The sequence below is a fragment of the Cygnus olor genome, chromosome 1 (genome assembly GCF_009769625.2).
Source record: "Cygnus olor isolate bCygOlo1 chromosome 1, bCygOlo1.pri.v2, whole genome shotgun sequence".
Taxonomy (NCBI): Eukaryota; Metazoa; Chordata; class Aves; order Anseriformes; family Anatidae; genus Cygnus; species Cygnus olor.
The window spans coordinates 192978790-193122968 of NC_049169.1; the positions used below are offsets into that span (position 1 = coordinate 192978790).

At 40.3% G+C, this 144179-nt stretch overlaps 4 protein-coding genes and 2 long non-coding RNA genes across 20 annotated transcripts in view; 2 read left to right on the forward strand and 4 right to left on the reverse strand.

Annotated features, from left to right (window-relative positions):
* Nucleotides 1-33494: 33494 nt before the first annotated feature.
* AASDHPPT (aminoadipate-semialdehyde dehydrogenase-phosphopantetheinyl transferase) lies at nt 33495-62226 on the reverse strand. Of its 2 annotated transcripts, none has more exons than XM_040544130.1 (6): nt 62129-62226; nt 60227-60452; nt 41101-41222; nt 40470-40631; nt 34701-34778; nt 33495-33767 (listed from the first exon to the last, which is right to left on the reverse strand). In XM_040544130.1, exons 2-6 carry the CDS (start codon nt 60435-60437, stop codon nt 33609-33611), a joined length of 732 nt encoding a protein of 243 aa, XP_040400064.1. In that variant the 5' UTR covers nt 60438-60452; nt 62129-62226; the 3' UTR covers nt 33495-33608. The 2 variants fall into 2 exon arrangements, with proteins under 2 accessions (XP_040400064.1, XP_040400063.1); XM_040544129.1 differs by lacking the exon at nt 62129-62226 and adding an exon at nt 61524-61746.
* Nucleotides 61939-78353, forward strand: KBTBD3 (kelch repeat and BTB domain containing 3). Of its 4 annotated transcripts, none has more exons than XM_040544127.1 (5): nt 61939-62064; nt 68360-68402; nt 68518-68865; nt 70078-70319; nt 72809-78353. In XM_040544127.1, the coding sequence occupies exons 4-5, from the start codon at nt 70096-70098 to the stop codon at nt 74427-74429; spliced, it is 1845 nt and encodes a 614-aa protein (XP_040400061.1). In that variant the 5' UTR covers nt 61939-62064; nt 68360-68402; nt 68518-68865; nt 70078-70095; the 3' UTR covers nt 74430-78353. The 4 variants fall into 4 exon arrangements, with proteins under 4 accessions (XP_040400061.1, XP_040400059.1, XP_040400060.1 ...); XM_040544128.1 differs by lacking the exon at nt 61939-62064 and adding an exon at nt 62378-64388; XM_040544125.1 differs by lacking the exon at nt 68360-68402.
* Nucleotides 78354-80774: 2421 nt separating this feature from the next.
* On the forward strand, nt 80775-89449 carry MSANTD4 (Myb/SANT DNA binding domain containing 4 with coiled-coils). 5 transcript variants are annotated; one of them, XM_040544131.1, is made up of 3 exons: nt 80775-80899; nt 85669-86294; nt 88714-89449. In XM_040544131.1, exons 2-3 carry the CDS (start codon nt 85833-85835, stop codon nt 89287-89289), a joined length of 1038 nt encoding a protein of 345 aa, XP_040400065.1. In that variant the 5' UTR covers nt 80775-80899; nt 85669-85832; the 3' UTR covers nt 89290-89449. The 5 variants fall into 5 exon arrangements, with proteins under 5 accessions (XP_040400065.1, XP_040400066.1, XP_040400068.1 ...); XM_040544132.1 differs by having other exon boundaries at nt 80781-80909; XM_040544134.1 differs by lacking the exon at nt 80775-80899 and adding an exon at nt 81026-81460.
* On the reverse strand, nt 86309-88700 carry LOC121063574. Its single transcript, XR_005816066.1, has 3 exons — nt 88063-88700; nt 87939-87941; nt 86309-87479 (listed from the first exon to the last, which is right to left on the reverse strand). It is a non-coding gene; the product is annotated as an uncharacterized LOC121063574 (long non-coding RNA).
* Nucleotides 89450-117331: 27882 nt separating the features above from the next.
* Nucleotides 117332-144179, reverse strand: part of GRIA4 (glutamate ionotropic receptor AMPA type subunit 4) — a 225517-nt gene continuing 198669 nt past the window's right edge. Inside the window, exons 14-17 of one of the 7 annotated variants that reach the window (XM_040544138.1) lie at nt 127133-127247; nt 124816-124950; nt 123325-123507; nt 118368-118470 (exon numbers count right to left, since the gene is read on the reverse strand). In XM_040544138.1, the coding sequence (XP_040400072.1) occupies nt 123373-123507; nt 124816-124950; nt 127133-127247 (385 nt within the window). In that variant the 3' untranslated portion in view covers nt 118368-118470; nt 123325-123372. Of the gene's footprint in view, nt 118471-123324; nt 123508-124702; nt 124951-125184; nt 127248-134025; nt 134141-144179 lie in introns of those variants that run through there. The other 6 variants (XM_040544140.1, XM_040544136.1, XM_040544137.1 and 3 more) reach the window with 6 other exon arrangements.
* The window catches only part of LOC121063577, a 15009-nt gene continuing 5923 nt past the window's right edge, over nt 135094-144179 (reverse strand). Inside the window, exons 3-4 of the long non-coding RNA XR_005816068.1 lie at nt 142447-142449; nt 135094-142318 (exon numbers count right to left, since the gene is read on the reverse strand). This is a non-coding gene — a long non-coding RNA (uncharacterized LOC121063577). The remainder of the gene's footprint in view (nt 142319-142446; nt 142450-144179) is intronic.

The window sequence follows — 144179 nt, forward strand, 5'->3', positions numbered from 1 at the left end:
CTTCAGATTGGTTCTTTTGCTGCTTTTCTGGTACAGTACACAAATACATTAGTGGACTCTTTAATCTGCCGGATAAAAGCACAAATATATAAAACACTGCTTGAAGTTGAAGTAAATAAAATTCAAACTGGAATACACTGAACATTTTTAGTAGTGAATGTAATGCTTTTTGATCAGATTATCATTTATAAATTATGTAAAATGTCCAGAATGGATCACGCTCCTGAAAAAATGCTTTAAATGTGTTAAATTAGTGGTTACATGAAGAAACTTGGTAGACTTGTCACTGCTAGGAAGCAATGAGATTATTGTTCATGTGCTCCTCAGCACATCTGTGCAGACATGTCCCTGGTTGTTACTGAGTGAACCCTCAAGACAAAGCTTTGCCAAATGAGTTCACCCCATCCACCCTTTGCTGTTGTCTCTCCTGAGTGTGCCTCAGAGGCAGAAAGGGCAGAAGGATGTGGAGTTGGGGATCTGCCTGTGCCTTGTGCCTCCATGGTGAGCTGGAAACAGGAAACCCTCCACCCAGACCCACGGCCACAGCTGCAGAAGGCAGGGTGAGTAACGCTGGCTGTACAAGTCATATGCAAACCGAAGAGATGATCTCAGGTCAACAGTATGAACTGAAAAATGGCCAGACTTAGGAAGTTTGGAACTTTTTTGACTTCTGTAATGAACATACAATTAAGTCACGGTCTCATTAGAACCCATCCAAAGCAGAAGGCACAGTAGTAACCCACAGACGATGGTCATACAGGTAACAAGGGAGGCAGAATCATCACAGTGTCTTCCTCACAAGTTTTGCAAGAATAAACTGTTACAGATGAAGAACTGCAAAATGCTCTTATCTAGGGAGCCCAGTCACGCAGCAAACACATTCTCCTTGTCAAGCCCAGCAGCATCTCCCTGCATGCTTATTCATGCTGGGGAGCTGCCATCAGTCCTTACGTCAGCTCCGCTCACCGTGATTTTATTCACAGCTCTTTATCCATCTCTGCAAGACGCACTGGCCACAACTGTGAAGACTGGTTGCAATCTGATTGTGAACTGGCCAGTTTGTAACCTGTTCGGCTGGTCTGGCTGAAGGAACTTCAAACCAAATTGCAGGACTGCTTCTGAGGAACCTTTTTCTTATTTTTAATGAGAAACGTTTTTCTCACCAGCCTGACTCTAGGCAATCTTTGCTTAGTCTCTTAAAACCACAGGGATTATTTTGGAGACTGCAAAACTACAAGCAAATTGAAAAGATTTGTATGCAACTGAAAAGATCTGCATGTAATGGCAGATGAACAGTAGCCTGGATGTTCTGTAATAGTTAATGAGTTGCATCCCTGTGAAGAATACACATGCTTAACACCAGTAGCTACATTAACAGGTTAAGATAGAAATGTTTTTGTGTGGTACACAGATGGAAATAAAACCACGTGTCAATCAGCTCTCTCTATGAAAAATGGTGTGAGATGATCAGAGGTCTGCAGCTGCATTGCGGATTGGAGAGGCATGTGAGCCTGTGCAACCCAGGCTAAGCCATTACAAGGCATTACAAGCTTTAATTTCTGCAAGTGTTCCTAAAAGTTCAACATTTTAACTAACACCATACCAAAGAAATCTAGATGCGACTCACCCTTTGGAACAATATTTAATTTAGATGTTTATACTGACTGTAGCTGGAAATTCCTTGACAGCCATTTCATTGCATTTGTTAGAAGATAATATTTTCTGTAGCACTCAAACATCCTTGTCATGTCAGAATTTGAAGTAGCAGCCAGGTTAGAGATTGACTGCTCTGGGAGACCAAGGTGTCTGTTGTCTATATGGATATTTATGAGTGAAAGGGTAGTGGCTAATCAAAGTATAGCAGGATAATGGGAATGGCAGCACAGAATGAGCTAGGATACTGTTGACTTACTGTCTTTTTACATCTATTTCTTGTGCATTTCCAAAATGGCCTGCAAGGAATAGGCAGCTCTGCAACACTGTAAAATCCTGGACACCTTGAGCAAAACACCAGTGAGACCAAGCAGATCACTGGATCTGTCAGGTTGAGATCTATAGCCTTTGCTGAGCAGCAAGAGTAATCATCAGAATTTGTTTATAGAAGCTGTTTCTTATTGAAACCTAGCTGGACTGGTTATCAAAATGATCTGCACTTCTGTAATATCTGATTGTCCTGGTTTCATCTAGGAGAGAGTTAATTTTCCTCCTAGTAGCTGGTAGGGTGCTATGTTTTGGATTAGGATGAGAAGAGTGTTGGTAACATGCTGATGTTTTAATTGTTGTAGAGCAGTGCTTACACCAAGCCAAGGACTTTTCAGCTTCTCGCTCTGTCCTGCCAGCAGGCAGGCTAGGGGTGCAGCAGGAGCTGGGAGGGGACAGACCCAGGACAGCTGACCCAAACTGGCCAAAGGGGTATTCCATACCATCTGACGTCATGCTGAACAACATATAGGGGTGGCTAGCCGGGGTAGGGGGGCCGGCTGCTGGGGGATAGGCTGGGCATCGGTCAGCGGGTGGTGAGCAATTGCATTGTGCATCACTTGTTTCGTATACATTATTAGTAGTAGTACTATTTATTATTATTATTATTATTATTATTATTATTTTCCTGTCTTAATAAACTGTCTTCATCTCAACTCACAGGTTTCACTTTCCTGTTTCTCTCCCCCATCCCAGAGAGGGAGAGGGGAGGGTGAGCAAACGGCTGTGTGGTGCTTAGCTGCCAGTTGGGTTAAACCACAATACTGATGGAAGACAAACTGCTCCAATAGTCAAAGCCTACAGAAAAAGCTGATATCAGAAAATATTTTGACTCAGCGCATATGCTTGATAGCATGACTATCTGCACACAGACTAGCAAGGATCTTAAAGTTCCCAGATCTCTGAAAGTGTGCAGTTCCTGTTAATCCAGGTCCTCAGCTGGGCTGTCCAAGGGCAAGCAGTGCCGGGTCCCTGACTGCACCAGCAGGCTCTGCAACCCTTTCCCCAATCCAAAGAGCTGTACGAAGAGACTGGGGCATTGCTCTTCATAGATGCTCCAAGTTGTTTCAAAGTCTACAGAGGATTTTTGATTTCATGTATATAAAGCATTCAGAAACTAGCGCTTCTATTATCCCTGTATTTTTTGTTTTAAAATTGAAAAATGAGTGTTTGTACCTGTGATGCTCTTAATGAAGCTCAGGTAGCATATTTGATTCCCAAAACAGTTTGTCAGTTTGATGCAAAGATTCTTACTAAATCTAGTTTTATCTGAATTGCCTCTCATATGTAGATGTGTATTTTCCTCATGACTATCCTATATACCACAATGGCTTAAGTTTGAAATCAACATTGCATTATTGTGCAGTTGTGACAACCTGCCTTGTAGTTTGTTTTCTAGATATTTTACCTATTTTTTGACCATAAAGTCTTTTTTAAGCTCTTGCCTCTCTGCTGGAATTTAAGTTTGCTATTTTGGGACCTGCCAGTTTAAGACATACCCAAATCACACTGTCCAAATATCTTCTGGCACCCAAATAACATCCTGGCACCCAAGACTGCTAGTCTGTGGGAGTGTATTCCTCAGAGGAATGGCAAATCTGAGCAGTTGGACAAACAGGAACTAATCACTGAAATCCAGTTGCTGAAGACCACAATTCATCATTTGGAGGTCAAACTTAGCACTACAGTACTAGACATTTCAGGAGTTTTTTGTTGTACTTTTCTGAGTTGGAGCCGATATAAACATCCACTGACATTTTCTGGATGCTTTTAATCTATATTTAAGAAGTCTTCTATAGAACAGGTTATTAGATACCTAGATTTAAAAAATATAAACAAACCCAATCTTTTTTTTCTGTTACTACTTGTTTTACATGCACCTAGTAACACAGTAGTGCCAATGCAAACATTACTTATTTTTGAATCAGAGGTAGAAAACACCTTTTTGCCCCAAATGTATTATGAAAAAAGTGATTTCAGAAGAGGTACAGTTTAAATATTTAGTGAGTAAAAGTGAATGATAAACACTTATGCCAAAATACTGAATATATGTCTTCATATACAGGTCTGAAAACAAAAACAACACATGAACTGCTAGAAGAAAAAGAATATATGTTGCTTTTCCAAGCCAACAACAAAATGAAATTTAAAAGCAGAAAAAAATAATTAGATTCTACTGATGGAATATGGTAAACAACAAGGTCACCCAAACTGCTTGCTGTGCCTGAGCATACCTGTTGGGGGCTCACAGGGATCATAACAAAATCCAACATTATTGAACATTTTTATTCATAATCTCAAAGTAGGTATGAAATATCTGCTGGAAAAAGCATGCAGACAGGGAATGGTGAAGCTTGATAAGGACAGTAAAATCATGCAGACCAGTGAAAAAATGAGGTATTAACAACAATGGTGATTAGGATAGCACCTGGGAAGACGTTGGCTTTTCCATCATTTGATGTTTCAGCTAAAGATTTCCTTTATCTTCAAATAAAACTTTGATGTCTTTGGGGAAAATAGGCTATAGCCAAACAAGTCGTGCTTCACTCAAACCGAAGTTATCTTGCTCAAGATGAAGGTAAGTAGATAAAATTAAAAGAAACACCCGAAGACTTATAGGAGGTTTAATCTCTCTCACCTTATTGAAAATTTTCAGAGTGAGTTGAAAATATAATGTGCTAGTGATGATTCATTCTTTTGTGTGTGTGCGTGATACAATTAGCTGTAAATAGCAGGCCTGGAACCTTCTAACCCAGATTTTTTTGGATAGCATTTTACTACTTTAGCCCTCCATAAATTAACAGAAGAATTTAAGTGAAAGGTAGAAGAAGGTCTTCGGAGCTCCTGAATCTGGGTGCGCCCCATGGTTCCACCAGAGGGCTGACCCTGACATGTATTTCATGACCCTCTTTTATTCCTGCAAGTCCTTTTTTTTCCAAAGAAAAGACACCAGTTGGTGCTGAGCAACAGGAAAGGCAACGTGCTTCGAAAGTCCCCAGTCTGGGGATCCAGGGGTCCAGAACCTTGTGAGTACTGCAACACTCACTGGTACGTAAATCTGAAGAGCAACTACAACGAACAAAGTACTTACAGTCTTCACATACTTCATTGAGTACATAATTGAGTCTCATGATTATTCTTTTACTGAGTAATAATGAGACAACAAGCTCTTGCAATGATATTGCTACTGTCTCTGACAGTTCATCTTATAACATTTTTTTGTTCTTATTTCATATTTTAACATAGGTTTGGAAAATACAGTTCATCTACCTCAAGTCTGTGTTGGAAATTGCCTTGCACTGATGTCATGCCACATCAAGGGGCTTTCGTTGACTCACCTGCAAGATCATGATTTGCTTTTCTTGTTGGTAGAGATTGGTGGGTCAGTGCTGGAATAAATGAATATTGTTTTTGTGTTTGCCCTGCACATACTATATAAATTAAGAAAATAAATATATTTTTAAAAATACATTTTTGAACACTTTCTCCTACTTTCTTTTTTCCTTGAATTGGAAATTGCAGGACAGGGGTAGGCATGAAGCAGTTCTCAAATATGTGAAACATTTTCCACGTGATTGAACAGCAGAAGATAACTAAGCACAGTTTGGACCCTTGGAGGGATGAACTCTGCCATTCACTTATTCCAGTGTGACTGAAGTATGAATAAATTATAGTTTAAAACTTGATCATTTGCATATTCTGATAAACAAAAGAGTATTGGGAAGATATGTTGTGTACAGTGTTATATAAACTTGGAAACCCTATGCCATGGTGGCCCAGATACTTCTTCCCCCGAGCAATGACTTCTGCACAGTAACTCTTTCACCAGTGGCTTTTCAGGTGGAAGCACACAAGACTTCCCCTATACTCATGTCAAAGTTTATCTCAGGCTCACTTTAAAGCATCACTGTTGATTGCCTAAATCTTTGGTACTGCTCCATGCTGTAAAACTAGGAGTGGTGGAAAGCACCCTGCTGGAATTTACACTTGAGGCAATGCTGAACCTGGTGACAGCCTCTGTGAGTGTGAGGGATGTTCTTTCTCATCAGAGGATGACTTGAATGTATCCCTGTGTTCTCCAAGCATACCTGCTTCACATTGCCATTTTGGACAATCTTTACAACCTGCTGACTTAATTTAATTGCTTCAACATGTTTGTAGTTGGTTGTATGATTAAAAATAGGTGCCTTTTTATGAGATTTTGTTACAAACTCAAGAAAACCAGACACTCATATCACATTTTAATTGGAAGACAGATGATTATCTGTCAGACTCCTCTGAAAAAGCACATTCTAAATATGCCTTACTGGTGATGTGATATTAGATTTTTTCCTGTAAGGAAAACAGATTGCCTGCCTCTTTATGGGAAATTACTGTACCATTGTACTCAGAACATCACTTAATGCTGGTATAACCTAGTCAGCTGTGCCATATTTTCTAAAGTTTCACTTGGGGGTAAATCTATTGAGTAACTGGACTGCTGTAGGTTAGAGTTTCTGCCTACTTTGTGTCTACTTACTATATTATAGAGGCTTCCCCTTAATCTTTCATATCTGTTTTTCTGGAGCTGGCAGTGTTCTGGCAAAGTTGTAGTTAATATTCTAACAGTGCAGTTTGTGTTAGTTGAGCATCACTCCCCTAAGCAGCTGACATTTTCAATGAAAAATATAATTCTGTACATCCAAGCAGATGTTTCCCAGGGCACTCAATGCTGCCAGTAGGGATGTGTAAAGGTGTTTTACTAAAGAAGGGTTTCTGTTCCAAGCACTGGAGTTAAAGGAGAAATGTACAGAAGAAAATCTGCCATGCCTCATGCTGGAGTTGGTTTCTAGATGCTTACAGTAGTTCCTCCTTAAAATTAAATTTTGTGAAAATTCCTGTTCAGTGTTCAAATATATATATTCCCTTTCAAAAGTGGTGAAACAAAGTGTCATAGCTGTGATGTTTTATTTGCAACTTCCAAAGCAGAAACAAAAACTCTTTTTTCAATACAAACCCAAAATTTGTTTCAAAGCAGAATTACATCAAAATGGAAAGAACATTTCAGCCTCAGTGCAGCAGCACTTTCCAACAGAGAAATGTTTCAGCTGAACTCCCCTGACTGCCCTGCCCTTGTGGGAGTGGTGCTGGCCCCATCCAGGCAGGGCATCAGGAGGCACAGAGATGGGAAGGTGCCTTTGCGCCTCGCCATGGTGCTAGCAGAGCTTCTGCAACGTTAATGAAACGCTCTCTCCCTTATTTCTGTGGCCAGCTTCTCTTAACTTGCTGCTCCCACGCTTCTTTAACACATAATTGCTCTGCGTCCAAGGAACCGAGGCAGACAGCCCTTTCCAAGGCTGCTTTCCACGATAAACAAAATAACAGCATGTAAAGACTGCTAATAAACTGCACCTCCCTCTGGAGGGAAAGCTGTACCTCGGTGTCATCCCATTTTCTGTTTATTCCAGGAGTGAGAGTCTCAAGGCCAGCCAAGCCGAGGCCCCCCTGGAGGTGATGCTGATGCCAGCCTGGCCATGCACACCGGGCTGCTGGCCCAGGGGCTGTGCAGGCTGCGAGTGCCTGTGCTCTTAGATTGCTGTTTTCCTCTCTACCGTTCTCCTGCACTGCATCACTTTGATATCAGACTTTTTAAATGTCCTTTCTCCTCCTCCTACGTGCAATTTTCGAAATAGCAGGGGTCTTTTAGGAGGTGAAGAAGCAGGTTATGTATACATGCGTATATATATTATGCACAAAAAGCTGGGCTGAAAGAAAAATCTCGTGAGAGTAAAGCACTCGAGCACTCAAGAATTAAGAAGAGAAGGACTATCTGTGCAGTTTTAAATTATGCTTCTTCCATCCTTATATAAAACTGAAGTGACTGAAGTTTTTGTATCTCACAAGATCTGTAGTTCTCCTTTGTCCTGTTTTAAGCTCTGGCTGAACCACATTTCTGCCAGCCTGTCAGAGACCAGCACCCCGTGCTGCAGTGCTCCGCACCAACAGAAACTGGTACGCAGGGAAAGAAGTTAATAAGAAAGCCAAAGAGCATGCTTTCTATGAGGAATTTGAAAAACAAATCTTTCTAGTGAAATATAGTCTTAAAGGAAATCTGCCATCCAGGCTGCTACACGAAAATCTAACAAAAGCAAATTCAGGTTGGCAGTTCCATCCCAAACTTCACTTTTAATTTTTAATCTATTATGTGCAGAGAGACCTGTGAATGTATTTGCATTAGGAAAGACATCTTTTGAGGCTGTAAAACTACCTCTGTTCGCAGGAAGGAGAGGATATGTGGGTATGGGGGGACGGGTATTTTTTTTCCCTCTTATTCCTCCATTCTGCTGTTGTTGAAATAAGTGTAGAATTTTTGCAGCAGTGCCATCAGGTTCCCTTGCAGGGCTGTGCCACTGGAGGTAGCTCTGATGGTGAGGGAAATCAATTTCTAGGGTGTCCACACAACCAAGCTGAGAATTCAGACCAAGTACATGTCATTTCCCCCCTTGATGCAGTCCAGAAAGATCTCCATCCCAGTTCACAATTCAAATTTGAATTTCATAGAAAATGTTGGCAGGAGAAAGGACTGGACCAGTATTCTGCCTTTGTGAGAGAAAAAGAAAATCAAACTAATTGGATCTTAATGTCTTAAATGTTATAACTCACCTGGAAGCTGGTGTCTCTAGCAGTTTGTAGTCTCAGGCTGAGACTTTGCTTCTACACAAGAAAGTAAGGAGGGCATTGTGTGCATCTCCCTCACACACATTCCCACCATTCCCGAAACCATCCAGGCTTCATTTTAAATAAATATGGAAAGGGAGAGCTATCCTGAGAAAGGCTATTCTCTGTACAAGGGCATTGGGAGTTTTGCCAAGGAGAAGGAGCTTTAGGACAATGCTTTCCATGATGCCATAGAAGAGAAGCACTGGCATCAAACTTGTGTCAGTTGTTAGAGAAGTTTCGCTCCCAAGGCTGTTGCAAACACTTTGCCTGCTGTACCAGAGGTAGAATTATAAATTAGAAAATCTCTTGCTGGCCTAGCATCCTTGAATAAACATTCACATATCTGCAGAGTTCAGCTCAATTGCCCTTGTATTCTTTATTCTGCCTCCACTCAAACAGGGTGTAGTCTAGTAACAAGATTGGATCGAGTTACAAAACTAATTTTTCAGCCAGTACCAAGTTTACTCAGGGTATTTCACAACCAAAGCCTGAACAGCTGATTTAGTTCTAATTCTCTGAGCAAATCTGGCATACTGCAGAAGCCTCTGTTTGTGAGCAAATCTGGCATACTGCAGAAGCCTCTGTTTGTGTCAGAAATATTTACAAATCTGTACATAAAGGGAACCTGCACCAACAAGGAGGTGACAACTGCTTTCAAGCACCAGAAAGATGCCTTCCTTGGTCATCTTGAAAACCCACAGTAAAATTTGCCCAATTCTTCTCTTCTGAAAATTGAACACTGTGGAAAATTCAAGGAAAATTTTAAGACATACACAGAGCATCCACTATAGTGATATAGTTCATTATGATTTCCTAAAGCAAAATTTGAGATGTTTAAATTAGATTTGCTAAAGCAGATTAGTTAGAATTCAGGGTTTTATCCTTTCTGCTAATTTTGCATGAGAATCAGCTATTTCTGTAATCATATTTTGTAGTGACACTTCAAATATTGTTTAATTATTGCTCAAAACAACCTTAAAAGTAATGAAATAGAGGATATAATAAAAGAGTAGTTTTTTTAAAAAAAACTTTAATACATAAAGTGACTGTTTGCTCAGATCCTAATCATCAAAAAATAATAATTAAGAGTAAGGTGATGAGACAGCACATTGCATGCTATCCAATAAAGCAGACTGAAAAGCCAATTCTGCAGATACCGATCTCCTCAGGACTCAGGCAGTTAAACACTGTTTTTCCAAAGGGTACATGGATGGAAGGTCAGCTGTGCCACTGGATTACTGTCAGCAACGTGACCTTAGTACAAAATGGAGACATTCCTAAATTCAATGCACAGACCGAGGCTCAGGGGAAACCTTATTGCCCTCTGCAGCTACCTGAAAGGAAACTGTGGGGAGCTTGGGGTCAGCTTCTTCTCACACATAACTAGTGATAGGACTAGAGGGAATGGCCCCAAGTTGCACCAGGGGAGGTTTAGGTTGGAAATGAGGAGACATTTCTTCTCAGGAAGAGTAGTCAGACATTGGAACGGGTTTCCCAGGGAGGTGGTGGAGTCACCGTCCCTGGGGGTGTTCAAGGAGAGGTTGGACGTGGTGCTTAGGGACATGGTTTAGTGGGTGACATTGGTGGTTGGGGGATGGTTGGACCAGATGATCTTGGAGGTCTTTTCCAACCTTAATGGTTCTGTGATTCTATGACCAAGTTCCTGGACTTCAGCAAGGCTTCTGACACCATCTCTGACAGTATTTTTGTATTCAGGTCAGGACATAATGGTCTCGCTTGGAAAGAGAGGCACAGCTGAATCTGGTGAGGATGAGTGACGTGAAAGGCAAAAAGAAGGTCTTCTAAAGCTGCAAAGTCAGTAAAAGGAAAACTAAGGGAAATGTGGGCCAGCTGCTGAGATCATGAAAAAGGCTGATGTACTCAATGACTTCTTCACCTCAGTCTTACCTGGTAAAATATGCCATCAGAAAACCCAGACCACTCTGATTCATGGGAAAGTCTGGAGCAAGGAAGATTTCTACTCACTAGTGAAAAGTCCAGTTAGGGAACATTTAAACAAAATGGACAACACAAATCTGTGGACTTGATATAATGCATCAACAAGGGTTGATGGAGCTGGTCAACACCACTCAAGGACAGTCTTGATTATCTCTGAGGAACTGTGGTGACTGGATGAGATTCATGAGGACTTGGGGAGAGTAAATGTCTCTCTTCTCTTCAAGAAAGGCAAGAAGGGTTTGGGGAACTACAGGCTGGTCAGCCTCATCTTAATCTCTGGGAATGTGATGGAGCAAATCCTCATGAAAACCATTTCAAATCCTTCTGGAAACACACAAAAAGATGGTGATAGCAAGTAGTCAGCATAGATTTACAAAGAGGAAATTCTGCCTGACCAACTTTAAAGTCTTCTGAAACAAAAAGGTGGAGTCAGTGGGTGAAGGGAGAGCAGAGGATCTTGTTTATCTCAGGTTCATCAAGGCTTTCAACACTGTCTTCCATAACATCCTCATAGACAAAATTATAAAGTTGGACTAGATAAATATACAGTGATGTGGATTATGAAAACAGTCTGCACAGCCAGGTTCAAAGGGTCATGATCAGCATCATGGAGTCTAGATGGACACCAGTTACTGGTGATGTGTCCCAGGAGGCAATACTGGGGTGAATACTGTTTATTGTCTTCATTAATGACCTGGCTGATGGGATTCTGTACACTTGAGAGGAGAGGAGAGGAGAGGAGAGGAGAGGAGGCCAGAGGATAGGAGAGGAGACTAGAGGAGAGGAGAGGACAGGAGGGGAGAGGAGAGGAGAGGATTTGAGAGGAGAGGAGAGGAGAAAGTTCCACCATTTCTCTCAAATAAACAGAATTCCTCTCTTTAATAGCAACGATAATCTCATTCTGTGCCATTAGTCATTTGAGTTCCACCCAGGTTGGTGAACACCACATCAGCGTACTATTTCAGAGAATGAGCAGATGTGTGCCTGCTGCTATGGGAATTAACTGAGATGTCAGCTTTCATTCACTTTCAGGGCTATAACCTGACTATTTCATGTTTATCTTTAAATAGACTATCTCAGAGTTTATGGGAAATCATGAACGTTTTACTACACATGATGCAACATAGCCATTAAACCAATGAAAAACAAATCCCTGGCGTTTCTGTAAAAATAAAATACAATAAGGCATATATAAAAAAAACATTAAAAAGCAGCAAAAGCTACCAGAAGAATTATGTTATTTCCACTCATTTTAATAGCAGAGTCCTGCAGGCCTTCTGAGGTTCAATTTCTTCTGTTTTTCACAGATCCATTCATATCCAAGAAAGAGAAAAATATATAGTCAAGCACAACTTGCTGCCAGGAGTCAATCAGGAATTCACAGGACTGATGAAGGATTAGCTTTTGGATATCTTGAGCAACACAGGTATCCGACCTCCTGTGGAAGCTAAAGGGTTTTTTCCTGCCATAATCTGAAAAAAGGTTGTGTGCATCTCTGTTGTGCTAACAGCACACAGGTTTGGGACAGCCACAGCACAAGCGCAACACAGCTGTGTGATTTGGCAGGGCTGTGCTGGTGCAGCACTGATCCTGCCACGGAGGGCTTGGTTCACTGGTTGTTTTTCCTCTGAGAGCATCCTGAGGGAACAGGAAAAGGGGAGGCAGCAAAATGAAATGGAGGACATCACAGTTATAGACAGTGAATGTTACGAAGAAGTCCTATCCCCATTCTCTCCTCTGTGTAACTCTATATTCTGGGCAGGGAAAGGGGTGAAAATGAATTTGTGTCAGGATTAATGACAGAGAAAGTGAACAGGAGTATAATGAAATGAAAATTTTCATTTTCATTCTCTACTCTTTTCCACTTCCTGTCTTTTGCTGGACACTTGGCTCCTTCAGAGAAACGGTCTTTTCCTTCTACATGTGTATGGCATTTAATTTCTTGATATTAATGAGTACAGGAAACTTTTTCATGAAAAGTTGCAAAAAATTACTACCGAGGTGAGAAAGTCCTGGCTGATGCACGTGTCACATCTTCATTTTCAGGTGAATACAAACAGCAGCAAGACTGCATCCTCTGGCTCGTCTTTTGGGCGCCATCTCCCTGCTAACAGCCATTCTCCAGATGCCAAAATTCACAGCCAGGTGCACAGCTTTTCGGACTGGGAATTTATTCTGGATATGCCATTGCATTTTTTTCTACAGTTTTGAAATGGTACCGAGGGCTCACCCTCAGACTGCTCAGTTTAAGATCTGGCAAAAAGTGCTGCAGAATTTCCATGCAGAATTCCACAGAACAGCCACTCCTTCATCATATCAGAAGCTGGGGTAGCTGTTTATAACAGCAAATTCACTTGGTTTCCAGCTCGGATATTATTTTCCATAAGGTGTCACACCTTACTTTAATTGCTTTTACTTCTCTTATTGTTCTCTCTCATACACTTTGAATTGCCCTTTCCTTGCTCGGTAGCAGGAGAGCAATTGTTTGTGAGCAACACATAAATCTCTGGATGCTGCGATACTTCTTTTTGGCTTCAACTGATGGCAGTCTCAAATGTTAGTTATTTTTCTACAGATTGTTAAAGTGCTCAGCAATATTTAAGAAATTGAACTCAAAATACATACAGCACCTTTTACATTTTTGGATGGCTGAGGTTATAGTTAACTGTGTCCAAACAATCACCAAGAATCAATTTTATTACAAGCTTTATCGTAACAGCCCTTATTAACTTCTGTAATTTGATCTAAAAATGCAAGAAGCTGAATTAGAGTGGTTAACTAAACAAATCCTCTGTTTTTATCAGAAATAATTAATCATCCTTATCTACATTGTACATTTATAGATGTTTTTCATCCAATAGGTTTAACTCCATAAGGATTGAACTGTGAAAAGCAACGAGCTTCTGAGCTATCTCTGGAGATTGGGCCTGGGAAATTGAAGTAATTACATATGTTGGTTTTAAAGTGAATGGAAAGCAGCTAAATAAATTTTTTATGAAGTAGTATCTCCATGGCAATACTTGGTCATTGGGTTTAATAGGTACTTGCAATATCTTCAGCTATTTAGACAAGCAGTTTTCCAGGCTATGTTAGTAATTATTAGTCTTCCTATTCCCCTGCTCCTGACAAGCATTAGTCTAAGACAAATAAAATTACTGTTCTGCTTTTCTCCAGTTTTTAGGTAGACTTCTGAAATACTCTTAGGTTACAGAAATAAAGAAGAAATGTACTGTAATCTTTCCGAGAAGACATGGCACCTGCCCTAGGGGTTGACTCAGATCCAACATTCACACCCTGTGCCAGCACCAGTGCACATCCATACTTGGCTGGATGTGGCTGGCGTTCCCCCTGAGGTCAGTGCATGCTTTTCCTAAGCATTTGCCCTTGAAATCAATGGAATTATTCACATCAGGAAGTAATTCTCAGCGCTGCCTCTCCCAGCTCCCTCACGTGGATATTCTGACCGTGGCATTGTGCAAAGCACAAGGAATATATTGCCTCTTAAAACAGTAATGAGAATATAGTAACCTTACATCCATCATCCAAAACATTTTTGAGGTTTTTCATAATGTATAATATTATGTGATAAATTTGAATGTATTGCAAGCCACATAAACACTTTGATTTTAAATGAATTTTTAAACAATCTTCTTCCCATTTTTATGCTGATGTTGACATGTTCAAACTGCTGCACAAGCTTTTGTTCATCCATTTCTCAGAGGAGGAGTTGCTGCCCTATGAGAAACCCTTCACAGCACCAGAACATCACCACTGTCTGCTTCAAGAGCTCTGACACCTCACACCTCTCTGATCTTTGGTCCAGGGTGGACCGGAGGCCACCACACTCTTCTGGATGTTCCCTGTCCCAAGTTCTTGTGGGGTGACCCCGGCCAGCACCTGATGAGCAATCATCAAAGGCCAACTCATGTACCCATCATGGGTTTGGCTGGCATAGGTTAATTTGGTTCTGGACAGACTGGAGACCTGGGCGATCACCAACCACATGAAGTTTAACAAAAGCAAGTGCCGGGTCCTGCACCTGGGACGGGGCAACCCTGGCTATACGTACAGACTGGGCGAAGAGACGCTGGAGAGCAGCCCCTCAGAGAGGGATCTGGGGGTTGTGGTTGACAGCAAGTTGAATATGAGCCAGCAGTGTGCCCTGGCAGCCAGGAGGGCCAACCGTATCCTGGGGTGCATCAAGCACGGCATTGCTAGTCGGTCGAGGGAAGTGATTGTCCCGCTCTACTCTGTGCTGGTGCGGCCTCACCTCGAGTACTGTGTGCAGTTCTGGGCACCACAGTACAAAAAGGACATTAAACTATTGGAGAGTGTCCAGAGGAGGGCAACGAAGATGGTGAAGGGCCTAGAGGGGAAGACATATGAGGAGCGGCTGAGGTCACTGGGCCTGTTCAGCCTGGAGAAGAGGAGGCTGAGGGGGGACCTCATCGCAGTCTACAACTTCCTCGCGAGGGGGAGTGGGGAGGCAGATGACCTATTCTCCGTTATCACCAGTGATAGGACTCGCGGGAACGGTGTTAAGCTGAGGCAGGAGAAGTTTAGGCTGGACATCAGGAAGAGGTTCTTCACCGAGAGGGCGGTCGCACACTGGAACAGGCTCCCCAGTGAAGTAGTCACTGCACCAAGCCTGTCTGAATTTAAGAAGAGATTGGACTGTGCATTTAGTCACATGGTCTAAACTTTTGGGTAGACCTGTGTGGTGCCAGGAGTTGGACTTGATGATCCTTATGGGTCCCTTCCAACTCGGGATATTCTATGATTCTATGAATTTTCTTTGTAGCTGCTCACATGGGGCTCTGTTTTAGATTTTTGATGAAAATAGTGTTGATAACACAGGGATGCAACATAGTTACTGCAGAGCAGTGCTCACACAGAGCCAAGGACTGTTCAGCTCCTGGTGCTGCCCTGCCAGCGAGGTACCTGGGGGTGCACAGGGAGCTGTGAGGGGACACAGCCAGGAGCTGGCCCAGACTAGCCGAAGGGATGTCCCATACCACATGGCACCATGCTCAGCAATAACAGCTCGGGTAGAGGAGGAGGAAGGGGGAGTCATTTGGAATGATGGTGTTTATCTTCCCAAGGAATTGTTACATGTGATGAGCCCTGCTTTTCTGGAGGTGGCTGAACACCTGCCTGCTGATGAGAAGCAGTGAATGGATTCTTTGGTTTGCTTTGCTTGGTGGCTGTTGCTTTACCTGGTGAACTGTCTGCATCTCAACCCATCAGTTGTTGCATTTTTCCCTTTCAGATTCTCTCCCCCATCCCACCTGGGGACAGCGGGCGACCGGCTATGTGGTGCTGAGCTGCCTGCCAGGGTGAAACCACAACACTCCAGCTTATGTTTTCTGTTTGACTTCATCTCATGTTGTCAAGCAACAGTTTTCGCACGTAGTATCTCATTGTAGTCCTGCTATTTTGCATAATTTTGAATATAACCTCTTGCTTGCAGAATTTCATTCCTAAGAAGAGGATAACAGCCTGAGCACATGAATCGTGGGTATGTCAAAGAAGGCAAAGAGAAAGAAATTGGAAGAACATTTGTTGATTCAGTTTTATTTACTATTTCACGATCTATCAAAATAGTGGGCCTGTTCAAAGCATCTAATACAGACAACATTTACTGAAACTTGAGAAGAGATTTTGAACAAACATTTTTCATACAAAAGGCCTCATCTGTTTCTTGCACTGATCAAAGTTTTATTTTAGAAAGTTGTAAGTATCTTATCAGAAAGTTCACCAAGGTTTTTCCCTGATCAACTTCCTGAAACAAAATGACAAGCAGATGTATGAACAGCAACATTCTCATTTGCATTTAGATAAATATTATGAACACAGCTTAAATAGCAGAGGTTCTTGCTTTGCGTGAATCATTATTTTCTATGTACCGCTAGATTTGCAATACACATCATGTACTTCTATGCTCAAATCAAGGCCAGCCTTGAAAATGTCAGGCAAGGTGTAGATTTTGAATGGGATCATTATTTCAAGAATATTGGGCTAGACTATATGATGGTTTTAGTATGCAAAGTTTCTTTGACTTCAGTAGAATTAGACTGATTCAGGCTTGCTAGCTGTCTGGCTCATGGGATTATTTTTTTTAATTTTTTTTTAAAAGAAAAATAAAACCAAACAAGTTTACAATGAGTCCCAGATCAGGGGAACAGCCCTAAAGTACGAAGCAGAACGTATGATTGCACCACAAAGCGGTGAATATTACATGTTATCTGATGGCAAGAAGACAATGAAAAATACAAAGCATTTAAATTGGTGCTCTGACAGGGTTTTAGCTGTTAATTCACTAAAACAACAAGAACCCAGGGCAGATCCCAGTCCTCCCACTAGCAGCCAGACCGTCGATGCAAAGGGCTGCCCACGCGGCTGTCTTTGCTGGGCTGGGGTAGAGCAGTCCTCATTTACATCCAGAACAATTTGCAGTCTGCCTGGCAATAGCACCACAGATGTGTTCTCTGGCTGCAATTTAAATAAGATCTACATCACAGAACTAATTTAAGAGTGAATTTGTATTGGCATTTAGGATCGTTTTAAAGGCTGTCCAGCCCAGTTTAAGCTGTATGAACTGTTCTTCCTACGCCTCTAGGATATCCTGTAACTCATTTCAAAATCAAGAGTAAAAGATATTGCAGTACTGAAAGTTGGTCTGCTCAAACTTAAATGATGACTTTTTAAATTAAGAATCATGAATGAAAAGTAAATTAGAAAGTAATAAGAAACCTAGCATACAGAATGAAGAAGAGAAATTGGGAATGGCTTTTCTCCAGCAAGCACTCTTGAACAGTATATAAACTTCTTGACCATTTTTAAGGTTATTGCTGACATCAGGGAGAGGAGGAGCCCATCTAAGTCTAAAGCAAAATTTAGATCAGAAATCTAGGTTCAGTTTTATAACCATGATTTTTTTTTTTTTTTTTTTTTGGAGCTGAGAAGTCACAAAGAAAGTACAAAAAGAAGTGCAACAATGGGCTCTGGTTTTTAAGTCTCTGTTGGAGCTTTTGTGCCCCTGGAAAGAAGCAGCAGAAGGCCCAGGCCGCAGGCCACACACTGGTGTCTCCGGCCACCACCAAGACATATCCAGCTTGGCCCTCATCCAGTCACTGCTCACGTCCTCTCCTCACAGGGAGAAAGTCTGAAGGCAGGGAAGTCTCTGCATATTAGACATATAGCAGAATAAAGGGAGGGAAGCAGAGGGTAAATGCGTTCCCTTCATCTCACCTTCCCCAGCTGGCAATGCAGTGTTTTCTAGCAGAGCCAGTGCATTCCAATTATTTTGTTTTCATCTTCTTTGTGGCAAAATTCAATTGTGCCTCCATCACTGGAGAGGCCCTGAGCCATTGCAGGGAGACGGGTCTGTTTCTCACTGGTTACCACTGCACAACATTGGTCTCTGCGTAACGCTGGCCAGCTTTTACCAGAGCCAAGTAAAGGCAGAGTTGATTACATCTTCCTTCCTCAGTCGAACATAACATTAACAATTACAAAAACTAGCATAAAACAAAATTAAAATCATACAGAGTTTCAAAACCATATCAACATCCCATTAACTAAAACAGTTAATGAGATTCAGTGGGTGCCCAGGCTGCCTTGAGGTTTTCTATGTTGCCTGTACTGCTCCTATTTGTCAAGTGGGTGCAGGCATATGAGCTCTGGTCATACTGTACTGGAGGGTCTATGCCTGCTGGGCCTTGCCACCTGAGACGTCTTTTTGGATTCCAGCTGATACGTCCCCCTGTTCTCCATCCTGCAAGGACCAGAAGGTAGTGCTGCTTCTTTCACAGTCTGTCTCCATCTGGGCCCAGAACATCTGATATTGAGAATATTAATTAAAACACACAACTCTTACCACTCAACGTAAAAGTTACTTAGGCACCTGCTTCTGGATTGTGGATTTCCTTCATGGGTCCATGCATCCAGCTTTTGGGCATGGCAGCTCTGAGGAGCATAGCACCTGGGATCTTTCTGAAGCTGCCCCGAGAAATGAAGACCGATCAACATTGGTGGTAATAAAATGCATAAAGGTATTTTTTTAGATTACTTCATGCCCATTGCCATGATGATGAAACTTTTCACTCCTTGTGGCCCCAAGAAGATTCTACACATCTAGTGAAAGAAAAGTAGCAAACTGGTTGTGTGTCAAGACACTAAAACACTCAAAATATTGGTAAGAGTGGGGCTTTTGAAGTTAGAAATAACCCTTTAAATTCTGCTTTGATGGCAGTCTGTTCATTGTCCAATGCAAGTCGGCTGCCAGAATGTCAATATCCAGATTACAAACTCCCTTGCCACAGAGGGCATGTCTAACATAATTCTGTCAGACAAATAAGGAAGTGAGAGAAGCAATAGTTCACTTTATATTTATTGGAGAGAAATACTCTCATGGGAAAATAATAGAAAACTTATAGTTTATTCAAAAAAAAAAAAAAAAAGACACTTTCCTCTTTATGCCCAATTAAGTTAGTCTCTGTTTTCATTCCTGTGGTGTATAACATAAATCACTGATGCAATAATAAAAGACAATCTTTCAAAAGCATTAAGATAACATAAAACTATTCATTTCTTACATTAAACAAACATTTATCCAAGTATTTCAGCTTAGCAGCTGTGGCCTCTAGCCAGCTTCTACATTTTTATACCTCTGAGATATTATTATGTCCTGACAAATCTTAAATTTCGTTAACAATAAATATCATATTTTATGTACCATTTACATGAAACGATCTCATCAAAAGCTTCAGTTGCAATTAGACTCTTCACACATACCTTGAAAAACAGCTCTATTTTTTGACGTACTACATTGTTGCGGTACCTAGCTTTTGAAGTCTTTTGGCTAGCATTAAATGATTTGAACATTTTTTTTGTTTGAATTGACTCAATGTAAGACCAGCTTCAATGATATTCAGTGACAGAAGGTGAAGTCATAAAAATTTATCAAACTCAGAAGCTGCCTTGTTCACTCACAGATAATTTTAAGAACTGGACACAGGGAGACCTGTCTGCATTGGAAGGTCTAGAGAAGGGGCAGAGCAGAAATGCTTTGCAGAGGCCTTACAGACGCAAGCTGACTCCTTGCGTCTACCTGGGCTGCTAGATGTAAAGAAAGTGGTAGATTAGCATCTAAACTGCACTCAGAGGGTTATGCTGATTTCTGCTTCTCCATTAAAGCTAATAAAGCCTCCAAAGCCCATTAATGCCTTTCAAAAACAAACAAAACAAACAAACATGGACCCCATTGGAGCAATTCTTTTTCAGTATTTTTCACCTGTTTAAAAGCTTGAATACAAACACTTTGAGGCACTAAACAAAACAAACCACTGGGTAGTAGAAATCATAGAGGTATAATCCCAATTCACAAGTAAGAAAATAAATGCACTGATTACTTGCTGAAGGTCCCATGTAAAGGCTTCAGATCCACAGCAATGCCAGTGAGAGCTGTGTGGCACAACACCAAATGCCTCATTTGATTATAATGCCAGCTCCTGCCTCATAAGAAAACAGCGGAGATCTTTAATGAACCGTGACACTGCTGTTCAAGGAGGGGGCATCATCTGTGCAAGGACCTGGAGGCATGTACTCCTGCCTGCAAACAGTGCCATAGGGTGGCCTGAGCCAGTCTAACCAGAGGTGCCTACCCCACCTCTGCAGCTAGCACAGAGCAGCCTTCTCTGAGATTGATGAGGACGAAGGGACTGATGAGGGAAAATGCAGGCTTGGGAAAAAGAAATGAAAAATAGCTGCAGAAAGAGCATATAGCTTGAAGAGAGGTTTAAGGATTGTGTAGGAGAAAGGAAGAGGATGAGGGAGCAACCTGGGAAGTCAAACGTGAATTTATTTTATCAGGAAAGTAAGTGGTGTTAGATTGGGGAAAAGAAAAGTGCATCAGGAGAAAAAAGGAACTAAGAAGGACAAAAGGGAAATCAGAGTTTTTTTTTTATAAAAGTCCATAGACTCACATTGCAGGTATTCACTTACACTTCTGCAAAATGGGAGTCCAGTGCACTAAGTGGCTTTGCAGACAAGGGAAGGACAATCTCCATCAAAAGAGCACTCAGACTCAGTCCCCCATAGAGGGAAATTAAACTGCAAGGGGTAAAAGAACATGAACAGGAGGAGAGTGCTGGGAGAGTGCGTTGTGATTATCCAGTATTTGTGAACTGGCCTGGGATGTAATCAGCATCATGAAAGAGACCTTGGCTGACAGAAGATAAAAATATTCTGGCCAAAAAGTTGTAGGCTAAGCAGGAAAGCATGGTAAGCAGAGGCCATATACCCTAAGCACAACCGAATTATCTTTTAGTTCATACATACACTCACTTTTAATTAAGTTATGATATTGTCAAGCCTTTGGCATGCTGCCTGCTGTATAAACATTTCTGGCGTGGATGTTCTGTAATTCTATTACAGACTTAGTGATTCAAATGGAGGAGTAGGCAGGCATGAAACTACTCAGAAATTTCAGCTGAAAGCCACCTATAGGTTACACAGCATGCCACAACTTGCCAAGGTGGTAGAATCTGAGAGCGATGTCTCCACTCACAGGAGCCACCTGTGCCCATCTCTTCAGTGCATTAGCAGTCGAACAGCAAAGTCTGTCTTTTGTCAGCACAGCCACCCATGAGCATCCCCCATGTACAAGAACAGCATCATCTGAGTTCGTAGAAGCTGCTGTTGGATTATTAGGTTTGTCACTGGTGGGATTCAATTATTTCTGTATTATTTGTGTAAGAGTAATGCAGAGAGGCTCCAGCTGAGACCAGGCCTCTGTTTTACTAAGTACTGGGAGACAGTTTCTTTCTCAAAGGGTGCATGCAGTTTCAGCTGACAGGATGCAGACAGAGGGGAAACAGAGGCATTGAGTTGCACAATGAGAGGCATGGTTGCACAGGCAGACTAATTCCCATTGGCACTTTTGCATTAGCAGGTGTCCAGTTAAAACACAACTATATGGTATTTCTTGAATAAAATAGAAGCAAAGCCATCTTAGAACTCTACCATATCAAAAATAATATAAAATTACAGTAAAATGTATGTTAGAGGTACAGAAATGTTACATTTTAGAAGCTGGAGGACACGAGAAAAATGTTTTACCACCAGAATTTGAAACTCCCTAATTCCTCCCTCCCAGCTATGCCTCTGTCCTGTACTGCTTCTAACAGAAATACACATTTTGCTTTACACTAAGGAAAAAAAAAATGGTGGTAGCAGATGGACAGACTGGAGTCTGATTTTAGCTTCTATAATTCTTGGAACAATGGTTTTCACTGTGAAAGCTACACTATAAACCACTCTCTATGGAATCAGGTTTTAACTGCCCTTATACTTAAGAAATAAAGTTTCTTCCTCCAAAGCCTTGTTTGATGCCAGCTCAGGTGCTAGATGGGCTTGCAGTCCTTGACGTGCCTTACTCCTCTTACCAATTTTCCCTGGCTACTCAGGGCTGTCAAAGGCCTTCTGAAATCAGGAGGAAGTCCCTGCATACTGCCATGGCACGACATCTGTGTCCTGCACTATATGTGAGATCCCTTAGAGATGAGGAATCTTCCTGAGCAGCCACAGAAAGTCTCAAAGCCTTCCATCCTCTGTGCCTTGGAATGGTAGAGTTCAGAAGAATTTAGAGCCAGATTGTTGTTAAAACTTATGCTTGATCATTCTTTTACAAATAATGTTCTACAAACAGCAAATGTAAGTTTGGGTATGTCCTACGGGATCTGTACTGCTAAGTGGTGGAGAAGTTGTAGGCAGCATTTCTGATATTGTGTCTTATAATAATTAGAGAATTACCTCTTTAAAGCAGGACACAGTAGTTATTTGGCTGTGATATACTCACCAGATTTTCTAATTAATAGGTGTTTTGCTACCTGCCAACCTACAATGTTGAGATTCCTTTTCAGAAGCATTTGGTTTCTCAAACAGTTGCATTTGGATTCATCTTTCCTAGTCCTGTTGGAAACTTAAATATATTTCAAGCATGCACTGTAACGATACCACAGATTCTCCTCCACCACACTGGATATCAACTAGAAAAGCATTTAAGATCTCTGGGATAAAGTAAACTAAATTCAATGTAATCTTGTTTCTTGGGTTTCTGTTGTTAATTTGTCTTGTACGAATCACCAATCATAAAATGACACAGAACTGGGTATTTTACCATATTTACTTCTTTTCACCTTTTTTTTTTTTAATTCATTTATTTTTGATAAAAGCTACCAACAAACACATTTTTTTTATGTCTTAATCTGTCCCTTTTTCTATTTGTTCAAGGTACTGTTTTTCATTTCCCCCAAACTGTAAATTGTCTTTTTCTTCAGCCAAACATATTTGTACCATTTTTAGTACTTACTCTTGAAGCTCTTTTCTTACCTGTCCAGGCTACAGAGCTAATAAAGATGGGGTTAATTTCTAGGTCTTTTAAAGATGATCCTATTTTATATGTGTATATATATATATATATATATGCATATATGTATGTATGTTTGTGTGCATACATATACTATATATCCCTAGCAACTCTGATACTTGTCAGTGATGAACTGACTGTAGTCTGAGAACAAAAGAGTTAAAACCAATTGTATGGCTGAAATGGATATATTTGCATAAACACTAAAAATTTAATGCAGCTGCACTTTTTATTTTGTTTTTAGGAGCTGTTTGTACAAAGTTAACAATTCAGTCAACTCTGTTGTCATGCCAAGAAACTAAACCAAAACCCATAATCATTCTATCAATCACATTGTTTCAGAAGTCCCCAAATTGACTTTTATAAATAAATTAGATATATTTTAAAATTCCTAGCACTTTTGAGGTTTCTTCACTATTGAAGCAGCTTTCACCTGGCATTATTTTCTTCCCTCTCTTCATTGAAGGCTCATCTCAGAAGATAAACTTATTCTCCGATTACTTAAATGCATTTACAAGACTGAAGCTATATAGCTCTATAGCCAGGATATCTGACTTTATTTAAGTCAAAACAAAAGCTATGCGCTTCAACTGCAATGAAAAGTTTGCTATTGTCTCTTTTTATCCTTAAAGGTGACTGAGAAACAGCAATCATTTCTTCAAGTAGGAGCTACCTGACTGCATAATTTAAATGCAAATAAATATCCTACTGTACTTTAGGGAAAACATTTTAAATTAACAAGGCCAGTCATTTATAGATCCTAACAAGCAATTAGACTGAAACAATGATATCAAAAATATCTGTCTCTTTGTAATACATTGTTTTCACTCGCATGAGAATTTTAATTATGGTATAACCAAGCACACAGCTGAAGTACACCCTTTACCCACACACAATTTCACCAAACAGAATTAATTCAATACATTTTCCTCGTGTTCTACAGGTAGCTAATTAATTGTAGATCACATAACTATCAAAAGATTAACAAAATGCTTTTATGTAGGTTGTAAACACTGTATCCTGAAAATCCTACTGTATTCAGTATGTGGTGTTGGAGCTGAATACATGCAGGAAAATTCCATTTTGCCTACAAAGAGGCCAGTGACCCCACTGAACAAGCTGCTCTCTGTGCCTCACAAAAGCTCTCAGAGAGGATGAGGTGTATGTTGCATGATCCGCTGATACATGGGCTGAGAATCCACTCACCTGATGGCAGCCATGATAAATGACACGAAACGATGCTGCTGAAGCTGACAAAATGCAGGATATTCACCTTAAAGGGAAAATATTTTCAAGCTACTAAGTTTCAGCTTTTTGCCTGTGTACTATTTCAAATGCAAACTCTAAGTAATTCTAATAGGTGGTCATTTAAATATATCAAACACTACTCTATGATGAGAAGTAATAATACTTTTCAAACTACATATAGGTACTTATGCCTATCTAAACTGCAGAGAAAAACACAGGCTTATCCTTAAGTGAGAAAAATCCTTAAGTGTAAGATACTCTAATATGGTACATATATATATATATGTATATATATAAAACTCTACATGTATATGTATGTAATAAATTTATAAAACTCTTACATAACATTATAGATAATATATTACTATTACTATTATAATATAATACATATATTACATACACAGCATCCATTAAGCATAACACAAAGATATACAAAATCTATAACTGTATTTATAAAGATCATTTATAGCTTTTGTCTTTTTGCACTTCCTCAACACTACAGTCCCTTCTGCACTGGTTATTAGGATGCCCACCTACTACACCTTAAAATCAAACCCAGCAGTACGTTTGGTATCATGGCAGAAACTGCAAACACTGGTGAAAGCAGCCATTAGCATATTCATGGCACAGAAGCAGTGGAAGGATTGAAGAGATTTAATTAGCTATGGATGGTCAACTCAGGATGTCTGGTGACAGCCATAATTTGGTGAAATGCCACTTAAAACACATTTCTTTTTCTGCTGTGAATTTCAAATTCATAGTGCTAACAGAAGTTTAGCATTCTCCATTAATATTTCTTTGGAGCAAGTCTAAACAGGGAAGGTGTATTCTTTTGAATTCTGTAATCTTGCAAATAGTTTAAAATATTTTAGAAACTCATAATGTCTTTGAAAAACTTCAATACCTCCTGTGAAACTGATCTAAAGCTATAGTAAACTGCCTACTGATTTCTGTTGTAGTCATAGTGATTAAAGTAATTCCAAAGTGCTTCTCCCATGTGAGGTTTAAATACATTCCTGCAGCATTTTTCCAAAACATGCCAATCCCGTGAAGTTTATGACACAGATCAGTACTCAGATCAATTTTCTACTGCCCAAGATACGTTTTTCTCAATAAGAAAGCCATCAGCAAATATATGGTTATGATTCAAATCCCACTCTCAATTTAATATATCAGGTCAAACTCTTAGCCATTGTAAATCTGTGTAGATGCACCCTCCCCCAAAAAATAAATTGGTGTATGCTAATTTACTCTGAGAGACAGATAGTTAAAAACAGAAAGAAAAACAAACAAACAAACTTTCTTTTCTACACCTTTCTAAAAGGCAAAGAAAGATGCATTTTGATGATATGAGTGCCAGGATACAAGACTATAAGGAGTGATGCACACCTGAGTAGCTTAAAAATAAGAGGCAATGGGCACAGCCGGGCACCCAGGAGGCTCCCCCTGAGCACCAGGCAGCACTTCTGTGCTGGGCGGGTGACGGAGCCCTGGCACAGGCTGCCCAGAGAGGCTGTGGGGTCTCCTCCTTGGGGATCTCCAAAAGCCTCCTGGACGTGGTCCTGGGCAGCCTGCTCTGGGTGTCCCTGCTTGGGCAGGGGTTGGAGCAGATGGACCCAGAGGTCCCTTTCCTACCTCAACTGCTGTGTGATTCTGTGCAATTTTGTTGCAACAACTTCCCCAGATTTGCTTCCAGCTCACATCACTAGATGTGGTGAAAAAAAATGAAAATGAAAATGAATTATTAGTCATGCAACTGGGAGTTTAATATTCAGTGACACTAAGTAAGTTCAATGCAGTTCACGAAACAGTGAGGCAACTTAAGAGCCTTTACAACAGAAACGTGCGCTCTCCACCTCTGACCGAAACGGGACCAGGTTGAACAACTGCGTAACTGCTGCAGCAGGCTGCAGGAAGCGCCGCACTGTCAGGCTCACGGTGCTGCTGCTCTATTTGTGTGAGAATATCTGAGATGCACTGTGTGACCCCAGCCTTTGCCATCCCTTGGCACTGCTGTACCAATGGAAAGAGCAGAAGCGTGCCCTACCTGGGCAGCGAACAGGATCCTGACACACAGGGTTGGGCAGGGGAATGGGAAAGTGGCCAGCCTGTATGAGAATTCGAAGGCAGTCCAGGTTCCTGCTTTCTGTCTGTTATCAGATTCCCCTGGATAAATTGGATGTGAACGGTCACTTGAGTGAAATTCAGACTCTTTCAAGGTTAAAGGAAAGCAATTTTTTAGAACACTGAACCAAGGCTGGAAACCTTAAACTACTGTGACAACAGAAATTCACTAGTTTGAAAATCTAAGCAGGAACTTCAGAAGTGTGTAAGATGAATACTACTATTTAACCTCGAGGGGAAGGGAAGAAAAGAAAAGAAGAAACACATATTTAAATTATTGACTGAAAAACTGATTGAAATACTTTTAGATGCTTTGAGACCTTAGAACAAAGTAGAACTAAAAACTTCTCTTTGTGAGTTAAAAGCTAGCACGAGTACACTTTCATCTTGTTTTTCATATTTATTTTCCCTCTTCATTTACAGTCTTAATGTTTAATTCATTTAAGCATCTTTTCTATTATCTTGCTAGGGGGACATTACACCAAAGCACACATAATGATACCACAACATGTCAGCTCAGGGTCAACCCGCTGTCAGCAGGAATTTTCAGCGTGCTGCGAGCAGCCGATTGAAAACTTGCAGCAAAAGGTCCCTTGGCAGATGTTGGAGGGGCTGCGAGACTGAGGGCACAGCGCCAGCCAAACTGACAGATGAGGAAACAGGATGGAGCTGATACATCAGCTTATTCATGAACTTTACAAACAAGGGTAAAGTTAACCTCTGTGTGGTTGCTGTTGGTAAGTCTTCAAAACCCAACTCAAATAAAACCTCAGTGCCCTTGCGGTGGCTACTGGGCAGGTTCTCCCAGCACCTTGCCATATGGCAGCACTCATTTACTGCTTTGTAAAGGAGAAATAAAAGTATCTGGGTACCTCTAAATGTTCGAGGATCAAAGACGCATTTCAACTGAAATATGCATTATTTACTGTTTACATCACTTATAAATCCAAAGTTGTTTTTTTTTGGTGAGACTGAGGTCCTACAAGAACGTTTGTGTTCCACAACACAGTTTCAAACAAAATTCTTCAGAAATTTCCTTACATGTATTAATAAGTGCCACTATGCAACAGTGGCCTCTTTTATTTGAAAATATGTATCTTCCTGCATGCCTTTAATATCACATTATTTTTGCAATTTAGACCAAATGACTCTCTCTAATGTAGAATACAATAATGTTATGTTATAGTTTATGTCAAGAAACTAGGTTGAACTTTATTAAATTAAAATTGCAGGAAAAAAACAGGGAGTATCTTTGTCCTGGAAAAGACTTGAACACACCCAGTATTACAAGAATGTCACAGAATGGACAACTGGTCCAGACCTTCATTTTTTGGTTAATCTAAAAGATGTCTCTAGGAGCATGCAGTTTTGTGTTCCCATAAATTGTTTCAGAAATAACAAGAGTATTAGACATGTGTTTCAGTAATCCCACACGTCTGGATCTAAAAAACAGCGAGAGAAAAAAAAGATAACTCAGAAATGTAGAGCCATAAATAGACAACACAAAATCAGAACACAACCGTAAAATGCACTTTTTATTTCCATGAAGAAATTAAACTCCATCTTAGCAGAAACAGGAATTATACTTTGTATCTTGCTGTAAAAAAAAAAAAAAACTGTAGAGACATCAGAAGAAGATACCACAACACATTACAAAAAATGTGTTAAAAAATAATTGTTAGCTCTTTTGAGAGGAATTCAGAATAGATTTTCACACCAACATTTTTGATACAGTGTACAACAATCTAAAATATCTGTACATGGGAGGAACATGCCCAGGACACTACCATGTCCAGTCACAGGTAAATTTACGCAGCAGTTAAGGAAGAAAAGTCTAAATCACTGTTTTAGACTTAGTTGTATCAATTTTGCCCAAACACTGCTCGATCTTCTTTGTCAACTGTAGAGCTATGGTCATGTAAAGCTCCACAAAAGACAAGTTATGCTCACTTGAGGAACTACTTTTTCCTTCCAATCTTGCTTTTCTTTGCAGATCATGGTTTTATTGCAATGTCTTGGGTAAAGATGATTGTTTGAATGCAAATTGTTGCCTGTGCGTTTCCAGGAACCTATGAATTACAACCATATTTACACTACTTCTGCTGATATATCTACCATTTCTTGTTTGAGTAGGACCAGAGCAGCATTTGATTAACATCAGTGCAATTGATTCCATAATATAGTAACAAGATATGTTTTGCATAGGTTTACAGGCTTTGTGAACACCTGAGTGAATTCATATAATCCACTATTCAAAGCTGCATATTTTCATATCAAATGGCACCAGTCTCTTGTCATGTAACTGCAAAATTGTCTTGAAAACAGTTTTGACACTTCAAGTTCCTAATCTACTCGCAAAACAAGGGAGGCTGGACCCTCGTCTCTGCTCGGAGCAGAGTGAGGAATCTCCCCCTTGTTCCTGAATTGCCCCTACACAACAGATAGGATGCTCTGGGGCTGAAAAAAGGAGAGGGTGTCAATAACAACAGTGGTAATGGGCAAGACCCAGGAAAGGGCAACTGCAAAAAGGTGGACCAGCAAACCACGTGTATAAGAACCAGTGCCACAAAAAAAGCACGGAGGGTGCTGGTAATTGGAGATTCCTCTCTGAGAGGCACTGAGGTGCCCATTTGCCACCCAGACAATCTCTCTCAAGAGGTTTGCTGCCTGCCTGGGGCCCACAGTCGTGACATCACAAGGAGGCTACTCAGCTTGGTCAAGCTGGAGGACTATCACCTGTTCTTGTTCTTTCACGTGGGGACACCTAAGCAGTTGCGCGCCATGGGGAATCATATGGCCTTAGAAACAAAGAATGTCCTGGGAACCTTCCAGCTTATTCTCAAAAAAAAACAGGGAAAAACTGTGCCCTATGCAGCCTTGCAGCAAATGCTTGTATGGGCTACCATGAATGACCCCTCTGTTAAGAATCAGACAGTTTACGATCCTGAAACATGGGACCAAATTGGGGTCAAGCTTTGGGATTCTGCTACTAAAAATGACAAGGTTGTGGCTGGATTGCTCGGCCCCTGGCCAGCAATCTCTGAGGCCTTAAAGAGCCATGTGGGACCACAATCAGAAACATGGGGTTTGCCAGATAGTGAGGGAGCTGCGGGCTTGTCCACTGATCCACCTGCTATGCCATCGGCCCACCCACCACTACTGCCATCGCAGGCCTTTGCTGTTATGCCCCCTGATGACCTGGGTAATCACAAAAAGGAATGGAAAGTGGAGACTGTTACATGATTTGAGAAAAATGAAGTCACGGAAGATATGGGAGCAGTTCAACCAGGATTGCCATCTCCAACTATGTTCCCCCAGTCATGGATATTAATAGTAATAGACGTAAAGGATTGTTTATTAAACATTTGCCAGAATTTGGAAAACTTCGCTGTTTCAATTGATACCTTTTCTGCCTGTATTTTTGCATCTGTCCATGCAGGAGAAAAGACAAAGGATGTGTGTAAACATCTTCTGTCAGCTTTTGTGACATTAGGAGTCCCAAAAACGATTAAAACAGATAACGGGCCAGGATATGTGGCCCACACAACCCACTCATTTTTTCAACAGTGGGGCATTCAAGGTCTGACGGGTATACCTCATTCTCCCCACGGGTCAAGCAATTATTGAACGGGCCCATGGTACCCTAAAAACTATGCTTCTAAAACAAAAAAAGGGGGAGTAGGGGTGTGACCCCCCCAGGAAAGGATAGGTAAAGCATGCTATGTTCTTAATTTTTTAAATCGATTGACAGAGGAAGGTCCTCCAATTCACAAACATTTTAATCATAATACCTTAAACTCAGTTAAAGAAAGGGCACAAGTCATGGTAAAAAAAAAATTAAGCACCAATCAATGGGAAGGGCCCTACTCTCTAATAACTTGGGGCTGAGGTTATGCTTGTGTTTCAACAGGAGCTGGTCCTAGATGGGTGTCAGCACGATGGGTCTGTCCGGCCTTCTCATCATCTGCCTTAACATGATCACAGCACTCCCCTCCACGGTTTGGATTCCAGCTCAAACAAAAAACAATGTATGGGGCTCCAGGAGCTGGAGGGGCAGCCAGAGCCCCCCCAGCTGGGCGGCACTCGGTGCCTGCCTCTCCCAGGGATGTGGTTACAAAGTTTGTTAAAGGTAGGATTAGTATGTCTGGTAGTTTTTCTCTGTGTCTTAATTTGTGTTAATCGTGCTTTCTTTGTTAACAAAGAAGGGGGAGATGTGGGAGTATCGCCATGGGGGTCGACAAGCCCCGTGGATGGTGATAACATCGGACTCCTGATGAGGAGGCCAGGAGGAACGTAAACAAGTTAGAAGGCACAAAGAAGGGTGATTCAGGAGACGCCCTCCTGTCTCAAATTGCTTGTTCTCCAACCATTAAGACACGGAAGTTGCTAAATGTTTGCTGTTGCTGGGCAGATTTGTTAACCAATGAATAGCTCGTGTGAAAGTACCCCTTGTAGAGCCAATGGTATAAAAGAAGGGAGCTTGTCCTCAATAAGGTTGTTATTGATCCCTAAAAGTACCCAGGTGTTCCTGTGTTCGTTTTGCCACAAATGGCACCTGAACAGGGACCAGCTAACTAACAGAACAGGGACAAAACCAAAAAATGATGAACAGGGACAGGCTAACGGAACAGGGACAGGGACTCTGATTGCCTCACGAAGATAGGTTTGGCCGAACCCAGCGAGCTGGAAGGAAGCTCAAGCTGAAAGAAGCGTTGTGCTGAGAGAAGCGTACCCGTGCACACAATTACCTCTCACTGGCCGAAGGTAAGCACTTGCGCACCATGGGGAGTCATATAGCCTTAGAAACAAAGAATATCCTGGGAACTTTCCAGCTTATTCTCAAAAAAAAACCACAGGGAAAACCTGTGCCCTCTACAGCCCTGCAGCAAATGCTTGTATGGGCTACTATGAATGACCCCTCTATTACGAATCACACAGTTTATGATCCTGAAACATGGGACCAAATTGGGGTCAAGCTTTGGGACTCTTATTAAAAAGAGCAAGGTTCCTGCTGGATTGCTCAGCTGCTGGCCAGCACCTGGCTGGTCACCCGTTCCTGTTCTTTCACGCAGGGACAACTGAGGGTGCGACAAGGAGACACCAAAACATCAAAAGGGACTTTACGTTCCTTGAAAAGATGCTGAAGGGATCAGGAGCACAAGTAGTGTTCTCAATCCTCCCCGTTGGAGACTGGGACCCAAGGAGGAGGCAGCATACAGACCAGGTGAATGACTGGCTGCGTAGCTGGTGCCATGTTCAGGGTTTTGGGTTCTGTGATCTCAGGTGTGATTTTGAAAGACTGGACATGGTGACGTATGATGGGGTGCACCTGATCAGGTGGTTGGTGATAACATCGGACTCCTGACGATGAAGCCATGAGGAATGTAAACAAGTTAAAAGGAACAAAGAAGCAGTGATTCTCTGATGGCTCTGGTGAAGCCGCACCTCAAGTATTGTGTTCAGTTTTGGGCCCCTCACTACAGGGAGGACATCGAGGTGCTAGAGCAAGCCCAGAGAAGGGCAATGAAGCTGGTGAGGGGTTTGGAGAACACATCTTACGAGGAGCGGCTGAGGAAGCTGGGGTTGTTTAGCCTGGAGAAGAGGAGGCTGTGTAGCTGGTGCCATGTTCAGGGTTTCGGGTTCTGTGATCTCAGGTGTGATTTTGAAAGACTGGACATGGTAACATACGATGGGGTGCACCTAACCATGTAGGACAAGAGCATTTTGGGCAGCAAGCTAGCGCGACTCATTAGCAGGGCTTTAAACTAGATTTGGAGGGGGAAGGGGTGTTACTGTATGTAACACAGTCCCACACAACATCCTGATCTCTAAATTGGAACAATATAAAGGGTGGACCATCTGGTGGATAAGAAATTGGCTCAATGACCACACCCAGAGAGTAGTGGCGAATGGCTCTATGTCCTGGTGGAGGCCAGTGACGAGTGGTGTCCCCTCAGGGGTCTGTCTTGGGACCAGTGCTGTTTAATATCTTTATTAGCAACATGGACAATGGGATAGAGTGTACCCTCAGCAAGTTTGCAGATGACACCAAGCTGAGTGGTGCAGTTGATACCAAAGAAGTAAGGGATGCCATTCGAAGGGACCTGGACTGTCTGCAGAAGTGGGCCCATGAGAACCTAATGAGGTTCAATAAGTCCAAGTGCAAGGTGCTGCACATGAGATGAGGCAATCCCAGACACGAGTACAGGCTGGGAGAAGAACTCATGGAGAACAGCCCTGGAGAGAAAGACCTGAGGGTTCTCATGGTCGAAAGGCTCAACATGAGCCAGCAGTGGGTGCTTGCAGCCTAGAAGGCCAACTGCATCCTGGGCTGCATCAACAAAGGAGTGGCCAGCAGGTGGAAGGTGGTGATTGTCCCCCTGTACTCTGCCCTTCTGAGGCCCCACCTGGAGTGCTGCATCCAGGCCTAGAGGCCCCAGCACAAGAAGGATGTGGATCTGTTAGAACAGGGTCCAGAGGAGGACTACAAAGATGATCAGAGCGCTGAAGCACCTCTCCTATGAAGAAAGGCTGAGAGAAGTGGGGATGTTCAGCCTGGAGAAAAGGCTCCAGGGAGACTTCGCTGCGGCATTTCAATATATAAAGGGGTCTTACAAAAAGGATGGAGAGAGACTCTTTACTCAGGTAGATAATGAATAGAACAAGGGGGAATGTTCTTAAACTAAAAGATGATCGATTTAGATTAGATATTAGGAAGAAATTCTTTCCTGTAAAGGTGGTGAGGCCCTGGAACAGGTTGCCCAGAGAAGCTGTGGATGCCCCATCTCTCGAAGTGTTCAGGGCCAGGCTGGATGGGGCTTTGAACCTGGTCTAGTGGGAGGTGTTCCGGCCCATGGCAGGGGATTGGAACTACGTGGTCTTTAAGGTCCCTTCCAACCCAAGCCACAGCATGGAGAAGCAAAGAAACATGTGATCAGCTTAGACTTCACTCAGAATTCCTTCAGCGAGGAAACATGCATCTTTTTAAAATATTGATAAAGAATGTCAATTTTGAAAAGGTGAATATCAGACTATTAAATAAGGAAACATTTTAAATAAAGAAAAACACTTTTCATTTATACATGTATATGTATTCCCACAACCCGAAGAACAGCATGAGAGCTTTGACAATTTCTTCCCTCCCCCTTACCGCCGCTTGTAAGCATTCTTATCCTGAATGTGAACTCTGTTTCACTGGACTCTCCTGCTTAGAACAAAAGTTATCCCAATATGCAGAATCCTCGGGTGCGATTGGAATACCAGACGTGACTAAATCTTCAAAAGTCAATAATGTAAACTGCGGTTGATTAGGTTCTGTGGAACACACCTACATAAAACACAATTTTTACATAATTAATGTATCTCAATTTGTCTTCCTGCAACCTTCCCCGTCCAGTTTAAACTGCATATTGTTACTGAATGAGAAAGTATTACAGTTAAGACCAATGTCATCGTCTCTAATTTAGGCTATACATTAACTAATAGAAACATGTAACACGGCACATAGAAAAAGCAAGTTTTTCTTAGAGACTCAGGTCAGAAACCTGAGAGAACAAGGCACAGGGAGTCCTGCAAACACCACAGAATGAATGTTTAAATCCAGAAAAAGGAAAAACAAACTACTACATTCTACAGCAGACATGATTATCTGAGATGATAGCATCAGGATTTATTCTAATAGAGGAATGCCTACTCGCATGCCTTTTAAAACCAGCAATCACTGGGGTTGTGCATGCACTCAGTCTCCTCCCAGAAACTCATGCTACTTAAGGACAAAAGCTGTAACAACTCAAAATTCCCAGTGTTAAACCCAGATTAAGCTCAGATACTGGAGATAAGTGAGTCACAGTCTCTCCATTAGTTTCATCACTTCAAGAAAATTTATATTTCAGAGAAAAAAAGGCTTGTTTTTCTGAGCTTGTTACTGTGCAGTCTGCTGTATGCTACCTGCATGTGTAATTCCAGCAAGGCAAATAGTACAGTTGCATGAATCTTACAGAGGCTGTAAGTGCCTCTTCTAAATAACATCTACACACTATTTCTTTAAACAAAGTCCTTCCCAGCCCTTTTCTGAAATAGGCACAATAGGAATAAAGGTAACAGTCCAGTGAACAAGCTGGTTAACACTGTGGTTAAGATAAGCTTTCTTTTCCTTGGCCCTACACCTGAGACAATAGACTGTTTTAAATAAAGCATCAGGCTAAGCTTAGGGTTCAAGTGATTAGTTACCAAGACCTGCAAATATTTCTTGATTTCTTACATCAGAATGTTGCTGTCCAAATCCCTCCTGCTTCCCAAGAGCCACTGCAACATGATGATAGTCATCTAACCGGGTTTCCTAGTAAAGATGAAAAACAGCAATGTAGAAGCATTTCCTTTACTCTTGTTTCCATCAAAGACTGTATGCACGGTCAGAATATGGTTCAGAACAACACCAAAGCATTATTTAAAATACTTTAAAATAATGACATTCAGAAAGCAATAGTCCTTCTTAGCAGGTTTGTTGGAGAGCTCAAGGACACAAATCCAGTTAGCCGGGCTGAACTAGTTACTATAGGTTAGCATCACCTCACCCCTTTGCAGACTTATACATGCAGGTTTGTGACTTTAGTCTTCCTTTATCAGTCCATTCTAAGTCACAAGACATACAACCTATTTTAACCATCTGTTTTTGATGAGATGAACTGTGAATGTTCTCTAGAGGGTATTAGGAACAGCAACAACGTAAGCATAAACTTAAATGAATGACTCTCTCACTCTTGGCTTCAAGCATTATATAAGACCACAATGACAATTTCTGACATGACAGTCTGAGCACTGCTCTGTGTTAACGCAAATCAATTTTCCACAAAAAAAAATAAAAATCTGTTTTTAAACATAATAGCTATATTTTATAATAGTATATATATAATTTAATGATTTTGTTTAAAAGTCCTCCTCCTCCTCAGAAAGACTTTCAGAAGAATCTGCTTTTATATATTATTACTTCTGAATAATGTTTATTCTATGGTCAAGTCATAACTGTTGGCTTTTTTTTTTAAATGAAGGAAAAAATGTTTCCTTTGGTTCTGTATCCAAAACTTTTCACGTCATTTCTGCACAACCTTTCTAAAATGGAAATCAAGAATAGAAGAATTCCTGAAGGCAAGAATTTTACCTAGAAAAATGAACAATTTAGGTGTCACCATTAATCTGAATATCAGCTACTAGTCTGGGTGCTCTCTGGGAGGGTATGACAGAACCATTTCCACTTCCTCAGGAAATACTCCAACGCACTATGTTGTATGAAGAAAGCATCACGATGTCCTCCCATTCTTCTGGTAGGTTGTTGTTTGCTTTTTTTTTTTTTATTTTATCTAAGCAAAATGTCTTCTAAAATAATGCTGTCAGTCTGCCTCAGGCTTCCTACAGCTCATCTGCTATATAGCATTTTCAAAGATTTCAATTGCAAGGATACAATTTCTGTGATTCCCCAGTAGCCTTGTATATAGAACAGGTGCCAAGATGCTCAGCTCAGATCTACGCAGCTCAGCTCAGCCAAGACAGCAGCTGCTCTACTCATGTGTAGTAGCACAACTCTAAGGCTGGAAGACTCTACTGGCACAGATGTGGGTGTCTTGGCAGATACGTGCTGGTGTGGGAGTACAAGTGTGTTTTTACTTTAATCACTTCAGCACCTGAGTTGCATGTATTTGATTGATTTAGCAGCAAACTTTGTCACTCACTTAAAACCAAAACATCAAGCTCATGTTGCTTAGTCTTTCTGCAAAGTGCTACTAAGAAAATGATTGATTACTTCAACTTTGTATCAGGAGAAATATTTGATGCCCATAGGAAATGCCAACAAACCTGCAGCGTAAACTGTATTTCTCATAATTGCAAAAGCTATAGTTGTACTTGCTATGAAGTATTTTAGCAAGTTTTCTACTCCCTTAATATGTCACAAGGCTGAAAATGAGCCAAGGATAAAAATGCTACCTCATCATCCATACGCATAACACGTTCCTGTAAACTTATTCAAAAAGCAACAAAAAATTGCCTATCAGATGTTTTATCAAGTGTTGGCAAACAATTTATATAGCTCCAGGATGGCAATGTGCTGTGCTTGTCTACATGGAAAAATCACCACATCCAGTTTTTATCACTTTAATCACCCCCCACCTTTTTTTCCTCAATTTTTGCCTGTCCAAGAGGTTGAAGACTGATGAGACTGTGCACACAGCGGCCTACATCTGCAGCTAAAAGTCTGAAAACAACTGTGTTACAGCTTTAAGCTAAATGCACAGAAACCTGTGTTTGTAGAGTGAGTATTTGTATTAGTTATTGTTTGTGCAACTATAAATGTATATAATGTAAAGTCTCTTACATATTGTCAACAAAATCATTTTCTGTCAGCTCAAAGCATCATTTAACAGGAGGTGACTCTTTAGGTAAGGGGGACCATTCTCCTGCAGACCCCACCCAATGCAGAAGGCTCCTTCTCATTTACTTCACATGTCCTCAGTACATTAGAGATCACAAAACAGTTCCCAGCATCTTATAACAAAATGTAACGAACTAGGCACCTCACTGCTTTGGAGAAATGTAAGCCCAGAACAAATACAGAAGGGAAGGAGATCTTTCCTGACTCCTGCTAACAGCAGCAAAACCCTTACGTTATGGAGATAATGCAGCAGAGAGACCAAAAAAACCAACCAGCTTCCATATTCATATCCATACACCATCTTACAAATCAAATTCAACTTCTTACACAGAAATAGAAGATTAACCGAAAGAGTAGTACAGGAAACAAAAAGGACAGTACAGGAACTCCTCTGAGACACAGGATTTGTTTTGTTAAGATACATTTGTTTTGTCTGTGAAACAGAAAACATAACTTGTTTTTCTCTGAACCAAACTTACTTGAATTGTTCCAACTAAAGGCACAATGAAAATTATAATTACCTCACTTCAAAGGCTTAACAGAATGATGCGTCTGGGATTCAAATCAGTCTGGGTTCACTCAACAGAACAGCTTATGAGGAAACTGTACCTCCAATCAGCAGAATTGATTGCTGTGTAAACCTGGTTGGATTAGCTAGTCTTGGGAACAAAAAATTTCATTCCTATTTATTCCTGACAATACAACAGAACGAACTTATCTTCCTGAGGGTGAAAGACTCCATTACTGCTGCATGCCAACAACAATTACCAAATATGCTTCTAATTGACCCAGGTAATTCCAGTTTGAAATCCATGTTCTGGAAGTGTTTGCATATAGACAAGCCAAACAAATATTTGCTGTGAAAAAATGTGAACAATGATTTGTGCAGCAGCAGTGATGTCAGGTGATTCTCAAATGCTGACTGAAGATTAGGACAAATGGGAGCTTCCTGTATGAATTGCCTGTATGAAAACTGGGATGGGAAACTGGTTTGCTCCCTATTTAAAATTCTTTAATAGAGGCTCCAGTAAGTGCTATCCAACCATCATTCCTGAGAAACAAAATTGTGACTAAGAAGTCACAAATGCACTTAAGTTTTTGCATATCAGGTTTTTTTTTCCATAGAACAAGTCTGCTACAAATATATATTGTAGACATATATTTCTCTTTAAACTATAAAAATTACCAGAATTTTTATTGACCCACTTCCTTCACTTTTATTAATATTAACTAGTACTTCATTCTGAAAGATTATTTTCTTCAGAAGTACTAACTGGAGCATAAAGAACTATTCAATATAATAATATTAAAAATAAAAAAAATCAAGAGTAATGACTCCATGCTAAATTAAAAACCTCACACAAATACTAAATCGCTCTTCACTTGACTACTATATTTTTTAATTGTTACTAAACAAATTATTCTTTTTTTAAAATGAGCAAAGCATACACTGCTTATATGAACAAATCATACTTAACACAGATAGCAGACATATCTTAAAATTTAATGTTTCTGAATGATGTTCTACTTTACTCTTTGTCCTATTACCTCCAGTAGAGTTGAAGGTAATCCCATCCCCTTGGATGACTCCCCCATATTTCTCAAAATTAGTGTTTTCTGGTAACAAGTTATTTCAATAGTTTGGTTCAAGGCCAAATAATCAAATAAAAATAAGAATTCTGTAAGTAACAAAACGGGCACACAATTTTTTCTTCTCCTGAGTGTTTTTTAAATGTAAGGTGATGCCTAATTTTAGGCTGGGATAGGTAACTGAAAAAGTGATTTTTTTTTTCCAATTTCATTTTAATTAATGTTGATATTTAAAAGAAATTATACCCAACAGAGCTAATATTTTAAATTAAACTTGATAATAAATCCTTTCTTTGAGATACTACAATCTGCCTAGTTATAAGGCTGTGCTCTTGGGAAGTAGGAGGTGAACATAGGAGATGAGACATTCCTCAGACAAAAATTAAATTAAGCTTCTAGAAGTAATTATCGACTAATAAAGGAAAAAAAAGCATTTAAGTAATACAGGGAGTTATTTGCATTATCAACTTCAAGCTATTTTAGTCAATCAACAACCAGCATGCCATTGAAGACCAAAATTCGGAGATTCAGACGTCAGTCAAAAGAGATAGATGCTTCTTTGACAATGATACCGTTAGCATTAAGACAGACAACAGTCCTATTATACGGCATGTCACAATCTTTTCTAAGATTTTTTTTTTTGCCAGTCTGTAATTCCCACTGGTGGATTTCATGACATGGTCAGTTCCTAGAGAGCATGGCAATATTAGTATGAGAACTGATTTAGCATGGGTAGACTTTTAAAGTAATAGAAATCCAAATGTAACTAGAAATGCTGAAAGAAATTAACTGTGAAGGTCATCTTATGCCACAAGTTAAATGTTACTGATATATTTATTTATTTATTTTTTTTTTACTATCATAAATGTACTTGTATACTACATAAAACCAGTACATACCAGAAAACTTATTTTGACAAGCTCTACTGGGACAGTTGTGTCCAACAATGTACACATTTTCAAAATGTAAACGTTTCCAAGTGTACTGGAAGCTGAGTACTCAAATTAAAAGTGTGCTTGACTATTTTGTGAAATAGAATTGCAAAGTCAGTAGGCAGTCAGCTATATGCCTGCTGCACAAACTTAAAGCAGACAGAGATAGGGACAACCTGAAGCAAGATGCCCTTTATAAAAAACTTTAAAGTCACAATGTCTTTTGCAATTCTTCTGTTCAGTGGTAGACAAAGAGCACTCCGGGGTGCTCTTGTGAGGTTTTTTTTTTTCGTAGCTTGGATTCTTACGATAATTAAATAATATAAGATTACAGTACCTCTCAGTTCTTTCTCTCCCCACCCCTCAAACCCACACTAGATGCCATTGGTCATTTTCATGGATGTTTTACTAGCAAGTCTCAGTAACTTTCAAGAAAGAAAAAACAAGCAAGCAAAACCACAACCAAACAAAATCCTGCACTCAAGATTGAAGATTGAGCCCACATTAATGTTTCAAATAAAGGCTTTTTTTTTTGCATCTATCCATTCCCACACACAACAGCCAGCCAGCACACCTTAACTCCAAACCCACAAAACCCCATTGCTTATTGTCTATACAAGCAGGCAGAGAAAGACAAATACACCAAACAAACAGCTGAAGACACATTCTCCATTTCAAGCATTTAACATAAATGCTAACTAATGGAGTTAATTGCTAGTCTCATTCTCAAGCAACTGAGGAAGAACTTCAACATTTTAGACACTATTCAGAAGTCAGGCCTGAATATACACTTTACTGCACTTCCTGTGTGCTCTAGGATGTTCCCTTGAGTGCCAGAAAGGTACTCAAGGAACAGAAAAAATAAGAAGCCATTATAATGAATATACTCTCTGGGGTGCTTCTGTGATCAGAAATATTTTTAGATGCTGCTGATTTATATCCTTTGCTTTGATTTGTATCTTTGCAATGTGGTTATACAAAATAAAGGTGTGAAGCTGCAATTAAGACATCAAATGTGCAATTTGATTAAGGCATTGAGACTGGCTATTATTATTAAAAAGAAATTATTTTGAAGATTTCTTACCTCGAAAGTCCACTCTTCTTCTTTATCTCCATCCAGCAACATTTGTGTCTCCTTATACACCTTCCCTATTTCCAGTTGCAATGGAGACACATTAAATTCAATTCTTTGCAAGTTAAAGCCAATTCCAACTCCAATAGCCTTTAGAAAGCTTTCTTTTAGGGCCTATAACATAAAATGTTGTTTTCAGAATATGGACTGTTCATACTGGCTGTTGTCAATCAAACTTCTCTGTAAACACTATTTTGGAGCAGACAATGTAGGCCACATAAATTTAAGGCTTAAACCACTGTAAATGTGAGGGTAGACTGACACAGTTACCAAGAAAAAAAAAGTTATCAGCCTTGTTATTACCTAAGTTATTGTGTAACAATGAATAGGCAACTAGAATTACTAAATGGTACATACAGATAAAAACCCTTTACTTTGTTCTGTGTGTTTAAAACTAGTCATAAATCCTAGAAATGTCATCTGTAGTAGTGTTCTTACAAATTATTCTGACATTACATAATCATATGGAGGTTATCTTTTGTACCTATAAACGTATACAATTTTATCATAATGAAAATAATAACAAAAGAAGAATTTGCAGGTTATAGTATTGCAGTCTTTAAATAGAGAAGAAATACATTACCCAGTGCCGATGAAACATATCCAGCTGCATCCATTCATTATTCATAGACTTGATTACACCCCACTCTGTCTCAGTAAACTGTCGCTTCATGATGTGAAAGAAATTTGGAATTGAGCTGCTACCTGTAAGTTAGAAAAAATATTTACAGAAATGTTAACAGAACAATAATAGTAAGTAAATAAATCACGTCATGTTATTGCTCTTAAAAAAAAAAAAGAAAGCAGGCTCATTCATAAGAAAACAAGAACCAATTCTGCTCTACAATCTGAATTTACTCTACATAGCCTCAAAGCGGTGAGCAGCTGTTGGTGACAGTTCAGGACATAGTATTAAAAGGAACATTCCAGTGACAGAATTACTACATAAAAATGTGATATGAGAGTCAAACATATTCTGTATTTTCAGCATTCTCTGAAAAAAGACAGTATTTGACCAGTGCTGACTTCATATAAAAATATATATTCAACATTCTACAAAACAAGCATATACAATCTTCAATATTTGACAGCTTGGTCTAGTAACACTTTATAAAACAGCATGCTTTTTGTCAAAATTCATCAAGCTATTCTGCCTCCTGTCCTTCGACGGTGGGAATATGAAAGAAACACGTTTTAAAGCACATGTGGAAATACAATCTCCCAAATTTATCACAGGGACAAAAATAAAAAAAGGGAAAAAGCCTCAAATCCTTCGATTAAATTTAAGTATCCCACAAAAATAAGCACAGCTGTGTACTGTTGCCACAGCTTTTCAGGGACTACACCACTTTTCCCCACTAGTTGGGATTTACTTAGCAAGAGACACTACAGATTGTGTGGTTATATTGATCAATGGCATCTCTACAATGCACTGGAAGCTATGGACCTCGTTACACACTTGACTAATCACCCCAAACCTGTATCATTAATCAGTATTCCATACAATCTGTCCAACATGGCTTACAGCTGGTTAAACAGACAATGGCACAAAGCAATCTATTTTCTTTAGTTGGGATAATCAAAATCTGGATAGAGACAATTACACATATTGAGACAATTTTTTTTGTAGGTAATACGATACTCATGTTAAAGAGAAAAAAACAGATGTTTTCCATTAAATACAATCTCACCTCCCTCACTGCAAGGCCACTCTTGATCCTTGACAGATCATGGTGACAGGGAAAAGTATCTGAAGACTGGAAGAAAAAAAAGTCATTCCTACCATCAAAAATGGCAAGAAGAAAGACTCAGGGAACTACAGGCTGGTCAGCCTCACCTCAATCCCTGGAAAAGCGATGGAGCAGCTAATCCTGGAAACCATTTCCAGGCACATGAAGGAGAAGAAAATCATCCGAAATCAGCATGAATTCATCAAAGGGCAGTCATGGCTGACCAACTTGCTAAGTTTCTGCAATGAAGTCACCAGCCTGATGGATGAGGGGGAAGCAGGGGATATTGTCTTCCTAGACTTCAGTAAGGACTCTGCCCCCCGTAAGATTCGCACAGAGAAGCTGTCAAAGCTGCTGGGTGAGCAGTGAGGTGGATCAAAAATTGGCTGAATGGTCTAATCCAAAGGTGCAAAGTCTAGTTGGAGGCCAATAACAAAAGGAGTACCCCATGGTCAATATTGGGTCCAGCCCTGTTTAACATCTTCATTAACAATCCAGATGATGCAGGTAGAGTGTACCCACAGTAAGTCTGCAGGTGACATGAAACCAGGGGGAATGGTAGATGCACCAGAGGGCCATGCTGCCATCCACAGGGACCCTCACAGGGTGCAGAGGTGGGCTGACAAGATCTCATGAAGTTCAACATGGAGAAGTGCAGAGTCCTGCCCCTGGGGAGGAACAACCTCAGGCACCAGGACATGCTGGGGGCCACCCACCTGGAAAGCAGCTCTGCAGAGAAGGACCTGAGAGTCGTGGTGGACACCAAGCTGAACATGAGCTAGCAATGTGCTCTTGCCACAAGAAAGGCTACTGCTATCCTGGACTTCAATAGATAAAGTGTTGTCAGCAGATCAAGGGAGGCAATCCCTCCCATCTACTCAGCACTGGTGAGGCCATATGTGGAGTGCTGGGTCCAGTTATGCCCCCCCCAGTACAAGGGATACATGGAACAACTGGAGAGAGTCAAACAAAAAGCCACAAAGATGATCAAAGGGACTGGAGCACCTTTCCTATGAGGAAGGGCTGTGAGAGCTGAGACTCTTCACCCTAGAGAAGAAAAGGCTTGGAGATGGGGGTGGAGATCTTATCAAAGTCTACAACAGACTGAAGGGAGGGTACACAGAGGACAGAGCCTGGCTCTTTTCAGTGGTGCCCAGTGCTAGAGCAAGAGGCAATGGACACAAACTGAAACACAGGAGGTTTGGTCTAAACATCAGGGAACGTGTGTGTGTGTGTGAGCGAGCGAGAGAGCGCGAGAGAGCGAGAGCGCGAGCCCTGGCACAGGCTGCCCAGAGAGGCTCTGGGGTCTCTTCCTTGGAGATCTTCAAAAAGCCGCCTGGACGTGGTCCTGGGCAGCCTGCTCTGGGTGTCCCTGCTTGGATGGGGGTGGGACCAGGTGCCTCCAGAGGTCCCTTCCTACCTCAGCCAGTCTGTGATTCTCCCAAACACTACACTACTTTTGAAAACTTATCACTAAATTATCGCTTAATGAAGACACAGATGCTAACCCTAGTTCTGTCAATGATTCTGTGAGTGATGAGGGGCAAGTAACTTCCCTTCTTTATATCAGTGTTCCCCATCTTAAACCAGGGATAAAGGTATTAAACCTCCTCTATAAAGCAGTCATCTTCTACAAGCATCTAAGAGTTATATTAAAAAAAAGATATTGGCTGCAGTAATACTTGATCTGGCAGAATTAGTGTCACACTAAAGCAGAGATGCAGGTTTTCTGACAATTTCCTTTCCATGTCATATTTCAAAACGAAACCTGACATACTGTATATATCATGCAATACATGACAGTGACATTTTAGAGATGCCCTTAATTTCCTTTATAGACTACAGTGGAAAAAAAACATCTTAACTCAGAAATTATGTTGACAGTTGCAGTAGTCAGCTAATGGAACGATCCAGAACAATCTCAGGACAGAACTAACTTTCCTTTCAGGAGAAAAAGATGATACTAAAAAAGAAAAGCAACCACAATGCCAAGCATGTCTTGATGGATGACCAAGGCACAGGAAACATCCATCTGCTTAGACACTCCAACTTCCTTGAAACAATGAAAAATAACAACAAAAAATCTTCAACTTGGAGAAAGGCCTTTCATCTTGCTGAGTTTAAATAGCCTATTTTTTATGATCAAATGACTGTATTAAAACACGCTCCAAACTCTTTTTTCCTACCTTTTCTTCTCTTGGGTATTTAAGGGGAGGGTAGTGGTGCACCTGCTTCTTCAGGTAACTCAAATTTTGAAACTTTCAGGAATTTCCTGGTACACCTTCCTCCTCAGAGTCCCATTACTTTCAGACAGTTCTCTTCTTGCGCTCAATAACCCAGGGCCATTCACACCACCAGAGAAGACTTTCTGCACCTTGAGTCCTTCTGCCCTACAGGCTGTACCACATAACATGAATGCACTTCATACTTACTAAACTGTTTAGTATACCAAGTGTATAGCACATTCACGCAGTACTGCCTTTTCTCTCCTTGTTCCTTTTTTTTGTCCTAAGTTTCTTCACCTGTTCAACTCCTGGATGCTCATGTTCAAATTCACACAGTGAGCTGCCACATCCCCGCTCTGAAAAGCTCAGGCTCTGCTTTCTCCTGAACTGCCCTCCCCTCCAGTTTCCTTCTTAATAAAGTGTAGTCATTTTGCTCTGAGGAATGGATCAGATTATAGGAGCCAGGGCTATTATTCTCAAGAAATTGTTAGCAGTGCTACAGCCTCCCTAGTCTGTTTCCCCATATCTGTTAGAGTATCAGAGAGGCAGATTCACAGAACTATAGAAAAACTTAGGTTGGAAAGGACCTCTGGAGACCATCTGGTCCGACCTTCTTTTGAAAACAGGGCTTTATATTATCCAGAGCCCTGTCAAGCAGAGCAGACGTTTCCCTGCAGCCCATGGAGGGGACCATGGTGGACCAGGTTGCTCTCCTGCCGTCCGTGCAAGACCACATCAGAGCACATACACGCAGTGCAGCCTACGGAGAGGACTTTTGTCTTTCTCACTACCTTACTGTATTTCTAACCGGCAATAAATTAAATTAATCTTCCCCACATCAAGTCTGTTTTGTTCATGCTAGTAACTAATGAGTGATCTCCCTGCCCTGACCTCAGCCCACGAGCATTTTCCATCTTATTTTTCCCCCATCCCATTGACGTGGGGGAGTGGGAGAGCAACTGGGCAGACACCTGGCAGCCAGCTAAGGCAAACCCACCACACCACATCTCTCACGACCTGGGAGTTGAGGAAGCAAAGCTAGAAGCAAACTTCAATACTTATCTAAGAGCAAATTCTAGGAAAACTTTCTTTAAAATAAAGATCTATGAACTGGAAAATCATGAAACATATGAACTGACAATAAATTTGAAAGCCAGATTCTCTGAAGGAACAAATGGTTTTGCTGTAGTGCACACACACACCACAAATATTTCCAGGACTATTTTTTGTCTTTACGGATTAAATGAAAAACGGTAAGGCTAGACTCTCATTGGGAAATATGTAACCATACCCCTATTTCTTATTTAGCTCTCAGTAGTAAATAAAAAGGATTCCTGTAGAACATGCCTATGTAAGTTTGTAGAAATTGCACATCTGATCTGCCTGTGCTTCTTAACATCCATACACTAACGAGCTCCCGAGCAGAAGCCACCCAGCTGGGTTCACACAGTACTGAGTCCTTTGTAACATAACCCAGCACTGCCTTCCCAGTGATCAGGGTTATCAAAACAAAACCACCACACCAAAACACACTTACATGTTGAGAGGAAACATTAGCTGGGAATGCAACTATGTGGAAAAACTTCACTAAAAACAGCATTTTAAATGCTCCTTCTTGCAATTCATACTTAGAGCTACTGAAGAATCAGAATTTAGATTCTGTTTCCAATGCATCCAACACAGTTAAGCTAATCTTATCCATCTCAGTGGCAAGTCAGATTTTTTTTCCCTGTAACACACAATGTGTGCACTTTAGAAAAAAAAATATTTACGTACATAAATCACTTATTTAAATTGGTTGGCATCAGGAAACTGTACAATATTTATCTGATTGGTTTGGGCATCTAACTAGGTGGGGGATCATCACAGAATAAACTAATTTTTGTGATTTTAGGAATAGGTAAGACAGGTAAGACATCGGCATACAAGATTTGAAAAATAAGAAAAATAAGCGTAGTTGGAAGCAGGAAAAACCGGTAAGCTAATTCAATGGATGGTTTTGATTAATGGGAAAAGATCCTTATACCCATCAACTATTAAAACTCTGAAAGAACAGACAATAACCTTTTGCTGGTTTTCTCTAAGAGAAGAAAAGTAATTGTGGCAGGAATAGATCTGTGAAAATGCTGGAGAAAAAGGTTTCAAGAAATGAAAGAAATCAGAAGAACCTGATGTAGATTCTAAGGGGAAATGAGAGAATGCATTTCAGGAGACAAAAAGCTGAGCCAGTGACACAGAAGGTAATAACATGGCAAGGAGATAGGGATGACATTTATGAATTAAACATCAAATCAAACTTGCCTGGGTCAAGAGGAATGACAAAAAAAAGTTTAAATGTAAGAGTTTTCTTGCTTTGAAATGTATTATATTGATTACTATGAGTGTTCTGTCAAAAATCTAACACTATTCCTTTCCATAATTATCCTTTATTAATACCTTAAAAAAAGATTTTTTAGTATTGAACCCCAACCATAAAAATGTTGAGTCGTTTTATTTCCCAAAATGCATGCATCTGTTCAGTCAATCAAATAACTTCATTATAAATCTTACGAAAATCTAAGTTAACGGCAGATTTTGCATGTGATAATTCTTAGCAATGTAAAGTTTCCAAATATATCCAATAATTTGTACAGATACTTCATCACCTATGCCACTTCATTTACAAGCTTGTATTTAATACACTTTGCAACACCTACTTTGCTTATTTTTATAAGAAATTGTGAAATATTTTATTTTCTTTTCAATAGTAGAGCAGATTGATACTTCCCCTGCTCTTATTTGAAAATATATTTTCATTTGTAGATGTTTTCATAACTGACTCCTTTTCTTCCCTTTATGCAAACTGCTGCAAATCATTCTTTTTGCAGTTGTTCATTAACAGAAATCCCCAAAACATTTCTCCAGTCTACTGCAAACTCCACATGTAAATATTGAAGAGTATCTGTTTTTATATCAGATCATCTCACTGAAAAATGAAGAGACTCAACAAGAAATCTCTAATAAAGTTAACCAAGACATACTGTAGCTTCTTTTTATAATATCCAATTAACTGACAACAATTTGTACAAGTATCTAATTGTCTAACAAATACAAATATGTATGCTTATTTGCATTAGAAAAAACTGACTGGACAGTCTAGCTGCTCAACATCCCAACTTTAAAAGTACTTTTTCCCTACAATATGTAGAGTTCTGCCTCCTCCCCAAAACACTCATTAACTTTCTCCTTAAGGAAGAGTAGCCAATACAGGAAAGGCTCTTCATCCACCAAATCTCTGACCAGTTCCTCCAGCTGGTGTGCTGGTGTCTAAATTCGTTTGATATTCACAAGAGAATCTAGAGGTTTTATCCTTGAGACCAACACATATTTCATTTCTGCTGACACTTAAGCCTCACACTCCTATATACAACATAACACAGATTTGAAGGCAGAGTTCACAGAATAAATTAAATGTAAAATTTAGTGAAGCTAAATTTAGTGAAGCTGTGAAGGCAATTGATTTCTTACCTGTATATATATATAGCTTTATCTCCTAATAAACTTTAAAGCACATTAGATCCTTACAAGTACAGTCTCAGTAATCTTTCAAAAATTGTCTTCTATATGTTAAAAAAGACTAAATCAAAAGTTCCTTGATTACATTAAAAATATAAGATACTCTGGCAATTTCAGGAAGAGCGAGGAGAAGAAAGGAGTGAGTGACACTGGAAGAATCCAGTATCAAATCTGGAAAACAAACATCTTATATGCAGGCAAGCGTGCACAAGCACACGCGCATGCTCCCCCCCAACAAGCCACTTGCATTGAAATATATTTAATAGCATCTACTCCACTTAAATGACAACTACTTTTTTTTTCTGAAGACTAAGCCAAAAATCTGCCTTGCATTTCGTCCCTTAAAAGCAAACAAGCAAAAAGCCCCACAATCCTAACTGCCTTGAACTGCATGAAAGGAACAGATCACTGATCAAGAACTAATATCTAATCAATACATACAAGTTCACTTTCAGATGGCAAATGCCTAGCCTAGCTAGCAAAATGAGCAACTGACGTATCAACCGATCAATCTGCTTAGTACAGTGAAATACAGGCTAGCTATAAATCCTGCAAGCTAATGAGCTGTATAGGATGAGCACATTACTGAGGTTCTTGGGCTGACAATCCTTCCGGTGCGGGGCACCACACATTTGATTGTATTTTACCATCTCTAGAGGAAACCAAAGTAGATTGATAGAGAGAAAACATTTCTTCTGCAACAGATGACCAAGTCCTAGTTGTTTATTAATGTAAACTAACCCTCATACAGATGTTTAGCAACTGACAACACAGGACAAATAATTACCTAAATAAATGACTTAGAAGAACCAGATAGGAAATTAACAGAGCATGTTTTTTAAACCTATTAGCTCACACAGCTTTAGTGTGAATTGGAAATTGGATTTGCATTCTGTGACCTCTCTACTTCCTGCCATTATCCTGAAATTCCCCCAGTGGTACATATGTTGAACATCTATTCTTGTTTTTCAGTCACTGATGATATCGTATCTTTGCATGACTCAGAAAAGCAGCATTAACTTTAAAAGTCAGAAAACCTGAGGTTGATTCCTTTGAATCACTGACCCTTTCCCAGACTATAAAAATGGAAAGGCCATTAAAAAGTCTGCCATAATTAGTGTATATTATTTTTCTCTGCAGTTAGGATCTTTAAGTCCTTGTGATATTAGCAAAACTGCTAAGGTTTCAATTGCAGTAGTCCTTGGGCCCAGCAGCGATCCATCTTTAAGCAAGCTGCCCTGACAGTCAACAAAAGACAATAAGGACACGTAATTGATTAGGTAGCTCTACCTCCAAAAGTGAACTGGAGAAACAGCAATTTTGACACAAGTGTGGCCCTGACAAAAAAATGAAAAAAATCACGAATTATTACCTAGATACAACTTCACATCTGATTCCTCATCAGTTCACAGACAGCTTGTTTATGGTCTGCACAAGGTATATGCCGTCTGGTTTTAACTTCTTTCTAAGTAGAGAAAATAAAAATATTTAAAATACACTGGGTATTATCAAATAGAATGATTCAGAAACTGTGAATTCTTTTAACAAAATGTACTTAGAACTACGAAGCAAAAACGATTAAGATAATGAGCAATAATAAGAAATAAGAAACCCTTTCTTGTCTGCATTATTGCTTGTACCTTTTTCTTGTTTAAACTCTTTCCAAGATCTTGCATGACCACATCTAGCAGAGCTCAAGGTAGCCACAGAATTCCAGCAAAACGGTAAATTACCCCCCAAGAAAATGACATTTTAATCAGTTTTCCATTATAGAAGGTATCAAACAGTTAAAGCAATTATCTCGTTTTGTTCAACAGCAGGAACTCTGCTTCCCTTCAACACTCATGAGGTTATGATGCATCATGCTAAAATTAAACACAAAAACACAAAATCTAAATAACCCCCCAAATGGACTTTCTTTTATGAAGGCATTATGGTTGTGAGTTGTGAGAACAAAACTAAATATGCAAATCAGCCAACCAAAAAGTCAAGTGCACTCAGATCTCTCTTTAAGGGTGACAGACATTTAGGAATGTAACGTGTCAGAGCCAGGCTTTCTGTCACTCTGCAAAACAACAAAAACCTCAATATGTGGCTAGCACAATGGCAGCCATCTATAAAATCCTATTTGCCTAACAATCTATAGCCTTGCACTACCAAGCCTTGCGATTGCAGAGGTCAGGACACCGCACAGAAGCCTGTCCCAGAATACAAATCTCAAAGCCGGATGGAATAAACATTCCATGACGTCCACAATAAACAGTATATAAACATTTTTCACAATTAGAACATCCCCACTTCTGTGTATATATTCTCCCTTCTCCCCCCTTCAAAATGAGTAAGTATTATGGCTTTAAATTTGGGAATCAATCTCTCCTACACATCAATGAGAGTAACCATGTAAGAATATGCATTGAAAACAACAAAAAAAAAAAACAACAAAAAACTTTAAAAGCCAACTGTTAGACTTTCCAAGAGACTGTCTGGCCTACTCAACAGCTAAAAACCAGCATGTTTTGTTTGGTCTTCCCACAGAGAAGAAACAGCAGTCAGCTGTCCTTCAGCATCCTTCCCTGTCAACACACAAATCAACACACGCACAGGTCCAAACCAGCCACTGCTGGAGCTGGCTTTTATCAAGCCAATAGGCTATAAAAAAGATGCAAGAGGAAGATGCAATTGCAATGCAGCAAGAGCAGAGCATGTCCCACAATCGAAAAAAAAAAATGAAGAACTTCAGTGACCCATTTACCTCCACCAGTGTTCTCTTTTTGGCTGGGATACAGTTATTTTTTTTTTTTTATTGCAGCTGGCATGGTGCTATGTTTTGGATTTGTGATGAAAACAGTGCTGATAACACAGCAGTGTTTCAGTTGATGCTAAGCAGTACTTACACTGAGTCAGTGTCTTTGTTTCTTATGCTGTCCCACCAGTGATTAGGCTGGAGGTGCACAAGAAGCTGAGAGAGGGCACAGCCACGACAGCTGATCCAAACTGACCAAAGGGATATTGGCTCAGCAATAAAAGCTGAAGAAAAGCAGAAGGAGGGCAGCAATGTTTTCATAAATGATGTTTGTCTTCCTATGTAACCAATGTGTGTGATGGAACCCTGCTTTCCTGGAAATGGCTGAATGTTTACCTGCCAGTGGGAAGTAGTGAATGAATTCCTTGCTTTGCTTCTATGCACAGCTTTGTTTACCAGTCTTTATCTCAACCCACAAGTTCTCTCACTTCTGCCCTTCCAGTTCTCTTCTCTGGGGAGGGGGGATGCTCAAGTGGCAGCGTGGGGAGCGCTCACCTGCCTACCAGGACACATCCACAACAATCAGCTCCGCATCCTGCCTGGAGAGATTTCATATTTCAGAACAGCACGGTCAGCTCAGCAGGGTAATACTCTTATAGATACGATCTCCGAGTGTTTGCTCATGTTTTTATTAAATTGGTTTTTGCCAGGAGAAAGATCAACACGCTTAATACAACAACCAGCAATTCTAATGAAAAGACTTGAAATCTAAACAGAGCAAGTGACAATTTCATTTATGCATGACAAGATTGGATTTTCTATGAAAATGCAACACAGCACGAAACCGGGATGAATGCCTAGAACTTGTATTACAAACCTGATACATGGCAAGGAAGAGTAGACAAATATTATACCAGTAACAAAAGTCTCCAGGTCCTAAACTTTCTTCAAAACCTGACATGACAGCAGCAATCTTATAGTGAAGAAACAAAAATATTTGCATTGTTAAAAAAAGCAAAGTTTCTCCTAGAAAAGGAGGTGTCTCAGGGGAATCCAGACGAAGCTTTTTTTTTTTTTTTTTACTGTTTCATAAGGGAAATGTTAAAATATTTATGATATTTTCTACCATTTCATAAGTCAGACTAAAAATTTGCAGATCTCTCTAGAACATTGTCTTCCAATGTTGAAACTAATAAGTAAGAGCTCCAAACTGTAACCCTTGCACAGAGAACATCCAAAGAAACTTTGGACAACACAGAATAAAGACAGCTTCTTTTTTTCCAACTTTTGCAACAAATACACACCTATAGACCTGTTGGAAACTATCACCGTTACCAAGAAATTCCTTTAAAAGCAATTCTTAACAGATGTATAATAATTACTGAAACCTTGGCCCTTCTGTTACATCCTTGTGTTAGAATTCCTTAATTTGGAAAGCCAAAGCTAACCGTTATTAGTGTAGGCTAAGAAGTAATTCTTTCATTTAGTTAAAATATGTATATTTAAATCTCTTCAGTCTCTCATTTTGAATGTGTAACTTAATTTCCCCAAATACCAATTACAGGATAAATTGTGATTACTATAAATTCAGTCTGCAAAAAGATACTTCTGCAACAACCCAGCAAATGTTCTTGTAGTTTCTCTTTGTTCTACCTCTTATTTTTTATGAAAAGCTCCTGTTTTTTTTCCTTTCTTAATTATTAACATCTCCCTCATTTTAAACATATCTATTCTCCACAAGTTCATTGTCACTGTTCTACATTTTGCTACCATTTTCTACTTTAATCCAAGTGGTTTTATGTTGTCCTACAAAAAAAACATCATGAAAGACTGATAAGCTTTTTAGACAGAAACAATTTACCCTCAAAGAGAAGATTCAATCACAAAAATCAAATTTTCCTTTCACAGCTTATTAAAGCATCAGTGCTTAATCCACTACCAGAACGTGGAAGTTTTTTTTTTGTTTTTTTTTTTTTTAAAAAAAACATGAGGAAATTCCCACTGAAAACAGTGTTAGAAATTTAAATAAAGCAGAATAATAAAATTGCCATATAATGTGCTCTTTACAAGGATCTTTAAGATGGCTGTTTCTTCCCATCTTCAAACAGAACAAGAACAAAGAAATTCCTCCCTGTTTACTCAGTGAAAGGCTTAAGATCACTATGATGCTTTAGTTCAATAAGGCTGATAGTTAGCTATTTTAACACTACTGTGAATCTAAAATTGAACTGTTTTCATATTTATAAACTCTAACCTTCCTACTTCAATTAAAAATAGCATTTAACGTAAAACCCTGATTAATTTCTCCAAACAGTGCACGTACATATTTACAGCTGTACCATTACCTAAAAATTCGGCAGTTGTCTATTCTAGCAAAAGATCAGACGCTGATTCCTGCTATGAGATACAACAATAAAACCAAAAACAATTAAAACTTTGGTCAAGGTAAAGAAAGGTAAGGTATTGTAAGAAGGACAAAAGCACTCCTTTCTTTACCATGACCAAAGTAAGGTAAGGTATTGTAAGAAGGACAAAAGCACTCCAATCTGTTCTGGCACTTTCTAGGTCAAAAAAAATCCTTTTTGCAAGAGCTGAAAAGCAGAAATTAAAAAAGCATTGTAAATTCAGAAGCTTAAAGATGGTTGCTAAATAAAAGACTCATGCCAAACATCTTGACTATGATGCAGGTACGACTAACTCCGAATTTAGTTTATGATTGCCAGAAGAAATGGCACAAAACTGGCTGGGAAGAGTTTTGCTCCACCAACATATTTTCCATTGTGATGTAGGATTTAAATACTCCGATTCACGTGTGACTTATCTTTGACTTGAAAGTTGCTATCCTGTATTGTGTTGTCTCACCTCAGTGATGAAATAATGAGAATAAAAATAGAATGAGTTCTGATTGTATTTCTTTGCCTCAGAGAAAAACAGTTTCAAACAGTCTAGTATTTGCACATCACATTCTATTTACTTAAAAAAGTATTTCAGGAAGTATTTTTAGATCAAATTAATTTCCTGTAAAATTCACATGCACCCTTTTTTGCCTTAATAAGCTAACCTAGAATAAAAAAAAGATTCATGAAAAAAGCTAACTTTATTGCACATCAGATATTTAATTCTGAAATTATATTAGGATTAAAGATGTCAGGATCAAACTAACTTTAAAGCAATGCATATGAAAGATGGCAGGCTGATGGTGAAAGATCAGGAATGAACTGTTCATTTATCTATCTTTATAATTCCATCTAAGCTAAGAAACTGTATTACTGACTAGAAATTCATTTGCATAGTAGAAATACCTAGACTTTTTTTCCAAATACCCAAAGTAATCTTTATTATTACATAATTATTGTCGCTAAAAACATCCTACTTTACAGGGTTTAAGTGACCAGTAAATCAATAACCCACATACCACTTAAACTAAGTTTACACTTGCTGCAGAATTTCTTGTCCGTAAGTTAAAAAATTAAATACACCAACACAAGCTGAGTTTTTTTTTGCAGGAGTTACTAATAGTACTGTTAGAATCCTTTTCATTTCTTCTGTGAAAGGGTTAAAATAGTTTCACATACATTACCTCTCTAGACAAATGATGTCCACAGCTAATTCCACTAACAAATTTGCAATGCAGTATGCACTTTCCCAAATGATTTTTTAAAAATCACCTTAAAATAATCTTAAGGAAAAAAAAAAAACACACATTCGATCTCAGCGATTCTTCCCAAGCAAATAAATTAAAGCCCTGTTTTAAATATACTACAATAACCTGCTGGATAACCAAAAAAATACCACCACCCTAAGAAACAATAACATACAATACCTAAAGAGGAGATTTTCCTTTTCTACTGTCACTACATTATTTATTTCAGTATCTTAATGGAAGAAAAAAAAAGAGATGAACTGTTGCATACCTGCAGTGAGAGTTCTACAAAACTTCTATTTGCACTGCTAAAAATAGCTTTTTGTATGGCCTACTTTCACCTTCTAAGACTGTTAATTGTTGCAGTAGTTTTGGTTTTCTGATTGTAATAATAAAGCAAAAGTAATATTGAAAGAGACTTCTTCAGTACTGAACATAAATAAAACAAAAATAGATAGGACAGATTAAGATGTGACATAAAATGTTTACATGCACCAGGGTCTCCTTGTATATATGCTAGCACACAATTAGTGAACATATTTCACAAAACTTGCAATTGCACGATACTCTGCTACGTATTTATTCTGCATATTTTGTTCACTGGTTGAACAATAAAGAGTGTTAAGAATTGGAATATTTGAGACCTCAAGATTTTGTTGGATAACATCACAAGATGGAGCATTCTGTCCTTAAACAAGCATATTAAAAAATACTGTAATGTACTCTGTACATATGGAACTCTCTGTCCTTGTAGCTATTCCAGAGAAAGATTATAGCAGATTTATGCAAGCCTTTATGATCAGAAACATAACGTACTTTGCAACTGCAGAGCAACAGCACCACTCAGTGGAACTATCAGATACAACAATGCTGGTGAAGTCAAAGATATCCTATATCCATAGCACAGCAGTAAAAAAAAAATAAAATCCTGCTAATTCTGTCAAAAATCATTCTCAAGAAAAAAAAAGTAAAAAACCTACTTGCATTAGTTCAAAGTACAGAAACTATAATTACAAATTCTATCCCTAGTAATTCTTATTCACTAACTCACTTTCCCACCACATACCATTACTAAATTTTCATAACTATTTCTTTTCCAAAACCACAAATTATTATTCCAACAAAAACTGTACGGTCATAAATGAAACCTCTTTAAAATTTGGGAGACGGTATTTTTAAACTTAATTCACAAATGTTTTTGCAAAGTTAAGTAACGTGGAAAACGCAAGATCAGGCACTGACACACTTAAGACGTTTATTTTTTATGTAAAATGACGAGCACTGAAGTTTCTCTCTTTCATTACCAAAAGATAGAAAAGATGTGCTCCATACAAGCTGCTGACAGCTAAATCACTTCAGGACAGAGTATGCTAGCTAGGGAACTTCAAAAATTGGAAACAAAACCAGTAATTTTGGAAGGACATGTTTTGTACTCCTTTGTATATACACTGTGGCTTGCTACTATGAATTCAGTCCGTGGATACAATGACTTCCCCAATGCCATCACTTTCTGCTAACATACCTACATCTCTGTGAAGATGAAAGAGGCAGATGTGGGTAAAGTAGCATTAAAAAGGACTCATGTTCCGGAATTCTAGCAGCTTGTATCTGTCATTAGGTTGTTTCAGAGTGGTAATTTCAATATACAGCCTTTGCAGTATCACTGTATTATAAAAACACCAATTTCACTCCCTCATTTAACCCTTTGGAATCACTAGCATCTCTGGAACAACCATTGCTTTTCTCTTTCTGGGTAAAATCACTGAAGTTTGTTTGTATAAGATCTCAAAGCACTGTTTTGTCTCACCAGCTCATGTTCCCGAATTAAATCCACACAGCTGCTCAGCACAGCTGTCCAGGGTGATGTGGCATCATTTGCTCTGCAGTGGGAGTTCATGATCACTGCCATCAACAATACTAGGAAATACTGTCAGGAGCCTCTCTTGAAGAAGTTAAGAATTTAATGTTGTACCCAAACCCTATTCTTATAAACTAAAGAATTAAAAAATGAATTGCTTCATCTCTTTTCCTACATTTACACTGAGATGAAACTTTTTTCCTGATACCAAATCCTTCTGTGACCTTCAGCTTCGCATTATTTGGAAATCCTAGGACAAACAACTACAAAACTATGTGACAAAAGCCAAACAACAAATATAACTTATCATTAGGATGAATTCTACATATTTTTTCCTAAATTTAGCTTGCTGAAGTTGACATAACTAAGAGTAAGTGACAATGTGTACTGAGGTGCAGAACCAAAGTCAGGTTGTCTTGTAACAGCAGGGATTAAAAATGCTGAAAGATTACACTCAGATACAAGGCAAATGATCCTTGATTTTTTCTGCAACTGCCTGCAGAATGAGCAACAGATAAATGCACCTTAACTTATCCACTATTTCAGTGATTTAATGTGAGAGAAATGAGAAAGAAATAGTGAAGAAGTTTAGAAAAAATACAAGAGAAAGGAAGCTGTACAAACAAGACAAAGATTATTACTATTATTTAAATAAAGCCAGCTAGTATTGAAGTTAAAGGATTTTTTATATTAACTGGAAATAAAGTAAGAATATGTTCATTTAAAAGTTGAATGCATTGTATTCCAAAATGGGGAAGCAAAACAAATCCAGGTTTCTAAACCTAAATGTAAAAATAAATCTATACTCTTCACAATTGCTTACTACTCTCAAAACAAAAGTTTAAAAAATTTTGTAAGATTTGTTAGATGGCTATCAGCAACATATCTTTACATTTCCATCTGCATAAAAAAAACAGTAAAGGATGAAAGATGTCCCTACTTTCATACATCTTATTCATAATCGTGTATAAATGACTTTAGATTTTTTTAAGTTCCCCAAAAACGCTTAAAGTCCAAAGAAAATGAGTAACTATGGCAAGCCTAGCTGACTTGTTTTCAAGCGTAGTCAGTCTTGGTGTTAATTTTTCTTTCACCGTGGTTCATATGGTGCTGTGTTTTAGATCTGTGACTACAACAGTGTTGACAACACACTGACATTTTAGCTACTGCCACAGTGCTTGCACAGCATCAAGGCCTTCTCTGCTTCTCACTCTGCCCCAACAAGCAAATCAGCTAGGGATGGTCAAGAGATCAGGAAGGGACACAGTTGGGACAGCTGACCTGAACTGGCCAAAGAGGTATTCCACATCACAAAACATCATGCTCTGCAATAAAATGGGGAGAGAGAAGGGCTTCAGAAGTAGGCACTGCTTGGGGCCTGGCTGGGAATCTGCTTGCTGGCAGCGATTGCCTTTGCATCACTTCTCCTTGCTCCCCTTTTTCTTCACTAATTTATCCTTATCTCAACCCATAAGGTTTTCCTCATTTGCCCTTCTGATGGAATTCCCTAGGGGGTGGAAGTGATCAAGTGACTGGGTCAGGGCAGAGCTGACAGCAATAGTCAACCCACCACAGTCTTTTTTGTCGCACAGCTTGGGGTTTGAGGAGTTCAAGTTAACAACAGAACTGACTGGAGTGCGCTAGATGGAATTTATAGTTGTAATACCTGTTCAATTGCGAAGATGGTGAAGGGCCTAGAGGGGAAGACGTATGAGGAGCGGCTGAGGTCACTGGGCCTGTTCAGCCTGGAGAAGAGGAGGCTGAGGGGGGACCTCATCATGGTCTACAGCTTCCTCGCAAGGGGGAGTGGAGAGGCAGGGGACCTATTCTCCGTAATCACCAGTGACAGGACCCATGGGAACGGTGTTAAGCTGAGGCAGGAGAAGTTTAGGCTGGGCATCAGGAAGAGGTTCTTCACTGAGAGGGTGGTCGCACACTGGAAGAGGCTCCCCAGTGAAGTAGTCACTGCACCAAGCCTGTCTGAATTTAAGAAGCGATTGGACTGTGCACTTAGTCACATGGTCTAAACTTTTGGGTGGACCTGTGCGGTGCCAGGAGTTGGACTTGATGATCCTTATGGGTTCCTTTCAACTCGGGATATTCTATGATTCTATGAACTGTTACTTCACATTTCTGGTCACAATATCAATTTATTTGTTTTCAATACTGCTTCATTTGTTCACTTACTTGCTCCATGGCATGCTCTTGTTGCGCACCAAATTTCAGGGATTGTTAATGGTTACTTTCAGCATCTGCAGTTTGCTGTGCTGTTTATCACTTCGTTTTGCCTGGGAAAGCCATGATAAAAGTACTGTCCTTGAGTGTAATCTAGTATTTTGTCCCTGCATTGCTCTAGTCTCTTCAGGTCTATCTGCTCCCGTGTGACTTGATTCACAGGCCACTGTTTCTGTCAGGAAACATCCAACATCTCTGGTGTGGGGTCCTCCACTGGCTATAGCGTGGACATCTGCTCCAGCACAGTTAAGGAGCATTTCTACTACAGTGACAGCACTACATGCTGACCACCATTTTTTGGATTACCCCCTACTAGTAGAAGGAACTATGTCAGAGAACTTCACTTTGAACTTCAGTAAAGTTTCTGTGCATCTTATCTAAATGTGCCAATCCAAAAATTTGATGTTTACAATAAACAACAACAAAGTGTAACACTCTCAGAGAGAAAGATGCCAAGTTAAGGTATGAGTTTTTAATCCTACAACATTAAAGTATTTTGAGCAAAAAGTGCTGGACAAATTGAAGATTGTTAAGAGAGATCTTTTTGAGAATACAGCTGTTACTAAATAGCCTCTGTTTGATTGTTTAATGAGGATTCTCAAACACTGAAAAATTCCAGCAAATTGTAAATCCCACTACATTTCTTCTTTAACCTAGTCATGAATCAGCCTGGAGAAGAGAAGGCTCCAAGGAGACCTTACAGGGGTCTTCCAGTACCTAAAGGGGGCCTACAGGAAAGCTGGGGAGGGACTCTTTGTCAGGGGGTGTAGGGATAGGACAAGGGGGAATGGCTTTAAACTAAGAAAGGGGAGACTTAGATTATATATAAGGAAGAAATTCTTCACTCAGAAGGTGGTGAGGCCCTGGCACAGGTTGCCCAGAGAAGCTGTGGATGCCCCATCCCTGGAGGTGTTCAAGGCCAGGCTGGATGGGGCTTTGGGCAACCTGGTCTGGTGGGAGGTGTCCCAGCCCGTGGCAGGGGGTTTGGAACTGGGTGATCTTTAAGGTCCCTTCCAACCTAAACTATTCTATGAGTCTATGAAAATGACCTTTATAAAAGTGCATTTAAAAATACACTTTGCTACAATTCTAATTTACACTTTTGGTCCTTTAGTTCACTAACAGAAACGTGTTAGCTTCAAATTTCATACAAGTAAATAAACCAATTTATCTACTTAGTAGATAACCCACAGATCTCAATGCTTGTGAAGTTTAGCCCTTTGTGAGGGAGGGGCACCTCTAGCGCTTCCCGATGATCCCCTCTCACTGAGGATTACTGCACACACATAATGAACATGCCAGTTTGCTACATTACTGGTGCTAATGCATATAACATCCACATTTATGGGAACGGAAAATAACATTTAAGGTCTCGTGGGAATGGATCCCATTGTCCCTAGCTGGAAAATCGTGCCTGCTTCTACCTGCCTACCAGGAAGCAAACTGCAATTAAATATCTACAGATGCCAATCCTACCAGTATCACAACAAGATTTATGACCATTTTTGTGGGGTTCTAGTTTTCTAAACTGGAAACATATCCATATCTGGAATAAAGTGAGCAGTATGTATAACAATAAAGAAGCAAATATACGACACATGCATGCACACTCTTCGAATAACACTAAATTGCTAGGACACAGATTGGTTCTTTGGGAAACTTTAAATGTGTTCAGCATTTGGATATTACAAAACGAGTTTTCGTCACAGTAATGCATTACCTGGTAAACTAGTCTTCATGACATCAATGCCAACTTGAAGCTCAGGCTCAGCTGCAAGAACTGCATAATCCCCTTGATGAGAGACATTGAAGTTGTAATTCGAACAGACATTGAGTACGGTATTTGCCAGGAAAGGTTTTCCTTTTGATGTCCTTTGCAAGTGTATTTCATTCCAAGGTATGCACAGCTTTTCTGCAATTAATTTCCGCATCAGCAGGCGACCAGCCTATGAAATAAAACAGAAGTGATTCACACAGAACTATTAAGCTATATAGGTATCGATGGCTCCTAGAAAACCACTTGCCTAAAAAGAAGTATGCTTTTATTACTGCAGAGAGAAAATGAGTATGTTTGTGCTAAATCATTTAGGCTTTTCCCTTTTACGAAAGCCCTTACCATAAAACTTAACCAAATCCAAAAACATTTCACTAGACCTGATTACGCAACATGTTTGCTACCACTATTAGCACAGAGACAACACAAGGCCCAATATGAAGTAGTCAGAGCCCAGAAGAATGACATAAAATAGTTCTCTTTTTTATTTAGGATACTTTACTGCACAGATGAATACTTTTTATCCTGCATTGAACAGTAAAACTCTCTCAAAAGCTTTCTTCTCAGTATCTTCATTCAGTTACTTCAGTGCTAAATGAAATACTGTGCAGACAAAAATGATGAGTAACTGTTTATAGGGTAATTAGCAAAAGACTGCATTACTGCCCCACTCTTATGTAAGATTTTAAACCTGAATTGATTATGCTAAAGCCTCTGGATGAAACAGCTTTTTTCTTTTACAGATTACACTACTGTCTTCGTGCAGAATTTCCTAGAACATGCTCATATTTTCTTAATTTAGAAGGTGGTGAGGCCCTGGCACAGGCTGCCCAGAGAAGCTGTGGATGCCCCATCCCTGGAGGTGTTCAAGGCCAGGCTGGATGGGGCTTTGGGCAACCTGGTCTGGTGGGAGGTGTCCCAGCCCATGGCAGGGGGTTGGAATTAGACGGTCTTTAAGGTTTCTTCCAACCCAAACCATCCTATTAATTCTGTGATATGATGACTTTACCTCCTGAGGTACATAAAACTTGTAAACCTTTCGGAACAACTACCCATAGCTGAATGCTACCACCCCTCTTAAGCTAAACTGCAACGAGAGCTGCCAATTAATGATTTCTAACCCCTTAGCCGCCCTGACGTGACCCCGCATGACCCATTTCTCCACAAACAGCCCTGCCCGCGGCCCCCCCGGCCCCAAGGACGAGGCAGCCCCCGGTGCCCCCCGTCCCGTTCCCTGTGGTACCAAGGCGGCTTTGGCATCGCGGGCGAACACCAAGCGCCCGATGCGCTCCTTCTCCTCGGGCTGCACCAGCCGCGCCGCGAGCAGCCACTCCTCCCGGCGGGGGCGCCAGGAGGCGCAGGGGAAGGCCCAGCGCACGCCGCCCATCACCCCCTCCGCCGGGACCGCCTCGGCAAGGAACCCCCCGCTCACCCGGGGCCCCCTCAGGAGGCCCCGCCGCTTTCCTCACGCCCCCCCCCCGCCCCAACCCGAGCGGTCGGTGGGAGGGCCCAGCTGTGGAGCCGCCAGAACCAATCCGGTGCCAGAAAAGCCCTGAGTGACAGGGGAACGCGCCAACCGCCGGCTTATCAGGGAGAAGGAGGCTGGGCGGCGCCGTCAGAGCTCTATGGGAGGGTGGGCGGGGCTTTATCCCGATTGACAGCCCGCCGAGCCATTGCGAGGGAGAGAGCGCGGAGAATGACACCGGAAGGAGCCAATCCACTGGCGGGGCTGCCGCCGGGGGGTGGGCCAGAGCGGGGCGGTGAGCTGCTGGTGGCGGCTGCAGGTGGGTGCGCGCTGTTCGGCGGGGAGCGCGGAGGTGGGGAGGGAGGCAGCTCTTCGCTGCTTACAGAGGGGCAGCGGCGGCACCGGCGACCGCCACGTCCCGGAGCCCGCAGTCGGGCTGCAAGAGGAAAAAACGGGCCGGCAGGCTGAGTCCTCCCTTAGAATGAAGGGAGGCGGCGCAGGGGGCATGCGCGGGAGGGTGGGCATGCGCAATAGCGGCGCTGAAGCCGCTGCCCTCCCCTGGCGGGCGGGGCGCTGTGAGGGCAGGGGCAGGGAGGGGGTCAGGGTTGGGGACAGGGACAGAGACAGAGCCAGTGTCACCCCGGGTAGGGCCCCTGAAGGCCCCGTCCCGCCCTAGAGGTCTGCTGGGGCCGTTGTCATGTGTCTCGGTGGGGGGCACAGTGGGTTGAGGTGGTGCCCTCAGCCGCAGACCAGCGGCGGGGCCATTTTGTTCCCCTGGGCTGCGGATTGGGGGCCTCAGGGGAACGGGCAGCGCTTCTGGGCACTTCTGTGTTTTCGGCTGCGCCTCTCTGTGCCAGCCATCAAATGATAAATAAAAATAATAAAGTGGTGTTACGTCAGGTATTTCTTAGAATATGTCGTTATTCAGCATCCCAGCTCCCTGTAATGTGAAAAAAAAAAATGCTGTTTCCCCCCAGGCCAGGAGAGCTGTTGTCTTCCTGCCCAAAATAACCCCAATTATAACTGCATACAGGTTGGGCTCTGCAAAATATTTTAAATGCTGAAGTAACAGCTGGGGAAGAAAGCGTTTCAGGAAGGCATCAGCAGTGTAATTTGTTTCTTTTCAAATGTGATTCCCATTTTTCCTTGTGACTTAAGCAAGGGATGTCATACCTACTCCCTTGTGTGTTATCCACACTGACACGAAGTGAAATGACAGCAGAGGAGGATTTAGTACAGTCAGAAAAAGCAGGAAAATGCTGCTCACGAATACTAATCTGTATCTGATTAACTTTTTTTAATCACATACAGAACTTAAAAAACTAGAAAACCCAGTAAATACAGTGATTTTTCTCTTCTGGAACTTGCAGTTATTACTTTTGTCCAAAATTCGAAGTACAACATTGCATTTCAATTCCATCTTTTATACGGAAAATGAAGATTACAATTCTTGACCTTCCTTATCTAAAAATAATTTCCAAAGGAACCTGATGATTTTAAGAAGTTTAGCTTTACAATAAAATCCAGTCAGTTTGAGTTCTTCTGATTAATTTTTTTTTGTCTTAATGGATTTATGTGTTTGTGAAAGGATATGCAATTACTGACTGCTGCTTGCAGAGAGGGAATCTTCCACATTGGGAATGTCTGCAGGAACCAGTGCAATTTCACTGCTTCCTGCTGGTACCATGCTGTTTCTTCTTCATTTTTTTTTCCTTTTCATGCTGCTTTTTTTCAATCACTTCTAAAGAATTCAAATCTTTAAAGTCTCTGTGTCACCTTTTCTTCTTACAGTACTGTCTCAGTATGTATTATTGATAAATGCCACTTTTTTGTGGAGTAAATGTCTCATAATGTCACATGCATCTTTTTTGATTGTCTGAAAATGATTGACTGAGCATTCATTTTCTGCGATGTTCACTTATTTATGAAAAAGCTGTGAGACTGAGTTGCACTGAATTTTCCAGACAGGAACTTGGAATTCTGTTGCTGTTTTAGATTGCAGATATTTGACACAGTGAAGACAAAGCAATAACAAAATATAAAAATAGAGAACTTTCTACTTAATATTTACACTTAGATTGTCTTTCAGTGCACTCTTGCCTGTATAGTCAGCAATTAGAAGGATTACCAAAGGTACCCTTTAGACACCTATTCCACTCATTCTCATCTTGCTGAATCAGGAGCTGTTAAATTAGATGTGTAGTGGGGAGCATTGTGTTTAAAATTTGACAATAAATTACTAATTTCTCCCCCTTTGAATCGATCAGGAGTGAAAACAGCAAATCGTCTTAGTAACTATGTAGAGTAATAAATTTTAAAATATTAATTTAAAACATTGAACTTGACATGCTGAACCTCCCAAGATTTTATAGCATTCTAATTCTTACTACACTAAAGCAGCTGAAGGGTAAGAGGAAGTATTTTTTCAAAACTTACACTTTCTGTACAGTTAAATTTTGTATTAGAAAACTAAAGCCTCCTCGCAAAAATGAATACAGTTTCTTTATCTTCATTGTCTTAATTCTTTCTTCCTAGGTACATAAAATATTCTGTAAAATAACAGCATTTACAATCTCTCTTTTCTAAAACCCTTTTGTCTAGTAAGACGTACCAACCAAGTTGGGAGCAGGTGAAGTGACAACGGTCATGCTCTCTTGAATCGCTATTTGTTTCTCATGAGATAGTTCTCATAGGTAACAACTATTAAGAAATAATGTCTTTTTTCTTCTTTAATTTACAGAGAGTGCTGTACAGAGAGTGCTACAGCACAGTTATATTTTGCTTTGAGATAAAACAGCTAAAGGGTGCTTTACAGTTTTTTGTTAACCTTTATTTGGTACTTCAGTGTTGAGTTTAGACTGTTTTGGATGTGTGCATTATTAGAGGAGAGAGCATCTACACGGAGAATGTTATTTGTGCTGTGTGAATGCACTGGTCAAGTAAGATTGGTGTCCATTGTGTTGGGAATGGTCTCGGCTTCTGTTCAATTGCAGAGGTTCAGTCATGTTTATTGTCAGGCAGGCACGGCCCTGGCATGTTTTTTTCTCACAAAATGCTAGCGTAGGCACAATATTTATGTATGTTGTATACTTTCACAAAACAACATCCGTTTGGCTATTACAAAGTTGGATATATTTCTATATAGATTTTTATTTTACTATTATAAATCATCAAAAGAGTTTGGTGTTAGTCTCCTCCAGTGTCACTTTGTACCCTGTCCTCCTTATCTGGGTTTTCATGCTCGATTCTTACTATGCATGCCTTTGTCCTTCCTTTGTAACTTACCTCTGTTATCCACATAGAACAGCACATCTCACACCATTCTCATCTTCATTAGCACAAAATGTAACTAACGACTTTACCTGTTAGTCACAGCATCTAAGGCTATCTGGGCTGTCGGTTCAGTATGTATAAATACAGGTACTTTCTATGGCTATGTTCTGTTCAATGCTCTGGTGACAACCACAGTAGACACAACCCAAAGCAAAGGTTGTCTGTGCTCAGAGCTCACTCTGCAGCTCTGTTTGCTTTGCCGTTTCACACCTGGTAGAATGGGTGCTATCACCTATTATAGGAGGCATACTGATTATGATTTTAGCGTGTGGCTGTTTAGATATTTAGAAAATGGCTGGCTTGGATGTTTTTGGACACTTGTATAAGTTTAAATTATGCTGTCTCTTAGATATCTTGAAGATACTGCAGTCTGGAGTACCAGTCCAAGAGACTACAGTCTCTTAGTGTAATGTCTAGGAGTCTACAAATATCAAGATTAGGAAATTGATACTCAAAAAGGCAGCCGGACTTCCCAGAGGAAGATTATAAACAGATAAATTGCACATTTCAATTTCTTACATACACAGAACTACCAATACATCTAAGAAGGGTTGCCAATGGTGCCAAATAATAGAAAATCTTTATAACGATGTTACATCTTATAACTATTTTTGAAAAGGTAACATTACCATCAGTGAGATAAAAGAATTCCTCCAGAAGTTCAGGGAGTGGTGTTGCAGCAATGTGCTTGGTGTACAACCATTAAGGACAGTTAGGCATTTTCTTGAAGCTTTTTACAAAGAGATGAGATAATAGTAATAGGAATGTGCCTATACCACATTTTGACTGTAGGCTTATCACGCTTTTCAGTGTGGATACCTGACACCTGGGTCATCTAGCTCATTATTTTCTAGACTGCTCTTGGGAAAAGGGCAGTATTGAAATGGAGGGCCTTGTGAACAGCAGAACTAAAGAGGTCTGGGTCCTTTCTATTGTACTTTGTAATGGACCGTGAGAATGCTCTTACCATCACAACCTTGTTCTTCCCATAAGATGTTCCCTTAGTTCATCCACCCTAACGGCTGCCATTACCTTACCGTCCCCACCTCCTGCTGTTCAGGTGCCTGCTGTTTTGGCTTACTTTGTGGCCAGACATAAGCTGGCCGTTTCTTGCCATTCAGCTGTCAGGTGTGCAGAATGCCTCACATCTCAAGTGGAAGTCTGAGCCTTGGAAGGTACATAATATCTTCCTGATTATGTGTTAAGTGGGGTCGGCCTTAAATAAATGTCTTTGTCAAATGTCATTGCAGTGGCCAGTGCAGATGTGACTTTCATGTAGTAAAACTTTAACGGGGTTTGGTTTCATTTTTTAGAAAGCTGGGCTGATTCTTAAAGATACACAGAACTCTGAAACTGGAAAAAACAATAATTAAATTCCCTTTGAGAAGGCAGAGTGAGAACAAAGGGGATAACCGTACAGTAAGAGTGGCAGATGATCAGCCGTGACCAGATGGAGCCCACAAGCACGAACCTAGACAGCAACCCAAGGCTCCCTTCTGTCAGGGCGTCTTCAGCAAGGAGGCCATATGGCAGGTAGCTGAAGCGTTCCTGAGCCTGTAATCTGTCCCTCCCGACCTCTTCGGGATGCCGTGGGTCTTGCCATTCTTATGGCCAGTTGTGCGTCTACCCAGTGACCAAAATGTGGCTTTCATCAGTACAAGATGTGAAAACGTTCAGTACGTGAGCAAAGAAGCTTTGCTGAGTGGTGGGGAACCTTCAGTCTGGCCACATCAGAGACCACGTTTGGTCTCAGAGCAGGCAGTACCCAGCCCCATATGCCAGCACTCAGGGTCTGATGTGTCACATTATAAGAGGTGCCAGAAGGCTGTTGTGTGACGAGTATCTGTGGGGTTGCGTGATGGAAGAGGGCCTGAGAAGGTGTAGCTTTTGTGTGCCTTGCGAAGAAGCTATATGGCACACAGCCGTATGTTAAGAAATTAAAGTAGGAGATCCCAAGTCTAATGAACCATCTACTGGAGTTTGGTTCGTGGTAATCGACATAAAGACAGACTCTGTAACTGGAATTCTGTGTTCCTAAAAGGAACAAAAATAAGGAGTCTCATTGCCCAGTTTTTCTGAACTCCAGACCTACACAACATATGTCTGCACCCCCATGTTTTAACTCTGCTGTCAGGAACTTGATCAAATATTTATCAATGTAATTGCAACTATTGATTAAGTCATACAACTTTGTAGAAGGTGCATGAAATAATTATAAATACTACTTGGCTCTGTTTTTAACATACAAAGTTTTAGCTGAATTGTTCAAGGTATTTTGTAGGGATCTAAAATCATGAACAGATCGGTCAAACTGGTAAAATAGTACCAAAAATATCATGTAAAGCAGGAATTAGCTACAGGGGAAATGAGAATTGATGTATTTTTTTTCAGTGGAGCAGAGGAAGGAGTGACAAAGCACAGTATTCTGTATATCTTCCTTAATGGTGGACAAAACCAGTTGCAGTACATCACTGAAAATTGCTTTTAATACAAAATAAGGAGACACTGCTATCACAGATTAGGATTAAGATGCACCGGATGAGTAGTGAGACGCTGCTGAGAATTTAACCATCATGCTGTACAATAAATCTGTTAACAATGAAAGAAAGATGAGCTCAAACTGCACTGAATGAAGAAAAAGCTGCAAGAAATAATAAGCAAAACAAAAAATCAGTCTCATAAATGGCTTTAGAAATTTTGACAGTTGTTTAATTCATCCTAACAAAAGTAGATGAAAAAGAGGATATCGTCACTTGATCATTGTGAGTGACTAAATATCACAAAGGAAAATTAAGTCAAATAACAGTTTTGTCAGAAGAACAAATATGCGTAAGCATTAATAAATTGAATGTGTACTTAAAAGAATGCTTGCAGTCTTGTCATCAATAGTAGTGGGATAGCTTTTCAGTGGAAATAGTGGTGGTAAAAGAAAAATAGGAAAATATATGCTTTTATGAAAGTGATTATATGATGTCTTTGCCTGCAGAGATGGACCTGATGACATTAGATGTTTCTGTGTTCCTTATACAAAGATAAATGTTACTGAAACTGGTAATTTTACCCACAGAAAACAAGTAGTAAGTCAGAGCTTGATATAGAAATTACATGTAAAAGGAGGAACATGTCTACTATCTATTATCAATTCCAGAATTTTGTGAAAAGGTTTACATTTCCTTTAGAAAAAAAATATATAATGCTAATTAAACCCTGAAATTCACTTATTTTAAGTTTCATTGAATTGTGAGAAACTAATTTTACTGAAATGACTCTGCTTTTTCCAGATTCAGTCTTTTGAGGAGTAGAATTGAAGGTCATAAGAAAAAGGTATTCTAGAGAATTCTGACACAAAAAAAAAGCTTTATGATTTATGGAAGTTGGGGTTTATGAGGCCATGTATTATCAGAATAAACGGTGGTCTTGTTCTTCTGTATTTTCCTAGTTCCTCAGGCTTAGAATGGAAAGAGTGAATACATGAGATTGTCTGGCCATGGCAAGGAGAAGATGCCTGCTCCAAGGGTGCCAGTGCTGGGAGCAAGATCAATGGATCTCTTCTATTCCAGGAGACATGGAGGTCTATTTGTGGTTGGAGCTACCTGACTAGATAAAAGCGTAGATCAGTCTGCTGTGAAAGTACCTCCCATGAAGAAGACTGCCTGATGGCGTAGTTTGTTCTGAATGTATCACCTGATTAGATAAGCCTTTTCATGAAATTTAAAAAACAGAATCGGTATTTTTATGGTCTCCGTGTTTGGCTTGGATTTTTTTATCCCCTTCTTTGTCAATTCAGGTGGGCCATTATCTGTTGCTAATTGTAATTGGAATTGTGGAAGCAGAATCCTCTAATAGAAAAACTGTGCCATGTTTCCTTAAGCTTTAAAATAGGCGAGCTTGACACAAGTTTCCAGCAAGGCCAGTTTATGCGTCTGAAGCAGTATGAATAGCCCTCAGTATAGGTGTAAATAAAATATATTTATATATTTTAAATATATTTTATATTTATAAAATATAAAATATTTAATATAAATAGAAAATATATATATATATTAAATATATTTATATTTATATGAAGTATTTTTTGTTATGCCATGTAAGTGGAATAAAATATTTTTAATTTACAAAAAAAAAAAAAAAGGCAAAGCCCAACTTACTGTACAAACCATGCACTTTATTCAGTATAGGGCTTTTCACTAGAAAACCTTGTCTACTGAAAGGGAGATTGCACTGTTTTAAGATTAAATCAGTTCTGAACCCAGTTAATGTACATCACTGTAAATGGAGCTCCCAGTGTGCAGGGTAAGCCGTAAGCAAACAGACGGCTTCAGGGGCCAGAGTAGAGATTGCAAGGTAAAGTCAGTGTCAATTGCTGAAACACTCAAAGCTGTACTGTCACCAAACTGTCTCTAAATGACCCCACCTGGTAACCCCTAGCAATCCTGTGGTTAGGCCAGGCTGTCGTGTTTGTGCTGTTATTTTTGTCTGGAATGCCTAACGGGAATCCAGGAGCCTGTATCTCCTGTGCTCTGTAAGCCTTAGAAAGACCATTGGTCTGCTTTGAGTTTGGGGGTTTGTAGTATGCAAATGAACCTTCTTAAAATCTAAAAATATGTAATGAAATTCTCCTTTTCCATCTTCATTTTTCATCAAATTATAAGTGTTTATTTTTTTTGAGGGTAGGCCTAGGATTACTCTCTTTCATGACAATTAAAATCTATATCGCACTCCTTGGTATGTTCCCTGTGGACTCTATTGAAAAAAATCCTACAGGTAGGTACTATTTGTAGATATGCTTTTTGCTACGTCAGATATTTTACTTTTCAAAGTATGTCTTCTTTACGTATTTTGCACAGTAGAAGTATTATTATCAAATTCAATGTAAAAGTCACTTAAATTTAGAACTGTACATATGACTTGCAAACCAACTTCAGGATTTGTGTTTTATGGCATATTGATTACAAAAATAATGAGACTCTAAAATCAATTACTTATTTTTCCATTTCAGGAGTAGATTGAAGAAAACATGGCCAATCAACGGGATTACATTAGCAGACCTATTTGCAATGGAATTTCTGTTCCTGAAAGTAAAATCAATTCCTTAGTGGCTGAAGGTCATGGACAACAAATTCTAAAAGTACTACAAAAGTTCAGAGAACAAAATATATTTTTTGACTTTAAAATTATTGTGAAAGATGAAATAATTCCTTGTCATCGTTGTGTACTGGCAGCATGCAGTGATTTTTTCAGGTAAACATAATTTTGGCGTGACTTTGTAGGAAATGGATTGTAAGTTCTCTGAGAGGGAGGGAAGGAATACCAAAAATTAAAAGATAAATCAACACAGTTTTCACATGTCTGCAGGGTTTTAATCAAAGTGGTCAAACGTCATATTAAGGATACTTAAAAAAAAAAAAGAGAGAGAGAAAGAGAGAAGGAAAGAGAGAAAGAGAGGAGGAAAGAGAGGAAGAGAGAGAGAAAGAAAAAGAAAGAGAGAAAGGAAAGAAAAAGAAAGAAAGAGAAAGAAATTGCAATGTTAAATTTCCAAAGTGATATGAGTACCCTATGAATTTTAGATTCAAACAGCAGTCTGTACTGTGAAATAAAGATAGCAAACCTTAACTGACTCTGCTGTTTGGTAGAATTTAAATAAGTTGCCTGTATCTGTACCTGAAGGTCTGCAATTGTTTGACTTTGTTTGGGACAGTCTATGTACTTTGGCATATTTACATTGTGAAACATAACAGGTTGATTCCATATACATTTTGCATTGAACAATTGTGGGTAAATTGTTCATGGTTTTGGAGTGGGGCTGGATTTTTTTATAGTAAGATGAGTGATCAGCGTAGCACTGTTTGTCTTCATAATTATTTATCAGATATCTGATACGTTTTTCTAAACTACAGAGTTCAGTCTTTCAGCATGAAACAAGTCTGTGATCTTCTTTCTGGTACTTAAAGCTATATATTCTTAAGGGACAGATTATTCACATACAGAATATAAATTTATGAAGAATTTTGCTGAGCTTTTCATTAGTAAGACTCAGTCATGCAATTCCACGCTGAAAATCTGTTTCTAAGTACACTTTTTACTGAAACACGAAGACACTGGTAGAAAGGAATATTAGTATGAAAGAGCTTCCAGCATTAATTTTTAGAACTGGAATAAGCACGTGGTAACGTGGCCTTTTTACTACCTACAGGCATTTCAGGTTAAAATTTGCCAGGAGGGTTTGCATGTAACAGCTACTAACAGCAGCCATCGAATTCATAAGTTGTCCTGGAATGCAAGGCCCATTTACTACCTTCATGGAATAAAAAGTACCCACGTCCACTAGATCAAAGGTTTTTCATCTGAAAAATGATATTTCTTGCTTTTGGACTTCTCTTAGTTTTGTTTTCATTTTGTATACCCAATATTCAGCAATATTTTGCTCCCTACACTTTAGCTTTCAGATTCAAAGCCTTTTCCTAGACTGCTTTCCTCCTACTGGTATCACTCAGTTGCTATTGTGTGTAAGTGAAGCTGTAGTGCATTTCCTAGGCATCCAGCATCCTTTCCATTTTACTCTACAACTTAGAGATTTATATCATAGCTCTTGGGTCAATGAGGAAAGGATTCAAAAGATTGGGTTGTTGAGTATGTAAAAAGTTCTTTGGGATGTAAGTTTCTTACTGTAATTTTACCTTCTTGTTCAGGAGGTCAGGTGAGTTGCTGCTTTACCAGATTTTCACTTTCCAAAGAGTATGCTATACACAGTGATTTATTTTTTTCCTCTTTGGCTTCATAGAAGTATGGGATTTTAAAAATCACATGCTATACAGATACTAATTGTGTAACAGAGCTCCTTTTATTAATAGCAACTACATTTGATATATTAATAATCCAGATGATATACTTAGTATTTGGAATCATTTGTCTAATTTTTTCTTTAATATCATTTGTCAAATTCAGGAGCTGTTGCTATTGTGTGCAGTAGTTAAAAGTTAAAAAGTAGTTATTGCATATTTAGTAATAAAATACTCAGAGTTGCAGTAAAATTTGGACAGACCTACTGAGCAATAATGTTTGTTTAATAATTTCAACCATTGTTTGTATTCAGTCACAATCCACTTTCAGCACAAGATTCATTTTATCATCCAATACTACGTCAAAACCTCATTTTTCTGACATCTGCCTGTACCCATAAATCTATCTGTCAACTCTATAGCAAAAATGAAGGTTCTTCATACTTTTCTCCTCTTTCACCACTCGCCCACTTAATTACTGAGGAGTGCACCCATCATCCATCCTGCCATTTGTTCCAGCCTGCAATTTTGAAGGCCTTTTTTTCTCTTAATTTTCTGTATTCATCCACAGTGCATGACCTAAATCATTTTGGTTTCTTGCTATATATTTTTTAAATCTGCCTTTCTTTCTCAGCGTTGAAACTGATGCTGCCCCTAACATTTTCACATCTTTGTTCCCATTGAGAGCTGTAGACTTCATCTCACTCTGAAAATCCGTAGAAAACACAGCTGCTGCTATCATTTTTATGAGCTATCGCCTTGAATACGTTCTTATCACCACTCCTTTATGTCTGCTACCATATCAAGCAAATGTATTCTTATTTTTATAACCTTCACATTTTAGATCTATACAGCCATCCCACCTTATTATCTCCTCCTTCTCACATCAGCGTTCTCTTCTGTTTGCTAGATCCTTAATTTCTGTGTATATCTTCTGTATTTTATTCACAGAGCCATGTTTGAAGTTAATATGAAAGAACGAGATGATGGCAATGTTACTATTAGTAATCTATCACCCAAGGCAGTGAAAGCTTTTCTTGATTATGCTTACACAGGAAAAACAGAGATAACAAATGATAATGTGGAAATGCTCTTCCAGCTGTCATCATTTCTTCAAGTTTCACTCCTTTCCAAAGCTTGCAGTGACTTTCTAATAAAAAGTATTGATCTTGTGAATTGCTTACAGTTGCTATCGCTATCAGAAAGTTATGGCTCCGACCGCTTATTTGATCACGCACTAGATTTTGTACAGCACCACTTTTCCCTGCTACTCAGATCAAGTGACTTCTTGGAGATTAATTTTGAGATACTACAAAAATGTCTTGAGGCTGACGAACTAGATGTCCCTGAGGAAGAATCAGTGTTGAAAGCTGTCCTTCAGTGGACCAAACACAACTTAGAAACACGACAGAAATATCTGCCTAATTTGATCCAAAAAGTGAGACTACACCAGTTACCTGAAAAGACTTTGCAAGACTTTCTGCATTCTGAAGAATATTTACTGAAAAGTGCTAATTGTTCAGTAATAATCAATGATGCAGTTAAAAGCGTGCAAAACTTTAGTGGACTGTTTCCAGATGCACGTCCTTCAACAACAGAAAAATACATATTTGTTCATAAAACTGATGAAGATGGAGAAAACCGGCATACATTTTGCTACAACATCAAAACAGATAAATGGAAAGAACTACCAAATACACACATGATTGATCTTCCAGGGTCAAGTTTATCTAGCTATGGAGAAAAAATATTTATAACTGGAGGATGTAAAGGGAATTGCTATAGGACCGTCAGGCTTCATATTGCTGAACCGTTTCATGATGCCACAGACCAAACCTGGTGCTACTGCCCAGTCAGCAACGAATTCTCCATCGTGTCAGCTATGACAAAGCCAAGGACAATGCACACATCTGTTGTAACCTTAAACCAGTTGTTTGTAATAGGTGGAAAGACCAGAGGAGCTCAAGAAACCCGAAGTCTTTTGGATGTAGAATGTTATAATCCTATTTCCAAAGACTGGAAATCTGTAAGCCAGTTACCAAGAGGTATCTACTATCCAGAAGCAAGTGCATGTCAGAATATAATTTACGTCCTTGGCTCAGAGGTAGAGATTACTGATGCCTTTAATCCATCTCTTGACTGTTTCTTTAAGTATAATGCTATGACTGATCAGTGGTCGGAGCTTGTAGCAGAATTTGGGCAGTTTTTCCATGCAACTCTAATCAAAGCTGTTCCAGTGAACTGCACGCTGTATATATGTGATCTCTCCACCTACAAGGTCTACAGCTTTTGCCCAGAAACCTGTGTATGGAAAGGGGAAGGATCTTTTGAATGTGCTGGTTTTAATGCAGGCGCAGTTGGGACAGAAGACAAAATTTATATATTAGGTGGTGATTATGCTCCAGAAGAAATCACAGATGAAGTTCAAGTCTACCACAGCAGTAGGTCTGAGTGGGAAGAAGTTTCCCCAATGCCAAGAGCCTTAACTGAGTTTTACTGTCAGGTCATTCAGTTTAATAAATATAGGGACCCCTGGTCATCTGTAATGACAATTTGCTCCGGAGAATTTTGAAACTCTTGAGTCAGATGAATCTATTTAAATGCACAAGTTTTAGAACAGATTTTTAGGTATTAATTTGCATAAAACTATGTACTATTTTTAAGTTATTCAGTTTAAATTGTCAGCTATAGAGTTGTTTTTGAAAGGGTCCATAAAATTGTCATTAATGCTAGCCATTATATATAAAGTATTTTTTAGTTTTATATACAAGTCTTCTCTGTAGTTATCTGAATAATTTTCAAAACACTACATTTCAAGAAAGAAGTTATGAAGAATTCATCTTGTAATGTGCCATTATTTCTGTAATAATCACAGTTGACCTAGGAGACAAATTGCTGACTGAGAAAAGTGCTTGCGATACTGTTTTCCCTATGTAACTGAAGTTTAAAAGAAATCTACATTCATGCGTTGTTGTTTTTTTGTCAGCTTTATCTTATTAGAATGACCTTAGCAAAGGCAAAAGCCAAAGTGACCTTCACAGCATTAAAACCAGGTATCTAACATGAAGAGACTGATAATTTCTGTCATCTTACATCAGCTCTTCCGTTTGACCAGTTTTTCTCCATCCTTGTGCCTTAGTAGTAGCTGTACTTTCCGTTGTCATCCCATAGCTGTGGCAAGAAAAACCTTGGTACCATTCTGCAGGGTGAAAAAGATTTCTACAGGGTGGATGATTCCTGTGGGAACTTTGCTGTACAGGTGGTCACCTCAGTCGCTGCAAGAAAAAATGCTTTGAACAGAAGTCTTCCATCTCTGAAGTCTGCAGAGCTATCTGATAAGCAGCAAGCTGTACAGTCAGCTTTAGTTGTTGCTTCAGTTAACTATGGGAAAAGTTTGTATCTTGTCATACACAAAATACAGTGTTACATAAATAACTCCTGATACTTAAAGTAAATAGTATTCTGAAGTGAAATAACCCCTTTTTTTTTTTTTAATTTTTTTTTTTACTTCTATAGCAGTTTAAATGAATGACACTTCCATCTTGTACTTCATAGTAATTTTAAGTGTTAAAATATTACATGGTAAACACTACATAATATATTGCTTGAGAAACTTCCTACAGTAATCATCATGTTAAAATTGTAATGGACTTTCAGTATTACTATTAGTCTAGGCATACATAGTGAAGTAAATTTGATCTCATGCATACAAATTGGGACCTGTGTCTGACGGAAGGACACTGGCATTAGCTAGGTTTCATAAACTCGTTTGTAATCTTCCACAGCCTGAGAATTTTCTTTCTTTCCAAATATTTATATAACGTTTTGGGAGCCCTTAAGCCATAAAGTTGTGTTATGCCAGTCAAAATGGTTCTAAACATCAAAGCACGTCTTTTCAAAGTAGCTGAAAAATGAACAAAATTTAGTGAGGTAGCTAAAAAATCTTTCACACGGCTTGAGGCAAGTAGGGTAGTTTCGTTATCACATCTCTACTGCATGTACTGTCTGCAAAAGTCAAGCTCAACATTCGTGCTTAAAGCTTGGTATCACCTAGCAATGTATTTCTCTTTCAGACAGCAAACAATGGCAAGCTCCAATTCTGTGATTTTTATTACTTATCAGGTATCTTTAAAAAATTACATAGTATTTATCATAAATATTTTCATAAGGATGTAAATGAAAATTATGCACATTTGGATAACCTATTGCTAGTGGAACCTTCCCCCTCAGTAATTTCTATTAAGGTATGTGTCAGTTCTGTAGAAGTAAATAGTTTGTTGTAGTAGTATTTCAGGTAACTTCCACATTTATTTTGCTCTTTTCATCATGAGTCTCCAACTCATGTTATAACTACACTTAGACAGGTACCCTATAGAATCACCATATGGAAATGCAAGTATTTTTGTACTGGAACACAACTACTTTTCATTAGTGCAAACCAAATGTATTGAATAGTTTAGGAGAGATGGAGAAAACTATTTCTGCTTATTGAAACATCAAGAGACAAATAAATAGACATACAGGAGAACAGTAGTTTTAGCTTTAATAAGGCTACTCAAGGTAGCAAAGAGACTTCATTAACCTTTAATTATTGTAACTTGTCACTTTCCATCAGAAATACTAATTATTTGCTTGTGCTTTCGTGCTGTTTTTATACCCAAGTAATAAGTATGCAATTTATGCAATGACAAAAGTGACATTATGCCCATAGCACATGGGTATAAACAGCTATGCAAGTTGGAAGAGACTAGAGAAGTGCGAGTTATTTTCAATTGCCACTGTCCTGACCAAATTGTTGGGCCGCATAAACAGCACTGAGTCGGTCACAAATTCAGATGATGCTCTTTCCTCCAAGTTTTTCCTTCCAGCACATTTCATCTGGTGGTCCTCCATCCAGCTACACACACACCTCAATCACATGACATCAGACAGAGCAATGGTGTATGTGGTAAATTATACAATATATATATATATAGTGAAAACAATGCAGCTTTATTTGGAAAAACACATGCTTCTTTAATATTCTACGTGACATTTGCACAGGAACTAATGTCAGTTCCCAATCCGACAAATCGTTCGTGGATTTCAGATGGAGTTTAGCTGTCTTAATCGGTGATCAAGAAATAAAGTGGTAGTGTCAGTTATTTTACACTATTGCTTGTAAAATGTTACTGTGAAATAGAATGAAATTTCTTCTATTATGTAGGAAAGCCGAAGGAGGAATAAAAAGGCTATTTGCTGTAGTTTCACATACAAGGGTTAAATCTGATAGCGGAACTGAGTGCAGAAGCAGCTGTGCTAGAAAGTCATGGTTAGAAACAAGGCTTTATGATATGACTAATGGCCTATATTCCACATGCTGTGATTAATACCCAATGACAGATGAAATCTCAGTGAAGTCAACTACACTACTCAAAAGAATATGGATTATTTGCTCGAGTTACTTCTGTAAGTCTGGATCAAATAGATATTTTTAGTTGACTTTACACAGCAGCTATGGAATTTAAAAAGATCCCAAAATTCGTGCAATTTTTTTCTATATTTTTTCTGACTTTTGAAAGCTCACAGAACTTTATGAAAATGCACATTCCTCTAAAAACAGTCCATGACTAGATTAATGATTAGCTATGTTCTCACTGAAATATAGTAAAATGTTTAAAACATTCAAATTGCATGTAAAAGTATATGCTACTATTTGCACTTAAATGATGTAACCAAAACATTTCTAATAGTTGTCTATTATATGTCACAGAACACATTATAAGCATGACCAGTATAATATACATTAAGATAATATATTGTATGTGGGACTTCAATACCCAGTAATGATTATATTGGAATAATCTTAATTTTTAAAGAATGCTATCAAAACATTATGGCACTTTGGTAATGTTATCATATTGGTTGAATTATAATAAATATCAATTATTCAGGTGTTTATATTGATTATGTTTGCACAGACCTGATGATCATTATTTATGTGCTAATGAATTTATTTTCTATATTCTAAATACATTACTAGTAAGTCAGTTTACTGCTGTTAGAAAATCATTATATTTTAAAAATGGAGTAGATTTACTGGGTCAGATTTATTCCCGGTATTACTCCATTAAGAAAGCTGTATACCTCTTCTGATTAGTAGTAACTGTTAGGTAAGGTATAGGATATAGGATATGCTGTTTGCATTTTGAAACGTGGAGTCTAATTTTAGATGTTTTTGTTTGTAGTTGACCGACAGGAGGCAGCATAAGATCTACTTTAATTAAAACAGAATTAAACCAGGGATATATTTGACAATATTTGTATCTGAACGTTATGCTCAGTTTACTTTTTTTTTTTTTTTTTTTTTTTTTTTTTCCCCTTCTAACATCCAATACAGCATAGAGATCAGTAACATTTTGCTACTGCCTGGGCTCTGCTGATATGTGGAAAGTGCGATACTGTATGTTTGCTGAAATGTTCATTCTTCTGTGAAATAAAGCACTGAGCAACTGAATCCTTCTCAGGTCTGTTGTTGTTGTTGTTGTTGTTGTTGTTTTCCACTGAGTTTCAAAATACAGAGAATCAACAATGTTTCTAATGAGGTTAACAATTAAAGTAAGTTTTGTCAAATTAAGAACATTTTGAATATAAGGTTATGACCAAGAATGCAATTAGCAGGCATAAAAAACTGCAGTGAGAGTTTTTTTGTTTTGTTTTGTTTTGTTTTTAATTACCCTTGGACTTTGTATATCCTTTGTATATCAATTTGCTCCTACCGAGCCAAACTGATTGTCTGCTGAAAAGCGCTAAGATTTATTGACTGCAAAGTACTTATTTAGCTTGGTATATTTTTATTGGATGCAACTAGATCACATTGGTATGTAGCATTTTTAACAGTTTAAGTACTGCAAATGATTAGGTATTTATTTTGACTGAAATGGGCTTCCATACTACTTTATTTTGCTTAAAATTGCTTTAAATAAAAGGATATAAGCTACTTTAAAATTCAGGTGTAACGGGTGCAGCAATGGCATTAATACAAAATGGGGGAGCCCTATGTTGTCGTATATTCTTCCAGAACTTAAAATTCAGCAACCTTCAAACCACTGTATAGAGAAATTAGAGTTACAGCAATAAAAAATGATACTCCAATCTCCCAAGGCCTTTGCCCCACAACTAGCAAAAGGCATGTACAAGGCACTCCAACAGCGTTCACAAAGCTAAAAGCTTACATTGAACAATGAATTTGCAGACCAAATTTGAAAGCTGTAGTTATGTAACCCTGCGCACGGTCAGAAGAAAACTGTGTATGTATGTTTGACAGATACAGAAACCTTTAATTCACCTTGGACTTGCACAGTTTGTATGTGAAGCAGACTGTATGACATGGCTTTTCTCACTGTGATCAAAAGCAGGAAACCAGAGTCTGGACATAATGAAGTTTATCAAAATGCACTACATGTGGAGTGAATGAGTATAAAGCCAGAAGGAAAGCAGACACCGGGCAGAGCTGCAGCCCATGACAAGCAAATCTGGCACAAAGGCAGGCAGGCTTGGGGTGCTGAATGATTCCTGGGCAGACTGGTTCCGTGGTGGGCTCATAACCAAAAGCTTCTGCTTATTTGGAAGATTACTTTTCTGCATATTACAGAAGTACGTAAGACTTGTAGATGTTTGTCAAATTATGACAATGTCAAATTATGAGATGATTTCTTACAATTGCCAGCAACATGCAAAACAACATACAGATTCTGGGATTATAACTGTATTTTTCTTAGGCTTCAGTCGAACAATATGTAAATTCAAGAGAGTTCACATGAATGAAGGAGCTCTAAGGACTTGTTGGTGGAGGAAGCTGGTATATATTTCACCAATATTTTTCACCTTTGATTAAGAGTCTCTGTAATAAGTGGAATAACAATGGGGAGAAAAGAGATCTATTTAAAATTATGAGCACAGCTACCATATGAAATCTTATGCTTCTTAGTTCAAATTATTTTAATGGGCAGTAATGACGTTTACTGTTTTTGTACTTCACAATGAAAGAGGGATACTCAGTGAGTTATAATTAGCAGTAATTATTTTTGCAATTGGCAGAGGTTCAGACTTGTGATGAATTCCACTCTCTTTCCACCTATTACACCTGAATTTATGTTGAACAAGTTTACAAGATCTTTAGGGCTTGCTTGCATCTTACTTCTGAGCAGTGTCAAAATAAAATAGCATAAACTAAAGCCTAGGTCATGCATGGGATTTGTAAAAATACCACAATATACAGTATAATATATTGCCAATAACATGGCATGGCCTCATTAGCCTACTTCACTATTTTCCTTATTAAAATGTTCCGGTATTTTATACACAATGGGCAAGTATAGCATCAAAATATCATTTTCTGCAGGCTGACAGAACTTTGTAGTGTTTCTATGTTTGGTTTGTATAAACATTTCAGGAACTCCACTGCCAGAATTGTGGGCTGAAACTATAAAGTAACAACTTAAAGGAAGCTTCAGTTTAACCACCACAGCAATGATCCCCAGAAGCTGCATGAACCAAGTGATAAATAGTAAGTTTATTTCTCAGCCCGCTGCCTGCCCGCAGCCTAGCACAGGCCGCGTTACCACGGTAACGGGGCGCGGCGCAGCGCAGACCGAGCGTCAGGCCACGCCTCAGGCCACGCCCCCGGCCACGCCCTCCGCCTCACTGACCCGGCGAGAAACCCGCCGCCGGAAGCTCATTGAAGGGGAGGCGGGCTTCATCAGCGCTTAGCCAATCACCGCAAAGCATCCTCAAGACAAGCAGCGGCTGCAACCAACGGCCGCCCGCGGGTTGCGCGCTGCGGTGGCTCCGCGGGGAGAGCTGTTACAGCGCCCAGCGCGTACCGGGAGCGCCTCGGCGCGGCTGGAGGGAGGGCGGGAGGGCGGGAGGGCGGGCAGGCGGGGTAAAAACGAAGCGACGGGCCCAGCCCACCAATAGGCGCGCGGGACGGGCTGACAGGCACGCGGCTCGCCCAATGGACGGGCGGCGGGCGTTAAAGGGCCGGTGGCGCGGCGGGGCGAGGTGGGTGCAGGTGAGCGGCGCGCGGGGCTCCCCGGGGAGCGGGGCGGGCGGGGCGGGCCGGGCCGGGGGGGGACCGGCGCCATGAGGGGCCGCGGGCCCGGCCCGCCTTTGTTGCCGCCTCTCCCGGCCTCCCGGAGGGGCAGCCGGCGGGGGAGGCCTTCCCGGCGCGGCTCCGCGCCCCCTGCCCCATGGTGAAGGGGGCTGTGGGCCCGACGGTCTCCCTCAGGGCCGGCCTCCGGCGCCCCGCCAGACCCTCGCGGAACGAACGCGGCTCGTCACGGCCCCAGCGAGGGGGGAGGGATCGCGCCTCAGGGCTTCCAGAAAGCCCCGGGCTTCATCATCTCGTGCAGAGCCTCCAAGGAGCTTAAAATTTAAAAATCTTAAATTTCAGAAGAATTGGCTGCGGGGTTTCCTCATTTAAAACTTAATTCTTAGTCTTGATCTCTGAGAGTTGTAAAAGAAAAAAGCTGAACTATGTAGGTATAATAATAATTAAAATAAAGGTCAGGTTTTTCTAGAGGGCAATTCAAGCTTAATGCTAACAACAGTCCTTCAGCCCTGGTGAACGCATGGGGTTTGGGGGGTGTTTGGCTAATTCTGGCTGTGGGGTTTTTGTTGCGGCTTTAAGTGCTCCATTTCAGCATGTGCACACAGTAAGATGTGAGCAAAGGACACAAAAAGGCATAGAATGTGGATGCGTCTGTCGGTCTGTACTCTGCAGTTATTACTGGTCTGCGTATTTACGTTCTGTTCACTTTTGCAATACCTGTTTCATTTCAATACTGACAAGTAGTTTCATCTTCTTTAGTCCAGATACGAGGACCGTCTTAACCTTCGCTTGCTTCTGCCTGACAGGACTGCATCAAACTCACAGCATCATGCTGCTGTCTTACCTGGAAGCCCTTTGAAAGCTTTCTGTTCTCTCATGATCAACAGCGTTTCTGTTTCTCTGGCCAGCAGGTTGCATTTCTACCCAAAAGGTGCAAATATGCAAACAGACTTTTGCATTTGCAGTGAGCCCCATGCCATGTGATGGGGTGCATGACTAGTCATGTAAGGGCTGTTTGTATTCTGTTACTTCCCAGAGATTTCTCTGTCACGTAACTGGACTTTTTTCACCTCTGCTCTTATCACCATGTGCTTTTTCTTTGGAAAAAGCTGTAATGTTTGTCTAGAATTATTGCTGAATATATGCATTTCCATGTTTTAGACTTATTACCTGTCCTTGCCCCTTAAAAACTTCAAGCATGTAACAGTTCATTTTTCTGAATTAAAAAGTAATATCCTGGGCACCATCTAGCAATACCAGAAACCAGAATATTACAAACCTCAGCTTTAGTTAAATAATACTGCTTTTTATTAATATATCAGAAAGGTAAATAGTCCCACAGTGGAGTTGATCCAAATCTGGAAGTCAATATAATGTTAAGACAATACATTAACACCACTTGAATTAATTAGAAGAGAAACATTTTTAACAAGGCAATATACTTTCAGAAAGGAAAGAGAAAAGGTAAGATGTGTTTATCAATGAGCCATGAGTTCTAAAATGGGTAGGCTTTGTAGTTGCTTTCAGAAGCTTCTATCTTGCTATAGCAAAAAAAAAAAAAAAGTCTAAAAGAAAATCGCAAGTAAGGGAATACTGTCAGGAGTTTAAGAGTGGAAGGGGAGACTGGGCAGGTAATGCAGAGCGTCTGGGTGAGCAGCAGTGAGACTGACCTGCAGAGTAGCCTGACCTTTGTGTTTTTTAACTCAACCTGACCTGGAGCTAAGAGGAAAACTCAGTTGTCTGTATTTTCCATATTCATATAGAATTATATTTAGAAGATAACAAGGATGAAAAATTGATTTGAAACACCCCTTTCCCCTCGCCCTCTCTCTTTTTTTTTTTTTTTTTTCCCCTGTGATTGTGCCTACTTTCCTCTGCCATGCTAGCACTGAGGAATTTAGGAAGGGCCAGGGTTAAAAAGAAATAAAATGAGTTTTTAAAATCCTGTGATTCCCAGTTACTGGAATGACCAGAACCTTGTTGATCCCAGCTGGGACTAAGTAAAGGACTTAGCCGGTGTTTGCTTTGAGATGAAAACAGCTTTGATTTGGCAAGAGTCTAATATTTATGTTAAGAAAAAAGACAGTTAAGTATCTATTAGTACTTCTAAGAGTTTGATTTATCCAGTACTTTGGAAAGTCAGACCCATTGTCCAATAGCTAGTACTTGGATGTTTGCTTAGGTACCTGCTTAGAATCAAGCATGTGAAATTCTACCAAGTTCAGTAACCGTAAGCAGGGTTTGACGTTAAACAAAGGTTCAGTGCCTTGGTAGTGAGAAGTCAGAAAAACTGTGCTGTAAGAGCTCAGTGTAATACTTCTTGGGAAACAGGCAGACAGGCGCACGCACACGCGCATACACAGTTTCTGAAGTAAACACGAAGTACCTGGCACCAAGAGTTTGGCTTTATTTATCAATCCAGAATACGTGTATTAACAGTTGATACTTCTAAAAGTGGTCTTAATTCTTTCTGTGTACTGGCAGCTTTTCTGTAGAATTTACCTGCTCAATGGCTTTTTAAGTTTTTTTTTTTTAATCAACCGAACAAAAAAATAGCACTTAACACAAAATAAACTTAAGAGTTTGATAGATAGGTAAAGAAATTCAATTGTCATAATAACAGAGAAGCACTAACATTGCAATTTGGGTTTGAAAAGCACGGTAAGTACCAAATAAATTGACTTGCTGCTAGACACAAGTAAATATGATACTGCTTCCTTGAATGCCCAAGTATCTTTTCATGGCAACGTTATAATAATGAAGGTTAAGGGAATAGCTTAAAGATCAGGTAAAGGGTGTTAGGAATGAAGTATGTAATTCTAGCAGATAGAGTGCTGTGTTGTGGTATAAACCTGACTTTAAACTGCAGAAAGTTATTTGCTTCTTCTTATATTACTAGTCATGGCAAGCTGAGTGTCTACATTAACAACCTAAGAGATAGTATATTCTCCAATAATTGCCTTTTTTCAAAATGAATCAATTTTATTTTCAGAAAGGCAGGAAGTTGCATTGCATCTTAAACAACAATAGGCAGTTTCCAACTTGAGTTTGAGGAGTCAAGTGCCAGGTAGCTGCATGGGAGCACCATACAGTGGTCCATGCTGATGCAGGTTTATGTTCTATGAAATTGATTTGTTCTTGGGACTCAGGTCTTGCATATTGCCTAGTTATTAACCACCAGAAATAAATGATTTCCCACTAGGGACAATATTTCAACCAGGAAATATAGTAAAACAATTTCCTAAATGCAATATTGGAAAAAAAAAATGATGCCAGTATGCTTATGTGTTGGGTATGAAAGAATGTTGCTTGATACAGAAAACTTTGTACGTGAACCAGTTATTTGCAGTAAATAGTGCATAGGAGATGGAGACTGATCTCTGAACTATCACGTGCCTTACCTCCTGATTGGAGAGCTTTTGTGTGATGTGCTGATGTGTAAGTTTTAACCAACTTCAGGAGAATAACAGGAGAAAAATACTTAGTAATACAAGAATCCTATATAACCTGAGGGGGAAGTTACTTAAGGATAAAATCCACTAGTCATTGGTCAGTAGCAATCAGATATATAACGTTTGAGCTGTATGCTTCTGGTGGACAAAAGGCAAACTAGATTAATAATACAATAATTAATAATAAGCATAACTTGAAACTGTAAGTATAGTGAATTATTGCCCTGGTGGTTTAAAGCTGCCTTCTAACAGTGGTAGGTTAATGTGGTTGAAAAGAAAGTTCATGAAGAATCCTAAGATAGACTTTTACCAAGCAGTCTGAACAGGGGTCATTGTTGATTCTCAGTCTCTCTCTTTTTTTTTTTCTTTTTGTTTTGTTTTTGTTTTTTGGTAATGTGGTCTGTGCTATATTCATCATTGTAGTAACAGTCCCATGTTTCTCCTGCTCGAACTTTCTGCTTCCTCTTCAAGGTGTGCATGATGTCAGGTGTGTTATGGGGTTGAGCCTTCTCCTCAGCATCAGGCATGGGATTAGCTGGAGCTGGGGCAGAGGCACTGAACTTTGAACCTGTGATCACATCTGACATGAATTGAGGTGTTTTACAGTGTGAGGACTATGGAGGAGGGCTTTAACATGGGCGTGTAATGACTTATTCCTAAATCTATTTTCTATTAAAACATCTCTACTGTGTGGCTTTTGTTTGAACAGTTAGTTCAAATAGTTAGTTTCTGTTATTCAGCAGGGTTGCTTCAGTTCTTTATGATTAAGATAAGTCAGAAGAACCTCTAAAACTTCAACTTTTAACATACGTGCTTTTTTTTTTCTTGCTCAGTAGTTTAAAAATGTCTCAAATTTCATTTGTCTAAACATTTTGTTTTTGAAGTAATAATGTAACAATTTTAGCTTCTTTTGGAAATGACGTTCTAACTGAGATGTATATGTCAAATTTCAGCCTTAAGCGTATCCTAACTGGCAAAACTGTAAGAGCTGAAGGAAAATAGCTGTATTTCTATAATGGAAATACCAACTCAACCTTAACGGTTTGTGACATGGATATATTAATGGATTTATAATTCATATGAGTTTAGAGAAGCTTATCTGTAGCTACTTTATATTCAGAGTTTAACAAAATTGTTTTCTTCTATCAGATGAGCAGTCGATTCAGAATATGCATTCCTTAACTGGTGATTTTGGAGCCAAGTTCGTTAAAGGAAAATACACAGTGTATATCTTTGAGATTTATTTTGTTTGTTCTTTTTTCTCTTAGGAAGCCTGACAAATAGGAAAATACTACAAAGTGAAGAGAAAAATAATTTCACGAGAAATGAGCTCTGCTTTCATTGCTAAATTTTATTTGTATTACTAGCTGATTAGCGTCAAATAATCCTTGTAGTCTGCTGTGGTAAAATTATTAGATTAAAGCTGGAAAAAATGAAACAATTAAAAAGAAAAAGAAAAAGTAATTTTAGTGTTCAGGAAACTCAAACTCTCCTTAAGGAAATCAGAAAAAGGAGAGAAGTACTCTTTTCGAAACAACTTAATACAACAATTAATGAGATGAAACGGAAGGCTTGGGAGGAAATAGCAGAGTGTGTAAATGCTGTAGGTGAAGGAGAGCAGAGAACAGGGACAGAAGTGAAAAGGAGGTACCTTGACTGGAGAGCACTCATGAAGAGAAAACGCCTGAATGCAAACATCAAGATGGTAGGTGCTGGGTTTCATCTTCCTTCATCTGATCTAGATGACTCTCTCAATGAAGATATGGATGACAAAATGGGATTTGCAAACGAATCTAGTTTTGAATGGCAGAATATCACCGACTTCAGAGAAGCAGGTGGATCTTTAACAGAAATCAAAGTAGAAGAAGAAGAGGAGGATCCACAAAACTTTGAGGTAAGTGACTGGCATGCATTAGCTATATGCAATATGGCCCCCTTTTCACTTCCGCGTGGGACATCTTGCTGTGTTTTTTTCATAGCATCTGTTTCTGTCTTGTCTGAATGCGTGAATTAAGGAAATTGTAGGAGCAGGTATGTTTCAGAAAGATGATATTTAAATCTAGCAACTTGCAATGCTATGTAAGGTTGATATTCCTCAAAACAACAAGTGTGTATTTGTACCTTTTCCATTTCTGTGTGTCATAGGAATTATTTCAGACAGTAGAGTGAAAATACACTCTTGAAGGAAACTGGTTATTTTATTAAGTTAGGCTATTGGAATGGATGAAGGGAGAAGAGAAATGCACCTCTTTAACAAATGAAAGTATACATTGCCTGGAGGCGCAATTGCACAGTGTTTGCATTTCTTAAAATGGACCCATGGGAGATGAACATGTTACTTGAATAAATCAATCAGCCATTCCTCTGTCAGAACTGTATTGTGAATTGCATCAAGCAGCTGTGAGTCTTGTGGCCTTGTTTCTGCTCGTAGTAGCACCATGGCTGTCCTGCCTGGGATAGGCAGCCAATGAGACTGAAATCAGTCTGTTTCAGTCTGCCTGTACAAAGCAATAGTTTTGTTCTGCCTGTACAAGTGTATAGTACTCATTAAAAAAGGGATACTTTCTCTTCTTAGATAGGGAACATCTGAGTCTTAGCTCAGATGGGATATGTGCTGCCAAAAATCACAAGAAACTGTTAAATGGTAGGGGGACTGCTGCCTGACAGCTGCTGAAGAAAGGTGTCTGTCTTCTCTAATACTAAAAGAGTGGCAGTGGCTCTCATTGTTTTAATTGTTCTCTGAACCCATAACTCGCTCAGTTTGCCGACCATTTGCAGTATACACAATGGGTCACAGTGATCCCTTGTGTACTATGAATGTGTAGCACAACTCCTGCAGAATTACAGCCTTTATGCTCCACCAAGAACAGCGGTACTAACTCCCCTAATCATCTGCATCATAAGTGGTTTTCTTGCAAAAATGACAACAAAAACTTGGTTGAACAAGTCCTGTTTATTGACCTGCTTAATGCAGTTTGAAGGGTTAGGAGCGTGTGAAAAATGTCAGATGGTTTTAAATACTGTACAGTGTTAAATGTTTTTAGAAATTAAATCCTCGTGTTAATGAGGGCTGGGTTAGCTTACATGTGTCCTGGTTTCAGTTAGGACAGAGTTAATTTTCCTCCTAGTAGCTGGCAGGGTGCTATGTTTTGGATTAGAATGAGAAGAGCGCTGATAACATGCTGATATTTTAATTGTTGTAGAGCAGTGCTTACACCAAGCCAAGGACTTTTCAGCCTCTCTCTGTCCTGCTAGCGAGCAGGCTAGGGATGCAGCAGAAGCTGGGAGGGGACAGACCCAGGACAGCTGACCCAAACTGGCCAAAGGGGTATTCCATACCATCTGACGTCATGCTGAACAATATATAGGGGTGGCTAGCCGGGGTGGAGGGGTGGCCGGCTGCTCGGGGATAGGCTGGGCATCGGTCAACGGGTGGTGAGCAATTGCATTGTGCATCACTTATTTCGTACACATTATTACTATTAATACTATTATTATTATTATTATTGTTGTTATTCTTTTCCCTGTCTTAATAAACTGTCTTTATCTCAACTCACAGGCTTCACTTTCCCGTTTCTCTCCCCCATCCCGGAGAGGGAGGGGGGAGGGTGAGCGAACGGCTGTGTGGTGTTTGACTGCCAGCCGGGCTAAACCACAACAACATGCCACGTAGTTCATGGATCCAGCTGCTCTGATTAGATAATTAGTCACAAGAAATTCCCAGTGGCTTAAGTAAATGTCACTGAGCTATATGAAAAGTAAGAACAACATGGGCTTTCTAGATCCAGTTTTCTGTCAGTGGTTCTGAATACTCTAATGTGTCTCATGCAGTGTTTTCTGTGCTGCTCTTGCATGTCCACAGACAAACTGATTTTCCATTTTTCATGGCCAAGTATTAACTTACAGATCAAGTGTGTTTCTCTACCCGTGTAAACGCAAAAAAAAGTCTTTTGATCTAGCATGGTCATTTTGTAGAATCTAAGTTAAATAGTTTGGGAGTATTTTTAAGATGGAGAAAAAGACTGAGATCAGGGTGACAGAGCACTGGCTCAGATTGTCCAGAGAGGTTGTGGAGTCTCCTTCTCTGGAGATATTCAGAACCCTTCTGGATGTCATCCTGTGCAATGTGCTATAGGCGATCCTGCTTTGCAAGTCAGTTGGACCAGATGATCTCCAGAGGTCCTTTCCAACCTCAGCCATTCTGAGATTCTGTGAAAAAAACAGTATCTGTTATTTCCAATGAAGTTGTATGTGACATTATTCCAGCATAGAAACTGGAATGTAATTCTTGTGTATTGCATTTCTCTCTGCAGTTTCCTATTGAGGAAGAAGAAGAAATTTTGTCATCAGTTTTGCCAGATTCAAAAAAAGAAAATGACCTACCAGATTTCACCCACATCGAGGAGTTTGGAAATCTAAGCTCTGCTCAAGCTAGGTTAGCTTATGAAGATTCTCACTTGCTTATAAATCTGGAGAAGCAGAAGGTGGAGCTGGAGAAGCAGCGACTAGACATAGAAGCTGAAAGATTGCAAGTGGAGAAGGAACGCCTGCAAATTGAAAAAGAACGTTTGCGGCATGTTGACTTGGAGCATGAGAGACTTCAGCTTGAGAAGGAGCGACTTCAGATCGAGCGGGAGAAACTGAGGCTAGAGACTCTGCATGCTGAAAAACCGGCCCTGGAAAACGATCTGACCCAAACAGAAAAGCCTGTCGTGCAGCCTCTGGATCTAGAAACTGAGAAGTTAAAACTTGAGAAAGAACGTTTGCAGTTAGAGAAAGAGAGGCTGCAGTTCCTAAAGTTTGAGTCAGAGAAGCTGCAGATTGAGAAGGAACGCTTGCAAGTGGAAAAAGAACGCCTGCGAATTCAGAGAGAGGGTCATTTGCAGTAAACTTCTCAACTGAGGAGTCAGTACTAGCGATTTGATGTTTGTAAAATAGAGGTAGTTCTTTTCCTAGTACTGAAACTGTCCTAGAGGTTTAATGTTCTTCTGTTCAGAGTTGAATGTTGATGTTAAAGTTAAAAAAAAAAAAAAAAAAAAGATGGGGGGGGAAAAAAAAGAATGGTGCTCAATAAGTCAGTGTGCCTACATAAATAAGCTTATGTGTGAAGTTGTGTTTCAGTGTATCAAAGCTAAATGTTATGTTCTCTTGTCTTCAGTATTGTGTTGTATTAGTTTGGTGTCCTCGTTTCACAGACACATTGAGAAGATTGACTGTTGTACTTTTTTTTTTTTAATGCAGTAACAGTAAGGGAGCATCAGAATAAATCAGCATATGTTCTGAGGGCATGGTGCTGAGGATAGCCCACACAGTAAATAGGTGTAATTAGGCAGAACATAATAACACAGAGTCGTGATGTGATTGATTCATTAAATTTAATTTCCCCTTTTTTTGGGTTTTTCTACTCCCACAGCTAAAAGAGGAGTTCAGCAATTGTCTAGAAGTTAAAGTAGTATATACAGGCTAAATCCACTACAGTGGTGTTCACTGTTGTTCCATGACCTGAACTGAATGGGAGTGTGGAAAATAGTGTTCTTCCTTTTTACATGAAGTATTCATACCAGATAAAGTTACACATAACCATAGTTACCGTAAGCTGGACTGTGGTTCCATCAGGTCATTAATAATGCTGTATGGAGCATTTTACATCTGGGTTAGCAGCACGGGGGCTTAGTAGCAGGATGTAACTGCTGTCTGGTCAGTCCCCTGAAGTAAAGCAACTAGACCTGGCTTGTTCCTTGAAAGAGATTAACTGACGATGGGAGGCCTGTGAGTGGAGGAGGAGGCTGAGCACAGGCTAAGGAGCACTGAGTTTGAACACTAAGACTTTTGATACTAGTTTCCAGCACTGAGGTTATGTCCATGAGACGGCCTGAAGAGGCTTCTATGGCTGATGCCATTCAGCATGTTTTAGTTAGGCAAACGGAAATGGTCAGTGCTGATGGCTGTCAGTATTTTTCATGTGCAAGGTATTCATTTAAAAGAAAAAAATACCACAGGATTTCTGTTATTTCATATACGTATTTGTAAATCCCAACTGAGCCAGACTTTAGATTTCTCATCTTTCTGTGAGCAACTATCTTTTTTGACTCCATTTGACACTTAGGAGTATGGGAATACTAAATCTGAATATACATTGAGTGACTTACGTGGATTCTTGTGCAAGTAAATATATTTATACCACTACAGGATTACTTTTATTCTGCAAAGAAAATGTTATTTTTTTATTACTGAAACAAGTGTGCTTCTACAGTGAAAATAAATTTGACTACTACAACCCAAAATCACTCTTGAGAGTGTTTCTTTACAGCAATATATGAAGAGAAAGCTGGATACTTAATATTGCAACCCCCCAAAGTTGCTGGTGCCTGTAAGTGGGAGAGACGAGGCATCTCAGAGTAGGACTCAAACCAGGCAGCACTTAATTCAGAAAGGAAAAAGGAAGGAGACGCAAACCAGCTGGATAGGAATGCCTCAGGGAGAAAAGTATCTGAAATTGTTCTTCATGAAATAGTGAGGACTTCTCATCTCCCTGATGTGTCAAAAAAATTTATATTAAAAATTGTTTTCTGTGCTCATCTGTCAAAGTTTTTCTTTCAATATGAAGAAATGACTTATCTTCGCCTTTCAAAACGCAGGAGAGGCAGAATTCAGAAAATCTGGGGGGTTGCTTAGGGCATTTACCCAGGTAGTGGGATAACTTGGAGTTCACGACGGCTGTGTCCTAAGGCGACCAACTTTCTTGGTGACTTCTGCCAAACTGAGGAACGAGGGGCAATGCAGCCACCAGTGCATGAGGTGGGGACCTGATGGACCAAGCCAGGACAGAGAATGCTTCTGTGGTCTTGTCTGTGAGAGGCACTCAGCCAGGGAGGAGGAGCAGATGTGGAATCTGGCTCCTGTTGGGAGGGAGTTATTGCTGCTGCTCAACACCAGTGCTGCTGCCTTCACGTTTTACTCCAGTTGAATGACTTAACCATTAAAATAATGGTTTGTATTTTACATTGGACATCTTGTAAATTGTGCCTTAAGAGCATTTTCCCAAGTTTTTTGGGGAAAAAAAAGTTGAGATAAATCTGAATGATTATTTTTTCATTTCATAAATTTGAATGCTTCTCCAAATGCGAATAGAGCAGTATGTAAGCAATTATTTCCTCCCAACAACTGTCTATTCAGCTTCTTAGGGAAATGATGGATCCTTTGGTTATACAGAACCTTTTGGAAAATACTGACTGATGAAATTAAGTATCATCATAAATCATTGAAAATACAGTTTCAACAAAAAATGCAAATTACAGAGTTTAATGCAACGATTTTCTAGCCTGCTTTTTTTCATACCAAAATTGCAGTCATTTTGTAATTTTAATTTAAATGTCTTATGTTCAAATACTAATCTGCAATCTCTTAAAACTTAATTGCCTCATTTACCAACTTGGGCTCTTGACAGCAAAGCCTAAGGGCAAGGTTTAGAGCACATAAATGTCACCAAGGTCAAGACGTACACATGAACTCAGTTCCTATGCTAGATAAATTTGGACTCCTGCTTACAAGAAGAGCCTGTGATTGTAAGTAATCCAAGTGACATTCCCAGACTGGGAACGGCTTTGAGACAAGAGGGAAACAACTTATGGAGGAAAAGGCAAGTATTGGGGTGGGGATGGAAGGAGAGGGGTTTTCACAATACAGTTTGGAGAGGGACTGACTAATGCTTAACAGTATCATAAAATAAAATGGAGAAGCTCACACACAGGGCAAAGTCGTAAACGTGATCCCCAAGAAGAGCCCAGCAGCCATGCTCTGAGGGGGCACACCTGTGAAATCACAGTAGGATTCAAAGTCAGCTTCAAGTCCTTGAGTAGGCTGCCCAGCATTGTCTCTGGAACACTTTGAGCAAGTTCACTGGGCATAAAAGATGCTGCAAGCAATACTTGCACAAAGTATAAAATACTTATTAAGACAAAAAATGATTTGGATTTAATAAATAGTCAGGCTAAGCATTAGCATCCTTGTTACCTCAAGAAGACTTTGGTAGCTCAGAGAGGAAGGGTCGTCCTCCAGGGCTCCTTGGAGCTCTCTGATAGTGCTGAGTTGCTGCCTTCCAGCTTGTTTGTTTGGCTGTTTATTTTATTTTGGGCTTTCTTAATCATTCCATGTTGGTAGGTTTTTTGTCTGTTAAATCTTCAAATTGCTACTGATGCTATCTTAACAATCCTACCTCTGTCTGTATTCTTTTTCCCTTATCTTGTTCGTCTCTTCTCTACAAACTTCCTGAGATTTCTCTCTCAACTTTGCAGATTTCTCATCAGTGTGAGCTGAGAGTAGGCAGCCGTGCTGGGCAGTGGATTAGAGACCTGACAGGAGGCTGCATGTCTACCAGAAAGTCGTCTGATAACAGTCAGAGGAGGTCCTGGTAACTGTCCTTGAGGTCTTGCAGAGCTGAGCTCCTGGCAGACCAACCTGTGGTGCACAGAGCAGTTCTCCAGCACCGACTAGTGGAGTTAGGAGTGATGTGACTGCTTAATGGTGTCCTTATTGTCACGGCTGTTGCTGCCTCTGGGACAACAGCAAGATTGGGCAAAACGAGGCAAGCCAGTACCACTTTCCTCAAGCTGAATTACATACTGGAAAGAGCTTCTTGGTCACTGGTAGCTCTAAAATAGCGTGAAGGGACCAAGAGGGAAAGAAATGTTGTATCTTGCATTCTTGTGAACTTTTATGAGTAGAGAATGGGTCTCGGTTACATCAGGCAGTACTCCAGTGGTCTGCTAGTAGAAGTTGCCCAAAATACAGCTGCTACGCCAGTTCTTTGAGTAATCCAGGAGTGCATGTTGTTCGTATGTGACATCTTGAACTGGACAATTATCTGCCAAGTTCCCTTTCAAAGTGTAGCTGAATTACATTAATACTATGTCTGAGGAAGGAAGGAAGGAAGGAAGGAAGGAAGGAAGGAAGGGAGGGAGGGAGGGAGGGAGGGAGGAAGGAAGGGAGGGAGGGAGGGAGGGAGGAAGATCTTTCAGACAAAATCCTCCTCTCCAAGTCTGGAAAGGGGCTGATAAATCACATTGGTCACTGGAGCAGGCATCAGGCCCCAGGCTGAGCTGAGATCCGGTCCTGGCCATGGACAGGGAGGGGGGAGGCCCAGTAAGGCCTGGTGGTGCCCTCAGGACCCTGACAGCACCTCACAGCACTCTCTAGCAATTGTAGTAGCATGTTACAATCAATGCTGGACACCTAGGCTGTAACACTGGTTGACTCCCATTGGAAATGATAGTCAGTCCCAGGATCAGTTGTCAATAACATACCACGCTGTAAATTTTTGCCTATGGTGTTCAAATAGCATCTCATCCTGCAAGTTCTGGTCCGGCACTTGACTTTTTGCTCACCTTTTCCATCACTTGTGCTAGTGCACTGTCTAAATTTTGGGCTCTTCAGGACAATGTTCCTTCCAAGAGGCTAAAACTCCTGGACAAACAGACCCCTGGTGGCAAGTCCATGGCAGGGGAGTTTAAACTCCCTCACCCATCCCATGGCACCAGCTAGCAGACTGAGAGCAGCAGCAGCAGCTACAGCCTCCTACAAAGCTGGGTGTCACTGGAAGTCTAAATCCCTGCATCACTCAGGCACTGCTGAAGTTTGCAGCTGACGTTAAGATAAAATGTAAATGGACCAGGTTCTTGCATATATTGGGTGGTTTATTTTGCATCAGTGACTCAGAATGTTTGTAGCTGGTATCATGACTACTAAAAGATTTTAATACAGGCTTAAAAATTATATTGCATTTTAAAATAAATATCCAACCTATTTTTTCCAGATGATCAACTAATTTGAAGAAACATATTCCAGGCAATAAGAGGGGGATGGCAGGGGAAGAATGCTTTCAGTACTGATGTGGGGCAACTTCATAATTTCCTCTCATTCTTTTTTTGTGGGGAGGCTAATTTATGGCAAAATGATGATTTTTCAAACCACTAGTTATGCCACCAGAGCTTTTGGCTCGGTGTCACTCTGTGGTCTGGCCATTTGTCACTCACACAGCATGAAATTGGAGTTTGGGGAGGGAGCACTGGGTGCTCACTCTTGGTCTCATCATTTTTTCTTCCTGGTCTCTTAAAGCAGGATGTCCTGATTCTGGGTCACAGTTATCAAGCCAATGAATGCACCAGTTCTCAGACATCAGAAAGTATCAAAACAAATCAGAAAAACAGAGGTTCACTGATACAAGAAAAGAAGCCCTTTTCATGCACTACACATAATCCTTTTAAACTTGACCTACTTTAGAGGACACTTCATCCCCTCCTTTTACAGTTTATTAAGAATACCATTGTTATTTTCTGTTACAGTTTTACTGTTTTTAATTTCCCTACTTCACACTATCAGTAGTTTTATTCTACACATTAGCAGACCGTGGAATACCTTGCCTTGTTACTTCCATATTTTCTAATTGCAACACTCCATCATTAGTCAACTGGTTCATAATGTGGAAGGCAAAGTTGCTATTTCATTTCATGCTATATAATACAATGCTTCTGGTTCAGTAATTACATTGTGCCAAGCCTGTGATCAATCCTGAGATAGCTCACTCTTGATGGATAGCCCCATCACGGAGTGTATAAGAGTTAAAGGAAGAAGCAAATTTTTAATTTTGCTCCTCTGTCAATTTAGCTACTTGAACACTGCTTTTCAGACTGATATTTATCTCACTAAGATAGGAAGAGATTAGAGAAATGAGAACTTAAAGGAGAGAAGTGAAGTTTGAAAAGCATTTTCTAAAGTTTTGGTTTGCAAAACAGGAAAGATATAAATTAGACATTTTTCCACAGAAAGCTATTGTGCATTACTCTGTTAATGGAGTGCAGATCTTTTAGTCACCCGTTCAATGTGCTGGAGAAAACCATTACCTGCTTCTCATAACTATTCCAAGGATTATGTGAAATGAGCTGATGGTCTTACTATTACTACTGTTCCATACCAGACCAGTGATATATATATATATATATATATTTCCAAATGCTTTCTGCTCTGTCACAGAAGTGTTCATGAATCAAGGACTTTCCTGAAGTGGCAACCAGCTTTTAAAGAGTCGTAAGATATGGGAAGTGCCTCTCCCTAACAAGGGAAGAATTGCAAGTACAGGCTTCAAGAAGTGCAATGGGGTTTCAAAAACAGACAGAACCACCTTTCTAAAAGAATAACAGCAGGGAGGGCTGTAACCCTCATGATCAAACGACACCCTAGTGCCCTGAGGTTAAGGTAAAGTTTTATCCTAATAGGGTAGATTTACACTTTTCCTGAAGTACCTTCTAGGAACAAATTTCAGGGACAGAATTTCTGGCCAGATGGTCTATTGCTTTGCTTCAGTGAAGTGCCATTCATGTTCTTATGTACCTTTATAGAATTGTATGATTTGATGACAAAAACTATGGACGAGATATTCTTATTTCTGTAATAAAACTATGTTGTTCTCATTGCCATTTGACTTTTGCACAGGTCTACACCTCAGGCTTTTCAGTCTCACCTCCGGCCTGACATCCTTTCAATATCTCATCCTTCTGCCAAGAACTGGCAGTGAGAGCCCCCCAGTCAGAAATGGCAGAGTTAAAAATGCTTCAGAAACTCCAAGATCAGGCACCCTGAAGAGGGTTTGTTCATCTGACCGTGCCTAAATGGCAAAGCAACCTGAGGAGGGGGTGTCTGCAGAATGACTTACTACTGCCAAGGTCATCTTGTATCCAATACATTGGAAAGGCTTGAGGCTCAGCATTCAGTCACAGAGCTGGGTAGAAGTTCAAGGGAAAGAGGGCAGCAGGAGGACTCGGTTACTAAGGCAGGTAGTACACACCCTACTGTGACAATGGATATTAAAAAGCTGAAAGCACTAACTGTGGCATGATCCACCATAAAGGTGACCCTCATAAAGTTACTGACAAAAATGTGTATGCACTTAGCCTGGAGCCCCCAACCTGGTAGGACAAAGACCATGATAACGAAATGACCTTCCAGGAAAGAAGAAGTCAGTGACACCTATTCCAGGAACTGATGTCCTACCCCACTTTTGCAGCTACAGGTATAAAGATTAACTTACTATCTACCCAAAACTCTGCAAGAGCCTCTCTGCACAAGAACTTCCCTGCAAGGACGCCCAGGACAGACAGGATGCCTCACTGGGGACGCCTGGCTGACTCCAGGCTCCATGCCATGGATCATCTCTGAGGCAGGGATTTTTTTCATCATCAATTAGCCTCACTCCTGGGAGCGTTTTGGTGAGAGTCCTGCTGGGAACACCTCACGTAATATATACAGGCGTGCATACAGGTTGCTTTGTTGAAGTAAAGCAGTAGTACAACGGGCCAGAAATGTTGTCCCTGAAATTGGCTTCCAGGAAGTGCTTCTGACCCGAAGTATTCACTTGCTTCACTTGTCTAAATTCTCTAGTAACTTGCAATATACATATTTGCATTACTCTTGTAACATGTACTTGCTTTCCTAGTGGTAATTTGTTAATAACTTGTAGTATATATGTATATCTCCTTTACAAGTAGTAGTTTGTAATAAAAGAATCCATGGAAACAGGCCTCTGTGTCCTTGTGTATTACAGGCTCCATCATGATCATGATCTTTGGGCTCCCACAGGTAGGGTGACCCTCATAGGTTGCGATCATGACCGTGACCACTACATTATGATACTTATACAGGAAGGGGGAGAGGGACATGGCAAAACTGGGCAGCAGGTGAAATGGTCCCAGGACACAGGTGAACTGCCTGGCCCCAAGGCCTCCTCCTCCTGTTCAGGGTGAAACTATACAGCATCGCTTTGGTTTTTCCCCTGAAGCAGCTGTTCCCAGCATCCCCCATGTGATGCTGAGTATGGCTGCTGTAAAAATAAAAGAACAACACCAGAAAAGCAACAGATCAGAAATCGGAGAGCAGAGCTGGAGTCTAGAGGTGAATATCAAAGACACAGGTGAAGGACAAGAAGGTCAGTGACTGTAGGATTGATAGCATCTTACTTCTCCTCTTGGCTTTCCAGGACCAATGTGCTTTTCTATCCATTCATGTATTCAATTGACTTTTAAATGAACGTGTCACTACTACTTTATACCCACTTTATTAATGCAGAGGTCTTTTATTTGACAGACTGCAGGCTGTTTACAAGCACAGACAACTGCTCCACTGAAGAGGGTTCAGGAGAAATGCTGTGAAGCCATACCAGGTGGTCAGTCCCCCCATCGCTGGTATGCATCCTTCTGCACTACTGCATAAAAACAGCGGTCGAGAAAGCAAAAAGGGCAGAAAAGGTGGGAAAATGAACACACAAAGGTGAAGAGAAGAACTGTGAATTTTCTTCAGCCTGGGTTCTGATGTGCTCAACAAGCACATTTTAGCCAATAACACCTGGAGCACTTGCAGTACTGAGGGCTATTGGGGTATCCCTCCCTGCGGAGTATTGCTGTTTGGTTGTATGGGAGTTTCTGCTGCTTTTAAAGGCTTGCCTAGACAGGAATACAACTGCTTTTAGATGTGTGCAGATCTCCCTGGCACACCACCCACCCTAGGGCTGGCTAGCTGCGCACTAATGGCTTTCTAAATGACTAAGACCAGACTATGCCTAAAACAACTAGCACTGTTCTAGTTATAACTCGGGGCTGGAAAGATCTTTGGTCCAGAAATATAGTGGAGAAATTGTGGGCCAATCCAGAATGGTGTCTGGGAAAGCTCTTATTCTATTAAATGAACTAAGGATTTTCACCTAGTTTAATCTTACAGACAAACTAAAGGTTGTCGCCTCAGACTGAAAAAACAGCATTTCTGTTGAGTGAAATATGCATTGCCACATCCTATTCTAAGAACTGATTTGTATTTAACCTTCAATTCATATTCATATTTTTAATTTTTTTGGCCATAGACCATCTTGATAAAAAAAAAAAAAAAAGCAGTTCTTTCAGAGGCAGAAGTGACAATAAAGACTTGTCCTGCTTCATTTTTTTCACAAAAGGATCCTTCCTGTGCATCGAAGTGCACACTCCTGCTCCTCCTCCTTCCTGGGTCCTGCCAGCTTCCCTTCCTTTAAATTGTTTTCCCATCTGCAGTATTTATAATAATTGCAATGTTTCTGTGAGGAGACAAGGCTGTTTATTTTGGAGGCTGTACTCAGAAACTTGTCAATTTAGCTGGACTGTTCTCTAGAAAAGAAAATTCAGCCTATTAGAAGATGCCAGCTTTTATTCAGGATGAGCAAACTCATTCAGATAATGAGTCCCTCGTGCCCTCTTCACACTGTCCCTTTTGATATATGACCATTGCTAAGTCTGAATGGTTCATATGTTTATTCACTTTGTAAAAAAGAGTTATTTCCTGTAGAACAAAAATCTTTCTGGGAAAGACAGAAATCAAGCTCTCAGAGCTTCAGTTCACACGTTTTTTTTCCAAGAGTTCAGAAAGAGTTTAGGGCAAACACAAAAGCAGTGAAAATGGAGAAGATTTTGAAAAGCCTCCTGCCAAACCTCCTCTGCCATTGCCAAACAGAAGGGAACAACTTCTGGGTGGACTCTATCTGTCACCGTCCCTTGGGGTCAGCAGGACCCTCTATATGGCACAGCTGGTGGCAGGAGCATGGATCTGACTGACCAGAGTGGTTCTCACCCCTAACCAGCACTGCACTAATGTCCAAGTATGTGTGGAGGGGTGTTTATATGTATGCACATAACCCAAAACAGGTTTAGAAGAATATAGGTTCTGATGGAGATGGACCCCATGGACCCGAGATAGGAGCCTGAGGGTGATGCAGATGAACACTTCTCCAGTGCACGGTCTTGGCCCTGCTCAGGTGCATACTACAGATCTGAAGCACGTGGTATTTTTGGTTGGGAGGGAAGGAGGTTGTTGTTTTCCTTTATTAGCCTTGCGCAGTGTGGCACAAGATGTCTAGGTCCTGTGGCAGGGGGTCTTCCATCTATTGCACGGCCTCCCTGCCATCACTCCTGCAGTGTTGGGAACTGGATCTAGAGAAGAAGAAAGGGTTGGAAAGCAAGGACAGTTGGAGAATTTGGAGATGCTTCCAAGAAGAAAGCAAATTTACAATAGCAATAACTCCTAAGAAAATTTAAAGTGCTTATGGCTATCCAGTGACCAAGAGGACTCCACGGGCAGTGATTCAAAGTCTCCCGAGCCAAAAATAATAACGATTTTTAAAAGCTTATTTGAGGCTGAAAAAAAGAAAGGAAAAAAATGTCTGTTGCTAAGAAGTGTTCATACTGACTATCCAATCTGATTGGATGAGACTGAAATAAATAGATTTTGGACTGACAACATTCCTCAAAAGTAATGATGGGCTTGCCTGGTAACGCTGTCAGAAAATTAGGGGTGCATGAAGGAAAAGGAAATCATTCAACCAGATGGTGAGGTGCAGCTAGCTGCTCAGTCTAGCTGCATAGCATGCTTCCTTGACAGACAATTTCTTGTCTAAGGCCTGGAATATGGGGCTGCCCTGGGGTGGGTGTCTAAGACAGGTGAGCAGATGCAGTTTATGTGGCACAACTGGTAACTTCACTGTTCAGAGTTAGTTTTAATTGTATAGCTCGAAGTCGATACCAGAAAGCAGATTTCAGTACAACAGATACAAATGTGGAGCTTTGACTCTTCCACGCCCCCCAAGGGGAACTGATGTCTTCTGATTAAGTTTGTTTTCTGTCAGTGTCTTTGTTTCTTCAGAATGTAATTTCACTCCAATCTTTTAAATCTTGCATTTTTACAGGAAATATTCTAGCCATATCTCTTCTATTTTGCCATTGTTGTAAGAAAAATCAATCAATTTCAAACTGAAGTTCACAGTATTTTTTTTAGTTGGTGTAGTGAGAAGGAAAGTAGAATAGAAGTATCCTGTTCAGATTTCCCAAACCTTGTGCACAGTGATTGCCTGGAATTTCTGACAAATACATGGGTTTTGCATGGGGACTGAGCAAAAGGAGAAAGCAGGGTATGAACACTTTTAAACAAGTATTAAAGGAAGGGATAACAAGGGATTTGTGAGAACTAAAACCAAACACACACACATGCACACCAAAGTCTGGATATTTTAATTTAGGATTTTGGCTTGTTACAAAAATCCAACCTCTGGTGGTACTACTGTGAATTTCTGCAACTGTTTGATTTGCTGTTATATTGGTGGGAATCTGCAGGGACAAACAGGTTTACTAGAGCTAAGCATATCTGCGTGAGAAACAGAAAGAAAGGCTTGAATCAATTCTCAGTGTACGTCCCTCCAGTGGCTTCCTATACATCTGCACCAAAGCTTGACACACTGCCAGGATGACTCAACAGGGTTAGAAGTGGACAGACAACCTCACCACAAAAATACCAGGCAGTTCATCTCTTTAGAGGCACAGCAGAGGATGCAAGGGCCATGAGAGAGAGAAAACCGAGATGAGGTCTTCGGCGTAAATAGAGGCTGATGCCACAACTTACCGGTGTGATCTGGGGGTAGCCAGCCCTGCTATTGCCTGTGCAATGTTTTTCCCAGGGTTACACAGGAAAATTCAGTTTCAAAGGGACTTTGACAGATAACTTTTAGCAGCTCTCACACATTCTGGAAACAAACAAATAAACACTACCACCACCACCTCCAAAATAACACTCTATATTTTTTTTTGGGCTGTATTTGTGATAAATACAAAGTACAGCAGCAAAAAAAACTTTTTGTTCTTTTGTGTGTGGGGGGATATCTAGGAGATCATCCAAAAGAAGTCAAATCAAGAAATGCATCACCAATTATCAAATATACATAAATTATTATTTTTTTTTTCTGCCTGAAATGCCAATTCAGAGGGCATACTCACCTACTCATCACATTTCCCACCAAAATTAACAGAATGAGGTCGTAGGCCCACCGGGAGTAGGCAGGGAAAAAGCCGCCACATGCTCTGTGCAGCATGTGATGATAACTCACTGCCGCGCAGTTAGGCTCGTGTCCCACCTCCTCCTCCTCCTGCAGGCTGTGGCTGCCCGGGGCTTAGGTGGCTGCAATGCTCCACAGCCAGATCTGGGGACAAATCCTGCACCAGGGGTCCCAGCAGGGGACTTGGCTTTGTCCTTTTCCTTCCTGAGTGTCCAGCAAAGACAGCTGGCCATAGAGATGCTATTGCTGTCTGTGGGGAAGGTGATGGGAGACGGGAGCATCTCGGCACTTGGGCTACGCAAGTGTGCTACATCTCAGAAGAGGCAAACAGGCAGCTGCACTTCTGGGAAAGGGCAGGGTGGAGGAGTTTTCTGTCTCCACCTGTACACACTTCTATGAATCTCACTAGGCTGCCGTGAAGTTTTCTTCCTTCATGCCAAGGTGTTCTTCGCTTAACAAGGCTTTCAGGTATATGAAATATGACTGGCTGGAGCTTTTTGCTAACAAAGCCCATGGACACATGGCTCAAGAGTGACTTTATGTTGGGAAACCTTGCTGTACAATGAGATACTTAAAAAATAAATCAATTTAAGGAATGGGTCATGGCATATTTTGATTAAGGTTTAGAAATATCTACATGGGAGATTTGTGATGTTAGAGTGCAAACAAAGGCAAAACACATGAGTTACAGTCCTGGATGCAGAAAATAAATGTATTTAACCTTGAAAAAAAGACCATTTTTAACCTTGAGGGCTTGCAACAAAACATCCAGGGATCTAGATTTTCTTTCACTCATTGTCTTTAAGTCAGTCCTCAGTGGCATTTGAAAATCCAGCACCAGCATGGGAAGTCCTGCAGCCCATGGCATATGTGTGGTCTGACGAGGTACTTGTAATTTTCCTCTCTGGACTGTAGACCTGTGAGTACCTGAAAAGCACAAGGGGTTGTCTAGGCTGTCTGTGCTAGTCAGTGATCACTGTCTGAGCTCTGCACCTAGGTACACACCCCAGGTGACACGTGGGTATTGTGAAATGGGAATCGACATGCACCACACAAAGATTAGCCTGTAAAACCACCACACAAAGATTAGCTCATGAAGCCAAATGACCAGCCCACATCTCAGCGTGGGCATACCCATCAGTGTTTTCTTGATCATCTTAATGCTATATAAATGATATCATATGCTGATAGATGCTCTTTGTCTCCTTGCAATCCTGCTGTTTTATGTCTTTTCCCAAAATAAATACCAGAAACAAGCAACCCCCTCAGCTTCATTTGCAACATTTTGCTTTTATTCTGCTACAATTGCTTACTCCCAACAGCAGAGATAACCCCCCATCACCACCCCTGTCTATGGCTCCTATCTCTGCTGGGACTTCGCTATAGCTGCTCTAGCCATTCTTTTGGCTCTATCTTTGTCCTAAAATCTTACTTAGTGCTGAAAATACCTCTCTTTCCTGTATCTAGAGAACTGTGTGCCTATAAGCATAAGAAGGCCAGGAAACTGCATATGGATCTTGCAAAATGAGTAGCAGGGATTTGGGAAATGGGTTGCGTCTGGTGGAGCAGAGTAGGGGAAGGCTATGGTGGAAGCAAGGGATTGTGGGATGCAAAAGTTTAATACATAACGTCCTCTTTAATACTAGTAATTTACCAGGCATGAATAATCCATGAATAATGTTATCAGAATAGCATATAACTTTCAAGAAGCTCAAGGCCATTGCAAGTTTCCTAGACAGTGCCCATTAAACTCCTTTTAGTTAGCAGAGTTTCAGGTGGCAAAGTCAATCTTGTAGCTGATCCTCTGGCAACCACTGATCTCCATCAAGTGTAACAGATGGCATCTGGGTTGCTTATTAGAGCATGGATATTTTAGGATGTGATTGATTTATTTAATGCTTGCCTTTGACTGCAGGAAGGTGGATTTGTAGAAATTGTAATCCCCAGGAAAGTAGCTGGGCAATTTTTAGGGTACCGTATTGTCATGCTTTTGGCTGAGATAGAGTTAATTTTCTTCATGGAGGCTTGTATGATGCTGTATTTTGGACTTTTGATGAAAGCAGCATTGATAACACAGGTATGTTTCAGTTCCTGCAGAGCAGTGCTCACACAGACCAAGGACTGTTCAGCGCCTGGTGCTGCCCTGCCAGCGAGGTACCTGGGGGTGCACAGGGAGCTGTGAGGGGACACAGCCAGGAGCTGGCCCAGACTGGCCAAAGGGATGTCCCATATCACATGGCCTCATGCTCAGCAATAATAGCAGGGGCAAAGAAGGAGAAAGGGGGGAATGTTCAGAGCGACGGTGTTTGTCTTCCCAAGGAACCACTACACACGATGAGCCCTGCTTTTCTGGAGGTGGCTGAACACCTGCCTGCTGATGGGAAGCAGTGAATGAATTCCTTGGTTTGTTATGCTTGAGTGCATGGCTTTTGCTTTATCTAGTGAACCGTCTGCATCTCAACCCATGAGTTCTTTCACCTCTCCCTTTCCAATTCTCTCCCCTATCCCACTTGGGGAGAGTGGACGAGTACTGCATGGTGCTGAGCTGCCTGCCAGGGCTAAACCACAGCACGCATTTAGGAAAAACAGTGAAAAGAAGTTTCACAAAGGCTACATCTACCGACTAATTTAGCATTTTATAGCTGTCTCTATGCAGGCTGCATACACTACTCACCCATTTTTACAGGCATCTCACCATTATCAGCAGTTCCAATGAATGCTAAATATTTAATGATTGCAATAGTGGAAGTTCAAATAGCAGTACTCCCATTTTCCATCCCTTCTTTTCATAAATCCAAGGTTTGTAGACAACCAGTGGGATTAGGACTGCAGTTCAATGATGCTGATGGAATAGCTGGGTTCCTGTGACGATAGAGACCATTGAACACACGTAGTCTGATCAATGACAGTTGATGACTAATGACATCATCAATCACTAAATTGGCTCACAATGATTTGTAGCTTCCTCTTCAAATCATGGTGTCAGTTATGTGTATGATGAATCACAGGTACACAAAGTATTGCTGCTTTCACATCCCATCATTGCATTTTCACCACTCATTAGGACTTCTGCATGAGAAATGCAACAGTAAAGCCAAACAAATCTTTTGGAAACATCTGGGAACCAGCTTAGTAGGCTATAATGCCAAACCAACTGGAAAAGCAGTTGGAGGTGCTAAAACTTGACATGCTGGAGGGAAGGGATGCCATCCAGAGGGAACCGGGACAGGTTTGAGAGGTGGGGCTGTGGGAACCTCATGACGTTCAACAAGGCCAAGTGCAGGGTCCTGCATCTGGGTTGGGGCAGTCCCAAGCACAAATACTGGCTGGGTGGAGAATGGACTGAGAGCTGCCCTGAGGAGAAGGACCTGGGGGTGCTGGTTGATGAGAAGCTCGACATGAGCTGGCAACCCAGAGAGCCAACCTTATCCTGGGCCGCATCAAAAGAAGCGAGGCCAGCAGGGCAAGGGAGGGGATTCTCCCCCTCTGCTCTGCTCTCGGGAGACCCCACCCGGAGCCCTGCATTCAGCTCTGGGACCCCCAACACAAGAAGGACATGGAAGTACTAAAACAAGTCCAGAGGAGGGCCACAAAGATGATCAGAGGGCTGGAGCACCTTCCTATGAGGACAGGCTGAGGCAGTTGGGGTTGTTCAGCCTGGAGAAGGCTCCGTGGAGAGCTTACAGTGGCCTTTCAGTACCTAAAGGCAGCCTACAGGAAAGCTGGGGAGGGACTCTTTGTCAAGGGGTGTAGGGATAGAACATGGGGAACATTTAAACTAAATGAAGGGAGATTTAGATTAGATATTTGGAAGAAATTCTTCACTGTGAGGGTGGTGAGGCCCTGGCACAGGTTGCCCAGAGAAGCTGTGGATGTCCCATCCCTGGAGGTGCTCAAGGTCAGGCTGGACGGGGCCTTGGGCAACCTGGTCTGGTGGGAGGTGTCCCTGCCCATGGCAGGGGGTTGGAACTGGGTGATCTTTAAGGTCCCTTCCACCCCAAACCATTCTGTGATTCTATGAAACTGTTGGTACTGGTAATCTATGCTTGGCCACATGCAATCAGCATGTTTAATCTTTCATAAAAGGGCTCAGGCATTAGACATCTTCACAGCTGGTAAATTCAGTACAGGATTTGCTGCTGTTTCATATATCAGAAGGAGCTATTCACATTTTATGCCTCTAATTACATTTTTTATTCCTGATCACCAGGAGTACCACTGGGCAGCAGCAGAGCTATGTGATTTCATAAGGGACACTAATTTGACTGAACCCTTAGAAGTTCAGTTCTGAGATACAGCAAGTGCATGAAAGTTAAAGTAAAAGAGAAACAATTAAATGAATAAATAAATGAAAACGTGAATAGTTATAATCCATATAGATACTTTTTTATTATTATCTTAATGAATTTACTGAACCAGGGAGGGAGATCAGCATTTCCACATATATATGAAAACATCAAATAGAAGAAGATATAAAATGAATTTTGCTGTGCAGACTAGTAAAGAAGTCTCTGGATGTTTTTAGTGCTGAGCACATAAGCCAAATGAAAATATTATTGCTTTGGATGAGTTTTCAGGAATGTTTAGGCAATATTATAATCTCCATGAAAATGTTGTCTTTGCATGTTCTCATGCTTATCTTGGGAGATGAGCAGATGGGCAATTATAAAACAGAGGGGAAATAAAAAGAGGGAAAAAATGGAAAGACTGGAGATCTTGAAAAAAGCATATTCAAAGGCAAGATGTGTTTTGTATCCCAGATGAAGGTTTAGGGTGAGCGGCTACTGAGCATGTCTGACTTCATCTCACAGAGATGTCTCTTTTGCCAACAATCTTTACATAGCCTCCCAAGCCACACAGGCCCACCAGTGGATGCTGTCTGGTACTCATGCTGTCACAAGCTCATAGTATGTTCTTATCCCCTCAATGTTGGCATAACAGTGGTCTGAAAGATAGGTCGCAGAACTGGGGGAAGGAAACACTAGCTTTAATTTAGCTCTGCTACTTTCACGTAGGGATGTAGGAAAGTTGTTTGTCAGAGAAGCATAGAATAATTTAGGCTGAAAGGCAGCACTGGATGTTTTTTTCTGTACCATCCCCCTCTCAAAGCCGAAACATCCAAGTTCAGAGTTATATCAGGTTCTTCAGGACTGAGTCCAGCAAGTTTTAAATATCTCCAAGAAAGGAGCCCCTACAGCCCCTCTGAGCAGCCTATCTCCATTTTTGACCAACGTCTTTGTGAAAATTTTGTTTATAAATGTCTAAATGGAATTTCCGCTGTTGCAAATTCAGTACATCATGTTTTATCCTTTCAGTGTTTCTTTGTCCCTTTCATCTCTTTGTATGCAACTCTTGACTCAGTGTTTCTAGAGATGCTCTGTGTTCCCTTGGAATGGTTTTCCTTTGAACTTGTGCTAACAAGATGTTTGGATTTTTGCTTGACCACTAGTAACACCTTGGTATAAATGATTTGGTCATTCTACATCTCATTCCAAGGGCTTTCTCCAGGTACTGTTCACTTTGGTGAATACTGCTGTAGTACTTTCTTTGTTGCTGTTTCATCTGTGCATCCTTCTGTTTGACAGTAATGGTAGCTGTAACTGTGGAGTTTGGCATATTTTCATTATTTTTATTGTGGGCTGACACCAGTCTTCAGTTTGACTGAAATGTTGCTCAGCGGCACTTAATCATGCGCTGATGCCCTGTGTAAATTTTCAATACCACAGCTGGAAAATGTACAAAACTTTTTCTTTCCTCTTCTTTCTTCTAACAAAGAGCATAAAAAGGGTTGTTCTAGGAAGGGACATCTTTTGTATCAGCATCATTTTAATAAAAAAATACTTTTAATTTAATTTTAGCATTTATCAAAGAGGACTGCTTTGAAAACTGAAAAGAAATCTTTCTGATTGAGGACTTCATACCTAAAGAGAAAGGAGAAATATGTTATCATGCCTAGAAATTCTTCCACTTTCCATCTACTAGGAAACACTTCAGAAATATCACCTTTACAGAAATGTGGTGTTTCTCCCATATCATAAACTTAATGTATGGGTATAAATCTTATTTTCCTAATGGATATTGCAGTAAATGGGCCTAAGGAAGTACTATTGAAATATTTTAACTTCTTTCATCTGTAGCTTTAGTCAGAGGAAAGTTAGGATATTTGGCACTTTATACACAGAGAACATTTATATTTACAAATCTTCATCTGTCTGTTTTCTTCATAGTCAATCTCATAAATGAAGCAACTGTTCCCAAACTGTCAAGGTAATGTCACTTGCTTCCATGAAGTCATCACATCGCTTCTGTTGCTATAACAACATACCATTGTCTGTTGGTAATGTCACAAAAACATTGAATTACCATCACTTGAAAATAACTCTGAAGTGATGACTTTATATGCAGCTTTTCTGCAACATTTTTTTTGCAGAAAATCACCATTTTAGCAAGAAAACTTTTAAAAATGAATCAGCTGTACTACATATTAATTGCACTGCAACTGGCAATTAGTCATAAGCAATCAATATTTCTCACAATGCTTGTTTTTTTCTTCCTTTTCCCCTTATTATTTTCCATATGATATCAACTGTTGAAAAGTTTTCTATAAAGCTAATGAGTTACATAAATAGTGCAGAAAAAAATGAATGCAATTGAAGATAGACAAATGTAAAAATATATATTTAAGTAAGATTAATCTACTACAGAAATGCAAAATGAAGGATGAGTGGCTTTGCAGCTATACTGCAAAAAATATCAGGAAGTAACAACACGTAGCAAGAAAAGAAATGAATTAGTATCCTCATACTTCTGCAGATAAAATATGTTTCAAATTTAACTATATTGTCTGCAATACACATGAAGGAATCGGTGTGCTTTACTTGTGCCTTCTCTTTAAGTCTGAGCTTGAACTGCTTTTGTATGGGAACTTAGGACAAATGTGGTTCAGTTGGAAAGAGTCTTGGAACAGCGGTGTAAACAGTCACAGAATCACAGAATGGTTTGGGGTGGAAGGGACCTTAAAGATCATCTAGTTCCAACCACCTTGCCATGGGCAGTCTGAGGTGTAGGAGTTTGTCTGAGGTTAACAGCGATGGAGGACTGGAGATATTGTATTTATATTGAATGGAGTAGGCTGGGTTGGAACAAGATCACAACCTTCAATGGGGATAAATCAAGACTTCTTGACACAGAGAAGCTATTCAAGCAGCAACAGTCGAGGAAACCACATTGGGTAGGAGAAAATTTTGGGGTTAATTGTAGGTGAGCAAAGGTGAAGAACTTGGAAGGGAAAATGATTTTTTTTTTGAGAACCCGGAGCAGGGAAGGAAATTTGTGACGTGGACAAGGCAGACTTTCACAGAAGGAGGTCTGACAGGAATATGCCAGAGACGAGTCATTGTAGGGATCAAATTAAGGAAAGACAGCTGGAAGGGTGTGGAGGACAACAGGAGCACCGTGTGTAGGAAAGGTACACATTGAAGAACCAGCAGAGCACTGTGAAGACATTTCTCCTCCTTTCTGCCTCCCTTTCTGGACTACCCCTCTTGTTTTCTTCATTATTCCAGGATATAGGACCTCTCCCTGGCATAAGCTCTTAATTTATCTCTCAGTTCACAATTGCCTCTTCAATTTTTTGTTTCCTTTCAAGCAATTTCCTTCTTACTAACTCTGGCCCATTAATGTCTCACAGGGCAGGTCTCTACTTTAAAATTACAAAGATTTAGAGCAGGTAGAAGAGAGCAGAAAGGATGGGGCCAGAAGCAGGAGCTTGAGCAAAGCCACAGAGAAAAGATCTTTCTGCTCCTGTGGTTTGCTGATCTGCAAGTGGCAGGATGAACACCACACAAAGTGACTTGTGTGTGTACTGTGTGACAACCTTTGACACTCGTAAGATGAGGTGATAGGACTGGTTGGGGTGGACGTCACTTTCACTGTGCTGACTGAAAGACAAAAGCTTCTACTGCCTTGTGTGAAAGCTAAATCTCAAGAGATCTTTTTCCATGTTGACTGCAACCTGCTAATGCTGTACTACCACACACAGTCCCAAAGAGTTTCAGCGGCCTTTTTCTGAAGAAAGAGTCAGTGATGACCATGCTGAGTGGAAATGTCATCCTATTTCCTCTTTGAGCCTGGACCCCTGCAATTTATTTGTGGAAACGTTACACAGAATTTGCCAAAAGTAGAAGTAGAGGTTAATGCTAATCAATTCTTTTTCTGAGGTTAATTTAATGTCACAGTAACTCCTGGTTATCAATCTTAATACGGGATGTGAAAATCAGGTGGTCAGGTCTGAACGGAGAGGAAGGTAGGTGAACACAAACATCCAAATCCTATCAGCTGTACGTGCTAATGGCTCAGACGTCTTATAGTCTTCTTTCAGACTTTGCTTATCCCCTGTGGCCAACTGAAATGGGAGGAGAAGGAAGCCACAGCACTGAAACATCAGCTCCTGTCTTCTGAGTGTTGAAAAACCTGTCCAAACACAGTGCCCTTAAATACACCCTCACTCCTGATCCCAGTCCTCCTTGATACCGAGTAAGAGGAGACAGGCTAGAAGCTGTGCCCACATGCTTAGGAAAGAAACCTCCCCTTCTGTTCAGAAACTCTGGAAGAATTTCAGATTCAATTGCATTGTGTTTGCCTCTTCAAAGCCTTCAGTGACAGATCGCACACTGGGAAAGTATTGAACCCAATTTAGCCTGACACAGTTAGCAGTGTAACTCAACCTGCCTGACAGACTCCTTTCTGACGGCTGCTGCAGCTCCAAGGCAGCTAAACGTAGTCAGAAATGTCTCCAGAGAATGAACAGGTGTTCTATCTTAATGTTAATCATAGTGAGGATTGCTTGTTTTAAAATAATCATTTGGGTTTTACGTTTTCTTTGGGAATGATGCAATTTAATATTTCATAAGGTGTTTTCTTCTTATTGTTACTGTGTATTAGAGTTAGTTTTAAATATTCTCTATATAATTAAAAAATGAAATGAACTACTATACCTGGCCTCTATATAAATTATTTAATTTTCAGGTATTTTCAATTTATTTGCTACCTTTTTGGGCTTGACCCATGGCAGTGTTCCAGTGACGAGTATCGAAACTGGCTTGCTTGCAAGTGCTTGGGATCATCTCCCAGAGTCTCATGCTGTTACTTTGCTTAGTGTCACATCGACTCAGCACCTAAGTGGTCTGCTGCATTTGTGTGATCTCCAATCCTGAATTAGATGTCAAAGCTTTCCATGAAATACACAGGGGCATTAAGACTGTTGAAAAGTGTCTTAGAAAAAGAAATTACCAAGGATAGCCTGAAGAGAAATATGGAGAAAGACAGTGAAAAATGACCTTGTTTTCTTCAGAAGCTTAGCAGTAAGCCAAGATTTAGAAGCTGCGATAAAAGAGAAACTAGAGAACAGGCAATGTGTTGGGCCTCTATGGACGAGGTGGCAACAAGTTCACATGGAACAGTGCTGTGAGCCCATATCCCCATATCCCACTAAAACTGTGGGACACTGGCTGTTCTGTCTGGGGTTACTTCTGTGCCACTTGGTATGAAGGATTAAGTATTAACAGAGTGACATGAAGGCAGAACTATATGTATTGCCAGTAGTTAATTAACACACTTCAGCCATAGGAGACACAGATTCAAGTTCCTTCTGTAAACAAAATGTACCTGGTTAAATGCACAGACAGAGCTGCCTGATACCTTCACAGGCCCTCAAGGTGTCTGTGCTGATCTGCCTTCAGCACTCTTGATCCAAAGTGTCATGCCTGAGCTGTGCTGGAGATGCATTTAGCATCAGGCCCCAGCAGGGAGATGCATTCCCACCTTCTCTCATCTCTACTTTGAGAGTTCCCTTTTCAGGGCATCCCACTACTGACATGAGGGTTCCTGACAGCTCACCAGTGGCATCAGCAATTTTAATTAAATGTGTGCTAACCAACATAATTTTTTGGAGTTGAGGGTAAACAGTTATCTCTAGGTGCTGGTGGTATCTAAATGGCTGCTATGAGAAAAGCAGAGTCCTAAGTAACTTGTTTACACATAGAGTGGAAAACAAGCCACCTCCAGGCTTCAGATGCTGTGAAACCAAATGTCATAAACATAGCCTTTGGAGGTGATGGTAGTAACTGTGTCCTTGTCTCCTTATCTGATTGATGTTGCAATCAGAGTTAGTCTCACTCTTTTTCACACTTTGGTGGTTGGACTTAGGTCTCCATGAGTAGGAGTTGCTTGGTCAAGTGTAGACATCTGCAGTGTAAACATCAACATTTGAATTAGTCATCATTGGTTGCCTTCACCTACAAAAAGCAGGAAAGATTGATAAGGCATGATTATCTCCCCCACAGTCATCTAAAATCAGTCAGATATGCTGCATTGTACAAATTCCTAGATAGTTACATTGAAAATGAAGTTAATGTCATCCCAAATATCAACAGATGTCTTCAGAATGCCACTGAATTTTCTTTAGGCTTTCAAGGAGTTATTTCCTAATCTTTGTGTTGAAGCTATTAAAAGTTTTTAAAGTTTTTTTTTTTTTTTTTTTTTTCCCAATATTGATTCTCCTCTTTAGCCATAGAAAGCACTTTTTTTTTTTTTTTTTTTTTTCCTTATTATTGCTTTAGTATCAAAGTTAGGGAAAATCTACCAGTTGACAGTATTACAGATAATCAGAATATTCCTTTTAAAAATACAAATTCCTTTTAAAAAAAAATCCTTTTTAAAACAAATTCCTTTTAAAATACAGGCAAAAATTCCTTTTAAAAAAAAAATCCTTTAAAAATTCCTTTTAAAATACAGGCAAAAAAAAATAATTTGTAGTTTTGTGGTGTGGTCTGCTCAACAAAACATGAAAATTCTCTCACATAACCTGGTATGGTGGAAGACACCTCCTCTTTTACATTGTTATGAACTTGATGACTACTGTTAATGTGTAACAAGACACTTCAACAGTTACTGGATTTAAACTTCTACAGTCTTGTACCTTTTATATTCCCCGAAACTTCTACAAAATAAGACCAAAATAGGTGTAGAAATCTCACCAGATCAGAGCTCCCTATCCACACCACTGGTTGCATTTCATATGAGTTCCGCATAGATTTGAACAATTACTGTCAGGTATAAGTCTGAGTAGAATCTGTACCTTAGTACTTGTATCCTCACAGGAACAGCTGAAATATACAACTGAAAAAGCAATATGATTTTTTCTACAGTTCTGGAAAAATATATTATTCATTTGAAAGCACTTTTAAGTCCACTTCAACAGTTTAATCATGACAAAGATCTTTAAAGTTATTAGAAATATATCACTTTAAAAAGACATTCAGGCCATGGCCTTTATAACTTTTTAATGTTTGATGCTAATGTAAGATGATGGATTGGTGAGCTGGGAGAGTGAATCCTCTTTTTAGCCATACGGAAAGGCTGACAGTAGTGCACGCTCCTCTGAAGTATGATGACAGGGTGCCTTTTCTCTATCCTAACAGATTGGTCCAGGTTCTGAGCTCAGTTACACAAATAATAATATCTATTTGCTTCTAGGAAAGCAACCTGGAATATGTGTTGCTACATTTTTGAATCCGCTGTCAGTGCACAGCTACAAAAATTATTAGGAAGATTTTGAACTTAGGAAAATATTTTTTATACTATATACTTTATATTTATATTATATTGAGGGTGGCCAGAACTTGGAAGAAGTTTCCCGGAGAGGTTAGGGTTTCTCAGCATTTGGGATACTCAAAGTTTGACAGGACTAACCCTGAGCAACCTCTCTAGCTTTGAAGTTGGATCTAACTTCAAAGCTGGACCTGTTTTAAATGAAGGTTTGAAGCAGATGACTTTCAGATGTTCCTTCCAATCTAAATTATTTTGTAATTCTTATTTACTAGTTTCAGCTTGCCTGGCCTTACATTTGATACAATTGTTATGAAATCAATAAGTTATTTGGAATCTGCAACATTCATCTCATTTAGAAAAGGAAGTGATTCTACATTTTTATTTATAATTCTGCTCTTGACTTCTTGCCCTTAGACATTCCAGCTGAAGTTTAACTGCCTGTTGAATGCCAATTACACATTTTGTTGTAATGGTGTTAATTAATCCATGTTTACAACAACTGACTGCAGCTTGTTTCAGGCTGCCATTCTTTTCCTGCCTTTAGAATTAGTGTAGCAGGTATATTCGGCCAGTCAAGAGCTTCAGGAACTCCCTTCTGCTGTAATTGTCTAATTATGTGCGAAGGTCTGCCTGCACATTGAGGTGGCAGAACACTGGAGCTCCTACACAAAATTAAAGAATATTTGCTCTTCATTCTGACAACATTCCAGGGCAGAAACCAAAACAGAACCCCTGAGGGACAGCAGGGGACATGTACCACACCTTCACCATACACAAGGATTACAGCTAGTAATATAAAGTTATACTCCTCTTCCCAGGCTCTGTTCTTAAGCACACTGAGGCAAATTCAACTCAGGGCATGTACATTCAGCTCCCAGGATACTCTCTTGGTGAAATTCAGCAATAAAATTGGTTGTGTAATACTAACTTTGCCTGTGAGGTCCTCAGACAACCCAGCAAGTCTGTACTGATTTTGAATTCAGTAGGTGTCTAATACAACACACTACCAGTGTGGGAGAGTTGAAGGTGTAGAATGAAAAACAACAAATATAATGACGAATGTCAAATCAGGCTTGTCCTACTGTGATTGACACCAGCTCAGAGGACACTTATTTTGAAGAAAAGTGTCATATTGTTGTAACTATTCACGTTATCACTTGCACTTTGTTACAGCAAGGCTGAAAATATTTTAGAGATAGATAAATGCGTATAGCATTCTGTTCAAGATTAAGATAGTTAATTGTAGCTGTCTTTAGGAAAACTATAGTCTTTTCACATTCTGTGGAGATCTAGTTAATGGAAGTGCGAAAATAACTCAGCTGAACAGACTATTGGGCACGACTCAGTTACTCTCCCACTGACATCTGCACAGGGCTCTTAGATCTGATGATCCAGGACCTACAGCAGACTCATACTTTTCTGGACTTCCAGTAGGAGGCCAGGTAGGATACTCAAAGGCATCTCAGCTGATCCTAAATGCCTAGGTTTATGTAGCAGAAATGCGGCTATTGTTGATAAGAATCACTATTTTGTTGAGACTTAATTAATTTGGCCACATATGGCTATCCTGCATTTTTTTTTCTGATTCTGTATAGTGATTGAGACACCTTTGGGACTGGCAGGTATGAATTGGGGTTGATGGGACACTTACTGGTCCTGTAGCTGGAGGCCTGGCAGCATGGCCTGGGGCACCCCAGGTGGCACTACAGGCCTATGCGAAGGAAAATGGGTCAAGTACTGTTGCCCATGTTCTTTCTGAGGACAAACCTTGGAAAAAAGTGTGAATGATATTTAAGTCAATGCCTCAATATTAATAGTCTCCTTTACTCAGTAGACTCCCTTATTTATTTTTCCCCCTTCAAGACAGTGATTGTCAGAAAGCTGCTTGATGGAGGTGGCTGAAGAAAAAGCAAGGCAGAAGGATGAAAAAGAGCTGAGACCATTGTGCCAGGAGAATAGGATGCAGCCCAGCAGCCACCAGGAGCTGCATTGCTACTTCTTGCACCTTGGAAAAGTCTTGATCTAATGAGCCTTAGACCCTCAGGCTTATTGGACTGGAGACCATAATATTCCTGAACCTGACCTGAGGGTGCTTCCTCCTCCATTGGGTCATATTTCCTGCCTCCAGAAGGTAGGAGGTTACCTTCTGGCACTGATCCTCAAAAGTCCTGTTGAGGAGAAACATAGAGGAGTGAACAATGTGTGTTTCAGGAGAATGACAAGAGAAAAAAGTCTGAGAGATACCTGAGATAGATATGTGAAGATGATTGTAGCAGTCAGGCAAAGGTTACCCATTTCAATAAGACAACAGAGTAAGCCACTGTGGCAGACTGATACTCGGGGATTGCTTTCTCAGCCCCCCAAATTCTAGTCAGTTCTCTCATGTTCCCACCTAGTATTTTTTTTTTTTTATTCATATCCATGGCCCGTTATTACACACATCACAGTCTCCTCTTCACCTCATCTAACCGAGCTTTCTCTGAACAAAGCATTCCCTGGCCAAGGACAAGACTTGGAAGTAGAGAGAGTATGCAGCGATTCTCCCCAGTGGCTGCTGGCCCTGCGCCCTTTGGTGGGTCACGGCACTCCACGGCCAAGCTGCTCGGTGGCCACATTGCTCATGCTGCTTGATTGTGAATCCTCTCTGTGGGGAACCTTGGTAGTTACTGACACCCCAAAGGACTGTGAGGTCTTGTTTCCAAGTGGAAACCCAACTTAGGCACTGAGAATGAACTCCATGGGGGACATTCCAAACTGTAGCGATGTGCTGTCTGCTGAAGTTGTAAATAGATGTAATACATCAGAGAGACAGGGCAGGATGTAAGAGGATTAACACTGGAAGACAGTAATGTATCCCTGGACAGCACTGGCATTGCTCACATCCTGAATGAGGAAAGGCTGAAGACAAACTCCTGGAAAAATAGACAGGCACAGCAGAACAGAATAGACAACATCCTTCATGTTCAGTCTCCCAGTCTGTCCATCCTCTAATATGTTACTTTAGGAAAAATCAAGACAAACCATTTTTTTTTAACAAAAACAAACAAACAAACAAACAAAAAACCCTGCAACTTTGTTTTCTTTTAATTCAAATGTAAAAAGAAGTCTGAGAGGGAGCTCACAGCTTTGCTCAAACAGGAAAATCAGAGAAATCACCATTCTGGCCACCAAAACACAAACGGTTCACAGTAACTCATGAATGAGCTAAACATGCTGGTAAAACATGGATATACAATAGGTTGAGTCACAGCAATTCATCATATACCGTGTTGTTTTCCTCTAAGACCCCTGCACACTCAGTAGTATTTATGCCTTAGGGGTAAGCATCACCTCATCTTCACCTTTGCCTGCACTACTGAGATCTGTGTAAGAACTGGTCACCCTCAGACTAGACTATAGTCAGCAGAAAGATATGTTTTTTACACTGTGATTCAGTTGTTTGATATTTTAATGTCTGCTTTAAGATGAGGTTATTCAGTCTCATTGATTATCTATCTCTAGTAACTATAAAGGGTATCTAGAGTATTTGAAGTAAAGAAATTAATACCTATATTGATACGTCAACTGAAGCTAACGCTTTGCTACCTCTTACTTGTCCATATTAGATAGGATGAATCTCATGTCCATAGAGCTTTTTTATTTGTTTATTCTGTGCTGTAGCTGTTGGGTGTTGGCCATCACTTGGCACCATTAGGCCCCACTCCTGAAGCCCTGGGACCTGAGAGAAGAACCAGCCACAGAGGATGGTGAAATGTAAGCCATCTGAACATGAAAATTTGTGGGCCTGAAAAAATCACAGCGGCATTAGAAGCTATGATTAATCCGAGTATGAATCTGATTTACAGTCTGGGCCTTGAAATGGAGCTGTTACGTTGATGGTAATGGCTTGGATTTGGAGACCACTCCGGTGTCTAGCATGGCCAAGGGGAATAGCGATCACGAGTAAAGAATTGTTGCAACTTTGCACCCACAGACATGCCTAATCCTGTAGACATTTGGATTTTATTCAAACGATGCCTGGTAGCATTTCCCTCACCTGTCACTGAAAGGCTGGATGATGAAAGCTGAGATCGCTGGGTACCATGAACACTGTATGTATCAAGTCATTTTGAAAAAACATCATCTTTACTTTCCTGCTCCCTAGTACCACATCCCTTGAAACCCCCAGAGGACAGACACTATTACTAAATGCTTCCCTAACCTATCAGAAAGAACTTTAATGACTAGTACCAAAACACCTACAGAATAATCATGATGGCACTTTGGCAGTTCAGAGTTCCGCCTCTCTAAGGACTTCAAAGCACTTCATGAATGCGCAGGCACCCAGACTGTATAAGATAAGGTCCTGCATCCTGGAGTAATCTTGTTCAGTTCTCCAGATGACATAACTAATGGTCCCTAATGATCAGAAAACAACTCAAGCTCTGTCGATATTATAAGAACGTTTGTTGTTTTATTCTTTTTGGTGGGTACAAAAACCACAGTTTCTTACACAGAACAAGATTATAAATAATATCTGTAACATGAGTGACCCGTAGTCTCTTTTGATTCTACACTGCAGACTGATGATGTACTCTAAACATTTTTTTCATTTCTTTCTTGTATTAGACAGATGCAAATCTGTGGAACACGGAATGATGGAACAGAATGAAGGTAACAGCAAACAAGAGGATGACCAACAACTTTTATAAAAAAAAAGTCTCTGAATTTTATTACAGTGATGGCATTTTATATCAATTATTGCAATGAATTGTTCCCTAAGATGGTTAGAAAAAAGAATTGTGTTGTCCTCTACCGAATTTACATCAGTTAAAAAGCAAGCATGTTTCAATATTCCTCCTTTTTTTTTTCAAAGAAAATGTAAATAATTTCTTTATTTTTTTCACAGGATTTACATATTTATTATTTTCTTATCACAGTTTAGTGATTCATTTCTACAGCTGAACAGCTGAATATTCTTCCATTGTATATATTGATGTTCTGGAGACACAGGTTAGCATGTTCATTGACTTCTATAGCTATTTTTCTCTCTTTGTCAAGACAAAGACCAAAATGTTGTCCTTTCTGAGCATGTTCTTCACAGTTTAATGCGCTAAGTTGGCAAGTCTTATTAGTTTTAAGTCCACTCAAGTGAAATTTGTTGCTGTTAATACACCCTTCCCAGCCCCCTCCCCCCAACAAAACTAAGTTATGAATTTTCCTGATATAAAATCTGAGTTTGGGTTTCCGAGCTGAGCTCATGCACACGTTGTTGCTGATGATGTCTGGCGCATTTGGACGTACTTCCCTTTCTCAGCCAAATTATTAGTTCATCAATGACACTCCCATGTCGTTACAGTCTGTGCTGTGTTCCCATCAGTCACCAACACAGTTTGATTAAGGCACTCAATTATTTTTTTGGTTTTTATGGTAGGTCCGATGCAATTACAGCCAATCCTGAACTTTGTCTAATTGCAGTTCCAGAATGCACGGCCTTCGGGCAGTCGGGAGTCAATACGCGGCCGTTTTCACCCACACTTCCCGTGATGGATAATCTGGCTTTGTTTCTTATGGCTTCAGAAAAGGTAAGCTGTCACCCCAAAAAAACCCAAAAAAACAAAAAAACAAAAAAAAGGAGAAAAGAAAAAAGTGTTAGAACATTTCTGCCCTTCAAGAAACCAGGACACAACAAACACCAAAATATTAAATTTTAGACATCTGCATTTTTTCATATTAACTTTAAAAATAATAATCATATATGTAAAATACATAGCATTTATGCATACTAGGGGAAAAAGGCTAGAAACTCTGAGGGTAAATTTTATTACAATAAGTTTATGATTATTAATAATTATCAATTTAAATATAAATTCCAGATTTGAACAAGAAATTAACAGAATAGGGAATACCTTCAACTAAACTACTTCAAACTACATTCAATAAGACCTTTCATGAACCTGAAAGCATTAGCACCTTTGAATAAAATCATGCACAGGCATTTGTAGTCTTAAACCTTCAACTAGGTATTTCAAGATAAAATAAAACTACTGAAAATTGCTTACAAATTGCTATAGCTGTCTTTGTGATAATTCCATGGACCAAATCTAAATAAATTATTACTTCTACTCATAATGCATCCATTCTCAAATATCTTTTCATATATATATTTTCCTATAATTAGGGAAGGTGGGAACTTTCAAAGGCAATGTAGTTTATAGAGAGAAAATACATTTTCTATAGTTCTTAACATTAGGTCTAAACTTTCCACATGATGGTTTAAAGAAATGCTACCTCAAAATCTTTACCTTCAGGTAAATCAAAACAAATTATCTTAGAGACTGATTGCCTCAAACAGAAGAAAAAAATATTTATAGTTATTTCATCTAACTTCAGCCATCCAAAAATCAGCAAACTAATCTAAAAGAGCTCTCCCATTAAAATAGAAATAGCTTAGACTGAATGATTTCTAGATGGTTGAAGTCAGGGGAGGTGTCTAGGGTCAACCAATGCAGAAAGGATACCTGGAATATCAGGCACCCAAACTACACTGTGTTGAAACAGATTTCAAAGATACTGTGATAAGATACTAATTAGTGGAGGAATTCTGATTTCTAGCCAGCTGAAGCTATAGTCTATTCAACTAATGCTTGTAACTGGTGTGCAGGGATGTAATCTGAAATAGTGATTGGAAAAGAGAGAGGCAGTAGGGTTCATTCACATAGGAGCAAAGGGATAAGAAACATTATGAAATCATTTTATTTGCCTTATTACTGATCTCTGCATTTAGGTCTTTGTCCCTCTGAGCCCGGTTTCTCCTTCCAAGGTATCAGTATGCCCTAAACTGGGATGAGGGAGATTCCTTAAAACTCCCAAATGTTTCCACAGTTTCTGGGTGCACTTCTATGAAATGCACCAGTCTAATATTGTATTGCTGTTATTGGCTCCTTCAAAAACAAACTCTCCAAAGTACAGCTGCCTTTATCGCACAGCAGGATATGGATATAAGAGCATCTTCCCCGATCAATTACTGTAAAAAATTCAGAATAAGACCCCAGCTTAAAGAGTGCATTATGGCATTCCCCTTCAGCTGGAAAAACCTTGTTAATCGTCAATTACAATGTCCATAGTAATCCTTTAAAAAGTCTCCCTGCTGCCAGAGTAATCTGTGGCAGGGACTGTTACCCAGCATATCTTGAACTAACTCAACAGCTAGATATCAAAAGGGAGAAATAGATAATGAGTGAGTGGGGACCTGGGCCCATACAGAGTTCTGCTGAATAACAAAAACTTCAACTACACCCAGCAGCAAATAAAAAACTGCATTTGCAAAGCACAGACACAATGCAATGTGGTGAAACTCCACATGGTGCATGTCCACAGTCCTACTGCAAATGTATGTCAAGGTTCTGCTGCCTGCAGAAATGCACAGAACATGGTTTGGTCAATGGCAAGAAAAGATCTTTAGCCATGAGTTTTGGGGAGGGATGAGAGACCAGATCAGATCACAATGCAGACTAGGCTGGAAATGGGACAGCTGATTTGGTTAAATTTCCCAGCAAGTCATCACTGTGTACCAGCATCTCTCCATCACTTTGATCAGCTATCTGTTTGCTAATGGGAAATCCGAGAAAGAACTTAAATTTACATGAGATGAGTGAGTTATGCAAAGCTTGATGGTTTTCTAGCTCAGTCTGTAAAGCTTTCTGGCCATTGACAACACACTTAGGACAGAAAGACAGTAAAAAGGGATCTACCAAAAAAAAAAAAAAAAGGAAAAAAAAGAGAATAATGAACAATTTCTCAGCAGCCTTCCATGGACTAACAGAAAAAGCTGCAATAAGGCAATTCCTCTCTTCTCACGGTACAGATTAACAACAGCTCAGCAACACACTGCAGGAAACAACCCAGACAGTCAACAAAGTCAGCAGGAGCAGGTCAAACTTGTACTCAGGAAGGTGCCATAAAGCAAAGTAACCAGATATGTCTCTGTGTTTTATTTTAAACTAAGCTACGGGTAATGAGCCAGGCTAATACTGTGTTTAATTGCTGTTACAATTTCAGATTTATGACCTGGCTATAGAAGTGGTTACAGGAGAGGCTGGGATGAGAGGGAAAAGTCTTGATATCTACTGTGAATATTACTAAAGTTGTGGAAGTCTCTATGCATTAAGTGTAAACAGTTAACTGTGTTAGTTTCCAAACTAAGCAATAGTGTTAGTTTTCAGATTAATATCATTAGTCTTGATTAAACTAGTTGTTGACTTAAACACTTGAAAACACTGACTGTCCTGTTCCTACTGGGAAATGGGAATTTAGGAAGCTGACCTCCTCAGTCTATACAGTACAAGTATCCCAGTTGTGTGGGTTCTTTGTTGTTCAGACTTAAGTACCTGGGTCACCTGGAGATGTCTTTGACACAGATATTGAAGATGAACTTTCATTTTTTTTCTATGTTGAATTGGAAGTATATAAGTCAAAATAAATAGATTACACGTTTAGTGAGCCATCCTCTAGAATTTGGCCTTGTTAGCAGTTCACTTTTTTTTTTTTTTTTTGTCTTTCTGGTAAATTTTGTAGTTAATTTGGTCAATTATGAACAGCACGGGTTGGGAGAGCAAGAGAAGGCAATGGAACTGGAAGCTGGCTGGTGCGCCTCACGGCCCAGGGAGAAGCCGTGTGGTGGTAGCTGGGAAGGCATCCCTGGGATAATCCCCTTCACACCCATGGGTCTGATGGGAGGAACTCAGCAGGACTTTTCTCTGGGACAGCTGCAGAGAGGGGAGCTGGGCTCCACACTGTTCCCAGGCTATCAGGCTGACTGGCATGCTAAGGGCTTAGTGCTGATACAGGAAAATGGAGAAGAGGAAGGGATCGCTCCCTCTTCACAACACATCTCCTACCCTGCCAAGGGCAGATTCAATAACCCTCCATCTGAACATCTTTATCACATGCATGCGTACTAGTCCTACTTTTCCATTTTTTGCTGCCTCACAGTGGGTTAATTTCCCTGAGGCAACTTACTTTCTACTGGACTAAATTAGAAGAAGAAAATATGTTAATGAATATTAATTTTCAAGTGGGTTATTTAAGCCTTTTTGTATCAGTTTAACACATAAACTGTTAAAACTTTTTGGTGTCAGCTTAAAAATCAGCGTGTTGGTTACTCATGCAGGTTAGGACTGCCAAGTGTCTTTCCGTATTAGCGAGTTTTAGTCCTAATATGATCCCTTTACTCCTTGGATAAATAAACATATCAGAGGTTTTGAAGTGCTAAATGCAGACATATTTCTGCAGAAGTATGTGTAAAGACTGCTGTGAACTCTGTCCTGCTGTTGGCTGGCAGAGGTTTATGACCCATGTGGGTATGAGCCCCACAGGTGGCCCTGCTCTGCCAATAATAATAAGCTCAATAATAAGCCAATAAGCTCTTCTATGTGAGGTTCAAAATTTTCTCAGGTAACTATTACAACAAACAAGATAAGGAAAATTAAGAATTTCTGAATTCTATAAATACCTGCTTAAAATTCCTAAGTATTTTTTTTTAAAAGTTTTTAAATGCCTGCACCCTGAAATGTTTTTAAAATGTTATCAGAAGTTACCACTGGCCCAAACATCAATTTTCAATTAAATAAAATGTTGGCTTTTAAAATATATTTTCTCCTGTAAGAATTCAACTTTCTGTTTTAAAAAATCACACAAAAACTCAAACTTTAGAGAAAGGTACTTAGGTTCTTTTCTTAGAAGACAAAACTGAATTAGCCCTTATTTTTAAGTGCAGAAGACAGTAAGGGTAAAATAAATTCCGCAAGTATAATAATAGCGTTTGTTGTACTGTAATCATAGCACTGGGTGGGAACTCAAGTCATGCCAGGGTTAGTTTGGAAAGCCAGTTTGGGCCAGGTCAGTATTTGAATGAAAGCTTTGTGTTTTTATTTTTTTTTCTTTAGGACTATATTTTGGATGCATTTTGCTTTGTAAACTTGACAAGAAATATGCTTTCTGGGACTTTTGCTGCTGAACAGTGCATTGCTCATGATAAGCGAGAACAGTAAAAAACTATACTTTACTATTGTCAATATACCTTGGGTTTGCTTATAAAAATGGATTGCTGTCATGTGTTATCACTGGAGCTCCTTGCTTTGATATGCATGCATTGTTTTTATACTAGGCTGGGGATGCTCTCAGTGGTGTTCACGTGCTGTGCTCTGGAGGTTTGGCCTTTTTCTTGCTTATTTCCATGCCTCACATTTTCACTAGTGAACTAAGTGCACAGCTGAGATATTTTTTATGCGGCGAAATCAGGCTCTATTACAATTGACGTATACCCAGGGTCATGACTTCTTGTACAACAGGGAACCAAAGAAAACCACACCGCGACAGCACGTCTGGGAAGCTCCCCAGTCAGCGCACGCCAAGCCCCCTCCCTCGCCCCCCGAGGACCCACCTATTCCTTGCAGCGCTCCAGCTACCATGCTCAAACACCATGCTCTGCTCACTCTGTGTCTGCTCTGTACTGTATGGTTCGGTATTGTACCGGCTGTGCCTTTAGCCTGTAAGCTCCTCGGGACAGGGACCTGTTATGTGTTTGGCACACTTCACCTATTGTACAGCGCCGTGTACTCCAGCGCTATATAAATAATAAATAGAAAATAGTAATTGCATCTCCAGTTGTTTCCTCTGAAAATTTTTCTAGGTGGCAACATAACATTTCTATTCATCTCCTTTCACTTAATTTTTGTTTCTTACTTCCACTATAGGGATGGTCCTGTGATTTTAGGAGAAGGTAGTTTTGTTAGAAGAGGAGAGGTGCGGCTTGCTGTTGGCAAGGGGAGGGAGCTTGAGGTAGCACTGAGAGGGCAGGGGACTGGCACACCTCTATTACAAAGCAGCCAGTTTAGCTTAGAACCTATGGAAAAATTATGTTTAGAAGCTCAGTGTGCTGCTACATACCATTTCCAAAGGTCAGGGAGTTGATTTGACTAATGATTAGTAAGCTGCTCACTGCATGGATGAGACCAAATGCATTGGTAAACCATCCCTACACACCTACTAAGGGGAACTACGCAGGATGCAGCTCAGCAATATCAGCATTTTGGTCTGAAATCACTGCGTGAATGTCTATGAGTCCTGAGCCAAGCAAGCACATTACTGAAAGCTGGGACAATAATCAAAGTCTGTTCACTAGTTAGTGACTTTTGGTTGTTATTATGGTGGACAAAGCTTGACCTGAAGCAGAATATTGTGTGTGGGGAAAAAAAAAAAAAGCCACACAATTAGCATAAAACATGTATCGAAGGGAGGGTGAGGAGCAGGGTGGGGAGGAGGAGGAGAAGGTAAAACAACATTTAGACTTCTTGTAACAGTGCCTTGTCTTCCATTAGGTTAACTATGGTTCAGTGATATTGCCTATCCTAAATCCTCAATGTACGGAAGTCCCAGTTAGGGCCAACAGAGAATAATAAAAGCTTACAGCAATTTGTCACCGGTAGAGTGCAAATGTTTAAGAGAACAGACTGGCCAATCAAGTAATTAAACACTGTCCCTCTGGATATTTCAAATACCAATTATTTCCCAACTGATTGAACAACATTTAGTTGTTATAAATGTATTTTTTATGTTAAAATTTTCTTGCAATGCAGATGTCTATTAGCAACATAGAATAGTATGCTGTACATCTGCAGCCAAAAAAACTGAACCACTTTGCACTGAAGTTTTCCAAAATATAAAGCTCTGTTTAGAAGCAAGCACCACTAGACAGACATGTCACAACACTGCGGTACAAGATGCATCACCCACTCACTGTAGTAGGCCCTAAGTCCTACCCCTAAATTTTAATACTTTCGGTTCCATATACGTTGTAACCTTCTCTATAAGTTGCTAAATTCTGGGTATTCTGCGTGGAAGTTGGGTTAAAAGTCTGTGCACTCTTTGCCACCTTCATTCGCTTCGCCTCTGCCCTGGACTTGTAACAGAACTCTATCAAAGCCACCAGCATTGCCAAGCCCAAGCCTCCAACCAGAATGTAGAAGACTCCAGCAACGTTGCTGAGACTCAAGGCACTCGTCTTGTCCTGGGGAAACAGAAGTGACACAGTTAACCCCGGCATCCAGACCCCTGCAGCACAAGCTACACATTAAAACATCAGAAATAGATATTAATAACAACATTTAGCTGAAATTAAATTACAGTCATTTACATGCCTCTCACAAAATTTGACCTATCTGGATCTATAAAATATATTTTAAGCACCTAGTTTTCCTGGTCAACATCAAAGTATTATAAGTATGTTGCGAGTATATTGAGATGTCATTGTTTACTTACTGCAAAGCATTACTTCCACTAGCTGGAGAATTGAACAATGACACGTCCAGTCCTCTTTAAGGGACATTTTAACACTGACATGAAACTGCATTTACACAAAGCTCTTTAAAAGCTTTGGAATCCAGAAATCCATTTACATCAGACAAGATTTTGCTTGATGTTCACAAAAAGACAAATTTCACTTGTAGTAGGCATTGATGTTAATTCAAAAGATCCAGACTGACTTTCTGCTACTTAAGTGACAGGTGAAAATAACATGTGAGGCTCAAGTTATTGGAACAAACACTTCTTTGAAAGTGCACACTGTACCATACACATCACCATATATTTGCCTCTTACCGATTATTGTAATTTTTTTTTTTTCTGTTTTATTATACAGTTCTGGAACATGCCCATGGACTAAGGCTCTGCAGTAGTACAATTTTAAACAGTAATTTATTAAATCTTATACATTATTTAAAATTTAGAAAACAACGATAACTTTCTTTAGCAAATTACTAAATATACATCTTATAAACGATCACCTTTTTGGACTTACTGTTGTAAATAATTATTCTACATTTCTCTATACTTCAAATGATTGTTCTACATTTCTCTATACTTCACTACTTAGTTATGAATCACGTATGTTAGGATTTTAAATCCATGTGCAATTTTAGCACAGTTCTCAAGGAACTCTCTCAGGATTGACTCCCATATACTGCATTGTGCCTTAAGATACTTATAAAGCTTTATTCTTAAGCAGACTATATAATCTTTACCTAAAGTAAGGAGAGTACTTAACTTCCAATTGTAATTGGTATGAAATGTTAACTTCTGCTCAATGTTAGGGTTTAATTTAAAGAGGCACTATTTATTGTGCAGTCAGTAGATCAGCACAGTAACAATTTCCATGGGTGTACAGGGGTGTCTGGGGCTTATAGACAGTCTTCTGCTTTGTCTGTCTCTTTTTAGCTGGCTAAAAGGACTGAATACCTTGAAGGTGACTCAGTTCCTCTGGTGGCAATTGCTAACATGGAGCTTGGGAACAAGGAGCAGGCAGGACTGGGAAGGACCTGATCTAATGGACACAGTGGGTTGAGGCTTTCTTAGCTGTGCTTTATGGGTGTTCTGCCATCCCCTTGACGATTGTCACTCCTTTCTCCAAACCGCTTGCAAGAAAAGCAAAATGTGTAGGGCAGGGAGAGCTAGCAGTCACTGCCCTCATGCTGTCCCCTCAGCTCTGGGCACCACAAGCTGGCACCAAGACAGGCACCATGGGGATGTTTCAGACTCCCAGAACACAGGGCTGGCACTAACTGTGGTGCACCAGAAAAATACCTCCTTCTGGGCTTGTCCTCATGAGCTCCCTGAAGCTCCGATGATTAGTTTGGGAATGGACTAGGGTAAATATGGGTAGCTGTAGAAAGCTATGAATTATTGAAACCTTTCACTCCAAAGCTTAAATTAGGGCTTCCTTGGCTGCTCGAGGAGCAAGAGACCTCACTAATGGGAGCAAGAAATGGAAATCCTTCCCCTTAGTGCTTCTCCCTGTCCAAAGACACCATAAGGCTAGCCAGCCCTGAAAGGAGAAGATATGAGTGGAGCCAAGCTCAAGTAGCAGACAGGGAAGGTACATCCCCCGTAGGCACGATGGAAACAACCAACCCAACCTGCTTCCCCCCAGACAAAAACTCTGCCTTGTAACTCTCCAACAGCTGCCTTCAACATGTAGGAGGACGTTGGCTGATTTATGGTGATTTATACCACTGAAGACTTCAGAAAGCAATAGTGCTTCTTTAAATTAAAGTGTGACCCCCATCAAGATGGGGCCAAGCCAATTTGCTCTGTGAGTGTCTACAGCTGCTTATTTCACTTCTAAGTCATTTTGGTCATTACTCCCTTTACTGCTTTGTGAACACGATAGTAGGTCCCGAACTGCAGCGACTGACCTTACTTCCAGAGTCCTTGGGTCCACATTCACCTTTATCGTACCACCATTTGTTTTTCAGCTTGTCTAAGACGCCTGCCTCACTGAGTTTCAAAACGGCAAGGTTTACAGGAGTTCTTCACGTGGAAAATAACATAAATAACATTATATATGTTATTTTATGTTATTCAAGTAAAACTACATAGAATCGCATTGCAAAGTGACAGAGCAGAGGCCACAGTGGGTGCTATGTCATGTACTGTTGGCCCAGGTTTAGAGACAGACATACGACCGGGACCTGCTCCATCGCTTTAGGTAACAGGCACATACTGCTGGGGGAGATTTGTAAATAAATGGTATGCAATTACTGTGAACCCAAAACTATTGGCTTAGACACATTAACAACATAGCTTTCAGAGATATATACAATACAACTGCATATATGACTTAATAAACATAGTTTTCCTTGTTTTCTATCCATTGTTGGTTTGTAAGCATACAAGCTAGAAACATGACTTGGCCATAGCTATTTCATTTACTGCCCTCAAAATGAAGCTGGCAAGAGAAGGAGCTGCTTCTGCAGGTTGTCACCGCAGCCTTTGGCACAGACCTGCTGTCACCCTGGGTGCCGACTGCCACTGCCCTGGACCTCGGCTGGGAACACCACAGCCAGTATTTCATATATATTCATATCCTGTTTCCACATTGTTTCCAAATTCAAAGCTTTTCTTTCCATCTCGCTTACTCAACTAGGCCTTTCAGGGTCCCAGGCTGGTGATTAATTACTACTCAGAGTATCTTCCTTGGGACGTTTGCCATGGGTGATGCAATGGAGTTAAACATTGAGATGAAACATATTCTAATGCCTCAAAGCATGAACCACTATGAGTTCACACTGAAGTTACTTAAACTCAGTGTATAATATAAAGTGTTATGATAATGCCCCACCTCATGCAGTTGCAGCAGTTTGTTTTCTAAAAGCCTATCAAATGATTAAGACTTATTTTCTATGCTTTCCACTTTGAACCATTGACTGTCCAATTCTTAACATGATAGGCATATATGTATCTATTTATGTTCAGGTGTGCATGAAAATACAATATATATCAGAGAAGGAGGCAGATAAACAGAAACAGCACATGATAGGTGGGCTGCTGGTGGCACTGGATGGCGTAGAGACTGATCTTGTGCACCAGTGGATTCCTGTGGTACCATTAATCTCTCATAATGCACCATAGTCCATGCCCTGCTAAAATGTCTATTCATGAATTCAAGGCTTAAAATAAAAATAAAGAATGCAGTGCAAATGGCAATTAGTACAGGGCAACTGAGCCAGCCAAAATGGATACTGTGAAAGAGAAAAGGAATTTGTAATTACACTCTGTAACTTATTTAACAGGAAATCCTCAAATGCTTATGTATAGACATATTTGTGTATATATTCGTATATATATATTTCATATTTAAAAAAGGATGAAGCACACTGCCAAAATTTGCTATTGAGGAAGCCTCAGTGTCACAGCAAAAAGATGATTTTTGACAGCTACAGCTGGGTGAGAGGATTCTCAGGTACTCCCAAGTGATCTCTTTAAATAAAGGAAATGCTTCATCCACTTTTCAAATCCCCCACACGTAATTCATATGGAATATGCTGCTGCTAGCATGAATTTCTCATTTTTTTTTCAGTATTCAAACTTGCATTTTGCCTTCAGGCTCTGTGGCAGCAGGTTGTGCAGGTTGAAAGTGGAATGCGAGAGTCCCACAGGTGAGAAAGGAGTGGGCAGCAGTTTGGGTTGCTGGCATGTTGCCTGTCAATATGATCCTCTGTTTGCTTCTAGTACACGTGTGAAATAGTTAATATTATTTGGATAGTCCTCATCTGCAGCATGCCATGCACTGGCACTAAGCCGAATTTCACTGTTCCCAAATCCCAGCAGTGTAACGGGGCTGATTATGGCAAGGACTGGGGATGTCCAGGTACAGTTCTCACATGGACAGTCAGAAGCCTATGGAGCTGTTGCAGATTAAACTGATTAAAATGGTGTGATAAGTAGGGCTCTGTATGAACTATTAAGACCAGCAGTAAGCTGGGACAAGTCAGAAAGCCTGCCTCCCAGTCTTTTGTCCTTTTGTTTTTTATTTTTTCTTCCCAGCACAAACAGTTCAGGTATACAAAGCTTGATACAGGCATGGATTTTTATTTCTTTGCAACTGTAGTCCTTTTAATACCATCATTTCTGCACTGTCTCAGCTTTCTTTTTTTTTTTTTTTTTTTTGGAGGGGTGGGAAAGCAATCAATTTCATACTTAAAATTGCCATATTATCTTTAATATATAACTGAATGCAATAGCAATGGCAAACATAGATGAGGCAATTCAATTCCTACTCTTCCCTGAAATATAGCCAGTCATGTACCAGAGGCCAGTTGCTTGTTCCTCCCCTCCACTATTTTTGCTGAAACTCTTCCTGAATCTCAGTTTAAATCAGCCAGGTGTGATGGGAAAAGTACACACTCAAAACAGTAAGAGAAGCCCAGCTGGAGGGCTGCAAATTTGAAAAGGAACATTTTAGCTCACACTTTTAAGAACACTGGCATATATGCCTGCTTGCAGTCACAGGAAGTGATTGCAGGTATGGTGACTTTTAATTTATTTTAGGCTGTTTTGTTTGTTTTTATATTTTAGTAGGAGATTTTCAGCAGCTTTTAAGGGAAATGAATGCCCACATCACCTTGGCTTTCAGGGCAAGTTGCCTTTCTAGGCATCTTTCCTTTCTTTAAAAATCTCCTCTCCAAATAAAAATCATTTTGACCATGCCAGTCACACATTCAGAGACTACAATGTGTTACTACAGTGCTTGCCCACTGGTTGCTGAATAGTCCCAGTGACATTAAAGGGGGCAGGAACTAAGAATCAATATGGTCTACTGTACATGAGCAAGAATAATGTACTTAAATCATATACAGAGGATAGATCCAGCATTTAAAATTAAATTTCCCATCTAGTGCAGTCTTGTATATTACAATAGAAAATGACAATATAGATTTTTTTTAAAGTCGTTTGGCGATTCTTGAATTAGTAATTACTAATAACGAGAGCAAGCTGGCAGAGCTGCTGAGAATCACCCTTATTATATACATACAGGATCCAAATTCATGTAAGGGTAATGTATGAAAAATGTTAACTACAATTACCCTTTATAAATGGAGAAGGATTTGTCCCATGTAGCCACATTGCAAAAATTCCACGTGGCAGAGCAGAGGAGACCCTGTTCTTCTATGTGCTGAAATCAGCAGAGGCACAGCCTGACTGGGTGCAGGGACAGTGGTTTTCCACCTTCTCACCATGTCCTTAGCCCTTCTGCCACTCGGCTCCTTACTTGTTTCCTCCCATCCTATCCTCTACCACTTTCTGTTGGAAGGACTGTTTTTCAAGAGCCCAAGGCTGGATTTGGTGCCAGCAACTTCAGCAAAATCGCAGTGCCTTAAAACGGCATTAATGAAGTTCTGAGCTCCTTGTGTACAGGACGATGAATGGGCAGTTACAGCATTTAAATTACAACGTTGAGCAATTCTGAAACCAATGCGGAATTTTAAGAGACAGGGATTTAAAAAAAGCAATCACAAGTATGCTCTAGGAGCACTTTCATTACCCAGTCAGGGCTGAGCCATTAATTAAGTGTAAGGTCAGCCTCACCCGCTGAATGAAAAACAAGGGATGCTGTCCTCTCCTGGGGGCTGCTGGCAGAGACGGAGCAGAGCTTCGCCAGCACAGCTTCCTTCAGCCCACAAGTTTATCACAACTGTGGAATATAATGGCAGAAATTGGGTTTAAATACCTCTCTGTGCATCACAAGAATCATCTCATGAGCTGTACTGTGGCATACAGCTGAGATCTGAGGCACTGTTTTCAGAAGCACTTAAATGACTGAGGGACCTTGGCCTTCTCTCCAAACATCACTTAATTGCTGAGGTCACTAGGCTGCAGGGGAAGGCAGCGTCAGCTACCCAGGGCTGACAACACAGTCTTATGGGGGAAACTGGAAACTGGATCACAATCTGATCTGTCTTTCCAAATTTTGGAAGCTCATTCCTTAAAGGGAACAATAACTGGGGAGGCTACAGATGAGCTTTTCAGAACACAGAGTGGGGGTAGGAGAAATCTTAGTTTATAGAGTAACACAAACCTTGGAGAACTGCTGAGCTCTCGTGAAACTCCCTGATTTCTATAGTCCTCTTTAATACCATGAAGAAGTTTATTCTGGGTCTAGACTCTCATTCGCTGATGGGTGAATTTCAAATTGTAATAGCACATTTGACCAGTTAAGGCTTAGGTGCTGCATTGCTTTCAGTACAAGACAGATGTTCTTATTTTTGCTCATGACAATAGGAAGCCCCATAATTTGGACCAGAGCTGCTAACAGAGCTCGGGTTTTGTTCTTTTTAAATTTACACAGTGAAAAGGAGCATTGGTTAGACATGCTTAAGACCTTAGTTCAGGACCTGCTGGTTGTAGTCAGGTTTGCAACAACAGTGCACTGTGTCCTGTTTATTCCACTGATGATTAAATGATAACATATAAAATTAAAATATTTAGAGCTCCCTTAATTCAGTAAAAATAGTCTTACTGACTTTAATTTACAGATACTACTAGTCTGTTTCTGAACAAGGGAATGGATTTTGGAGATGACAAAGGGCTAACTAACACCTTTAGGAGTCAGAGTAGCTCTAGTTTAAAAAAAACAAACAACAAGACCAGATGCTGCTACAGTGCAGAATTTGAGCAGTACATAATGCATACTCATATCCATGATGTGCCTGGTCCTCCTCAGCATGGGCACTGCAGGCACATGATGGACCTGGGGCCTTCTAGGAGCACCAGGCTTCCTCTCCTCTCTCTGTGCAGTCCTTATGCATAGGTATGACTACTCACTTGCCTGTGCCTATGAAAAACTGTGGCAAGAAACAGGCCTGAGGTCAGGTAAATGCTGCTAGCAAGCTGTATGTAGTCCTAGGACCACAGGTTGAGCTACATCATGTTCCTCATCCTTTGCTAGCAATGCCTTACTCACTGTATTTTCTACTTCACCATGAACTCCTGCCTGACACCTGTGCTTCAATGATGTTCCTCCTCTTCAAATATGTTCCTGCCTCCCTCCTGCATTCACAGATCCCCCCTGTTTCTCCATGGACTGCACTTCTGTGTATTTTTTTCCCCCTACCCTTTCTTCTGTCACTTGCCATCACACCAAACTTGCTCCTTCAGCACCTTCCAGACATATTCCCTGGTGCAGCCCTGCCCTTCCCTCTACCATGAGCTGCTCTCCTTGTCTTGCTTTGTGACTCAGACCACCAGTGGCTGGTAATTGAGGATGGCGAGTTAAAAGGACCCTTGGTTTGCTACATAACTTTTCTCTCATATTTCAGCAACAGTAGGCTTGTGAGGAATGTATTTTAAGAAAATGGAGGCATTTTAATTATGTGACTCCCTGCCTGTGACTTTTTAAAACTTAAATGCCTTCTCCATCCACAGTAATGGAAAAGTTCAGACTTGGGTACTACTTTAATAGTATCAACATGGGATATTTATGGTTCACACATCAACCTTCTTAACAGAAGTTGGTGTCCGCTCCACTTGCACATATGTGCTATCAGGTCTAATATGCCTATGCACTTTGCAACAGAAAATATAGACCATTTTTTGAAACTGTGACTGCTGGCGAGTGGGGAAAAATAGGTAGAGCAGCAGGATCAAAGACAAAGTGAAGAGGAGTAGGACAGCAGTTCTGGGTGAGTGCAGAATAGCCCAAGGGATGGTCCCTGAGGCCAGGACACAGCATGAAAGAGCAGAATGACTAAAGGAGGAAAGAAAATAGTAAGAAAAATATATGTAGGCAATTGTAAAGAAAGCTACATAAACTGTGTATGACAAATCCATTAAATGTAATCATCTGTATCTGACTAGCTCTGTGCCTGCACAGTTACCTATGCAGCATTCTCTTATATATTGTTCACACACAAGCACATAAATAAATATTAATACACTCTGCCTAGCACTGAAGGGGCATTTTTAATATCTTTATCCTTCCCCACTTTCATATCTTTCACTTTGACATCTTTGCCTCCTTTCAGCACAAGCCAGTTTCCCAAAAGGAAGCTGTGATGAAGCCAGGAAGCAGTGGCTCTCGCCAGGTAGAGGATCTGGAAATGCAGAAATAATAAGAAACTGTTACCACCTCAGCCTAAAATTCAGAGGTGGTGAAAGGCTGCAAATGCCACAGCTGAGAAGGATGTAAGTTCTGGGACTTTTCTGCATGATACATTCTGAGCAATTCTGCCTAGGAAACCACCATGGATTTGAGTTTGCAGGTAAGATATTATAGTCCATGCAAAGGTATTTCAGCTGAAATTTGCCCTCCTGTTCTGGATACCCCTGCAAAAATTATGATTTGTACCAGTACTGTTTGTGTCAATAGTGGATCTCTGAGCCTGGACCCTGCACTAGATTTCTGCTTGGAGACAGTTGCACTGATTTTCTTTACTGTCACTGAGAAATTATTCTGGGTCATACAATATTGTAGAAAATAAATCTGAGTTGATATTTGCTCCTGAAGGTTTCAAACTGCTTGTTCACAAGAGCAAGCTCTGAAAAAGGCTCATCACAATTTTAGAAGGTGCAGGTTTCTGAAAACTGGTGATAGATTTCATAGCAGGGAGCGTTTACGAGTTCCCTTTGGGATGCTTAAACAAATGCAAATATTTTTGCTTTGACAGTAATTGCATACACCTAGATTTTGACTGCAGGTACTGGCAATGCCGTGATCCTGGAGAAGCTGTTTCGTTGCAGGTAAAACCCCAGCAGATGCACCAATTACTTTACATACTGTTTACCCGCTTTTGGTGACATTGAGGCTAACCTTGGAGTCACCTCCCCCGCTGCCACATTCTCCTTTGTCGTACCACCATTTGTTTTTCAATTTGTCCAAGAGGCCTTGTTCATTCAGTTTTAAAACTGCGAGGTTAACAGCATTTCTTGAAACGATAAAACATATTTTGTAAGAAACTGCACAGCTGTTAAGATGTTAGAAGGAATGAGGACTTAAGCTGTTTATAAGCTTGATCCACACACTAAATAAACCTCTCATTTCCATATTTCAAAGCCCTTGGCAGCACACATAATTGCAGTTACCTTCAAATGTGAAAAATGTGTTTCCCGTATAGGAATGATTTTCAGACTGGCTTGGATTTTAACAAGAAAATTCCATCAACCAACCAAAACAATTTTTGCAAAAACGATGATAAAACTCTGTCTGGAATTACGAATGATTTCCACAGATTTATTTGAATCTATATTTAGAAAATCTACTTAGCGTGGGCCTAGGCTGATTTCTCAATTAAATGGGAAGATGCATTCCCATGTCCTACAGAGGAGAGAGGCAGCCAGCTTAGGCTTGGCCCTGCCCATCTCTGTGCCAGGTACAGCTCTGAGGCGTAGCAGCATAATACTGCACAGCCTCGGGGACCTCTGGGATGGGGCTCCAGGGGCAGGTCGTGGGGGGCAAGGCACAGCTGAAGAGCAGTGCTAATAGCGTGATGCAGCCTCCAGCCAGTTGACTGAAAATGCTGCACGAAAAGGTGCCTGGAGTCTTGCCCGCCTGAAGCTTCACTGCCTGCTTTAGTCACATCCATGCATTTGGGATGCAGGCTCAAGAGGAGTCCCACTGCCTTCGCACAGAAGAAGCTTGGAGGAAATGCAGGACCTGGGGTCTAGCTTAGTCCTGCAACTCTAGGGACTCCCCTGCTGTCCTGGGAGAGCAGCTGGTGTCCCTCACCACCCTTGGTGGGCAGGAAGGTGAAGATGGAGGACATCCTCTCCAGGGATGGTGAAGCTGGAGGACATCCTCCCTGGGGAAACCTGGGGATGGTGCAGCCAAGCAGAAGCTCAAGTGCCCATTGAAAGGGTGTTGAGATACAAGCGGGTGGTTGGGCCATGCTGGTGACTGCTCCCTGCAGGGTTTACACACATTGCACAGTCACTGGGTGGAAGATGAATCCTGCAGCATGGTGGCATAGGCAAAACAGGCTGAAAGGGGCTCCACGACACATGGTGTCCTCTAAATTGAGTTTAGTGTTCTTCTTCCCGGTGAGAGAAACACCAGTTTGGGTCTGTCCAGGTTTTGAACCCTTACCACCATGAAGGCTAATCACCAATTCTGTATGATATGAAGTCCAGGCTATTGGGACCACACTGAAATTTAGGCAAGAAAGGGACACAGATGGTTGTGGGATGGGGCTGCTTCTGCCTGTGCGCTGAGGTTTTCCTTTAGGCATCCACAGAGCACTGAGATTGGACAGCAGAGGGCAGACACTAGAGATCACCATATAAACTCAGTAAGGCACCTGGATTTATGATAGGAGCTAACATCCCTGTATGACATTTTAAAAGCAGTTGACAAATAATTTGTCAAGGCACTTATGCAGCCTTCATCACTTGCTGAGGAAGGTTTGCACTTGTTTAAGTGTATGACTTCCTATTGTTATTACTAACAGCCTCAACAGTCATATATCCTAACGGTAAACAACTACATCAATATTTATAAATAAATAATTATATAATTAATAAATAAATTTTAAATTCATTAAATTCATCAATTCATTTTTCCATGTTCAAAGGTCCCTAGCGCACCCATACCTGCCAGACACGTACATTGCTTCTGGTGGGTGTCTGCCCCGGCTTGCCTGTGGATGTGCAGAGGTATGTGGAGCAATGGAGTCAAATCTTTGAGGCATCCTATGCCTCTGCTGGGAGAGAAGTGTCTGTCGCAGTAGCTTAACTACTACTCTTCAGGGGCAACATGAAGTCGAGAAAAATTGAGTTCTTTTTGAATCTGTTTAATACTGTCAAGATCTGTCAGTCAGGCAAGAGCTGTATCTGTTAATGGCATCTTCCTCTCATCAATTACGAGAGGATACAGTACCTTAAGAGCTCTTGCAGAAGGGTTGAGGAGGAGAGATCCTCTGGTGACAGGGCTCCAGCTGATCTTATGGCACCAGAAGCTACCAGGGCGTAATTCACCCTCTCTAGAGAAGTCTGGTCTCTCATCCATGAGGGTCTCTTCTTGTGTTAGAATGGATGTTTTTTTCTCACTCATTGAGAGAGAGATATTCTTGGCAGACAAGTACAGACAGCAGTATTTCACAGCTCATGGAGCCTTCCTTGCAACACTCGCCCTGTTTGTGGGACTAGTGTTGGCTTTAGGACATACCTCCACTATCTGGTAACAGCTTTTCATATAGCTCCTGCTGGAACCAAGACAGGTCTTTGCTCAGGAAATCTGGAAACAGCTTTTGTGCAGAACTGGCCTCACCTAGTTTCACTGTTGTTACATTTACATGATATTTTCAATACGGATAGAATAATTGCTTGTCTGTCCCTGAAAGTGCAAACAAGAACTGTAGGCTGTAGTGGGAGTGATAACAGACTGCTCTTTGTGGATAAAGCTTTAAGGGGAATTTAGCAGCCAGTCTGACAAATGTGATTTTGTATAAGTGCTCTAATTATGGTTCACACTCCAGAGGGAGAGGAGAAATTGCAAAATAGGAATGAAATTGTTCATTTGTCCCTTTTGTTCTTGGAAGCAATTGCTTTTGAACCAGTCATATTTACTACAGATTTTTCCTACTCAGCTTTTAGTTTCAAACACTGCTTTTTGCCTCTTTGCCCCACTCAGAAAAATAATGGCGTGGCCAGCCCTGCCACTTAGCAGACATATTTCTAGTATACTAAATGTAAATTTTACCTTTGTGAGGACTTTGGGACTGAGACATAAATGAAAATTATCCTAGAAACACTGTTTCTTTGATGCTGATCAACACTACTTATTCAGAAAATGGCTTCAGTGCATAACTTGAGCCTGCTCTCTGCAGAGTCAATGTCAAAACTCCTGTTCCTTTCAAAAGGAACCAAACCAAGGTCTAATTTAATGCTGCTGTGTCTAATTGTCATGCTGGGTAGCAATAACATAAACAACTGCCTTGACAGTGCTACAGATGCAGTCAGAAGTGTTCATTCCAGTGAAGGATGAAGTATATCTCAAGGAATATCAGTAATGCTCCATTCAATGAGCCACTTAAGCACAGTCCTGTTTTAAAGCAGATTGGAAGCCCTATCAATCAATTTATCTGTAAAAGCATCTTCATATTATTTCCTCTAAGCTGTAGTTTTTCAAGTATGAACACTAAAGCTCATTGAATTAGACAATGTCCTTCTGCTTTCATAAAACTTCTGAAAGTTTTTATTCAATCATTATAATACCTTGGGTTGCCTGATAGCTTACAACTTTTTGCCCTCAGCACTGTAAATCCCTTTAGGCTTCAGAGTTTTTCAAGCTTTTCAAATTAATGTCTACTTTGGCCTTTTATATGGCTGTTCAAAGATGAATAAAAAACTACTAGGAAAATTTATTTGACAATTAATATAAATTCTCATGTTTAATGCCCATTTTGAAGGGGAAGAGCTTTTCTACTTCCAAATGTTTGAATTTATCTTTCAAAACATTAAAGATTATTAAAGATTTTTTTTTCATGGTCATTTAGAGAAGCTACAGCTGGTTGATAGTAATCCTAGAATAATAAATAAATAAATGAAACCCATTCATGAGAGGGTTATTTAGCTGGGTTATTAGACAGTTTCACGGCACAATAGAGAAATGGAAATAAAAAGGATGACGAAGTAAATGTGGATTTAAGCTGCAATCATTGCTCTGAAATTAAACTGTATTGTTTATAAATGTAACACATTATTTTCTTCATCATGTCTAGTAGGCCATGTAAAAACAGGTTAGTTTCACACCACTTTCTCTGTTGCTTTGTTATCCAGGTCCACCTCAACATGTGGGAACAATTTCCTTCTGGTCAGCAAAACACAGAGAACACTGCTGTATCTCACACAGAAATGTCATAATTGAGACCCTGATAGGTGCAACAGTGACTGCATTGAAAATTATGTACCAGAGACCTCAGTATGAATCTACAGCCATGCTAGATTGTTCATACTCAGCCTAGACAGTGCTTCATTCTGCCACAGAAGAAGACATTTTGAAACTTGGCAATCTGTGGCAGAAATGTTGTTCTTTAAATGATGATCTTTCATCATTAAAGAATAAGACTGAATCCTTGATTCCACATTTAGGCAAAACTCCCATTGAAGAACAATTTGTTCCTCAATAAAGGAATTGAAAGCTTTGCAAGAGTAAGGGCTTAACAGTAGAAAGTAGGCAAGTGCTTTAATATTTGACTCTTAATCCTTGCTGTCATTGCACAATCCTGCATTTTCTATTACGCAGAAGAAAAGGGAGTCCTTGTATGCAGTCATCACACCAATTCAGCCAAAACTGCAGCTCTCTGTGTTACAATGATTCCTCACTTCACTATTATGTGACTGCATGGACAGTGATTCCAATGTATGGATCACAGCTCTTTGTACGCTGCCTCTAGTTCTGCAGTGTGCAAAACTTGATGAGAATTAAATCATTCTCACTCAATTAAAATCACTTTCTATCTCCCAATAAATAGTTAAATCTGTTCAAAATGCTAGTGTCACTTTCCACACCCCCCCCCCCTCCAAGAGCCTGTTTGTGCCACCTGCAGATAAGCCTTTCATAGTCAGCAGAAGATAAAACTACACAGACAGATGACTGCACCTACACAGCCCTTTCCAAAACAACATCTACAGCACCAGATAGGGATAACTGGTCTAACACCCAAAAGAATGGCAGCAGCATGCTTGCCCAAAGCCCAGAAAAGAAGGAAGAGAGGTTTGCTTTGCCTTCCAATGAGTTTGGGTCACAATAACAGTTGACAGACAACCCATCTACTAGACTTCAGTCGGTACAAAGCAGTGAGGCTGGCATTCAACAAATGACCAAATGCCATGGCACACAACACCATGGCATTTAGCAATTATACGCTGAAATGCAAGAGGGGCTGATACACACAAAGGCCCCTAAACCACAAGGGAATGAGACAGATGCCCAGGCTGGGGACCACAACAGGCAGCACAGAATCATACAAAATCACAGAATAGCTTGGGTTGGAAGGGACCTTAAAGGAAGGGACCATCTGGTTCCAACCCCCCTGCCACGGGCAGGGACACCTCCCGCCAGACCAGGTTGCTCAAAGCCCCATCCAAACTGGCCTTCCAGGAATGGGGCATCCACAGCTTCTCTGGGCAACCTGTTCCAGTGCCTCACCACTCTCATAGTCAGGATTTTTTTCCTTTATCTAATCAAAATCTATGGTCTAAAACCACTACTCCTTGTCCTATCACTACACTCCCTGAACCAGGAGTGCTGCTGAAAATCTGAGACAGCCACAGGGGAACAGCATGGGAGGGAGCACCAAATGGTGCCCAATGCACTGTTTTAAGTGCATATTTCAGCACTGCGACTGAGCATCTAAAGCAACCAGAAACACACACAAGAACAGCATCCTTCATGGTAAGGTCAGGCCCGTTTTCAACAGTCTGACGCTCAGAGCACCAGCACATGCAATAGATAGCAAAGGCTCTCCCCAGCCTGATTAGACATGAACACGTATCCACAGTCTCAAACACAGCTGCTCCCCAAATTCCCCGATGCACAGTTGTTCTGCAATGGCTAGAAAACACCACAGTCAGCACTACCTGTGAAGGCCATGTGGAGGAGTTAGCCTTGGCCTGAGCACATTTAGCAAAGGAAATCTCCTCCAGGAAGCCAGGTCACAGAATACCCATTTCTGAATACTAAGTGGCCTAAAGTCACAGACAGGTCCTCAGGTACTCATTACAGCAAAGGCAGAATCTCTGCTGGGAGCATTTAATAGCCATTTTTTAAGCAACCAGTAGAGTTTTGCCAGGGAAACTTAAATGTCTTAGCTATTTAAACTGGTTTGACATTTTCCTGAATCTCTTTCCCGAACTTAGACTCATAAATCCTGTGTAATGGGCACTTTAGATGCCAAAATACTTCACTGAATGCTGGGCCGACTCCTGGAGAAATTCTGCCTTTGCCTTCACTGACGGCGGCACCGCTCTGTCACTGAATTCTTTTGGGGATGTTGTTCACAATAATTAACAAGCAGGAAGTGTAAAAATGCCATGACTCACTAAGGAAACTCTACACACACACAGACAACTCTGTTTAAACTGCAGCTGTGCTGCATGTCGTATCATCCCACCACTGCTGTTGCCACTGCTGCAGCTCACTGAGGCAGAAGCACAGACCCTGACCATCTAAAAGGCTTTTCTCAAATCCTTCTCACAGGGATTGGAAAGCCTCAGAAATCATTTAGCTGCTAAGAAGTGACATCGTGCAGAGGGATGCCACCTCTCTTTAACCTTAGATCCTTCAAACGTACAGCAAACCTCAAACAACAGCAGAAATTTAAACAAGTAAATCACCACAGGAGCACGAGAAGCAAGGTATGGACTAACTGGAAAAATACAGGGTTTTGTTTTCTATTTCAGTAAAATCCCTGACTGGGTTGTCATATATGTTTGTTATACATATATATAAATATATCCTAGTGGTGACTGGCTCGAAAGAGGGACTGACCAATAAGGTGCTGCACAAAGGGAAGTGAAGCCATGGGTGCAGTGGTGAGAAATTCACCAAAAGAACAAGTTTTCCCTGAGTCCACCATATCAAAGCCAGAGACACATTAGCAGATGATGATGCCTCTCAAGCAACACAACGATCATCCTCTCTTTTGCACTTTGGGTGGCTCTCCCTGTAGCTACCTGCCGATACAGCCAAGCCACTCGATGCTCCTGGCTTGGTCTGGAGGGTCCCCTTGGGACACAGCAGAGAGCAGCTGGTGAAGCCGAGTGACCTTACTTCAGTGATGTGAGCTGCAGTTACTCCCTTATGATCTGATCTGCATCCAGCTCAGGTGGCTCCGGAAGTGGAGGCCACAGCTGCCTCCCCTCGCCACGCAATCAAGTGCTTCCTGGATGCAGCTGAGGATCTGGCTTAGATCTATTTAGTGAAACACAAGCGGGCGCATTTGTATGGCTTGTTTGTATTATCTGTTCAAACCATTTTAAATGGGAAGAAATTAAAATGCAACCTTACAAAGCAAAAAAAAAATGAAAACATGCCTGTCTTCTGAGCTATTTATTTTAACCGTGTTTTGAAAAAGTGCTGATGGCAGATTGTAACACTACACAAATGCAGCACAGTTTAAGGGTGTTTGACAATTCATCAAGAGAAATTAAGTGTAAAGCTTCATGGCACTGGCTGAATGTATTTAATAAATTAGGAATGAAACAAGCACTCTGTTAATGAGGAAGATGTAGCCAAAGCTTACATCATTCCATACTCAGAAGGCTTGAAGGATCGATCAATAATGCAAATATTAAAAATGGGAGCTAACTGCAAGAGCATTTTTACAAGAAAAACAACCCAAATTTAAAATACAAAGGGCCAACTTTGAAATCATGTTTTTTTTTAAGCACATTCAAAAATTTATGGGAATAATTTTTGTACTGGATTTATGAAGGTTTGCATGCTCTAATGCTATTTAATTGAAAAAACAAAACACTGCACATATCAAAATATTTTCATGTGTATCTAGTAGCGCAAACAACATAGAGGCCTTGGAACCTGCTCAGATAGCTCACCCATCATTTATATTCAATAAAGAACTACTAGTATTCAAGTTGTAAGTTTTCATGATGATATTAGCTCTACTGCAGTAGATCTCTCAGGATTTTCTGCTAAAATCTTCCACTGCTATGTACATGCTTTTCAGAGAAAGGACATGACCCACCACCTCAGGTGAGTGTCCAGGCCCAGCAGAGGACCCACCAGGACAGAAGGTGTCTTTTCAATTCCATCTCGCAAAACTGAGTGGCCTGTAGGAAGCTAACTCTTGCAGAAAACCCATGGGCAGGCTGTGTCCCTTGCATCATTTTTTTTTTAGAAGCTATCACTTATACATGTTATTTAAAAATCCCCTGTTAAATTGCATTGAAATCACCTCTTACAGAATAATATCTCCAAATATTTTACAAAAATTAAGAATAAATAAGAGTACATATATATTGTTATTCTTTGTTTAGAGATGAGAAATTTAAAGCAAAGTTCAAATACTTTCCGACTGTGGCTAATTAAAATAACCACATCCCTCCTCATTTAGCCATCCAAATAAGATGGTTAATTTCCAGGGGCACTGAGCATTTACAGCTTCTATGTATATCCTACGTACGCAGCTCAGTTACTTGAACTGAGCTTTGTAAACAAATATGAGCCAAACTCTTACACCTTGAGGATCAGCAGGAGTTCCAATTAATGGGAGACCCACTGCTGTTAAAAATTGTTATAGCTACTTTGAATTCAAAGAAGTTCTGACAATTTACACCAGCTAGAAGTCTGATTATTGTAGTTTAAAATATTTATATAAATTGAAAGCTGTTTTGCAGCAAGATACTCCAATTACAGTATGCAAACGCTTCTTGGCACAAACAATTAAATATGTATTTTGCTTGGGTAAAAACAACAGCAGTTGACCTGGGAAGGCAACTCAGCTTGCTTCTCAGTTTTATGCAAAGCTTTGCTGTAAATAAAAAACACGTAAAATTGTCCCTGGGGTAATTCCTCATATTGGTTCGGCAGACAGTCTTTAGCAGAAGCAGAAACACTAGCTTCTCTCAACTCTGAGCTATTTTAATTTTGGCTAACAACTACCTAATCCTGTTCTCGTGGAACAATGCCACTTTTCAAAGTGCAATTTTTCTTGCTGGTTTCAGCATAAACAGGATTATGCGAATAGGCTGCTGCAGCCCAACACCTGCAACTGAAAATATGTTTTAAAGACTCGAGTGGGATTTTTCAAAAGTGTCTTAGCACTGGTATAACTGTTTCCACAAAGTTGGAATTGCATTGAGGATGGGTTTAGCCCACTGCTGACTGCTTGAAACTCTCTCTCACCTTTGAAATTTTGGAATCCTGAGCCCTTTACTTTGTTTATACATTTTATAGTGCTAAAAGCATTTAAAATATTTAAAAATGGGAAATGTTTAAAATGAGCATTTTCAAATACAAACCCCAAATATACCTAACTCCTTCAGACAGGGTAACACTCACCTCTGGCATGGTCAGCACAAAGCTTTTTGACTTTTCACACTGTAGATGAAGCAGTTCTCCACTCACGGCCTTGTCACAGCAGGGTTTGGATGCTGTTTCTCCTGCCTCTCCAGTAATTCCTAAATTTAGGGGCACCCAGCTGAGAGAAAATGGTAGCTTTGGCAAGGTTTGTGGCCAGGGCACAGGATGTGGGGCAGTGCCAGGGAGCACTGGCTTGTGGTGGGGGCCACAGCAATGGAGCTATACCACATCTCATGCCCTACCAGGAATGCTGCAGTTTACTGTCTGCACAAATGATCTTTTTTTTTTTTTTTTTTTTTATAATGTATGGCTTGTTTTCAGCAGGCTCAAAAACATTATTCATTACTACTGATGCTGGCCAGCATATTTAAATGTGTTTTACATATCTTAGCTCTACTTGTAAAAGATTCTAAGTTTATGCTTCTGAATGACCCAGACTGACTGTTTTCATCCAGGAGGAGGCTAGGAAAAATGTGTCTCTTTTGGATGCAATTCGGTACTTATTGAATAGAAATAGGGCGTAGCTCCTTACAACCTAGAAAATGGTTCCTTCTTTACATCCACCTCAATAGGTTAGATACCACTGGTGGACTGCTCTACAGCCTATTAGTATTGCATGCTCTGGCCACCTGACAAAAAGGAAGGTTTGGGTACATCAAAACCTTCCAGCACAAAGTGGGTGGCAGCTGTTTCAGCAGCTTCTAATTTTTCACTCCATTCCACATGTCCCAGCAGCAGCAGAAACACTGTGCCTTGGACTGAGCATTACACAGCTTTCATGCTCAGGAAGACCAAGAACAGGAATCACCTGTCCTCGGAAGAAATGGTACTGTGACCTCCAGAAAGGCAGGACTCGCAGTACAAACCATGAAGAGTAAAATAAACTGTTGGACTCACTGCAAAAATTAGTTTTTCTGATTCCTAAC

Bases quoted from the DNA above. Each gene is read 5' to 3' on its own strand.
- AASDHPPT (XM_040544129.1), bottom strand. From the start codon at position 61,667: ATGGGCGGCGTGCGCTGGGCCTTCCCCTGCGCCTCCTGGCGCCCCCGC. The intron at 41,223-60,226 runs GTAATGCATTAC...TCTAACTTACAG, and splicing joins CATGAAGACTAGTTTACCAG to GTAGCAGCTCAATTCCAAAT. The intron at 40,632-41,100 runs GTAATGTATTTC...TTTATGTTATAG, and splicing joins ATATGTTTCATCGGCACTGG to GCCCTAAAAGAAAGCTTTCT.
- KBTBD3 (XM_040544127.1), top strand. From the start codon at position 70,096: ATGGCCAATCAACGGGATTACATTAGCAGACCTATTTGCAATGGAATT. The intron at 70,320-72,808 runs GTAAACATAATT...TTTTATTCACAG, and splicing joins GCATGCAGTGATTTTTTCAG to AGCCATGTTTGAAGTTAATA.
- MSANTD4 (XM_040544131.1), top strand. From the start codon at position 85,833: ATGAAACAATTAAAAAGAAAAAGAAAAAGTAATTTTAGTGTTCAGGAA. The intron at 86,295-88,713 runs GTAAGTGACTGG...TTCTCTCTGCAG, and splicing joins AGGATCCACAAAACTTTGAG to TTTCCTATTGAGGAAGAAGA.